Consider the following 144,179-nt stretch of genomic DNA (forward strand, 5'->3'; position numbering starts at 1 on the left):
CTGCAAGGAAGGCACTGAGGTGCTGGAGCATGTCCAGAGAAGGGCAGTGGAGATGGAGAAGGGTCTGGGGCACAAGTCCTGTGAGGAGCAGCTGAGGGAGCTGGGGGTGTTTGGCCTGGAGAAAAGAAGGCTTGGGGTGACCTTATCAGGCACCTTAAAGGAGCTTTAAGCCAGATGGGTGTTTGTGACCGTGTTCAGAGGGGTCTTAGGTTGAGGGAAGAGACGAGGATCTGACTCCATGTTTCAGAAGGCTTGATTTATTATTTTATGATGTATATTACATTAAAACTATACTAAAAGAATAGAAGAAAGGATTTAATCAGAAGGCTAGCTAAGAATAGAATAGAAAGAATGATAACAAAGGTTTGTGTCTCAGAGAGTCTGAGCCAGCTGACTGTGATTGGCCATTAATTACAAACATCCAGCATGGGCCAGTCACAGATGCACCTGTTGCATTCCACAGCAGCAGATAATCATTGTTTACATTTTGTTCCTGAGGCCTCACAGCTTCTCAGGAGGAAAAAATCCCAAGGAAAGGATTTTCCATAAAAGATGTCTGTGACAGGTGTTGATCTCTTCTTTCATCTAACAAGTCACAGGAGGAGAGGAAACAGCCTCAAGTTGTGCTAGGGAAGGTTTAGGTTGGATATTGGGACAGATTTACTCACCAAAAGGGTTGCAAAATGTTGGAACAGCCTATTCACAGAAATGGTTGAGTCACCATCCCTGGAAGTCTGTGCAGCACTTAGGACATGGTTTAGTGGTGGGCTGGCACTGCTCAGTTAGTGTTGGACTCGATGATCTTATTGATCTTTCCCAATCTGCACAATCCTGTGCTCCTGCTGCATCTCACCTGCCAGCTATGTCCCGGTCAAGGAGTGTGGGGAAGGTACCAGGTAATTAAGTAACAAGCTGCAATTGCATTTTAACTGTCAAAGTTATCTCTCCAAACTTCCTAAAAGGTATAATTTTGTCATCATAACCTTCTGTTTCATTGTGAGGGCACTGAAGCAGGTCAGTCTTTGGGTTTTATAAGGAAAGTTTAAAAAAATCCTCGTCAATAGGAGAGCTAGAAAGGAAGAGAACTCAGGGTAGGAGAGCAGATATGGAGGAGGAGATGAGGGGGAGGTGATTTTTATTTACTGTCAGGGGTGATATGGTCTCCTAGAAGAGGAAAAGTGGGCAACTCTTGCAGGGCTTCTGCTGCTCCAAGTATGTTTTGCTCTTTATAAAATATGAGGCATACTTACAAAAATAAAAAACTGAATGGGCTAAATTGTGCTGCTTCTCCAGATGCCAGACACCAATCCCAACCTTGTATAAACTTTTTGACACACAAAGGTACAGATTGTGTTTGTACTCTTACTGCAAGTATTTGTGCTCTTACTGCTTGATGCGTGTCACCCACCCAGTGTGGTAAAACACTTGAGCTCCTTTTGACATTCCCTTCTAGGGAATACCATCAGGGGCAAATGGAGAGTGGCTGTGAGACAGATCAGCCTTCCTTGCAAAGACTTTTAATAAATCATTGCACCTTCTTGTCAGATTTTTTGCATCCTGGATGCTTCTGTGAGGGCAGAGCTCCTACACAGCTTTGGGGAAGATAAATCTCTCCATCCCAGTGGCAATAATGCTCACAGAAGAACTTCTCCTCTTTTCTAAAGCATCACTCTCAGTGCCTAACTAGCTGACTTCTGACTCTTCAGGGGGCAGGCCTGGTAAAGCAGACCCAGATTAGGAATATCTTATTTCTCCTGGTTATTTTAAGTCCTCCACCTTTCAGGCCTCTCTGCCTTGGTCTGGTAACCAGAGTGGGAAGGTAAAGAAAAATTGCTTCTGGCAGCAGAATGGGAGGAGAGCAGGGCTGTCCCCTGCCTTGCAAAGTGCAACAGCCTTTCTGCTATGAGCGTCCACAAGTGAATACTGCTCATGGTCTCTGTTGGAGTTAAAATCATTCTTCAATTTATGAAAATAGCAAAGTGCCTGGCAATCCTGAATGAGTCCCACACAATCTTTTGGGGTGAGGCTGTGTAGTGTGTGCTATTCACAAATACAAGTGGCCAGAAAAAAAAAAAGTGCAGGGATGCAGCCCTCTTCATGTGACTCAGAGCTTTAAATCTGTGCTCTTTTTTAATCCAAGAGCTGTGATTGCAGCACAACACTTTGCTGGCAAAGCACAGTTCTGTTAAAACAAGCTGCTTCCAATGTGCAGAGAAAATCTCCTTGGAGAGCTTCTGTAAAGGTTAGTAAAAGTGATCCCCCACTAAGTTCTGCTTCACAATGTAAACCCCTGTTACCTGCTATCCAAATAGCTCCTGCCAGGCAATGATTCATTCAGCAAAATTTAAGAGCAAACGGTTGCAAACTGAAATTATTACATTAAATTGCATCTGAAAAACAAGTTCTTCTATTGGACCAATTCTTGGTCCAAAAAATTATGACTGGTCAAAGTCTGGATTTTCTGGCATTGATTCAAAACCAATCTGTACCTTTGTGTGTCAAGTTTATACAAGGTTGGGATTGGTGTATGGCATTTGCAGAAGCAGCACAATTTAGCCCATTCAACTATTTATTTTTGTAAGTATGCCTCATATTTTATAAAATGTTTTCATTGTAGCCATTGTGGCACCACAGATGTAAAAACTCAACAAACTGGCTGGAACACTGGAATCAGACTGAGAAAACCTCAGGACTTCAGCTGTTTCTCTCTCTCTTCTGTAAGGTACTGTAGCCATGTCCTATCCCATAAACTCCTTGCTGCTTTTCATCACATATGGTAAAAATGTGTAAAATCCCAGTAGTATATTAATTCCATTTCTTCTCCTTGTTCAAAAACCCTGAAGAGTCTACTTCTGTATTTTGCCTGTGATAGTTTCCAGTCCTTGCTACAGGATGCTGATGTGCCCAGTCTGAAATGAGGAGAAGTAACCCTGCAACAGGAGTGCTGCAGTTCCCCGCCTGTCATTAGTACCTGTCAACACTTCATTAAACTGTCCAGAGCCTGCTAGCATAAGACAAATGGGCTTGATTCTGCAAAACAAGCAGGAGCAAAGTTAATAATTTTTCATCCTCTGTGTTTTGTGGATTAATTTGACTGACATTCAACTGATTGGGGTAAGAATCCGAAAGGACAAGAAAGGCAGCAGTTTAAAATATCCTATTGCTACAGCTGGAAGTCAGGTGCTTGTGAGCCATTAGGCTTTGCAAAGACTGAGAGATTGATGTTTCCTGGCATGGGCTGTGAGATAGCCACCTGCAGACACCCTGGGAAAATCAAAAGCCATCATGAGGTCCATTAGCTGCAAACTGCACTCTGTAAGGTCAGGGCTGAGGCACAACGGATACCAGGGCGCATGAGACATTTAAATTGGTGCTGCTTCCCTTGTGTACACAAAAATCTTTAGCTTCTGGTGGTGTTTCTCTTGCTGACAGCCATTCTGTATCCCTCAGCATTCCTGATTTTTAGATGTAAATGTTTGGAGCTGCTGAATTGCAGTGGAGCCTTGTCTGTGGGCAGAGAGATGAAGGCATGCTAACAGAAACCCACTGACCTCAGGGCTGAGGAGAGAATAAAGGCAAGAAGAAGGGAGCAGCAAAAGAAGCACACATGTGAACATAATTTTGCAAGAGTAAAGCTAAAATAATATTTTGTAAAAATTAATTTATTGCTGACATTGAATATCCTTTCATCAGGTTAAGAAGCAAAGGCAAATCATGTATAGGGACTGAGCTTATTTTTAGTCTAGAGGAGGAAGAGAATCCAGCAAAGAGGATAGAATCGTGGCAAAGGAATGCCAGATAATAGTGTGAGTGAACATAGAGGAGAAAAAGGATCATTATCATCCTGCAGTGGAAAATGAACCTTTGGGATGACAGGGGTTACTGTGCAGAATGGCTCAAGCCTCTTTATGCTGTTCAAACTCATGAGTGACCAAAATGATAACTTGTTTGAAGTCATCTGATGTTCTCAAAGGAAATCTAAAGTACCATTTCATTAAAATTCTGGGCCAGTTTTTAATTGGCTGAAAGGCGACCTGTTTTTCCATGTCTATCTGATAAAACCTATTTTTTCTCCTTATCCCCCTCTTAGACCAACAATACTACCACTGGTGCCTCAAAACACTGGGTGATGAAAAAACCTGAAATAATCAGAGTGAAAAATACAAGAATGCTGAAATTCAGGAGGGGAAATGTAGCTTAACTCTGTGACAGTTTATGGGAAAAGAAAGTCTTTAGGTAAAGTTAAACCAGATTTCCCCAAAAATCACAGATTTATTGCAAGAAGACAAAAACTGTTCAGAAGAAGGGTAACAAGTGCACAACCTGTGACTGTGAGATCCCAAAGAGATGCAGAACTCTTTGGTGCAGCCATGTCCCACCTCCACCCTAGGGCACAACTTGGGTATCCTCCATCCCACCAAGAGCAGAAAGCTGCATGAAGGGGCAGGATTTGCAAATCCAAGTTTTGCTGTCTTATATATTTTATTAAAAATATTTTTATTTTTTGTGCTGTGTCCACAGGGCTTTGCACCATCTCACACTGTATTTCAAGATCCATCTTGTCCTGCTCTGCTTGTAGAAGTTGCAGCTTTAACACTGGAAATGTTACAAACAAAGGCTGAGGGAGCAGACTCATGGCTCTAGCTCCCTGCTCAGTTTTTATAACATAGACCTTGCTACTTGAGAAAATGGGAGCTTTTTTCCCATTGCCTCTGGATTTATTTTTTCCAAACAACAAAAATCTCCTGATTCTTCTGGGGGGAAAAAAAAATTTAAAAAAATCTTTCCAGAATCTCATTCTACTTACAGACTGGGAGAAGACCCACTTGGGCAAGACAAGCAAATTTAGCACCAATAGTCACAAAATTACAAAATTACAGCAGGTATTCATGACCATCACACAGGTTTCTGAGAGGGAAAAGCTCTCTACTGCTAGAAATTATCTACCAGAATACTTTTATAAGTTTTGATGCTTTTGACAAGCATGAGACTAACTCTAATAAATTACTTATGAACTCAGACCCATCAGAAGTTATGCAGCAGCTGTGTGAGAATCTGAGAAGGGATAGTGAGCTCCTGAATTGATTTAATTGAATGCAATTAAGGACTAAGAGGTATCAGATGCATGAAATCATATTCTCTCAATCTAGAGATCCATATTAGCATCTCTCAGAGAGCATTTTCAAATTTGCTATTTGCTGGTGCTCAATTTTGTTTTGGTTTTTTTTTTGTGTGTGTGTGTGTGAGATTAATTCCCAGGATACATCTCATTGTATTTAACCAGCAAATTCTGCTTTATTGTGTTGTTATTTATTAAATTGTCCTCGTGGAACACAAGCCAGGCCTAGCAAATCTGAAGGGCAAGGGATTCTCTCTGTCCAGTGGAAGCTACCTGAAAACTAAAATTACTTGCTCCAAAAATTTCCTGTGAGTATAAAATGCAACCCTTGAAAAACATGTTTGGATTCATTGTGTAACTAATTTTCATGATGTAACTACATTTTTTTGCTTTGTCTGACACTTAGATTTATTACCAGCTCTATCTCCAAATTATTTTGTCACAAGTTGTGCAGCACCCTTACAGAAAACATAGTTTGAATCATATTATGAACTAAAATGCTGGAAGATCTAACAAGTAATTCCTTCTTAGCAAACAACAAAATAGAAATAAGCATCAGATATTTACTGCAGAGGAATATTATTGTTTCAAAACTTATTCTATATAAGTAAACTATTAAGAGAATTAGACCTGTTTGGAAAAATATTAAATCAAATTACTTTTCCCATCTATAAAATTGATATTTCATTTTTTAGGTGATGAAGAATCTACCTTGTGTTTGACATATTACCCCCTTACAATTTCTTTAATCCACATCCTGGAAATAATTAAGCTGAAATTACTCTGTGCACTAATTAAATAAAGCTAATAGTTTAAGAATCTGAATATCAGTTTTGGCAAAGTCAAGCTGTCAGCACTTATTAAGACCAGGCTGGAATCTGAAAGCAATAAAGAGTTTCTAAATAGAAAAAAAAATAAAAACCACACTTTGGTGAGTGCTTCCTTGATAGGGGACAGCATTTGTCAGCATCACACGAAGACAAAGGAGAGGGAAAATTGTCTTCCTGGAAACCTTTCATCTCTTGCCTCACTGACCATGCCAGGCAGCTTGAACCTCTGGGTGTGCCCAGAACAGCATCCAGGCATTCCACGTTTCCACAGGAATATTGCAGAGGAAGGCTTGGGCTCTCTGGGACGGCGTGGCTCTCCTTTTATCCTCAGTGCTGTCACAGAGCATGACAGGACAAAGCCACCCAGTGTCACAGACATCTTTTATGGAAAATCCTTTCCTTAGGATTTTTTCCTCCTGAGAATCTGGGAGGCCTCAGGAACAAAATACAAACATTGATTATCTGCTGCTGTGGAATGCAACAGGTGCATCTGTGATTGGCCCATGTTGGATGTTTGTAATTAATGGCCAACCACAGCCCAGCTGGCTTGGACAGAGAGCTGAGCCACAAACCTTTGTTATCATTCTTTGCTATTCTATTCTTGGCTAGCCTTCTGATGAAACCTTTCCTTCTATTCTTTTAGTATAGTTTTAATGTAATATATATAAAAAAATAATAAATCAAGCCTTCTGAAACATGGAGTCAGATCCTCGTCTCTTCCCCAATCCGAAACCCCTGTGAACATGGTCACACCCCAGGAGCCCCAAGCAATGTCCCCTGTGAAGATGGGACATTCCCATGGCTGCCACTCCAGGGCTCCTTGAAATGCTTCAGGAGCCTCTGAGCTGCACTGTGGGGTGCACACAGGAGACACTGCCCAGTTTTTTGCAGCCCTGCACTGTGTAAATGACTGACAGTCCTCTTGCACCGGTAGAGCTGTTGCTCTGCAGGAACTTTCAGGGAATACTTCAAATCCTTCAGTAATTTTATGGTCCAGGCATTACAATGCAGTTATTTTGGGCTCCAGCTCATGGTGCCATACAATTACATCAGGTTCTGCATTTTCATGAAAAAGAAATGCCAAGTTTCTTGCCCTTACAGAGAGCTTTAAGCTTTAAAATATGAAATTGATGCAATGTTATCTGCCTGAGGGCCTGAAACAAGAGCTCCAGAGAAACTGATGCAATGTGATATGCTTGAGAGCCTGAGATGTGCTCCAAGGATTGTGAACTCCTTGGAGTATGCAACTTCATTTCATATTTATTCCTGAATCCATGGTCCCAGCAAGGCTAGAGACAACCAGCCCTGCAAAGGGCAGTGAAAAGGAAGGAACAGATAATTGTGGCAAGCCCTGCCTACTCACTAAATCACTGTGCCCTGCAAATCAGTGTAGGCATTACAGGTTATCCTGCTGCTCTTCCTTCTCCTCTTGCAAAAACATAAAAGGTTTTTATTTTTTACTTGCTCTGATTAAGTACAACCAGGAGCAGAAGGCTCCTGAGTAGAGAGTCATGGAAGGCTCGTTGGCAATACTTATGGGCTCTGAATTATTTTATTCCAGCCACCACATATTGGGAATGTCATTTAATAAAAGGGTCTAATGAAAAGTAATGTTGAAAGTTCATGAATGTTGCATAGCTTGGTAAACTGTTATTTTTTCTGTGTAAAGAGCCCTGGAAGTCCACATGGGGATAGGGGAAAGCTGAATCTGTCAGGAAACCGTGTTGAACAATTAGGCACTTAAGGCTAGCAGCAGAAAAAAGCCAGGACTCTGCAGAAAAGTAGAATTGATGAAAGCCATTCTTCCCTTTGAGCCATAATGTTATCAGCCTGCTTTACTCCTACTTTATAGAATTGGCTCCTCTCCATTTTTTAAACTCAATTTTGTGATATAACTGAAAGCATCATCTGGTCTTTTGGTACTTGTTACTATTTTCATCTGTTAAATCATTGAAGTATTTTTGCAATTAATAAAGGGTTTTAAGTGGGTTTTAAGGCTGGGGTGGAGGGGGGGCATTTTTGGCCAAAACTGTTGTAATTGCTCATGTTCTAATCAACTAACAGTAGCTGGCTTGGATATTTGTGATCTGACAGTATAATCTCAAGGGACTGAAAATATGCTTATTTCTGGTTTACTAGAAGAAATCATGACATTTAACTGAGGTCTCTATCCCACCATGAACTCAATATAACCTTTGGTATGCTACTGGCTTGTAGAATAAAGAAAACCTTAACAGGGAGTTAAAAGGAAATAGAACTGAAGGAGGGAGTCATAGTAAAGCATCTGGAGTACAAGCAGAAACAGAAATATAACTATTTAATGTAACTAGATGTGAATGCATTTCTGCTTCTCCTTACCACTCTCTCAGTAGCCCCATTTATCTGGCTACATTTCTGGGGAAAAGAAGCTGAAATGAAGAGATGCTCAGGCTTTATTTTCTTTAGGAAATAAGGGAAATCAATTGACAAACAATAGAAGCAGAGAGAATGGAGACAGCAGCGTAGGCTTCAGCCAGATTTGCTGCTGTGACTTCAGTTAGGTAAGGGGTTACTGCTGGAGCTCTGCTCAGCACCTCCTCCTCAATGCTTGTGCCTCTCCAAGAGCTGCAGGCGTCTCTGAACATGCAGATTTGAGTTTTGTTCCCTGACTTTAGGGAGTCACTGAGTGTGCAGCCCTGCCAGCAGCTCCAAAGGCAGCCCTGCTGCAGGGGCAGGAGCACCCACCCAAGGATCCACCCTTGGGGTGCTGGTGGCCCCAAAACCCAGCTCAGCTGCCAGGACAGCCCTTCTGGCCAGCTACACTGGTGTCATGCCAAACCCACCGGGTTTTCACCCCTGCAATAAGAACAGAATGTGACACATGAAAGCTGCAAACAGAGCGGGAGTGAAAGTGCATCAGTTTGGAGGAATAGGAAATGAAGGAGCAAAAGTTAAGAGAAAAAAAAAGTGAAATGAGACAGAATCTGGCTCAGACGTAAAAACCATCTGTAGTGTGTATCAGTGTAGCAACAAAGATCACAGAAGCACAGAATCACAGAATATGCTGAGTTGGAAGGGACCCATCAGGATCATTGAGTCCAACTCCTGGCCCTGCACAGCTTTGTCCAAATGCTTCTTGGACTCTGCCAGGATTGGTGCTGTGACCACTACCACTGGCCTGTTCCAGTGCCCAAACACCCTCTGGGTGAAAATCTTTTCCCTGAAATCCAACCTCAACCTCCCCTGACACAACTTCAGGCCCCAGGCTCTGTCACTGTCACCAGAGAGGGGAGACCTACAGCAGTACAAGCTCCAAGGCCACATGGAAGATGAAGAGACTGAAAAATGAAGTGGTTTGTTTATAACCAAGACCTTCTCCAGGGGTTCAAAATGTTTCAGACATCCAGAGGAGTCTTTGGCAGTGCTCTGTGCAGGTTGCCAGTGAGTCTCCACATGCAATTCAGGTTTAGAGAGGCTTTTTTTGACCTTTAAAGATATAAGAAACACTACTCTTGCCAGATAAATATTTTCTCTCTCAGATACAGCACAATTCTGCAAAGCAATCCTGGCTTTTTTTCCTGCCTGAGTGTGGATCTCACAATTTTGTCAATAAACCATGAAATCCCTCAGCTCACCCAGCACAGAGGAGTGTGAATGGAGGTGCTGGGGTGAGACACTGAGAGACCACTTGAGCATGAAGCCCTCCAGTTGTGATGCTCTCAGGATCCCTGCTTCAGTGGGAAAAACAACTGCTGAGAGCTCTCTCAGAGCCAGGTGAAATGTGGGAGGGTGCTCAGCATGGAGCCAGCCCTCAGCACAGTAATCCTATAAATCCAAATAAATTAAGGGAATAAAGAGCTGTTTTTCATGACTTGAGAGCCCCCTGTGGCTGCAGATTTGGCAGCAGCATCTGACTTCATGTTCCAGAAATCTCACAAAAAAATCTTTATGGTGGAAAAGTGAGGCACATTAGATCCCTAAGCCTTTAACATGTATTTCTCATCACAAACCCTAGGGGGTTTAGTCCTTTTTTGCAGGCTTGTGGATTAGTTTTGAATGTCTTACATAAAGACTGTAGCTCAGTCTTCCATATTATTGTGCCCTCAATGCATACTTGCTTTTTATCTCCTACACAGAGTATTGGCACCCCATAGGCACTCAAAGCATTTGACATTGTGGGCTGACTTTTACACTAAGAGGGAAGGAGTCTTGTGCCAGCTCAGCTCCTTTCTGCTGGAGTTACTCCTTGTCATTTATTAAGAATAAGTACTTTTCAAATTGGCTTCCACAGTTATGAGCCTTTCCAGCACAACACAGCTTTGAGATGTCATTTGGACCAGGCTGGTGACTCAGACAGAAGTGTGTCTTTGCTAATTCACAGTTTATTCTGTATTTTAAAAAGCTCCACAGAAGGGGCTGTCACTGTCTGTGAGAAGAGACTTCTGAGAAGTGACTACTCGCTGTCATTTCATGACTTTCACACACAAGTAAAAAGCGTGTTCTCACCTCTATAAAATAAAGGTAACATGAGGAAACTTTAGACTGTGCCCAGGAAACCTGTGAAGATGAGCAACCACAATTCTCTCCACTTTAAAAACTCTTAGTCTGGTACTGAGCCCACCTGCACTGGGGTGACAGCTCTAATGAGTTACATTTAATACTGTAGGGATTAACCAGCCCAGATTTCACTGAAAATGTGGAATACAAGAAGAGAAGAACATCCTGGCTGGGTCCAGACCAAATGCTGTGTCCAGCAATGGCAACAGGAGAGACCCTGAGAGGAAATACCTGAGCTTGGGAACTTTTTGCATTAGGATAGAATTAACTTCTTCTCAATGACTGGTGCAGGGCACTGTTTTGGATTCAGAAGTAGAATAATGATGATAACACACTGATGTTTTTGTTTTTGTTAAGTCCTGTTTATCCTAGCCTTTTTTTTTTTTTTCCCCATGCTCTGCAAGGGAGGAAGGATGGAAAAGAAAAAACGTGTGAGGGGGCATTGCTGGGATAGGAGACCCAGACTGGCCAAAGGGATATTCCTCACCAAACATCATGCCCAGATTATAAACTAGGGGAGTCATCCTGAAAAGGGAATGATCTGAGATCAGGAATGGGATGTGGCATCAGTCAGTGAGTGGTGAGCAATTTTATTGTGCATCACTTATTTCTTTATTTCTTCAATCCTTAAATCATTATTATTTACTATTTTTATTATATTTTGATTTGTTTTCAATTATTAAACTGTTCTTACCTCAACCTAAAAGTTTTAATTCCAAGTTCAGACCTTGCTATGGAGAGCAGTACAACTTTCATCTCCTTTAAACCCATTTCCTGTTATTTTTAATTAGTGTCCCTCAGCCCCCACATTGCACAACTTGCTGAGTGACAGCTCCCCATCCAGCTTGGAGTGACTTTGTAAACCTCAGCTACATCCCACTCCTCCTTCTCCTTTCCACACCAAACAAATGGGTGTGGAAAGGAGATAAATATGGGGCCATGGGCCCCCAAAATGGGGCCATTTTGTCCTTTCCATGCAAGGCAGTGGCTCCATCCTTTGAAACTCTCATTGCTGTGTCTGTGTCTCCCTGCCCACGTTGAGGTGTTGTGACCGGATCCACCAGCAGGCAGAGCACAAGCTGTGGGTTTGCCCTGCTCCTTTGTGAAGGCACCCAGGTGTCATCAGTTCTGTTTCCAGGACCCTTTCTGATGGTGCTTTGTTGCTTTTCTGGTTGTTGCTGTGTTCTGAGCCAAGGATTTCAGTGATCTGCCAGTGCTGGCTGCAGGAGCCTTTTCCAACAGCTCCAAATGCCTCTTTGGCGCTCAATTTTATGTGACAGTGACTTCAATACACAAAATAGACTTTTATCTGCTCTGGAGCATATCTGCCACCTTTTTGACCTTCATCATCTGTATCTTGGTTTGGAAAGGCAGGTGCCTGCTAAGGAAGGCAGGAGCCTCCCCTGAAATGAAAAATGTAACCCCTCTCCCTCTGAATTGTTATGAATTTTAAATTAAGGGGCTCTCAGGCAAAGATATGGGAGCAGGAATAAAAGTTCTTTAATAGGGAAGAAAATGAAAAGATAAAATAAACAATGCAGTAAACAAAACCAACACTGACAGTCAGAACCCACCCTGACATCCTGTGGGTCAGGGCGTTGGTAGCAGTCCCATTGGAATTGTGGCTGCAGTCCTCCTGGAGTGTCAGGCATGGCTCTGCTGGAGCAGGGATCCTGTAGAAGGATGTATTCTTCTTCAGAGGATTCAGCAGAAGAAGAGGCAGCTGCTGTTCCTCTGGGGAACCCAGTGGAGAAGCCGTGCTGGTATTCCAGAATCTCCGGATTATATCTGAGTAGCAATGCTTGGCTCCTCCCTCTGGGCGCAGCATCTCCCAATGAGATGCTGTAGTTCTTATCAGCCATGCAGTGACATTCAATAGCCTCTTATCAGCAGATTTGTCCCTGGAGGGAGGAGTGACTGTGGAAGAAATAAGGCAAACTGCCCACTTAACAGGAGACAACTGCCATACAGATGGCAAAGAGAATACATCTTGCCTTGCAATCTGGGACAATCTGCCACTTTTTGACCTTCATCATCTGCCACCTTTTTGATCTTCAGGGCCTCATTTGACTGCTAATCTCCACAAATTTGAGGATATTCATCCCACCAGCCTCCCCTGGGTGAGATGTTAAAAAAGCCTGCCTCACATCCGGTTTCTGACAGAACTGGCGTTGACCCTTCTCTGTCCTGAAAATGACAGTTTTGCTTTTCCTTATTGCTTCCTAGCCCATTATCAGACTTCAAACCATAAAAGCACCTCTCCTCCAACCCCATGGAAACCTAATTTTTTTAATACCTTTTCACGAGGAGCCTTGTCAAAGGCTTTTTGAAAACCCAAGCATATAATGTCTACTCACAATCTTTCCTGTGATTCACAAAATCCTCCTTGTCCTTGTAAGTCATCAGCACACAGTGTTACCACAGGAGAACTAAGTCCACTTGGTTTCAGAATTACAGAATTACAATACAAATTAATTACAATTAAGTTGTATATTTTAATTTCTCTGTTCAACTGTGCAAGGAATACTCCAGGTTCCCCTCCCACATGATGCACCTCCAAGCAGAAGGTGAGTGACAGAGCCTCATTTGTGTATTGGCAGCTCAGAGATTTTCTAAAATGAGACCTTAAGAGGCAAATACATTATTTTTTAAATAAAGAAGTGTAACAAAAAAATACATATATAAATATCAACATATTAAATATAAATATATAAATGTATGGGGTTTAAGGGGTGATTATTTAAAGTCTAGTCTTCAAAAGAAAAGTCTGGGGTTTCATCCTGATCAAAAGAGAAAGTAACAATGATTTGAGGTCAAACAAAATTGTTTTGAAATCAAATACTATAATTTTGTTAGATTTTAATACACTTTCATACCATCTTAAATAGTTTACTTCAAGGCAAAGCATTGTTTTAAAATGAAAAATCACACACTTCATTAAAATATATTTTATTAAAATAAACTTTTAAAAATTTTAGGAAGTTTTCTGTATTTGTTGATGAAGCTTACTGGCCAAATTCTGATCTGGATTTACAAATAATTCCAGTTGATCCAAAAGTGCATTATCAGCAAATGAATTTTTTGTATGAAGAATTTCAGCCAACTTTATACACAGATCTCCCTGTTCGTAATCACAAACAAAATCACAAACAAAACCACAGTACCATGTGTTCTGACTGAATATCAAAGTTGCAATTCATGCACAGAGAAGCCCAGTTTGAAAGCAATTCACACTTCTTCCTCTCCAAATTGTATGAAGTCAGACTTTCAAAGTGTTCCTCTCATCCCCTTGCTGATGCTGATCCGTGGCACAAACTGAGCCAAGGGGGTGATTTGGGGGGTGATTTGGGGGGTTGATTTAGGGAGTGATTTGGGGGGGTGATTTGATTTGGGGGGTGATTTGACGCCCAGGGAGCTGTAGCCAGACTGATAGAGCTGGGCTTGTTCAGCCCACAGAAGAGAAGCTCTGGGGGGACTTCAGAGCACCTTCCAGTACCTAAAGGGGGCTACAAGAGAGCTGGAGAGGGACTTTTCACAAGGACATGGGTGACAGGACAAGGGGAATGGCTTCAAAGTGAAAGAGAGTAGGTTTGGGTTAGACATGAGGGGAAATTCTTTATTTTCAGGGTGGTGAGGCACTGGGTGCCCAGAGAAGCTGTGGACGCTCCTTCCCTGGAAGGGTTCAGGGCCAGGTTGGATGGGGGGTCTGAGCAACCTGGTGGAAGGTGCCCCTGTCCATGGCAGGGAGGTGGAACTGGGTGATCTTTAAGGTTCCTTCCAACCCAAACTACACTATCATTCTATGGATTTGAAGTAATTCATTTTTAGACGTCAATCCTCTCAAAAGCCAGACCTGTTTTGTGCCATAACTCTTTTCTTGTGCTTAAATCTGAAAATCCCTGAAGTGTCAGCTCATATTACATCTAAATTTTGAAAATTCTTACTTCTAACATCTTGGAAACCCAAGTTCCAAGAGTTTACCATCGATACTCAAATCAAAAAGTCAATCAGAAAGAGAGATTTGCACAGGGTGTAATATGAAATATTTCATACACACAGGGTGTGGTATGAAATCCCAATCAACTATGTATGAATCACTCTTTCAGAAGACAAATGCAGGTACTTAGTGATCTAACCACATGCCTAAGGGAAATTTACATGCCAGTGATGCACTCTCCAGAATTTAATAATCCATATGCATCATTAATGTGCTACTTAGCAAACCTAGGGGATATCATTTCTCAGTCAGGCAGAATTTTTCTTAGCTTCATTTTTTCCTGTTACCTCAAACTACAATCCAAAAAGAACAATCATCTAACATTTTTACTTAATAAAAATTCATTTTAAAGCATTTTTAGTGTTGATAGGGGAGCTCTTGTTCATCACACAGCAATTTGGGGATATATTGAACAGTACAGATATTAACTGGCTTACCTTTTACCAACAGCAAAAAGACTGGGGAAAGTGGGGACAAAAAGTTAAGGGTGTCAAAATGTGTAAGCAGGGGGAAAAAGACCATTTCAGCATAGAAAAACTGAAAGGCATTTAGAAGAACCCACTACTGACTGTGTTTACTGGCAGGATTTGAAAACACCACAAGAGGGATGCTCCCCCTGTGAACTTCTTTACAGTACTGTGTAAACTTGGAATATTCCGAAAAAATATTATAAAAATCTGCAATATTAATGTTTTGGTTTGACTCATGAAATCTTCCTTTATTAACAAAACTCTGGAAGAGGGAGAATATTGAGCAATCAGGCTAATCAGTAGTCTCAATGTGTTATACAGGGATATGAGAAAACACAGTTTATAATATCATGCAAAGGATGGAAAAAATGTCTATATTTTTTCCAAATTCTTTCAATTTTTTTAGTGTTTTTTGATTCTTAAAAGTCTTTAGAAGTCCAGCTGTTGGGCAATAATAATAATAATAATAATAATAATAATAATAATAATAATAATAATAATAATAATAATAATAATAATAATAATAGTAATAAAAAATATCACTGAAGACTTACAGGATGAGTTGGGGATGGTGATGGTGTGGCTCCCCCTGCTGCAGTATCCTGGATGGTGTTGCTGGTCCCTGGCTTGGCTGTGAGACAACGGAAGCAATCCTTTTAAATAAAAACAAACCAACCAAAGACCACCCCAACAGACTTTTGCTCACTCAGAAATAGCTTTATGATTCTCTGGAGCAAGTCACAAAGACTCATTTCAGGCAGGAACACACAGAGACTCTGCTTAAAAGAGGTTCAGGTGCAGCTGGAGCCTTGCAGCTCCTTTTGAGGCAGGGAGGTACCTTAAGGAGAGATGGGGTATTCCTCCAGAATCATGTCTTAAGATTCCTTTCCCTCCTGCTTCCACTGATCACTCTTCTCTTTGTTCAAGTACTTTTCTTTTTCTCTTATATGTCCTGAAGCTTCTGAAGAATCAGGACATATGTTGTGTGTGTTGGGGTTTTTTTCCCCCCCTCGCTTTATTATTTTGGGTTTATTCTTTTGGATCTTTTTGTCTCACCACTTCTTTATATGGCAAAATGCTTGGAAAAGAGTTGTTGGTTTTTTCTGACAATAGCATAGACCATTGCCACAAAATTCTTAAAGTGGAGAAAAATCCACTGGCAGCCCAAAAAGAAACAGGTCCAGCATCCTGATGCTGCATTGTTACAGCACAGCAACACCATGAAAATTGAGCATTAACCACATTCTCCCACCCACACATGTATGGGGGGAAGGATGCTGGGGCAGATCTGTGCTTCTCCATGTGCCCCATCTCAGTGTGGTCAGTGTGACATCAGTGTGACATCCCTGGTGTCACATCCCTGTCCTACACAAAGCTGGGCTGCTCTCTGTCAGTCAGGTGGAAGCAGGAGACTGAGGAGTGAGGGCTGCATTTGGAACTGATGTAGGGAATGGATGAATGGCAGTGGGCACTCACTTTAGGCAGGCCTGCTTGAAATGAAGCAGTAAATCCAGATGTGCTTTGCAGGCCCCTGGAGTGTCTGCAGTGCTTGCACAGGAGCTCAGTGCTTGGTGTCTCTGCTGCAGCAGTGATGCTGTGCAGGTGATCTTGGCACTGTCAGTGAACATCTGTGATTCGAGCTGCCATCTGCCTGTGGGGTGGAAATAACTGGCAGTGGAGCTGCTCACCTCCACGTGAAGCAGGTGCAGCAGGTAACAACCATCCAGCTGGTGCATGGCTGTGAGCACTGAGCTCCTGTGCCCTTCCCAGCCCCTCCAGGCAGCCCCATTAGAAGATGCACAGCTGCCCCCTGAGGCTCTCCCTGCCTACAGGCCCTTTCCATGGATCAGTGGAGAGTTAATGGAGACAGGCTCTCCTTTGTCCACTCCTGGAAAGCTGATCCCTTTTTGGGAAAGAGAATTTTCTGAATTTACCTCCATGTGTCTGTGTGCACAGACACTAACCCATACCCCAGGAGGGTGAAAGACTGCCCTGTTGAACACTGCCAGCTGCACAGTTGCAAGTCTCACTTTGTTTTTTTTTTTTTCCATTTCACAATTCACAACAGATGACACCTTCTGTGAAATCTTGGTTTTAAAATCTCCAGAATTACAGGAGAATTTATTTGAAAGGAAAGCAAGTTCTTGGCTTTCATTCTTCCAGGGAAATATTTGAAAATTAGACCACTCAGAGCCTTGGACTGAAAAATCACCAGGCAAATTTAAAAGTTCATTATATTTTAAAGACTTGTTGTTTTTTAATGCCCGGAGTTGGCAATGTAGTCAGCTCACAGATTTTACCTAAATTAGATACTAAAGGACTTCAGCAGTCCTTACAAAAAAAATATGGGGCCATCTGTTACCACAGAGATTCTTCTAAAATTACAAATCTCCATTGCAAGTGCTGCCCAGCTGTAATTAGCTGTGAGGTGAGTAAGCCACCACCTGAGGGCAGAGAAAAAGACAGTGAACAAAAACTTCACACAGAAAATGATCAGATTTTACTGCATCTATTTAGCCATTTTTCCAACACAAAATGCTTCAAACTGATGAAATGCATTTTCCATGCACAGGAAACAGACATGTAAAAATATATGCATTAAAAAGTACCAATTCAATGAGCTCGTTTAAGTGTGAAGCAGGATTTTCTCTAAGGGACCCTGTGTTAAGATTTAAGGAAGAATGTAGGAGGAGACAGCAGATGCTCAGAGACAAGTGAAAAGGATTTAGGTGTACTTCTATTAATACAAAACCTGCACTGAATTATTACTATGAACACAGGATGTTCCAGCCACGTGGTAACAGACAAGTCAAGCAGTGATGTGGGAGTCTTCCGGCTGAAGCTGCCTTCCTGAAACCAGGAATAAAGGAGAATGTGTCAAACTGAAAACCATTAAATGTGAAGCTGAAAAAAAATTAGTAATGAAAGGGAAGTGTGTAAAAATGAGGCCTTGTTTCCTGGTAACCCTGTGGAAAAGTCAAATTTAGTGATAGAGATTGTACCTTAAATTATGCATGAATTAATCTCACAGCTATGAGCTTTAACTGCTGAAGTTCAGGCAGCACTGACAGCAGCAGACTTGCCATGCAAGTAGTGTAACCTCAAATTTGTGAAAAGGAGAAATATAGATATTTGCTGTCTGGCACAGACACATGAACTCCCATTTCTGATGAAAATCACAGTTCACAGGTTATGGAGCCTCATAGACAAGACACTTGTCATTCATGGCTGCAGCAGTTCTGCTCACAGAGAGATAATTGTCCCACTACAATTCAGCAAAAACATCTAAAACCCTGCAACGTTATTTCCAGAACTATATATTTTGTATGTTTTTGGTGCCTGTGTTACACATACAATGAGCAGAGGTGGTGCCAATCATTTTTTAACACCCAGCCATGCTGTGCCACCAGGGTTGGGTGGAGGGGGCTCTGCAGAGCAGTGCAGGAAGCCCATGGGAGCTATGGGGACTGCTCCTTGGCGAGGAACAGTGCCAGCAGGGTCATCCATGAGGGTAAATCTGCTCTGTTTGAGGGGCTGAGCAGCCTGTGTGGGGCCTGGGTCACCCCCAGGGGCTGCCTGAGTGCCAGCGTCAAGGGGAGCACGTGAGGACTGCCTGCACATCCTTCCCAAGATTTCTCACAGCAAGATACCTGCTCTGTCCTGGCAAAAAGCCTGGCACATGTCTCCCCCAAATCCTCCACAGCAAAACAGACAAGAAAACACTGCAGTGATCCTAAAAATGAAGTTTCAAATAACCTTTTTGCTCAGTGCAGACCAGCAGGGCTGCACCTGTCAGTGCAGAGTTCCATGGTGATACAGATGCCACTGGATCATGACTGGATTGCTGGATTTATCAGGCAGTTAAAGGAAGGGGTGGAGCAGGACACCTTTTCACAATAGCTTAATTTAAATATCAATCAATCTTAGAGTTTTTAATTAAAATAGAAACTTGCTTGGGAAAGAAAATAATTTTTAGAGCTGACCTATCCTGAGAAAGGATTAGTGTATTTGGCACTGTCCCTAATTTGTCCTTAAGTGAAATGACTTCACTTTTAAATTCTCTGCCTCTCCAAGGTGTGGATGCCAGCTGCACAAATAGATCCAGCAATTCTGTGCTGTAGGCAAATTGTCCCCATGTCACTCCTTGCCTCACTGCCTCCCCAGCCTGCTTAATTGCCATATCATGAAACAGCTGCCATCCAGGTACACCTCATGTCATTTTATTTTCTTTTTACCACTACAGTAGGAGATTACAAAACTGATTGCAGGTTGTAATAGAACTTACTATGTACCAAAACAATCATACCAGCAACTGTTTTCAATAATAATTATTAGGGACCCACTAGAAGTGTCAGCTTTAGCATTTGATGCTTTGATATTTTTCCAAATATTAAAGCAGTATTAAAAAATAATGAATTGGACTTTAAAGCCAAATGTGGTGGTATTTGTCTGCAGGGCTTGCTGCTGTTTCTGTTCAATTATGGTGGTCAAAACTTTGTGAAAAGTTGGAGGGGAATGAGGACAGATATACAACCACCTACAGATCGACATCTTGCAGCATAACATTGTCCTCACGTCTGTGAACAGCAGCTTGGTGGAGAATGTAATATTATCCCCCTGCATGGCTTCCTTCTCAATGAGAAAGAAAAGAAAAGCAGCTCCAACTGGAGCTCTTGGCAGGGACTGGAGAAGCCTGTAGAGAAAAGTGTTACAGGAAAAATTAAATAATGAGAAACCTTGTGTCTGTAGCATGTAAAGAGAGATGTGGTGTATGCAGCAAATAAAAGGGGCAATTACAGAGAGAATCCTGCACTTGTGAGGGGTGGAAAAAATGGCATGGACAGGAGCAAGTGAAGTGACTCATAGAGCGCTGCTGTCACCCTGATATTTTAAGATTTCCTAAGCCTCCTGATGTTTACATTCTTGTAGCAAACTTCCTCAAACACTTTCTGTAAAAAACTTATTGTTTTGCATTCTTTTATGGAGGAGGAGAAATTTGATGGGCTGCTGGTTTGTCCAGTGTAATTGGAGAGGCAGCACTGTCACCCTCCAATCCACCGAGAATTTTGGAAAATTATAAATGTTGGAGTCAGAAAATAAACTTCCCTTTTCTTCACCTTGAGAGCAGTGCTGTGTGCACTTATGTTTTTTCATGTCCTAAAGCAACACGATGCCATGTGCAGGAAGGAGAGCAGATTTACCATCATGGGGATGAGCAAGAGGAAAGCCCTGGTGATTACATGGTGAGCTCTCAGCCTCTTCCTTTTCCCTGGTTTATATTTTATTATTTATATATGTTTTATATTCTACCACACACACCAGGGAAGGATCCCTGCTCTGCCTTGGGCCAAGCATGACTTGCTTCAAGGACAGGCCATTAGTGCCACCTCAGAGATCTCAAGCCCTGTCTCCCTGGAAGATTTGGTTTATGTGGCTCCTGAGCCCATCTGCTGAAAGATAAGGCGCTGGTGAGAACCAAGCTGCATTAAAATAGCAGAGTTATAAAACGGAGTGAACTGCAGGTTAGAGAAATGAGTATTGAACCAGCTCCCCAGTGCACCTGCAAGCATAGTGAATTTCATGAAAACAAACTCCTATTAAGCCTTTGATATCATGTTTTGAGCACCTCTGCCCTTCTGCCCTCGGTGCTGCTTTACAAGCACTAACCTGGCCATTGTGGGGAAAATTAATTTCTAGACTCACTTCAGCCAGTGAGCCCGTGACTGTCACAAGCTCAGTGAATGCATGCTTAAAAATGAAGTTACATAAATACAAAGCTGCTAAAAAAACCAGAAACTTCAAGAAAGAGACCTCTCAGAGCATCTGCACAAAGAAGTCTGCAATAAAGGGCTCAGAGCAGTGTTCTAATGAGCTATTCATTTCTGGTAGGATGACGGGTTACCACTTCCTTCTAAAAGCATCCTCATTCAGAAAAGGCTGACAGCTAAACTCTGTCTCTTGCTAGGAAAGCCAGTTGTCACCTGAGGCCTGAGCCAGAGGATGGATCTCGTGTGGACAGGGCACAGCACTCCTCCAGTGTGAAACTCAGAGCATCAAGTGCCAGCAGGACAGGCCACCTCTCCCCATGTCACCTCACCCTTGTCCCAGCCTGCACCCGCACCAGAAAAACAACTTCTGGAACAGATTTCTCCATATCTAGTGCCAAAGTCACTTGGCAATAGATCAGCTCCACATAAGGAACAAAGTTATAGATTTAAAAAGGAAATAAAGAAGCCTCTTCTTGTTTTTTTTGCCATGTTTTAATTAGTGGGAACCAGTCTCCCTTTGGCTCTCCGAGCAGGATCTGGCAGAGTTGCAGGAGTGAAGCATTTCATGTGAGCATTCTGGTTCCTCATCACCAGGCTGCTCCCCAGTTGCCTCTCTCATGCATCACCAATGCTGACAGGTGACAACTCTGAAGCAAGAGGACATCAGGAATGCAAAACACAAATAATTCCTTTTTGCAACACTGATTTACTGATTCAGTGCTGGGAAAAAGTTTGGAACTTGTTTAACTCTACCCATCCAGCTCAAATTTATGTCCCCTGCCCTGATAGCTGCAAATATCTCATGGTACTTTATTAACAGACCACTGCCATTACCAGTCTTTGCAAACCTTTAAATCAAAACTCTTTGTTTTCCACAAGAGGTCATCTGATTTAAACAGGGATTGACTCAGGAAAATTCAATGTCAGGTGCTAAACAGGTCAGACTGTTTGATTACAGCTGTTTTTTTCCTCTGGATTTGCAAGCTATTTTTTCTTTGCAAATTGAAATTATCAAACTGTATCAGTGAAAAATCCACAAGTGTTCATACTGTTAATAGAAGCACAATAAAACAGAAGGCAGGAAACAGGATAACTGTGGGTGGCTACTACACTTTGAAATAGCAGGAGCATCTTGAACCCAACAAAATCAGCAGATGAATGTTCCTGTTCTGTGGGAGCAGCATGGAATCATGGAGAAGAGCTTGATCATCTTCAGCCCTGGCCCATTTTTATTTTGATTCCTGCCTTTTTTTTTCCCCCCTTTCTAATTTTTTTTTAGGACATTCTATTATTATGCACAGATCGATACCATACCACATGTAAAACATCCGAATTGGAGATGCAGTCTGTCTGCAGTTCTGGTTGAGAATTATTTTCACAGGTTATGTTTAGACTCTTCTTGAATTTTGAACTCCTGTTTCTGGTAGTTCTGCTGCATGCTGTTCCAACAGCTCTCATCTCACTTCAGATCTGCATCTATGAGAAGGCACAATATAAGCAAAGCATCCTAAAATGTCATTTATTCTGAAATCTTACAGTTCCATCTCTTCTTTTTGATGCTTTGTCATGTAAAAAAAAATACATTTGAAAAGTTTTAGTCATGCAGTGACATTAAAAGGACCCTAAATAAACATGCAGTTCTTTCATTTCTCACTGTTGTACAAGCTCTTCTTAAACTAGTACAAGGAATCTGCCTGTCTGCAGATATGTAAAAAAGCAAGCAAAGAGGAAATTAATCATGTCTGCTACTAAAATAAAGCTGGTTTCTCAGTCCAATTACAGGACAATGAGTTACTGCATGAACAGTTTCTGATTTATGTATGCTGAATGCTGACAAGTGGTAAACTTAGTGCTGGGGAAAAAAATGCCCTTTTAAAACACCCTACATTTTCCCAGGCCTGTACAAAATGAGTGTATTAGAATGTGTGATTTTTAGCAGCCTATCAGACTGATTATATTCAGGTCAGAATGACCTCAGAACTCATAAACATTTTGTCACAGTCATATTTTTCTAAAACTTAACATTTCCCCTGGTTGCCTTATTTGCAGCATTCACCTCATGCTTAAATTCTCCTTTGGGGCAACTTCTGGGGAAAGTCAGCATTGCCTTCAGACCTGTCTGTACCAGCATGACGAAACTGTGCCTGTGAATTGTTCCACCTCACAGTCTGAGGCTGGCCTGGCAGCCTCTGTCACCAAGGTAAGCCCTGCAAAGTGCTCAGGTTACCTCTGATCACCTCACCTCTGTGGAGACCAAAGCAGCTCAAGTCAGCCTCAGAGAAAGGACACACATTAATCAAATGAAGCAGTGGACACACATTAATCAAATGAAGGAGTGGACTCCTCTTCCCAGTCCCCAGAAGATATTTGCATGCCAGGGTTATTTCACTTTTTTTTTTTTTCAATAGTTACTAGGTGTTTGCAGTTAAATCCCACGATCTTCGTCCACGGTCATTTCTTGTGGAAATGAAAACAAAAGATACAAAAAATTTTTGAGAAAATGTGTTTAAAATAAAGGAGAAAAGTGAAAATCGTTACATTTGTCACAGTGGGGCAACTACAAAATATTGGGATAATACAATCTTAACAGTTCAGTTCAAAATGAGAAAATTCAACCTATAATAGCTAGGCCTTTGGGATTTTTTTCCCTCACTTTAAGAGCTTTCTGTTAGCTCTGGAAGCGAATTTGTCACTCAGCTCAGCAGACACATAAAGAGGGGTAGTGCACATAGCTGGTGCTTCAAACACCCACCAAAACCAAATTTCCTAGACTGCTCTTGACACTAACTCTCACAGACAACACTCTCTTAGCAAAATTTCATCTGAAGAGCTTTCAAAAGTTTAATAGCAACGTTTTTTGTTTGCCTTGAGGACCCAGCCCCTGCCGGAGTGATGCTCCCTGCTGCTGTGCCTGGCTGCAGCCATTCCCCCTGGACTGACCCTGGGTCTGATCCCCTGGAATGACCCTGGGTCTGATCCATGCCCTCCCTGTCTTAATAGGACACAAAATGAATGACACTCACACTCTGAGATGTCCAAGGCAAAAAAGGGTATGTTTATTTCCTGACTTTGATATTTATAGAATTCTAAAAAGTGAGGAAAAAATCCAAAAGGCCTAGCTATTATGGGTAGAATTTTCTCATTTTAAACTAAGCTGTTAAGATTTTATTATCCCAATATTTTGCAGTTGTCCCACCATGACAAATGTAACAATTTTCACTTTTCTTCTTTATTTTAAACACATTTTCTCAAAAAATTTGTGTATCTTTTGTTTTCATTTTTAGCACAAGAAATGACCGTGGACAAAGATCATGGGACTGGAGGATGAAATTGCTACCTCTCGAACCACTCTGGTCAAACCAACAGTCTATCAATTTTCTTTTCTTCCAGGAAGGAATGCAAAACAATCATTATTTACATGAAAAGTGGGTGAGAAACTCCATTAGAAAAATGTAAACATCAGAAGGCTTAGAAGAACTTTAGAAGAACAGGGCAACCCTTCCCTTGTCTGGGGCTGCTGTGGTGCCCATGCAGCTCAGTGTCCCTGTGGGAGCCAGGAGTGGGTGGTGTCCCCAGAGTGCCACCAGCTGTATTTAATGCCTTCACAGTGACATGGACAGGGAGATCAAGTGCAGCAGCAGCAAGTTTGCAGGTGACACTAAGCCAGGTGGTGCAGCTGATGTGCCTGAGGGACAGGGTGACATCCAGGGGGGCCTGGACTGGCCTGAGGCCCATGAGGGTCACGTGAAGTTCAACAAGACCAAGTGCAAGGTCCTGCACAGAGGCCAGGGCAAACTTCAGCGCCAGCAGAGAATCACAGAATCACAGAATCACAGAATAATGAGGTTGAAGAGACCTCTAAGATCATTGAGTCCAACCCATGCCCTAGCACCTCAACTAGACTACAGCACCAAGTGCCATGTCCAGTCTTTTTTTAAACACATCCAGAGATGGTGATTCTACCACCTCCCAGGGAAGAGCATTCCAGTACTTTATTATTCTTTTGGTGAAAAACTGTTTCCTGATATCCAACCTATACCTTCCCTGACATAGCTTGAGACTGTGTCCTCTGGTTCTGCCAGTGCTGCCGGATGGAAGAGACTGACCCCACCTGTGTACAACCTCCCTTCAGGAAGTTGTAGAGAGCAATAAGGTTGCCTCTAAGCCTCCTCTTCTCCAGGCTAAACAGCCCCAGCTCCTTCAAATGTTCCTCATAGGGCTTGTGTTCCAAGCCTTGTTGCTTCCTCTGGACACGCTCAACACAGGCTGAGGGATGAAGGGGTTGAGAGCAGCCCTGCCATGAAGGACCTGGGGATTCCGGTGGATGAAAAATTGAATCTTGTCCCTTCCAGCAAAGGCCATTCTGAGACTCAGATGCTGGGGGTCTGTATCAGCTGGGTGAGCAAAGGCTCTGCCTCTGCCAGGAGCAGCCTTGCTCCTGCTGCTCCCTCAGCCTCACCAATTTGCTCTTGATTGCACCTGGCAACTTCAAGAGCAAGAGCCCTCACCCAAGGAATGACCTTTCCTTCCTGTTAAATGTATCTTCCAAAGAATATTGAGTGGTAGCAAACAGTACAGAAGATAAACAACCAGGCTTCTGGCTTCAGGGGCACTTTGGTTTTCTGTTGTAGTTATGGTTTTAAGTATCCTTCTTGACATACGTGACTTCATTTTTTTCCAGAAAGACCTCAAAATTACCTTGTAGCCCTTTCCTTATTCCAGCAATTAGAAATGAATTATTCTAGACTCTGGATGAAGGCCTATGTATAGGCATGGATGACCTAGAAAAGCTAGGTATAGCCAAAGTTGTTTAATTTCAAAAATTTTGAGGTATTATCTTGAAAAAAGACAAATCCTTGCCATTGCCACTGTTTCTGGAATGGAAAATGTTCAGAACCACTTCAGGAGCTACAAAGCTTGGTTGAGGGCTGTGTGGGAGTATATGTGTATGCATTGTCAAGGGGAGAGAGAGGAAAAGAATTATGATAAATACAGCATTTTTTGGTGTTCAGACGAGTTTCATGTGAAGTCTGCACTACAGCAACTTTATAATTCCCAAAGGCTTTCTCTTCAAAAATAGGAAATTTTTAAAAAGGGAGGAGGAGGACAGAGTAGTTTGTAGAGTTTTCAGTAATAACACCTTTTGTAATCTCCTGCCAAACAACTTCAGACTATCATGCTTTAATTATTCTAGAACCTACCCTGTTGAGACTGGCAGAAAAACAAGTAAAATTACGTATTTTACTTGGGAGAAGATGAAGACCCTGTCCTAAAAATCCCCTCAGCTTGATTTAGTGTGAATGGCTCCACCAGGCACGAGTGTGGATGCAGAAATTGGCACCAGGAGCAAGCAGGCTGAGGAGAGGGGACGTGTGTGCCAAGCAGCAGCATCCGAGTGTCTGCCAAGACCTGATAAGCTCCAGAGACTTCACAGTCCTGCTGAATCTGCAAAAACTGATAAACTGAGCACAGACACTCTGCCAAATCTGTCCAAACCCACTGGCATCAGCCATGGGTGTTGCACAATGCAGCCAACATCCTTGAAGGCTGCTATATGCAAAACTACAGGTTTGTCTATCTATCTATCTATCTGTGGATATGAATATATATAAAACACACACACACACACACATATATTAATGATGAAACAAAATGATCTGGAGGGACTTCCTGAACACCCTGACACATCAACACACACCTTTGCTTTTAAGTAACCAGCTGGGGTTGGTCTCCCAGCTCCTGCTCCACCCGTCAGTGCAGATGTTTGTGAGCTGCACGAGGGAATAAAGGAATGCAGTGTGCAATGAGTCCCTTGCTATTAATAACAGCATGACAAAAGGTATCTAATAAATGCTGTTGTGCTCTGTGCCTCCCCCAGCCTGATCCCACAGAAAAGGGGATGTACAACAACCCATTACTGCAAATTTAAATGTCTGTGTTTTTGTGGATATCACCTCAGCAAGGGTGTCTGATGCTGGATCCAGACTTCCTAAATGACAGACTTGGGTAAGTTTCCAGTGCGACATTTTTCAAGTGGCTGTCACCATGAACAGAGGCATGCCCAGGCACAGACACAGGGACACTCCAGACCTGGAGAACTGGTATGGTGGAACGGGACAAATTACAAAGTTGCCTGGCTCCTCACCCAAGCTTTTAGACCCTGTGGTCTGTGAAGTCTGAGGATCACAGCCTCTTCTTGAGACATTGACAGTGCTGGCAAATCAGTAACCTGTCCCTCTCCTAGCAGAGCCACCAGGACTGACTCCTGCTCCTCCCAGCCTGAAGAAACCCCAGGGCCACCAAACTCGACCCCTGTCAGCACCCAGGACATCCCTCTGGCTGTCCTGAGCAGCCAAGACCCCTGGCAGGGGGCTCAGAGACCCTGGCACAGAGCCCAGAATGCCCCTGTGGTTTTGATTATGACCCGTGGAGCAAATTACCAACCTTAGATGAAGATCAACAAGCCACAACAGTTTAGGTAGAATAATAGTGAAGTTATCATGGGGTGAAAAAGTAGATTTTGGGGTTTTCAGAATGGGGATTCAGTGGGGCAAGATGGAGGGAACTGGGCATGTCCAGCCTTTCTCCTTCTTCTTCTTGGTCTCCATTTTCTGCTGTGATGGTGGCACTTACAGATTGGTTTAGAGTAGAAGCTCACTGTCTAACATAGGTGATAGGTATTGGAAAGTAATTGCAAATATTGTATAAGTAGTTTTCAGTATAAAGACATAACATCATCCCAGGGGCAGGCAGAGTGCCTGGACTGTCCTGCTGGATGGACCTCAGCAGGACAGGAGAAAGAATTTTATAGATATAAGATAGAATAAACAACCTTGAGACTGAGAAATGAAGAGCCCTGACTCCTTCTTCAAGCACTGGGCTGGGAAAAGAGACTTTGGAACTCTTCTTGGGGTCACTCTGAGCAGCTAGACAGACGCCAACAATAAAATGACTTCTGTGCCACTCACACCATCTTGGCTCCAGAGGCCACCAAATTCAGATGGCCCTTCATGTTTTCCTGTCATCTCCAGGGAGAATCTATTGGGAGTCTGCTCAAAACAGCTTTTATTTTCAAAACTGGGTCTACTCTCAGCATTCACTCAAGCTTTCCCCCTTCCTGCCTCATCCCATCTCCCTGCTTCTACCTGCCAGATGGATGATCACAGTCATTTTCCAGAAAATTATAAATTGTGTTGCCTATTTACAGCAAAAAATTGGCAAAAACGAACTACCCAAACACTTGTGCAGGTGCTGGTCCTGGTGAGTGTTTTTGATGGGACCAGCAACACCTGCTGAGGGGGTCATCCTGCAGCGTGTTCCACTTCCAAGCATTCCACATTAGTGGAATCTGCTGCACTTTTCTCAGGAAAATAAATACCTTTGCTTTTGTGCTTCAGTTTGAGGCAGAGACCACATCAGATTGCTCCTGAATGCAATAGAAGACGAGTTAAATGGAAATTCTGCTCTGATGCTAAAACGAAGTAGTTCTTTTAGAAGGAACAGGCTTTCAAAATCCTTCCACATCGGCCGGGTTTGCAGGACCTCTTGTGGTTAAAGCCCGGACTTGCAGTTCCACGTTTTTGCTGCGTGTGGGAGCGCACCTGAGGCTTTTTCTCCCACAGCTGAGCAGAAGGGAAGGAGAGGCTTTGGCTTGAAATGTCAAGCAGCAATGTCAGTGAAAGCAAAAGCTGTGCTAGCTGGCATCTGGTGACAAATAACAATAATTTGCAAAATAATAATAAGCAAATAGTAATTTTTATTATAATATTTGCAAATATTATTTGGGGGTAACACAATTTTGATGATAGCATTTGCAAAATAATAATAAGCAAATAATAATTTTATAATAAGATTTGCAAATATTATTGGGGGTAACACAATTTTTATAATGATATTTGCAAAATAATAATAAGCAAATAATTTTTGTGTGAATTTAAGCTTATGAAAGTAAGCTGCTCTTTTGTTGTATCTCAAGCATACCAGTGAAGAACCATGAAATGGAATTGTCTGACAGAGTCACAGAATACCCAGAGTTGGAAGGGACCCACATGGATCATCAGATTCCAGCTCCTGGCCCTGCACGGGACAGCCCCAAGAGTCACACCACGTGCACCACGTGTTATAATGCATCAGAAAATTGCTTTTAAAGGACATAGCCTCACCAATTAATATTAAAAAAAAAAAAAAACAAACCAAAACTAAAAAACCAAAACAAAACCATGGGAAGAGATCTTGTTATTTTAGCTGCCACTTCTTAACTCTGCCAGTGAAACCAGCTGAGAAGTGGGGCTGGCAGCTGCCCAAGCTTCTCCTCCAGCCATGTACCAGCCTCTCCTCTTGCCACCACAGCACTGCAGGGCAGGGAGGAAGCTGCTCAACGCCAGTGCCACAATTTCTCCCTCCTCAAGGGTGTTTTTGTGGGAAGGCTCCAGCTCATGCCAACACACCACATAACAAGCACTGTGGCCCCATGGCAGGCAGGGAATGGGGTTTGGAGGTGTGAAAAATGCGTATTTTATGATTGGCTTTTGGCAAATATTAAAATGAATATTATATGTGTTGTGTTAGAAAGTAATGCTGTATTAATTCTCTCAAGTAGTGTGGTAAATATAGTTTTAGGTTATAGCAAAATGTTAAAATAGAAACTATGCTATGTAGGATACTTCTTTTTAAAGAAAGGACTTGCACGGAGATAGCAGCCACAGGACACCTGAATCTTTCAGAGAAAGAGAATTTATTGCCCCATTATCAGGAGAAACAAACTTCTTCCTGCCTCAATGCCATTAGGATTAGGAGGAAGAAGTTGACACTGACCAGACAGAATCCTTTGTTTGAATGGAATTTATTAATCATGTATGAAGTGTATGAATGTGCAACAGGCTGTTGCTTTTAAGGGTTAATCCTCTGTTAAGTGTGTCCTTTTTCGGGCTTATTTTGTTCGGAAAAAGGTACCCGGAGGTCCGTAACTCTTTGTTTCTATTGTCTCATATTGTCCTTATTCAAATTGTCCAAGATTTTTATTACTCTAATTATATTGCTATTTTTATAACCATTTTATTACTATTAAACTTTTAAAATTTTAAAAACAAATTATTGCCATTTTTCACAGAGGGCAGTAGCTGTTGTCCCAAAATAAGTTATTTGACTTGGTATGCCAGAGGCCAATCCACACACAGAGCTGAGATATTTGATTTATTCACAGTTCTGCACAGAAAAGGGCGCTGGGGGGCAAAGCCTCAATGCCAGCATGACAACTACCAAAACCTTTAAATATTTATACATTTTAGTAAACAAAGACATTAATGTTCACTGGCTAAAAGTTACATAGTTATTAATTAGTATTCTGTCTTCTGCTTATTAATGATTCTCTTGTTTCTCCTGTTAATTAGTCCCATACTCAGTCTCTCCCTTCTTTTGGGTCAGTGGGTTTGGAGTGGTGGTCACCACCTCCCCCTGCCAGAATTACATTTTACCCAACTGGAGCTAGTTCAGCACAGTTGCTGAGCTGTCTTTATTAGTTTCTTCCTTATCTTTGGGATCCTGCCAAATGTCCTTGTGGCCCATAAATTCTGCATTCTCTGCGTCCACTCTCAGCTGCACATCCTTCTGCACATCCTTCTCCCCAGGCTTTGTTAACCTCCCACGAGGTGGGAGTTCACCTCGAGCCCTAAACCTTTACCAGGTAGCCCTACCCACAAGTAATTTGGGACGTCACTCGGGGATTGCTCGTCAGCCGCTATTTCAGGGGTTAAATCCCCTTTCCTGTTGTCTAGGGTTGGAAGCACACGAAGATCAGACATCACCCCACGTCCTGTCTCACAGAAATTTCGAGATATTCCGCGTTTTGCACCAATTGGGGCCAACAGGGACGCGCGGGCCCGGCCCTCCCTCAGCGTTTCCCGCCAAAGCCGCGGGCGGGGCGGGGCCGGGGCGGGGCCGGGCGCGCGGGTTTGGCGCGCAGGGCGGCCCGCGCTTCCCGCCGCGGCCATGTCTCGGCAGAGCACCCTGCTCCGCTTCTTCTCCAAGGCCCCGCCGGCCGCCACCGAGCCCCGTAGCGCCTCGGGGGAGCGGAATGGCCTGCAGGCCAAAGGCAGCCCCCCGGGCGGGGCGGGCCGAGCGGCGGCGCGGCGCGGCGAGAACGGCGAGAAGGGCGCGGGGGGCGGCGCGGCCGCCAAGGCCAACAAGGCCCCCAGGTACCGGCGGGGACGCGGGAGGGGAGAGCGGGAAGGGGAGGCGGGACGGAGCTGCGGCGGCCGGTGGTGGGAGCGGGACCCGCGGGGTGTCCGTGTGTCGCTGTCGCCCCGTGGCCGGCAGTGCCCGCCATTCCCTGGATGCGCTGCCCGGCCGGGCCCGCTGCGGCCTGGGCTCCCGGTGGGACAACGGGACACCTGCGGGCACGGGCTGTGCTGCTTGGATGTAGTGCTGCACGCGTGTTTAGATTTGCTTTCCGTGCTGTGTCACAGAGGGGCACAGTGGGTCAGGCTGGAGGGGAGCACAGTGGGGCATCTGGCCCAACCTCGCTGCTCGAGCAGGGTTAACCCGCTCGAATAGGGACATCCCGCTCGAATAGGGACATCCCAGAGCACATGGCACAGGGCTGTGTTCAGTTTTTAGTACCTCCAGGGAGGGCGGCTCCGCCTCTCCGCCCAATCAGTTCCAGCGCACAGTCACACACACACAGTCAATAAGTTTTTCCTTGTGGTCCGGTGGAACTTTGTGCCCTTTGTCTCGTGTCCTTATGCTTGGTATTACCAAGGAAAGCCTGGCTCCATCTTCTTGGCACCCCCTCATTTAGGCGTTTATATATATTGATGAAGTCCCCCTCAGTCATCTCTCCTCAGGGCTGAACATGCCCAGCTCCCTCAGCCTTTCCTCTTAAGAGAGATGCTCCTTCCCCATAATCATCATTGTTGCCCTCTGCTGGAGCCGCTCCAGGAGCTCCATGTCTCTCTTGTGCTGAGCACCGCGATGGCAAGTGTCCCCCGTGTCAGCACGCTGAGTGTCACTGGTGGCTGGGTCACAGCCTGCAGGAGTGTCCCAGCCATCATCTGTGAAAGTGTGGCAGTGAAATCTGTGGGAAGGAGGAGAGAGCAAATAAAAGCTGCACCAGGTGCTTTGCAGTGCAGGTAGAGTTTTTTTATTTATTCACTTTTTTTGTAGCCTGAGGGGTTTTTAAGTCTTACTCTTTTCTTTAGGTGCCAGGTTGAAAATTAGTTTCTACAGGAAAAGGGCATGTAGTGACAGGGCGAGAGGGGATGGCTTCAACTGAAAGAGAGTAGGTCTAATTAGATTTCAGGAAGAAATTCTTCACTGTGAGACTGGTGAGGCACTGCCACAGGTTGGATGTGGGCGCTCCACCCCTGGAGTGCTCAAGGCCAGGCTGGATGGGGGCTCTGAGTAACCTGGGATAGTGGGAGGTGTCCCTGTGCATGGCAGGGGGCTGGGACCAGGTGGTCTTTAGGGTCCCTTTGAGCCCAAATAATTCTGTGATAAAGCTCTGTCTCTGTGGGAATCCTGCAGAACTTGGAGGAGCAAATCAAAGTTTAGGATAAGCGTTGGTGGTGGTATGGAAGAACTGTGTAATCCAGGTTGGAGAGCAAAATGCTCAGCAGCAGTGCGCAGTGACATTTGTGAAGAGAGCTGTTCCAGATGTCTGTGTTCCTTAAATGACGCATTTGTTGTCTCTGCAGTGTCTCCTGTGAATATTCTCCTGGGGACATGGTGTGGGCCAAGATGGAAGGCTATCCCTGGTGGCCATGTCTCATTTACAACCACCCCACGGAAAGGACAATAGTCAGAGGAAAAGGAAAATCCACTCGTGTCCACGTGCAGTTCTTTGATGACAGCCCTACGAGGGGCTGGATCAGTGTTAAATACCTGAAGCCATATAAAGGTAAGAGATAGGAGCAAAACTGTTTGAAATGGAAACATGCCACTTGTTTTGGAATTACAGGCTTGGAATATAGGATATATTATTCTCCATAGAGAAGAGCAGCAAAACCAAGAGTAGAATTGAACATGTTTTGTGCTTTGTAAGCGACAAGTTTTTGAGGGTTGCAGATACATTTGTGTTTATACAGTTCTTGAAGCATAAAACACTAAGCCCTTTCCTTTATTATATTAGAACAACTAATTAAGCAAACTTAAAGCTTACTGATGTTTGGAGATATTTCCTTTATTTCAGTATAAAAATGATGTAAAGGTAAAACCAGTATTTCCACTTTTAGCCCTGAAATCCTTCAAATTCTAGGAGTGTCAAACCCAGTTTTTAAGCAGCTTTTTAGGAACTGTAGTATGTCCAGAATTAAAAGGCTAGGCCCAGGATGTTGGGTAAATAAAATTAATTCTGCTGCAGTGTTTGTTCTCAGCAGTGCAGCAGTTTTGTAAATAAAATATATAACTTCAGAACTGAGTGTTGGTGAGGGCAGTGCTGGTAGTTACAGATCAGAGTTGGTGTTTGTGATACTGAAGAAATGGCATGGCTAACTAGTGAAAATCAAATGTAATAATGAGTTAACATTTTGCGTAATAAATCTCACCATTTTAGTAAACATAATCTGTTTTCCCCTTTTTTCATAATTTTACTGTTGCTGAAAATAAAATAATTGGCTGTAAACTGTCTTATTAGTCGAATACTTCATATGTAGTACAGTATTTCTGATGCCCTGTAGGATTTGCTTGTGTCACTGAAAAAAAACTCACTAAATTTAAATAGTTTCTTCATTTATACAGTCAGAGTTCCATTTCATGATCATGTAGCCACATCTTTGTCTCCTTTGTACTTCAGTGTGCTGCACTTCAGCCACAGTTTTAAATTAAAATGGTAATGTTATTGCCATGAGTGTTAGCATAATTTATTGCAAATAAATTGGTCCATGGGTATATGTGTCCTTCCCCAAAGTATTTGAAAACAATCAAAATATTCTGAGAGCTTGTAGCTGTACTTAGAAGCAAATGCAGGTAAGGGAAATTAATCTGTTTGCCAAAACAAATTGACAAAACAAAGTTTAAGCACAGGTACATAGTTCTATCACAGAAAAAGTGTTGAATGCAGAACAGATTAAAAAGATTTAAAATACCTACTTGCTTTAAATTCAAACAAAAAGCATTTTTATATACAAAAGAAAAGTGTTAGAGTCTTTGGGTAAGAAAATGGGTAAGTTTCTTGGGTTGTATTATTTTTTGTAGCTGAGTAAGTGCAGAGAGCACAGGGCCAGACCTGTAACAGGTGGGCAGGAAGAAGTGGAGGTGCACAACAGTTGGTTCAGTGAATATGCAGGTGGTGCACCCTTGAGTGTGCAGCTCAATGATATGAGAAGATTTTTCTTCTGACGTCGTTCAGTCACATTTAATATTGATGCAAAATATTTTTAGACTGCCTCATTGCATTTGGAAATCCAAAAGGGGGATCTGGATTGTTAATGTGTTGCCTTTGTGCTGTGGAAGCAGCTACTTGTAACTCCCTGCTTTGCTACTGCAAACTGGGGGTTGATTGTGAGCCAGAATTTTGTTTGAGTTGTTTCTGGGGTGTTTCCAAGTCTGCTGCCTTTGTGTGCCACTGGGTTAGAGCTGAAGCTGCAGTCAGCAGTGGTGGATGGAGGGGTTCACAAGAGTGGGGAAAAGGGCCTGAAATCAGTCTGTGGATGGTTGGCTCTGGGTTAGTGTGTGTGCAGGTGGTGGCAGGAGGGGCTGTGCAGGAGGAGGAGGAGGGAATGCAGCAGTTATTAATAGCAGGCTTTGTTCCCTGCCCTGCAGTGGCAGCCTGGGTGCCCAGTGTGATTGGCCATCAGCTAATCTGGCTGCTGGGCTGGGCTGGGTGCCTGGCTGCACTCACAGCAGCACTTTGCAGGCCAGCAGAGCTCTCAGGGCTGTGCCACAGGTGGCTTGTGCCTAGAAAGTGAAGATAACTCTGGCTGAGCTTACCTGGTCACTGCCAAAACAGCCCTGTGGTCTTAGTCAGGCCTGTCTGCTGCTCTGCCAGTGTTAAACTCAGTACTAACTACAGTGGGAGTGAGTCAGAGCTCAGCCCAGGAGTGCTCACATGTGCTAATGAGTTACAGAAATAGAAGCAATTCTTCAGGTGTTCATGGAGGTAGGCATTTCCTTTGTGAACGTGTGTACTTTCCCCAGAGGTGGTTCAGCAGAATGAAGGAGTGATAGATTGCTGTATTTAAGATGTGGTGGGAATGAGTGGTAGCAGCTAAAAAACAGGAATTTAGTTATCTGAATATGAATGCTAGTTGTCTAAATGCATTTAAAAGTGAACTGTGATCACTGTCAAGTCTAGCATTTAGCATTTGTTCTTAACAAATCTGTTTTTTACAGGTTCATCAGACAAAGAGACGATGAAGGGAGGTATGTTTTACAGCACAAAGCCTGAAATTAAGAGAGCCATGGTGCTGGCAGATGATGCCATGAGCAAAGATAAAACCAAGAGGCTTGAACTGGCAGTATGCAATGAGCCTTCAGACACAGAGGAGGAAGAGGAAGAAGTGGAGGTAAAATGTTTCTTAATTGCTGTCACTTGCAGAAATATTGCTAGAACTTAGAAGCTGTGACTTGGAGCTGAGCATGGAATATCCTGCAGTTCTCTGGTACAGTAATCACAGCTTATCTCCTCGTTAATCTTGCACACATATGTATCCATTTGTTTTTGTTTTTTTTTTTGTACTGCTTCTGTGTTGTCAGGTCATATGCTGGTCTCTCATCTTTTCTAGTTGGAAAGACAAGTCTCTTTGGTGTTCTGTATGGTAAGGACTGACCTCAGAATCTACTCAACTTCTCTGACTCTCTCCACTCATCACTCCCTGGCAACCTACTTTTTCACCCAGAAGTGCTTTTTTCTGAGGCATCATTTTATCTTCTCTGTCTGCTATTCATAGTCCAAGTTGCCCTAAGTTTGATCTGGAGTTTAAGTGTATCTTAATATATAAATTTATAGCTTATTGACTCTTCATCTAAGGCATCAAATTGCATTTTTGCTGCCCACCCTCATCTTGTGGAGTAGCACTAAAATACCAGTTCTTGCACTGCTAACAGCAGTCTTGATGGAGTAACTAAAAAGTGATGTTTTATTGTGTTGTATTCATGTTGTGTTGATTCAGCTATTATTTCAGAAGCACCATATGCCTTGGAATAGATTTCTTTGGAGAGGAATGGTATGAGGACACTGTCAGTGGAATGGTGGCTTCCCTTAGCTCATATACTCAGTCTCCAGTGTGACAGTGCCCCAAGGGACAGGTGCCACTCCAGGCATTGTGTTGTGAGCAGTGGCACTGTACTCACTGCAGTCCCTCCACTGCTGGTTTTCTATTAAAGTTTGAGGCTGAAAAGGCAAATAACAGTTATTTTATCTTTTATTTATCTTTCCTTTCTCCTACATGTGCCATATTCTTTTTCTGTGCAGTTTAAATGCTTTGTTCATCAGCATCACATATGCACAGTAATGAATGAGTCTTTAAAGAATAGAAATAGGAGTGATTATGCCACTGGCCAGTAGAAGTTAGTTGTCCAGAAAAAACCTGGGTTCTGTTAAGGTACTTGGAATTGGCTGTGGCTCTGCTGTCTCTTGCTTGAAGCATCATAGGTACTGCATTACTGCACATTTTTGCACTTCTTTATGCAGCAGTATTTGTAGCCAGAATTATCTGCAGACAAAGTAATTTATTTTTCCAGGAGATGAGTGAAAATGCATCAGGCAACAGTGAAGACTGCAATAGTGAGGAGGATGTGAAAAGCAGTAAGCGGGTGATGGGCAGGGAAAGAGCTGTGAAAGCCAAGAGAAGGAGAGTGTTGGATTCTGACAGTGACCACGATGGCTCTGATGTGGAGTTCAAGCCTGATGGGAAAGAAGCAGCCAGCAGTGAGGAAGCCAGTAGTGGGGTGGATGAAAATGAGTCTTCTGACACAGAGACAGAGGCAGAGAGTGTTGCAGAGAGCCCTGTAAAAGTCCCTTCTAAACGCAAGAGAAGAGAGGCGAAAAAGCCTGCTAAAAGGAGTAGCCTGGGAAATGACTGTTCTGAAACACCCAAAAGAGCAGCAGCAGTCTCTTCGGATGCCAAGTCTAAGCTGACATCCTTTGCAGCACCTGAAAGTTTTGAATCTCAAGCAAATGCTTGCAGCGGCGGCGCTGGCGGCTTCTCGGCGTGGGAGCACGAGAAGCTGGAGTGGCTGCAGGAGGGGAAGAGGAGGGATGCGCACAGGCGGCGTCAGGGTGACCCTGACTACGACCCCTGCACTCTGCACGTGCCCGAGGATTACCTCAACAAGTGCACGCCGGGCGTGCGGAGGTGGTGGCAGCTCAAGAGCCAGAACTTCGACGCCGTGATTTGCTACAAGGTGGGGAAGTTCTACGAGCTGTACCACATGGACGCGGTCACCGGCGTCAACGAGCTGGGCCTCATCTTCATGAAGGGCACCTGGGCCCACTCGGGCTTTCCAGAGACCGCGTTCGGCCGCTTCTCCGACGTCCTGGTGCAGAAGGGCTACAAGGTGGCGCGCGTGGAGCAGACGGAAACGCCCGAGATGATGGAGGCGCGCTGCAGGGCCGCGGGCCACTCCGGCAGGTCTGACAAGGTGGTGCGGCGGGAGATCTGCAGGATCATCACCAAGGGAACGCAGACCTACAGCGTCATGGACTGCGACCCCTCCGAGAACCACAGCCGGTTCCTGCTGAGCGTGAAGGAGGACGAGGACGCGGCCGGGACGCGCCTCTACGGCGTCTGCTTCGTCGACACCTCCATGGGGAAGTTCCACGTCGGGCAGTTCCCTGACGACCGCCACTGCTCCAGGTTCAGGACTTTGGTAGCTCACTACACCCCTGTGCAGGTGCTGTTTGAGAAGGGCAACCTGTCTGTGGACACACAGAAGATACTGAAGGGCTCGCTGGTTTCTTGCATTCAGGAAGGGCTGACCTCGGGTTCCCAGTTCTGGAATGCGTCTAAAACACTAAAAGTCCTTCTTGAGGAAGGATATTTCAAGGAGAAGCAGAATTCTGAAAATGGATGTTCTCTGCCCTCTGTAATCAAATCTCTGACTTCAGAGAGTGACTCCCTGGGATTAACTCCTGGTGAAAACAGTGAGTTAGCTTTGTCAGCTCTTGGGGGATGTGTCTTCTATCTCAAAAAATGTCTGATTGATCAGGAGCTGTTATCACAGGCAAACTTTGAGGAATATGTCCCTGTGGATATTGCTACTGCAAAAACCACGAGTTCAAGTAGTTTGTTTGGCAGAACTGGCCAGCGGATGGTGCTGGATGGAGTCACCCTGATGAACTTGGAAGTCCTGCAGAATGGAACCAATGGAAGCACTGAAGGTACCTTGTTGGAAAGGATTGATTCTTGCTGTACACCATTCGGGAAGCGACTCCTGAAACAGTGGCTCTGCGCTCCTCTCTGTAATCCTAAATCCATCAATGATCGTTTGGACGCTGTCGAGGACCTCCTGGCGGTGCCAGATAAAATGTCTGAAGTCACTGAGTACCTCAAGAAACTGCCTGACCTTGAGAGACTGCTCAGCAAAATTCACAGCATTGGGTCACCACTCAAAAGTCAGAACCATCCTGACAGCAGGGCCATCTTCTATGAAGAACTCAAGTACAGCAAGAAAAAAATCGCTGACTTTCTGTCTACCCTGGAGGGATTCAAAATAATGAATGAAATTGTCGAGTTCATGGAGGAGTTCGCCAGTGACTTCAAATCCAGAGTCCTGAGGCAGCTGGTCACCCGCAAAGCCCAAAATCCCGATGGCCGCTTCCCAGACCTGAGCGCGGAGCTCACCAGGTGGGACACGGCCTTTGATCACAACCAGGCTCGGAAGACAGGAGTGATCACCCCCAAGCTGGGCTTTGACCCCGATTACGACGGAGCGCTGGAGGATATCAGAGCTCTCGAGGAGGACCTGCGCAAGTACCTGGACAAGCAGCGCAAGCTGCTTGGGTCCAAATCCGTGCAGTACTGGGGGACGGGCAAGAACCGCTACCAGATGGAGATCCCAGAAAGTGTCATCTCCCGAAGCCTGCCCGAGGAGTACGAGCTGAGGTCCAGCAGGAAGGGCTACAAGCGCTACTGGACCAAGGAGATCGAGAGGATGCTGGCTGCCATGGTGAACGCCGAGGAGCGCCGCGACGCCGCCCTCAAGGACTGCATGAGGCGCCTCTTCTACAACTTCGACAAGAACAGCAAGGACTGGCAGACAGCTGTGGAGTGCATTGCTGTGCTGGGTAAGCTTTGCCTCCTTCTGACACGGTAAAACTACCCCTGTGCTGGTGAAATGTGATCTAGGGAAGCTCGTTGCCAGCTCTTGACTTGTTTGTAAGCTCCTGATTGTGGTAAAGGCTTTGATAATTTACAGTGATTCCCTGTTTCATTCCTGTTGTGTGGTTGAAGATGTGCAGCCAAGTGTTTCTCCCAGTTCAGTGTAGCCTGGTGGGCCTCACTGCTTCCAGAGCCTTGTGTGTGGATTAGTAGCTTATTAAATGGAGCTATAAAAATCTAACCTGCTGGTAAGTTTTTTTTTATCTGAGCAGGATGATTTCTGGCCATCCTTTAAAAAATATAAGTACTCAGTGTTGAGCCTTGAAGAAGGTAGTCTACTAAGAAGGCTTCCCCAAATCCTCCTTATTTCTGGGATAGAGCAATCTCCTGTATTCCCTTCTCAGCACTGGCATACTTCTGTCCTGTGGATTTTCTGCTAGGATGAGGCACTCTGGGATGTCTTTGTTCCAGGGAGAAATGAAAGCAGTTTCTGAATGCCACTAGAGCAGAAAAAGGGAGGGCAGGCAGGCAGGGAGTGTTGGCTGGGAATGGATTTGCTGGGAGAGCTGGGAAGCAGTCACATCAGCCACACCACAGCTCAGGGCAAGTGCTGAATTGGTTCCCAGCAGGGAGGAATTCAGTGTCCAGGCTCAGCTGTAATGTGTGTACATAAAGCCTCTAAAATCATGAACAGTCTCGTTGTGTGGGTGATAGCTTTTAGAACCTCAGGGCTCAGCTAACTGAGGGGTCTTGTGCTGCTGCTTCCTGCTGGACACACAGAGTTTTAATATTTATACAGTTTTCCACTGGCAACTTTCAAGCAGAATTAGGGTTCTTCCCAAAGTAATTCACTGTCACAGAAGCTGATTTCCTCCTAGTTCTAAATGAAAAACCAGTGCAATAAATTATTGTTTTATTAATGAATTCTTGAAATGAAATGATGTGGGTTTTAAAGACTTTTGAACTAAAATAACTATAGGGGAGCATTTTTATCATTACATCTATAGAAATCTGGAAGGAATGAGGAAAGACACTGCAAATATTCCCACCTTTTACTTGTTCTGGAGTCCGTCGTGGGTGTTTCCCTTATGAGGAAAATGGAATAAAATAGAAAAGTGTTTGTACAAAATTGCTGTTCAATGAGTAAATTAATTCCTGTGTATGAAGAAATTTGAAAGTGTGACTGACTGGAATTTCTCTTCATTTTCTAGATGTGTTGATGTCCCTTGCTCACTACAGTCAAGGTGGTGATGGACCTCTGTGCCGACCTGTAATCCTGCTGCCTACAGATAATGCTCCTCCCTTCCTGGAACTTCGAAATTCCCGCCATCCTTGCATCACAAAAACTTTCTTTGGGGATGATTTTATTCCCAATGACATCGTGATAGGCATCAAGGATGAAGGCAGCAGCAGTGAGGCCTCCTGTGTGCTGGTAACGGGCCCCAACATGGGTGGCAAATCTACTCTCATGAGACAGGTGATTGTCATGTGTCCCAGGCTTCCTCTGGGGTTTGGGAGAGGGAATTGCAAGGCCTGGCTGTCATGGCTGTCACAGGAGGTCCCAGAAAGTGCTCATGTTCAGAGAGATTTTCTGCTTTGGGAGGGATAAGTTTTATTTGTCCTAGGAGAGTTGGTTGGGAAGAAGTGATAGAGTACGGTTTATCTTTTTCAAGTGACCTACCCAGGACTTGGTATCAGCTGGTGAAAGATGCTTCTGCAGGTTGAACAAGCTGAAACTAGAGATCAGCAGGGAGGTTGCTTTATAAGCACTGCTTGCTGTGATAATTTGTGTTTTGAAGGCTTTCAGAGTAGTTCAGTCCTGCCAGAGCTGATGCTGCTGCAGCCTGGAGCTGTTAAAGCAGCGGGAAGCTTTACGTACTCCAGTTCCTGTTTTAGGGGAAACAAAGCTTCGTGCCCTCGTTGTGCGTGTGGAACTGAAGCTGCAAACACCATTGCAAACGTGCCTGTCCCTGTTTGCTGTGCAGGCTGGCCTCCTGGTGGTCATGGCCCAGCTGGGGTGCTACGTGCCCGCGGAGTCCTGCAGGCTCACGCCCATCGACCGCGTGTTCACGCGCCTCGGCGCCTCCGACAGGATCATGGCCGGTGAGTGCCTCACACACAGCTGCCTGCACTGGGGGCTCCAGCTTCCTGCTCCTGCTTCCAGTGGCAAGCTGGAAAGGGAACAGCGTTTTGCAGGAAGAGCTGTACACTCTTCATTTATTGTTCAGAGTGGAGACAGGATTGTATTTAGGCTTTATTTTTTCATGTGTGCGTCCGTTCGATTTTTGACAGACTCACGGGATCACTTCCTAATGGATTTTAATATTAAAAGCCTAACTCCCAGCTGGATGCAAGTCTGAGGAATATCCTTTTTAGAATTGATTATATTCTGCTCTCACTGATACCTTTTGTAAGTGTTCTGAAATAGGACAGTGATGTTGGGGCAGCTGTTGCACAAGAGTTGTTTTTGTACCTTCCTGCAAGGACTATAAAAGTCCCTTGTTTCAATCATTATGTTTGAAATCTGATTTCTTCTGATGAGCACGAGAGGCAGATGTCCTTCTTGGAAGCAGTAGTTGACAGTTCTTGGAGTATTTTGCTCCTTTAATGGAGAGGAAGACACAAGTGGAGGATGACAAAAGTGGAATGGTAAAGTCTGCCAGTGGTGATGGGCAAAGTGCCACTGGGCTAGAAAAATAAAATGATTGTTGTGCTAAGAGTAGTATCAGTGCTCATTAAGGAGGGCACAGGTTTTCTGTGATCTCTCTGCTGAAAAATGTGGGTCAGTGAATATGAAAGGAGTTAAGCCCACTGAACTTGTTGCACAGAAGGAATTTGGAAATGAGTAATTCCAAGTTCTTAATTAAAAAAAATATTGACACTTCCCCAAATCAAGGCTTTTCTTCTCAGCTACAGAATGTTACTAAGGCTTTCTTTGCCCAGCTTGTCTCCATTTTGTTTAATTTCAGTATAAGAAGGAATCAAAAGTGTGAAAGAATACTTAAATGTTTATGGTAGAGATGAGAAGGGCCCTTCCTTCATGAGAGATGGTCTAGCAAAATGTGGCATTTTCAATTTTTTTTCAGTTAACTGAGGACTATACTTCTGATTTGACATTTCAATTGTGAGGGTAAGCACTGCAAAGAACGAGCTGTGAAATCTGTTCTTGATGCATTTGTTTGCACACTGTGTAGACAGGAAAGCACAGAAAAAGTTGGTCCACAGCAGTCACTTTGTAATGGATGTCAGCAGGACTTTTATTAAGTTAATTTTTTCAATAATAAAATTTTAGTGCTGTATTTTCTGAAGAGAATAAATGGTTATTCTTAAATATTGTTGAAACCATTAAATCCTGGTAATTTCTTTAAATAAATGCAGAACATCAGGATTGGTGGATGCTGCTTAGTAATTCATGTTAGAAAACTTATGTTAGAGCAAAACAGTGTTCATGCAGCATGAGTACAGGAAAGAAATGCTTGCCTTTAATGGAATAAATTGCATTAATTGCTGCTACTTGTAATTATTTGTAATGATCTCCACAAAGAACGAGTAAATCCTGACTTTGTAAGTGTGGGTTTATCACGTGGAAGGGTGTGAATAATTGTGTACTTCTGCTCATAATCTGCTAAAACAAATTTCAGGTCTAACTTTCAGGCTTTGTATTATCTGGGTTGCTGAAACTCCCATGAGATGCTTGAGCCTTAGCAGCAGAATATTCCTTTTGTCATACTTAATTCAAGGAGAGAACGTACAAATAAAGCCTTTATTATCCAGATAGTTCCCTCCTGACATCACAACCAAACCAGTAATTCCAGTCTCTCAGTCTTTGATTTTCTGCTTGGCTTTTTTTCGCTGGAAAGCCACACACACCTTCAGCCTGTCCTGTGTATTCACAGCAAGAAAGGGACAAAAATTCTCCCCATTGTAGCATTTGTGCCCCTCTTTTTGTCCAGCTGTTACTTTTGACTGGTGCTATTAAAAGTAAGCAGGTGTGTTGGCCTGAAAACTTAAGTAATTGTGCTTATTCCTGTACTCTAAAGGAACCAAAACTTGTTTTTTTCTGGCAAATGGCAACCTGCTGTTTTCACTCTGGAAAAAAAGTGTCATGTTTTTGTTCCTCATCAGTTAGCTACCGAGTTTCACTTTAGCTTAACCAAGATTCTAGCACAGATTAAATGAGGTTTTAGTTGTGGTTCTCCGATCTTTGACTTACTTTGTGGCTTTTTTTTTTTGGTCATTTCCTTTAAAGGTGAAAGTACCTTCTTTGTTGAATTGAGTGAGACTTCCAGCATTCTGCAGCATGCAACAGAGCATTCCCTTGTTCTCGTGGACGAGCTGGGTAATTAGACTGTTTTGTAATAGATGGAAGCTAAATCTGTGGGATGAAAGACTGGCTGCAAGGTTTTTGGGCTGTCTGAAAGGCAGCCAAGTACACAGGGCCAGTTTCACCATAATGATGCTGGTGTTTAAATGGTGTGTCACCCTCTCTAACATGAACACATCTTGGGTGCCCTGGGAACTCATCACCACCTCCCACCCCCAGTCATTATTACCCTATTTCCAGCTGTGGTTTCCTGCTTTTGCTTGGCATAATTACTTGCAGCAAACCTCAGGAGAGCAGAAACATCTTTTTTTCTGCAGTGCAGAAGAGGCTGATTGTTATGGGGCCAACACCCAGCTCACCTTTCCCTGCTGCTGGTGGCTCTCACCCCTCACTGCTGTTTGTCTTGCACACAGTGGGGAGGGGAACAAACACACACTGGGGGGTGTGTGTCTGTCCAGCAGCATGTGAGCTGTGGGCTGACTTTACGAGTGTGCCGCAGGTGTCAAACACACACTGGGGGGTGTCTGTCTGTCCAGCAGCACGCGAGCTGTGGGCTGACTTTACGAGTGTGCCGCAGGTGTCAAACACACACTGGGGGGTGTCTGTCTGTCCAGCAGCACGCGAGCTGTGGGCTGACTTTACGAGTGTGCCACGGGTGTCCCGTTGTGTCCGCAGGCAGAGGCACGGCCACGTTTGACGGCACGGCCATAGCCAGCGCGGTGGTGGAGGAGCTGGCGCAGAGGATCCGCTGCCGGACGCTCTTCTCCACTCACTACCACTCCCTGGTGGAGGACCATGCCCACAGCCGGGCCGTGCGCCTGGGACACATGGTATGTATGCCTGGGAGCATGGGCTTCTCCCTGCTGGGGCTTTCCTGCTGTTCTGTGCTCTTCTGCCCTGAGAAATGGCTGGTTTGGGAACAGGACACGGTGTCCCATGCCTTTCTTAGGCTGCAGGTCAGTTTTGCAAACTCTAACTTGTGGCTTGCTCTTCCCAGGCATGCATGGTTGAAAATGAGAGTGAGGATCCAAGCCAGGAAACAATTACGTTCCTGTACAAGTTCATTGAAGGAGCCTGCCCAAAGAGCTATGGCTTCAACGCTGCAAGACTTGCAGATATTCCAGAGGAAGTCATTCAGAAGGGGCACAGAAAAGCCAAAGAGTTTGAAAAAGCAACCATCTCACTGAGAATATTTAGGTAAAGCCCAGGGTTTCTGTACCTAAGTTAAAATGGGTTCCTATAAGCCATTTTAAAATTTTTAAATTTTTTATTTGGGCAGTGGCTTTTGCTCAGTCACAGCAACTACTTTTGTGAACATCAGATGTTCACAGGGAGGGAGGGAGGGAGGTACTATGGGAGGGCAGAGATGCTGAGCAGTATTTTATGCCTTGGGTCACTGCCAGTCTGAATTTGCACACAGAGGTGCTGTGGGGGGGGATGTGCTGGCAGCCTTTATACCAGGCCCAGCATCCATGTCTCCTAAAGCTGTTGCAGGGATGGCAATCTCAAGCTCTGGCCCTCAGTGTCCCCGTCAGTAAAGGTGGTTGTTCCCCCAGGTACCTGTGCCAGGTGGTGGATGGAGCAACCCGTGACGCAAACGCGGTTCGGAAACTCACGGCGATGATCGACCGGCTTTAGGAACTCGCATGGGTTTCTCAAGAAGGTGGGAGCAGACAACATTATGATCTAATAAACTTTATTTTTTAAAAATGACCATTTTTCCATTGTCTTTCCTAGGAAATTAAACCCTTTAATTCATACCTACCCTCTACATAATGGTTATTGAGTACTCCACAATATATTAAGTCTAGATGTTATGGTACATGCATACACTTTCAGGCTGTTGATTACCCACTGTCACCAATACACATAAATGGAAAAAAGCTATGAAACTGTATAGGGCTGTATATATACTTGTCTCAGCTTCATTAGAGCAGGAAATTGCTGTGATTTCCAGCAGGTTATGTAAGTAATGTCCAGACTGTTCAAAAAAAACTATGAACAGAGTAAAAGTACAAGACTGTTTTGAGGAGACTTTCTACTGTGTACTTTAAAACATAGTAAAATTTCTTTCACAAAACTTAGTTACATGGGTACTTTGTTTTATAGTGCATTATAGTCTAGGAAGTCTCATTAAAACACTCGCTTTTCTTTCTTTTGTTAGGGTGGTTTGAGTACAGACTATTGCTGGGGCAGGGGAGGAGATTATTCTAACTTCAGAGGACACCAGAAAAATTGCTGGATATAATTTAAGATTAGTGTTTTCTCTTTCATAGAAAGAACGTACATACTGGGACATGAGTACAGTTACAGCAAGTCTAGGTGTGCTAACAAAACAGGACACATTCAAGTACAATAAGATTTTTTGCTTGAAATTAGAAACAAACTACATGAGATTAAAGCATTAAAATCATATTTCTCAATCTGAATAAATGTTAAAAAATCAAAAGAAATGCAGAAGTGCTAGCTCACATTTTTACCATGTTACAAAAGCGATTGGTACCCATGTCCATAAAGGCAGCAACAAAGAATGCTGCTTGTCTACAGAATAGTACTACTGCAAATTGGACTGCGTTTCAATGCTACTTGTAAAAACACCAGCTCTCAGAAGTTGGTATCTGTACAAAATTGCAGCTTATTTTTCTTCACTTCTGTCCCTTCAAAGTCTTTGTTTACACAGTAATGCTAAAACGCCCAGTTCTGTTATCCTGAGTCAACATATTGCCACTTTCTTTTTTGGTAGGTTGAGCTCCATAGTGTCAACACCTCACACATCCGCTTTAATACAGTCTCTTTCTGCAGAAATGGGCAAGTGTAACTTCCTCCAAAAAAAAAGTTTTAATAGTTATGATATTAGAATGGCAGGACTTTCTTTCTGAAAAGGAATTCAGTTGTGCTGCAATGTATTAGATTCTATAGGTGGAGCAGAGTCATATAGTGTATCTGTATCGTGTGTAGGCTCTCCGGCGAGCGTACAGGGATTCGACAGTGTTCCAGCACCACAGTCACAGAAAAACCTACAACACAGAGAGACAGCTCTTAGTGCCCATGCCCTCCTGCTCTGGAGCAGCCCCACACCCTGCCTGGGAACGTACCTATCATGTCTAATGAATTCTACGTCGTGTCCTTGATGGCACTTCTTGATGCAGTTCACACAGATGGCGTTACGGTCTGTGGTGTTGCAGGTGTGACACCTGGAGGGAAAAGCAGCACGTTAAGCAAGAACCAAAACCTGACCAGCTCTCAAGGGAAGGGCTCCAGGAGGCTGGAGGGCCAGAAATGCACTGAAGGAAAGAGGGGGCACAGGACTGTGAAGTTAGAGAATTTTACACAAACTTGGATTTCACAGCATACTTTTTGTTACTTTTATCACAGAGAGTCATGCTGTGCAATGCCCTGGGCTCAGGTTCACAGAAACAATCTGTTCTCCTCAAGCCCAAAGTCAATTCCAGAAAATGGGAGCTTATTTAAATCCTCTTCTGTTGCAGCTGAGGAAGAGCACACATTTGTGTGTTCACCCACACCCAGCAACTGTTCTAGGGGCCTTGCAGGAAGAGAAAGGGGGTTCACTGGAAAGCCTTTCTGTAGGCGAGGAGAAGGAACCTGTTACCTGTAGAAGTCATGCATTGGGTAGCTGGTGTAGCTTGAGATCTTATATAAACACTGGCCTCTACTGACAGCTTTCTCTATGGCATCTTGATTGTTCATTATTTTGTTATCTGTTGGGGGAAAAACCAGACTAATCACATCAGGATCAATGACTTTTTTCCTTGATGCACTGAAGCCAAGGGCCCATTAGGACCAATTAGTTCTATACCTGCATTTCAGCTCTGGCATTTAAGAATATAAAATCTTTAATGTCCACATGCCCAGAGTGCCATGCACTCCTGAAGCAAGTAACACTGTTATTCTTTGCACACATGGCACAAAATACCTGATAGCCTCCTCCTAAATACTCCTTGTGAACTTGGCTGTTAAATGCTTAGAGACACACAAGCCTTCCTAGCAGGTCTAAGTTTGCTGCTAAGGAGCCTGAAACCCAATGTTTGAAAGCCTCTCATTTACCATAAGGCCATTTACACATCCCTTAGAAAGAGGAAAAGGACAGCTCATTCCCCAGGAAAAATTAGGAATAAAGTACTTTCCAACACAATGGAAGTGGAAATTGAGTCTGACCAGCTCCAGTACTTCAAAGATGTGTCCAAGGCACAGCAAATTTGATAATCCACTCTGTTACTCAACTACCTGATCTTCTGTCTAGTCCCAAAGTTTTGCCCACTCCCAGCAGCATCAGAGCACTGAGTGCTGTCATTGGGAAGCAGGGAGCCTGAGCCTGTGTTTTAAGAGGCACAAATCTTCCACAGGAAAGGGTTTAACAGCTTTATGTACAGCAAGTACATAAAACTCCTGCAAACTGAACCCTTTTCTTCTTAAATAACCTCCTTGAGCTGTCTGGCATTCAAACCATCGTTCACATCTCATCCCAGAGGATCCTGTCTCATGCATACTTCCCCATTATACAAGGTCATTTTATGTTTGTGAGCTGTTCATATTTTCTGAAAAAACATTTTTGGGATTGGCAATGTTCATGCTTTTAGATCCTAAGAGGCAAGGAGGCATATTTCTTTACTGGACACTTGTTTTTGGATATATGACAAAGACATATGTCTAAATCAGAATTGTCTAAATCAGAGTATGTGCTAAATCAGAATTGGAGTCTGAGATGGGCCACAGATCAGGAACTGGTTCAAGAAATTACTTTGGGACAGAAGAGCTGATGACAGCTTTAATATAACAGCAAAACTCTCAGTTACCTTTGAACCCATCTGTCTAAAAATCTTAACACAGCTTAATGTGGCTCACAACCTTCAGCTGAAACTTAGTCACGACTTTGCTTTAGGTGGTACCAGCTGTGAGCCACAAAGGCTACCATAAACCCACGAGCCAGCAGCACCAAACAAGTGACCAAACACAAGCCAGGAGGACTCGGGCTCACCTTTCATCGTGACATTGACACCAGATGCTAGAAATAAACCTCCAAAGCGGTTGTTGAAAATCTGATTGCCTTCTAATGTTGCAGTCGCATGATTTGTTATTTCAATACCTTGAGTGGGTCAGGGAAACAAAGGAGAGAAAAGAGTGGCAAAGTTAAATCCCTGGTGGTTGTGCATTTGTACTTCTCTTGTCATCTACAGCTTGCTTGGTTTTTTTTTAAGCCATCATAAACTCAAGGGGAAAAAAGGAAAATAGCTACAAAACTGCACTGTAATTTGTTATAGAACTGAGGTTCAAATGCTGCTGTTGAATCCTTTCAAAGAGCTACAGCTGGCATGCATGGTCTCTGGGAGGAACAACACACTACTATTTTATCTGATAATAAAATGGTACTATGATCATGTTCATTTTCAAAGGGGATATGATTTTTGGGCGCTTAGAGCTGTCATCTTCATGTACATTTGAAAGTTCTTGTGCACATACCTTACCCTTTTTAAAATATCTTTTTTAAAAAGTTCTCAAGATGGGCACCTAAAATTCATTTCTTTAATTCTCAGCTTTTATCAGTAACCCGTGTCTTCCAAGTCATTTGTCCAGGACTGCTCTTGACAGCAACCTATCCTTCCCCCCCACCACACTGAAACAACACCTTTAGAGGCTCTTCTCAGAAAACTTGCTTCTTCTGAAAGAAAGATGGGAGAAAACTCAAGAATGCAATTTTAGTTGAAATGGAATGGAATGCAACACGGATGAAACTGTGATGATTAAACAGTAAAATCGCAAAAAATCACTGTTAAACATTCTTCATCTCTTTTGGAGAAAGAAACGCTCACTTTTTACAATTTTTCAACTTTGAGGAGTGAGAAAGTTGAACTTGAGATGCAATTCAAATCTCTTTAAAACGTGTATTTGCACAGTTTCCTAGGTTTTAAAGCAGTGATAAGATATTCATACCAGCATCCAGCACATCAACTATGAATATATCCTAGACAACTTTACCAATTGCTTCTAAAATAAAATAATGAAAAGTATTTCACAAAAAATGACAAAACAGAATATGTGCCATTTCCCAACATGCTGTAAATATACTTTGACTACAATTCTCAAATGAATTTTCAAATGACTTTTAGAATACACTGAAGGATATCCCAGTCTCTTTTAAAACATCTAAATACCATGGGGTAAAGAAACTCTGTGTAAGCTTTGTGAAGAGCTCACTCCAAGCTTCCAAATTTGATTTAAACAGCACAAACCTGCAGCAAAACCATCGAATATTCGGTTTTTCCTTAGCACAGGGTGGCTGTTGGTGCTGATAAGAACACCAGCTTGAGCATTCCTGAAGATATCATTCTCTTCCAGAAGACCTATGACAGACCAACAGATGTTACATTTGAGCTTGGGAGCATTTCCTGACCTGTACCCTTTCTGTGAAATATTTTCAAAGGATCTTATGTGTCACAATCCTGTTAATAACTGCTTTCATTTGGAGAATATGCACCAGTAGCACTGACATCAGTGATACCAGTTTAAAATAGTTCTCAGTGTATAATTTTGGAAGTGTATTTTTTCAGTACACAGCATGGAATCTGCGATCATAGGCACCACTGCAGAAAACCAAGTCTTTCTGCTTTCCAAATTTTTCTTTAATTTTTCTAACACCTCTCTCTTCTTGTCTTCTAAAATGAATAGGATGCCAAAAGCCAAGCATTTTTTTGTTACAGGACAAGATTACTTTAAAATGCTGGGTTAAAATTAAAGCTCACATAGAGCAAGTGATTATCTACAGAATATCAGAAGCTGGTATCAGGACACAGAGCAGTCAGGGGATTTCAGACAGGGACCACTTCTGAATTTACAAGTGTACAAAAGATTCTTTAAAGATCTGTGGGTCTTTTTCCCCTGAATCCTGGACACTCTGCAGAACCTAAACTGCTCAGGTGCATGATTTTGGCTACGTGACTTGAATCCAACACTGTGTTTCAGTCAAATGGCAAAGTTTAGAAAAGCAATTGGGATAAAAGGACTGTCCTTAAGCAGCAATCTAACAGTTATCTTGGATGAGATTAATTACCTCTCTGCCTCCCACAGATTTCAGTATTACTAATGTAATTAAGGCTAAAAAGCATTAGGGTATGCTCACTATAACTATTTTATCACTCCAGAAGACAAGAGCTGTGTTTCTAAAGAGCACTTTAAAAAGAACACTGCTTAAACTGAAATTTAACTCTTATCCAGAACATTCAGTGAAAAACAGTAAGGGAAAAAGTTACCTCTTCCCCCATTAAATATACAGATGCCTCCGTCTCTTCCATCATGGATTTTATTTCTCCTTAGTGTAGGATTACTGTCTGTTTTAATCCATACACCAGCCATTGCATTATCAAAAATTTCATTGTCTTCTATAAATCCAAGCCCTAAAATTGAAGGAAGAGTGGAAAAAAAATTAAAATCAAAAAGTATCATAAATGAGAAGATAATATAACACCACAGACCACAAACAATTCTGGATAAACATGAAAAATAAACCTACCAGAATTATAGACAAGAATACCACCATTCTGACCACCCCAGATCTTGTTGCGTCTGATTTTGGGGTTGCTTCCAGTTCTAGAGTGAAATGTAAACAAAGAAGTAATTTAAAAGTCATCAAAAATAAGTCATTTATAGTCATTTACTATATCCCAAGGCCAAACATCTCAAATACTTCTAAAGAAGTGCCCCATGGATCTCACTGCTTAACAATCTTAGTAAAATATAGTTCTTTCCAAACATGCAAATATCATTTATCTTTACAGACTTCAAGGGCCACACATTCCAGTCAATACCCAGGCTGTATTTTTGGTAACTTTCTTGTAGGTTAAAGCAGAGGGTATTCAGACATACTGGATTTCAAAAAAGTTATTTTTATAAACAAAATGACAAGAACAGCTAAAAAGACACAATAGAGCACATAACAAGCTACGTCTGTTTTGGCAGAAAATCAGAATAAATGTTACCTTATCTGAACCCCTGAGTACATGTGATTATAGATGTCATTGTCTTCTAACACGCCATGTCCATTGTCATAAAAATAAACTCCAACCTAACACATCAAGAATTATATTATTAGTTCCAAATTAATGAGGCATAAAACCACAGGACTTCCTTTTCTATGGCCCCCTTGTAACCACAGAGCAAAACTCACTTGTTTCCCACTGTGTATTCTGTTTCTCCTCAAGACTGGAGTGCTCCCTGTTGTCACCCAGACTCCAGCCAATGTATTGCTGTAAACTTCATTTTCCTCAATCACACCTTGTCCTTTTTCATGCTAAATACAAGATGGTTTAAGAGTTAAGAAAACCTGCTAAACACCAATACTCTTTTTGCTGCTGTACCCATCCCTCCCGCCCCTGGTTTCTTTACTGCAGCAAAATAATTCCTTTCCATTTGAGTAAGCTTTTTCAACATTAAAAAAAAAACAAAACAGCATATCTTGCTTTTGAATATTTGCCATGAACAGCCTGCATGTAAATCATTCTGTTTCAAGGCTCTGCAATGGTGTTTGTGAATGTCTGCTGGCTGTTGGTAGGAGAGGTGGCTCCCCAGTGCTGTGCACTCACATGAAAGCCCTGGCTTGTGGTTCTTAAACCTACACCCAGCTCTGTCCCCAAGATGGACAAAAAGCTGGCATGGCTCTCAAGGTCACCACCTGTCTGGGCTCAGAGGTCAAACAACAGTTTTGTCAGTCAGGGCAAGAAGCTGTTCTGGTTAAATTTACTCAATGAAGAGATGAAGCTGCACACTTGCAGCGTTAGCTGGACCTTAGGTAACCTCTGGCAGAAAGACAGACACATATTTCTGAAAATCTGGTATTGCTTAAGGGAACCTGACAGCTCTTTCAGTTCAGTTAGCAGAGCTTTGCACACATTGGGAATTGGGCTTTATTTCCCACTTTTTCAATACAGCAATTCCAATTTCTATCATCCTGAAGGCAGTAAAAAAAAAATCTTCTCTGAGCTTAGTGGTAAACACATTACACTTCAAAACAGCTGAACAGACTTTTTTTTTAAATGATGACATATTACTATAAAAACTAAATCTTTTCAAAAAGCTTTCAACCATGCAACGATAAAATTCTGTAATCTATTCCATTTAAATATTTTACTCTGTAATAAGAATAATTTAGTGGCACTTATAAAAACAGTCTTTTAAATAGCAGCACCAGCTTCAGTTGCTTACCATGAACCTGGTTTCTAACATAAGAAGCTCAAGCATTGTAAGCACAAACATTTCACATAGGGTACTTTCCCCTTTACATTTCTAAAACAGAACACAAGTCTGTGCCTGTCCTAGGCTGCACTTACAACATAAATTCCTCCATGCTGACCATCATGAATCTTGTTGTGTCGAACGATGGGACAGCTGTTTGTTCGGATCTGTATTCCTGCTAATGCATTACCTGCCAACAAAAGTGGTATTTAATACAACTTACACATTCATTTTTCTCAGAAATCAATATGCAGCAAGCAAATCAGCTTACCATAAATGTCATTTCCTTCAATAAGGCCTCTTCCATCACCAAAGATATAAACACCACCTTGATTCCCATTAAAAATTGCATTCCCCCTAAAAAAAAATAAATCAACATTATGAAGTTATTCTTGTACATTGTACAATACCAGATATGTATGTAGTGGCCAGGACTGTACCCCACTCAGATTTAAAATAAAGTATTTATGTTCTGTTGCTTTGAGAAAGACCCACCTCTGAGTGCACGCGCAAATTAAAAATGCATTAAACTGAGCACAGACAGAAATTTAATTTCTACAGATACAGGAATATTTACAGCTCCCCATAATTAAATAAATTAACATGCACTTATCCCATCTCTATCAAATCTCTTCTTCTTCTACATACTGAAATAATAATGAGGAAAACAATACCTTATTGTTGGGTCACTGTTTGAGGTAATCCAAACACCTGCAAAATTGTTTGCATAGATTTTGTTCTCTATGAATTGTCCTCTTCCTTTTTCATGCACATAGATTCCTCCAGTCTGGCCGTGATGGATTTCACACCGCACCACTGTTGGGTTGGCATATGCTTTCACTTCAAAGCCTGCTATCCTGTTTCTGTGGATGTTGCAGCTTTCAAAATAACCCTTAAGACACAAAACATGCAGTTTCCTGTTAAAGTCCTTTTTTTAAATGAAGGTTATTCCCTTCCCTTTAGATTCAATCCTCATTTTAAAGGAAACAGTACCAAATCTGACAACATGTAAGTGCTTATATAGCTAATTAAAACAGCTACTGACACTATATAATTTCATTTTTCCAAAAATAAAGTACTGTTTCAAAGACACTGTGTTTGCACTGCTATTTATGACTACTCATGGAATACCAAGAAAAAATGGCAACTCTAGATATAGCACATTGAATAGGACTCAGTATCAGGTTTCCTCAGCAGCTACAAGGATCAGACTCCTTTCAAAGGCCAGAAAGCCCAAAGGCCCAACACAGAAAGGACAGTGCTATGGAGAAAACTACCTGCTTGTTTTCAGGCCAGGAACTATAGACATTTGGCAAAAAATTGGTTCCTTTAGGAAGAAGTGTGCTAAATTTCTTTGAAACAACTGATCAAAATAAATAATACGAATGTGGGAAGTCAGTAATTTTTCCAGGGTCTGAGTGGCCAAGTGGTACAATTTTTTCCTTTTTCTCTTTTTTAAAATGGTGTACACTGAGACACTGACAGTAGCAGCAGACCTACGACACAACTGTATTTAAACAAGAGCATTATAAACAGTATTGCTGTGGGCACTGCACAAAGCCATGCCAGGCATGCTCCCTCCATGCCAACCATGGAGCAGCACCTGAAAATTCATCTGGCAAAAGAATTGTTTCCTGCCTGATGATCTCTCCAATTCTACTTCCAGGGCCATGCTAAGTAACTGTGTCAGCCCTTCCACAGCATTTTCCTGACATGGTCCTGGAACATATTAATATTCAAATTCAACCTATTCTTAAGGTGAACCTCAATGGTATTTCATGTCCATTTTGTCCAAGCAGAAGAACAGAAACTAAACTGAAAGACATGAAGCATTTCTTATTGGAGAGGGTAGACCAGCACCAAGTGATGTGCTGTAATTTGTGGATGGCTTAGATGCAAGTTCCTGAAAGCTCTAACCCAAGCCTGTCTCCAGCAGCACCCTATTTCTTGCAGCCACCTAAGTTAGTTATTTAGACCTGCTCAGCATGAGATTTGTTATAATTGTGCACAAAAAAAAAAAAAGAAACAAAAAAAAAACCAAACCCAAACAACAAACAAACCCCAAAATCAAACCAATAAAAAAACCCAAAACAAACACCCCCGCCTTCAAATTCCTGCTACGGCTCAGAGTAACTGGATTCCATGCTCACATGATCTACTACCAGGAATGCCTCAGGCCTGGAGTTGCTACTACCTATCATGTGGAAATTACTCAATTCCCTGCCAGCCTAGGCAGTCAGCACCCTGTTTCACTGTGCTGTGAATTGCTGTGGGACTCCATCAAGCACTGATTACAAAAAATCAGAAATACATCCAGCTTAACAAGGAAGTCACGGCAGGATGCTCTTCTCCCTGCTCTGAGGATTGCAGTCAGGAAAGGCAGTGAATGGATTAAAGATCCTCCAAAAAAGTGCCAGCCATGTGTACAGCCTGGGTCCTCAGACTCCTCTGGGTAACAAATGAAGTCAAATGGAAGATGCTTAGACATTCTGTAGATATTCAGAGCAGAATTATGTTTTTTTCAAGAACTTTGAAGAAATCCAATCCTAAGGTTTCAGAGTTCTCAAGGAAGCAACACACTAACAGACAGGGAAATCCAAAGATCTCCTCAGAAATATGCCTTCATGCCAACAGGAAGTCTTTTGACTTCTCATCCTGAAAGGAATCACTTCTTTTCCTCCTAATTTTTACTTAAAATGAAGCTTTAAGAGAAACTTATCTAAAATGACAATTTGTTATATAAAGACAAGCCTGATGCTCCTGATGGAATATACAATTTCAATAAAAATATTACTAAACATGGTCTGACATATTTTTAATTACTTCACACATTATTCTTCCCCTGAGTGCCAAATGTTTTTGACTACAGCAACATGATGAAAGAAGAGGGGTATTTCAGGTGTGCTTCATCACAGTCATTTTGGATTCCAGGTAGAAGCTGCAAACAAACAGAGCCTTTCTCATGTGGCCTGCAGGATCTCCATAAGCTTCAGCAAGCACCAGTATTTAACTCGGAAAACTTGAATTCTGATTCAGAAGAAAGTGGGAATTTGCTGTAAGACTCTGTGAAGGAAATGCTCCTTCAAAGGGGGGGAATAAAACAAACCTGTATCTGAGATTCCTTTATAAGCCTGACCAGTGGGTTGGAAGGTCAAGAATTTCTGCTGAGCAAGATCCTGTAACATTCGATATCCATGAAGAGAAACTGCATTAAAGAGCCCAGCCCACCTTAATCTGAGCCAGTTTAAGCTGAAGGGCTGGCTTTGAGCTGATGCAGTTAAACCCAGTGGGTTTCTTCATCTGTTGAGAACAAATCTGACCATCACATGTGTCAGCTAGACCAACAGAGCTGCTCTTTGTCAGAAACACATTCTGAGCAACCACCTCATCCCAGACTTCCTATTTCCTATGCCTCTGTTTCCTAGGACATTCTCTGTTAATACCAACAACTTTTTTGGCCCAAATTCACCCCCTAGAAAGGGCTAATACTGGCTTGAGTCTTTAAGATGCCCCTAGAAAGCCCTGGTACCTTTTTAGCCACACCCTTCAAAAGGCATTACTGTGCCTTTGAACTCCAGTCTGTCAGAAAGGTCTGGTGATGAACTTGTGGATCCCAAAAAAATCACATATGGCTTCAGGCAACAGTTTTTCTTTGGAACATTAGGGATTATTTTTTTAAAACAGAAATTGTGTTTCCAAGTATGGAGTTCCATGACCTGTTATCCACAGGCTCCAGCAACACTGCTAACACAAAGCTCACTGTCAGCTCCAGTACAACCAGGTACCACCATCAGACACACTCCAGCTGCACAACCCTTATGCTCTGTCCAACTGTTGGGCAGCTCAAGCTACTGAGGTCAGGAAGTCTGCACAGAGGGACTGCAAGCCTTATATTGCCTCCACTTCCTTCAAAGAATGGTTTTCAAGTGTGCTGGGTGTTTGACTTGGGCTTTGTGGGGGTTTCTGGTTATAATTCAGCAGCTAATGGAAGAAGAACCTGGAGGGGACAGCACCAGACTAAGGAAAAGAGGCCCCAATGATTAGTAAGAAGGAACAGAGGATGCATGTGGAAAAAGTATTACAATCTTACAAAAACTACCAAGTTGCTTTCTGCTTGAAAATCCTAAATATTAACAAGCAGGTCTGTACATCAAATTTATTTACAATCCCAGGCTGTGGACACAAAATGACAGCTACACTGACAGCATGTGTGGGCAAGGATAATGCTGATATTCCCACCTGGCATACACTGCACAGAAAAGATGTGATCACAAAGATGGGATCCTGCACAGCTGAAACAATTCAGAAGACTTTTTACATCAAGACTAATTCAGTGATTGAACTTGGGTGCTTTTTTCTTTCTGCATGTTGTCCAGTCTAACAAACATGGCTCTCAAATGCTTTAGAGTTAAAACTTTTAACCGATGAGATTTTGTTGCTGCTTTTCTTCTCAGAGGATTTCTCCCTCCTTTATTTCTAAAAAGATTTTTTTTCCTTTCTCCGTCTTGAAGATTACAACATTATGGAAACAGAGGCATTTAGTATTATTGTTTGAACAACACATGTATTCCAAGAAAAGAGATATAATTGTGTAAGATTTAACATTTCCTAAATATTTACAGACTCAAGTATTCCCAATAGGGTAGGAAAAAGACAAAAAAAAAAAAAAAAAGACAACAGGAAACCAATATTGAAAAAGAGTAACTGCCTATGCTTATAAAAATTTGTCTTCCAAACCCTGGAAGGGTTCTTATTTGAGAGTTAGTACATTTCATGAAAATTCAAATGCAACATAAAGAAAATCACATCCAAGATGCAAAACAAACCCTTTACTTTTATGCACAGCAAAAGGTAGTTAAGTTTTTAATGCAGTCTGTATAGAATCTGGCATATGCCTAATTTTTTTTTTGGACTTTATATACACATTTCTTTAAAGTGATCTGATTTGTAGTATTTAGAAGACAGAGAAGTAAACTAGGCATGATCACCCAACTTAGACACATGCTGTTATACTTTTATTTCATCAGAAAAAAAAACAAACCCAAGCTTCTCATTTAGGAGCAATGAAAATGAAAACTGTTTTGCCTAGAGCTCAGCTTTAAACTGTAAAATTAGGCTTATTTTTACATTAAACTGAAACTTCTCCATTGTGTACATGCAACTACAAAATACAATTTATGACAGATGCCTGGTAACTCATCTCAGGCACCTGAGAGGGCAGGGTAAGGCACCTAGAGCTGCCAATGCCACACTGCATTTTTAATGCCAGCTTGTTACATATCCGTCACAAGACTAAGGCAAACCTCAGGATATTGCCAGTTTAGAAATAAGAGGTTAAGTTTCTACAAGTATCAAAACACAAAGAACAGTTTGAAAACATGAAACTGAAAAACAAAGCATTCTTGAACCCTTTGGAGAGAGCACTCCAGCACAGAAACCCACAGGAAAAGAATGTGTAGGGTAGGAATTCAGCATTGGAATGCACTTATCCCACTTCACAGGCACAAGCAAAAAAAAAACTTACAGAAAGTAACAGAAGTGAGAGAAGAAAAAATACAAAATCCATTGATTTGTTTAGGAATACAGGATTTGTATCTGAAGGATACCATGTCACTTTGTCACTTAAAGAGCATATAAACATTGCCAATGATGTAATTTCATTGACTCCATCACTAGACATGATGCAAAAGCAGAAGATGCTGCCAAAGCAGACTTTGAGACAGGGGGGGACTGAATCTTTCAAAGCAGTTTATGACTATGAAATATTTCAATAATATTTGCAGCTGAGATAAATATTATTCACACATTCTCTTTAATGTGCTTCTGATTCCCTTAAACAAAAGGGAAACATTTATTTCTACTCCATTTTGCTTGTGATACCACACTGATCACAGCTCTGAAACAGACATTTCATTGGTAAGAATAAAGATCAAATGCACTATTATTTAAAATTAATCAAGTGAATTCAGCCTGGCTTTTAATTTTTTTAATATTTCAGTACTCATATATTTAATATTTATACTTCAGTACTTAAACAAGAAGCAGCTCCTACCCACTTTCCAATTAACCCTCAAGCCTACACACAGACACCTCCCCTGCAGGAGTTGCTGAAGCACTTTCCTTTATCAGTTTTCCTAAAGCTGAAATCACTTCATTCCATGTTTCCAAGCCTGTTTAAGTCTTGAAGGGATGGATGTACCCACTGAAGTGGATCAGAAGTGCTTGTACAGTATGTTAAACACAGCTTAAAGTAGTCCAAACAATGAGATAATATAAACCAAAGACATCTGCCATCACTCTCTGCAAACCAGCCCAGCAACATCATCTCTAGAGGACAGAAAATGATGTAAAGCCATCCATCAGAAGAGGGCTGCCAGCAGGGCACTCTCAGTCTTCCCCAAAACAGAACAAGTACAGTCCTTAGGATGGAACTATCAGAGTGGAGAAGAGGCACCTACCAGCAGAATCCCACCATGTGGAGTGTTTCACCTTCTGGTGCCAGATTTTATGCTGGCAGCAAAAGCAGCAGCCCTGTGACCTGTCTGCCTTCTACTGAACCCAGAAAACCACAAATCCAATAGCTACAACTAGCACTGCCTCAATCCTTTATCTCTGCCCCTCAGCAACCTAAGCAAAGAGGAGAAAGGCCTCACTGGATTGTACCCACAGTGCATTTCCTGTTAGTGCTATTTACAGGCTGCCAACTCCATCAAAAACATGAGTAGATCAGGATTAGAACTTGCACTTGATCCCCTGTCTGTATCACTGGTACTGGTCCCAGTACAGACCACTGAGGGACATGATTTAGCCACTGGCATCTACCCTCTGGATGCAACTATCCAAACAATTCCTCATCCACTAAACAGTCTAACCATCAAATCCACATCTTTGCCACTTAGGGAGCAGGATGTTGTAAGGGAATGCCTGGGGAGGTGGTGGAGTCACCATCCCTGGATGTGATTTAAAAAAGACTGGATGTGGCACTGGGTGCCAGGGTTTAGTTGAGGTGTTGGGGCATGGTCTGGACTCAATGATCTCTAAGGTCTCTTCCAACCTGGTCATTCTGTGAATTCTGTGCATATGTCCAGGCCCTACAGGAGTCCACATAAATGACATCCATAGCCCTTCCTTTCCCCACTGAGGCTGGTCAGGCAGGACTTGTCCTTGGTGAAGCTGTGCTGGCTGTCCCCAGTCACCTCCCTGTGCTCTGTGATCCTCAGCACAGCTTCCAGGAGGAGCTGCTCCATGATCTTCCCAGGCACAGAGGTGAGGCTGACAGGTCAGTCCCTGCCAGGGTCCTTTCTGCCCTTTATTGAAAATGGGTGCAATGCTTCCCTTTTCCCAGACACCTGACTGCCATGGCTTTGCCAGTGTCATGGAGAGTGGCTTGGACCCTATATCAGCCAACTCCCTCAGAACTCTGAGATGCATCTCACTGGGTTCCATAGACTTCTGTACATTCAGGTTCCTCAGGCAGTCACAAATGTGATCTTCTCTTACAGTGGGAGTGACTTTGCTCCCACTGTTCCTGCCTTGAGGTCTACCCAATAAAGAGGTGTGGGAAGACTGCCAGTAAAAACTGAGGGAAAATGTTGAGTCCCTCAGCCTTCTCCTCATCTCTTGTCACTGCTGTTACTTATGGAGGGGGGAGAGATAATATGCTTTTTTCCTGCCATTCCTCTTCTGAAATACACCCGTGGAATCCTTCCCTATCCTTCCTTGCATGCATTGCCAAGTTCAGCTCCATCCATGCCCTGGCCTTCCTGACCATACACAACTGGACAGTGTCTCTGGACTCTTCCCAGGTCACCTGTCCCTGCTTCCACTGCCTGTGCATTTCCATCCTGCCCTTTAATCCCAACCCAGCAGGTCTCTTCCCTTCCTTCCTGATTTCTTACACCTGGGGATCAAGAGCTTTTGCACTCTGTGGAAAACATCCTTAGAGATCTGCCATTTTAAGAGTGACTGAAAGAAAACTGCTTGTTTTGCCAGCTGGGTGTGGGGAATTGGGACTTTGTCATTCAAGCAGGAAAAACAATGATTTGGCACTCTTTGGAAGACATGCAGAATATTTTCCTAAAACAAGTCAGCAATCATCTTTTATTTTAGAGACAAAAATCTCTTCTATTTCAAGGGCTATGAATGCTGTTTCTCACTACTGTGCATGTACTTGGAAGTGATGAGCTTCACCCCACACAAATAAACATCTATGAAAGAAGGCTTGAACTCTGATATGAAATTCTGTGCTAAAATTCCACAACTAATTCCCTGCTACAAAAGCCCTCTTCCCAGAGGAGGTGTACATACCCTATTTCAGAGTTTTAACATTAAAATAAGGCTAAGTCTTCACAAAGCTTTTTTTTTTTTTCATTTCTAAATCACACTGCACATTATTTTTGTTCTTTTTCAAAGGGAAAAGAATGAAGTATAAATGTAAGCCTACAGTTTACATCCTGTTTCAAGAGGTATTTTGTCACTGCAACATAATACAATGTAACAGGCTGCCAATCAACTGCAAAAGCTTGCTTAAACCTCTTTCAGCTAAAATTGTCTTTAAAATGAAGTCTCCCACTTAAGGGCAAGAGAACAACAGCAGGCATATTTTAAACTACCTGCTCATGACTAAATGCACTTTAAAAAAAAAACATTTCTCCAATAACAGGCAAAATGGAAGATTTCAGTTCTACAACATGTATATTTTTTCCTTCAAAAGAAAACATATAGGTTACCATTCCATGGTCAAAAGTGAACACGCCAACGTCGCGTCCGTGGTGAATGTGATTCCGTCTGATAATGGGATTCCCGTGGTTTTTAACCCAAATCCCTGCTAATGCATTATTGGAGATCTCATTGTCCTCATATATTCCCTGGGAAAGAAAAATGTAAATTAAGACAGGAATCCAGAACAGTGAACAACTTTATCAAAGTAAAGAAATGAATGTGGAAAATTACCTGTGCGTGGTCTGTAATATAAAGTCCAACATTTTCACAGTCGCTGATGTTACAGTGTTTAATAGTAGGACAAGCTCCCTGGCCACTAACACATACTGCAGAGCCAACTGGAAGAAAACAGTACAGTTACCATAGCTTCAAAGCATAGTGCATTTATAAATAGTCTGGCAGAGCAAGAAAAGTTAGTGTGAACTGATATTTTAAAAAGATTTGGTGTTCACAGAGCCAAAGCGTTGCAAGCCACTGGCAGAAAAACACCAATGTCATCATTTTGCAGATGCAAAAAACCACGGTAGGAGTCACTTTAAAGTCATCTTGCCAAGGTTAAACAGCTGCCAGGACAATGGTTTATATAATAATTCATGCTTATGAAAGTCCTCACTCATTTATTTGCCTGTGTTAGGCCCACTGTAGACTGACTGTTCACAGCAGAGCACAACAGAAATCTAACAAAATTCTCTAATTACTGCCTTGTTGCGCTTCCCTTGAAATTTTCACAACTCAGTACATCAAAGAGGCCAAACAATAATTTTGTAGCATACAAAGACACACTGTCTACCCAATACTCAGCAGGACACAGAAACACAATCTTGAGTACAGAATAAACATCATAAACCAACAGGTCTCTCCCCAGCTGAATTACAAAACTCCTTGAACGATTTCAGCTACCATACCATAACCCAGAAAATAAATATTTTCCAGGAAACTAGGACTCAAACTGCTCAGGACTTCAGCATACCAGCTCAATTCCCTGAACTCCGTGAAGTGTGACAACATAAAATTCTGCAGGCACTAAAATCAACAGTGATTTTTGAAAGGTAAGAGCTCATCTCAGGGAACCTGGCCTACGTAACACATGTTCCCCACAATTAAACACCACTACATAGGCAAGCCAGTACCTGCTCTATTAGTCAGTTTTCATACATCCTTCTAGCAAAGCACCACAAAGACTATGCTTAAACAATTCACAGACTCATTTACAGAGAGCTTATTCTTTTTTAATTCCTAAAGAAATTATTTTGATTGTCTAGTCTGACCTTATGAATAATACAGGCTACACTAATTCCCTGAATTAAGTCCTGCTTCAATTCTAGCAGCAGGAACTTCAGCACATATCTTGTAGAAACATATTTAAATTTTGATAACTTTGACTTCCAGCAACTGAGAAACTAGCATAAAGCTTATTAGCTGGCTAGAGGGCTGTTGTCCTTTTAATTTACACTTTAATTGCTCATCTGAATTGCTCCAGCTTTGGCATCCAGTTCTCTTTATGCCAGTGTATGCTGTATCCAATGCACACACACATTCAGTGCAAGCAATTTGCTCCTTCAGCCTTCTCCTTGATAAAGTAACAAATTACAGTCACTACAACCAAAGTTTTCTGCTTTACCTTATATGACTTTTCATTGAACAGTTCCTAAATTTTCCAACATGTTGCTATGGACACCAGAAAAGAGCACTTTATTCAGAGGCAGGACTAAGCAGAGGCATTAACAGTCTCTCTCTACTTCTACTTGGTGTTCCCACAGGTGTAACTAAGGATCACACCAGTTCTTTTGGCCATTTGACTACATGAGGGCTCACATTCAGCAGTTTATGCACAGTGACTCTGTAAGCTTTGCCCAGCATTCCAGGAGAGGGGTTTAGAAATAGGAACAAAAGCAAGTTGTGTGTGTCTAACTCTGCACTTTGTGAGATTAATGTAAGTGGTGTATGACAGTCCACCTACCAGGAAGGTCACAGCAACCCATCCTCCTGGTTATTTTTAAGACTGTAGTTATATTACATTCCTATTGTATCTATAATACTTTATAGTAAAGTCTATAGGTCTCATTAATATGGGTCTTATTTCTTCTCTTCAAGTCAAGAAGTCATCTTTGAAATACCACCAAAAAAGCCAATACAGTTACCCTGAAGGTTATTTTTCATCTATTTGGTGCAGACTCTGGGCATTCTGTAGAACTCCAATATTTTCAGGCACTATGTGTTGATGTCAGTATCTTTCAAGGATCTGTGTAATTATACTGGGACTGCTGCATTCTTTTCATCAAATAAAGTAATCAAAAATGACAACAGTGTAATGCAACCATTGTAACTTTCTGTATGTGCACTAAATTGATTCATCAGAAATTTTATATTCTTGATTGGCCACACCCCTGCATTTATACCTCATCATTTTAGCCAGGATCAACAGGCAGTACTCCTGCCATTCTTCACCCTGGGTAGTCTCACCCCTCCCACCTCCCCCAGGGACAAAACCATCTCATGGAGGTTTCAAGTTACCATTGATACACAATAGGAAGCCAGAGAATTTCTTGGCCAGTTCTTTCTAAACTCCAGCATGATTTTAGAATGTCTATTTTTTCAGCTGTTTAACCTCATCCACAGTTACTGTCAAGAGTGGAACATGTTTCATTATCCCTCTAGGGGATAAGGGCATTTATCATTCCTGCCTATTCTCATTAAATATGGAACAAAAATTACACAATACTTTGCCATTCAAATTTTTCCATTCTATGATGGATCAGCATCACTGCTAAAACTCCCTTTGTTTCCCAAATTAAGACACAAGCACTGTCTCTTCTAGACAGAGGCTGCATCTTGTCCTGTTTATCAAGTTCTTTGTGGCAGTAAAGTGGTGTGTTTTTATTTTAGAGGGAGGTCCCCACAGTTTCCTTCAATTGCTAATTTCCTATTTGTATTAACTGTTAATAATTTATTCTTTCTTGCATTTCATAACTGCTTTCACTCCCCTTCCTCTATCTCTTTCTGACACTGAGGAGCTATGGATTTTTGGAACTTGGTGTGATGTTCTAAAAGCATTCCTCTATCACATTTTGCTTATTTAAATGAAAGCAATCTTTATTCTGACTCTCTTCACTGGACTTCAGTATTGATTGTGTGAAATGGGTCCTTTTGGAGTACAAAGCACTTGTAGTACAGGTTTAAGCTTTATTTTGTTTACTCAGAATAAATGATTGCACACACTTCAGCAATATTAAATTTTTTGAAAAAAGGAACATTGCCATCCACTACTACTTTTATCCATCAAGGTGAGGGCTAGCACAGATTTTTTCCACAATGGATGCAACAGAACCTCTAGACTCAGGATCTTGCCATTTACACTTTATTTGAAAATATTTCAAAAGATGCTTGGGACTGGCAGCAGGAACCTTCAGCTTAATGCATTTGCACTTACATAGCTCCCATCTTTACATATGACATACATTAGGAACTTTACAGAGGACATAATGTGGAAATATGCTTTAATGCAACTTGGAGATCTACAGGAAGGGTATCACAAGCGTGGTCTAGGAAAGAGGTTCAGAGATGTCAATTATCTGCAAACAGTAAATGCCTTTTCTGGCAGACTGCCATTCCTCCTCCCTTTTTACACAAGCTCAGTACTTCCTGAATAGGTAATAGCAAGGCTTGGTAGGATTAAAAAGCCAGTAAAACTTGATAATTGGTAAGTGATGATAGTACAGCCTACACAGAGCCTCCAAAACTGAACAGAATTTCAGAGAGAAGAATTTAATTTTGGAAAAGAGAATCAACAATTCAATACAGTAAAGATTCAGAAATCCAGAGTTTTGGAGGGAGCAAAACTTCAAAATTCTCAGAAATGGAAAGTGGTCATGAAAAAAATCATCTGAACTTAATTTTCATAAACAACTTTCACAAAAATATCAGGATCTAGTAGCTTATCTATAAGCACGTTTTCATCTGAAATCATGCAGCTCTTCAAACTACTTTAATACTCAGGCTGAATGTGGTCTTATCTAATTCCACTCACTGGTTGTCAGGGTTCCCAGTATTAGTACATCGTAAGTTCCAGAATACTTTTTCTCTGTACATTTCAATTTCCTGGTGTTAGCATTAACACTGGGATACTGGGAGCAGCTCACTGTCCTTTGCTCCTCTTCTGCCACTTTTAAAACCTCCAAGTATTCACTGATGTGTCTCCAATAAAAGAGATGGTGATGCAAAGCAGAGAACTGCCTTGACCAAGTGCAGTGGTTTATAGCCCAAAACCTTCAAGAAAGCTCATCTTCCTCTAGAAGGCACACACCAGGAATCCTTCCACCGTTCTCATCATGGTTCCCTGCAGTATTCTTCACAGGCAGTACCAGAAAAACGTTGGTTTTATACCTAGTTGGAAGAACTCTTTTCTTTTTCCTTACCTTTATGTTGAGCTGAGCAACCTCCATGCACAGCCTGCTGCACAGATCCATTCCCTCTCCCTAGCTGACCTTGTGGAACCTCACACATGGCCATTTCCACACGAAGACTCAATATCTTAATTCTCCTGAACCTCTTCTTTCTGACAACTCCACTCCATCTGGCTGTGTTCAAAGATGTTCAAGTTGCCATATCTTGTGTCCAGGGATTACAAACTGCCATGTCTTCCTGCTGGTGACTAAACTGCCATCCAGCTCCTCATTTCCAGACACTGACTCCTTCTTTCCTCAACCTAGACTACTGATTTTTCCCAAATCAGGTGGTATAATTTCCTCATTGTCTCTGATGGCAAAATGAGTCTTTCAACACTTCTGACTGTAGAGCTACTACTCATCCTCTGAACATGTCAAATCATTCCACTCAGAGAGAGCTGAGCTCAGCAGTTACATCTTGTGACTGTTTAATGCCATTGATCCCAACACTGAACATCAGAACAAACCCATGAACAACTCCCATGTGTAACCCTTTCAAATGCCCCATCCTGCCAGCTACAACTATACACCAAACCCAGGTATCTTTATTTAACTGTCACTTCTCAATTTCAAACCAACTGTCCAACGAGTCCAAACAGATTCAAACAGAAAACCAAGTACACATTATCACAGAGGTTTTGGACACAAAGAAGTCACTCTAATAGTGATGCTCCAAGGCAATTAAGGCTTGCAGACCTGTATTGAATACCTGCATTAAAAAATAAAGATATGCCAATTGTAATCATACTCAATTTGTAGAGTTTCTCAACCAATAAAAAGCCCACTAACCTGTACAAGTACTTCGGATAATACAGTGATCGATTATTGGACTGCAGTTCACGGTAATCTCTAAGCAGTGGTGTGCATTGTGGTGCTGAGCAGATTTGTCATCAGGGTTGAACTGAAAAGGAAGAAAACAAATATAGTATTTAACTGCTCAGACATTAAAATAATTTTTTTTAAAAGATCTGCTTTCAGGTGAGATTCTTACCCTGATTGTCATATATCCAACATAGGCATCTTCAGAACCCTCCATAAAAACGAAGGTGGAATCTCTAGTGTTTTCTATTATAACTTTATCTGCTACTTTTCCAGGTGCTGCAAAGAGAACAATTTAAAAGTCTTAGTTTATGCTGCTGAAAAAGAATCCTCAAAATACTTACAGAATTCCATTTGAAGCAACAAAGGAAAATTAACACTATTGTTGGCACATAAATAGTCCTCCTGTCAAAAGGATCTTAAAAAAGGAAGTTTGAAAGACAATGAAGAAGCTAGTCTTTAACTAAGACAATGTGGCACCAATTTAGTAATATCTAGTACTGTGAGAAAAATCTCCTCTATTACAGAGCTGGTCTTTGACTACTACTTACAATGAACAGCTTAGACATGGGTACCAGGCTAGAGGCAGTTTAACTCTGTTCCAAGTATGATTTCTTCTGATATTCCAAACTCTTTTATTAATGCTAAAAACATTCATTCCATCACTGACATGAACCACTATTTACTAATCTACTCATGACCTACAAGTGACCTCCCCACACTTCTCAAATGTAGGATGTAGGGTTTTGAATTGATATCCTCACTATTCTTTACGAAAAAATCCCCAACTTATTGAATTAGATTGAACTATACTACTGGCAGCAGGTACAAAAGGTTATGAAGTGGTTCACTGACAAAATGCTATAATGTGTCACTTGATTTCCTGTGTTACCAGCGAGGCTCTGCTCCATTCTTTACCCTTAATCCAAAGGCAGGTGATGCTTATATGGGGATGGCACAAGCCAGCAGAGGGAGCACCAGTTAACCTCAGCCACTGACTGCAATAAATTCACTGATGCTCATTCACAAGCAAGATCGTTTGTCTGATTCAAACCTGCACATTAAACATGCAAGCCAGAAGCAGCCCTCCCTCAACACACCAAATATAAAGGTGGATGTTTCACATACTATAGCAGATAACTTATCTGATAGCATTTTAAACCATTCCCAACTCAACACAAATGTGAGCAGGTATTTATCCTAAATTCTGTGTTTTACTGAAAAGCCTATGCACAGGATTTCTCATGAGCAGATCCTTTTCTGTTTGTTGACATTAGTACAGACAAGTAGTATGTCCTGTTCTTTATCACTCTGGCAGAAAGATGTCAGTCAGAATGAAGCAACATTTACATTATTATCCAGCTTGTTCTCACTATCTGAAAGCTCAATCTCTGCTTTCATTACTGCAGAGCTGCACATATTTTAAGGTAGTCTGGCTCTCCTCTACACCACTATTCACTTAGTACCAGATAACAACTAAAAGAGGCTTTGATGAGGAGCTGTCATCATACAAAACATATTTCTGTGCTTTGGTGACATTTCTATATATTCACCATGGTGCAAATGCAGTGGCATAAACAAATCTGTGTGTTTCAGTACACGGAAAGGAACAGTACCACAGGACTGCAAGTGAACCAACCCAGGAAATAAACAGAGCCCCAAGGAGGATATGAGAGCCATAAATCAGTATCAGAACTTTCAGGGTAGCACAGAAAAATTGCACTTCACACTGGATGCTCTGAAACACTATCAAACAGATTTGTGGAATTGTTTGCAAAGCACTTGGATCATGTTCTCTACAGACACCTTCCTCTTATCCCATGAGTTCCTACACAAGCAGTAACTTCTGAGTTGGGAAGGTCCCAGAGTGCCCATCACAGAACAGGCCAGTTAGTCAGATCACTGCACTTAGGTCTCCCTAGGAAAATAGTGAAGACTTCCTTAAGCATTAGTTTCATTCCAAATGCACCAATGAAATTCTCTGCAACATTCTGCTTAATCTTTGTGAAATCATCATTCAGAGAAATATCTCCATTTCAGCTTTTGGCTTAGACCACTTTAGAATAAAGAAACCAGTGTTAGAATTGGAAATGGAAGAAAAGGACCATTAATTTTGTAATCAAGCAAAACACAGCTCCCAAGAATTCAGTTTGCTGGAACCTAAGGGAGTCATGTTCCCCAGGATCAGAATTCATGCTCAGCTTAAGGACCATGGATAGACCATTTAGAAATAATGGAACAGAAAGCCTACAGTAAGGGACTGTCTAAAGAAATATACATTAAATGCATATTGCCTCAGAATTACTTAATTCCACTACCTTCTGCAGGAACTAACTGTGACCCTGTCCAACTGTACCAAGCAAAAACCAGATACTCTTTTAGATCTTACAGTATACAAGATGTAAACCACAAAGGTCTAAACCAGCTCAAAGAAAGCTTTAAATTCAAAATGCAGAACAGGTATCTGAAGAAGAACTCAGGCATGTGAAAGTACTCTTGCACTCTAAAATAGAACAATACCCAATTATAATAGTTGTCTTACAATTTTAGATTTTTCCACCCTTTAAATGACAATGACCATTCCTATTGGTTTTAGTATTTTTTTTTCTTGACTGAAGGATCTTTTGATAATCCATTTTCATTTACTTGCATATTATTTAAGTCAAATGGAAAATGAAGGGAAAAAATGAAAGCTGTAGCTCTGAAAATACACATTAAGTGAAGATTCTCAGATCAGGACACATCTGTACAACTGCTGAAACTCAGCAATTGTGAGATTTTGTGTCTTGAGTGAGATGAACACTTCATGGAAGGGTCCTATTCCTGCAGCAAACACCCCCCTCTCCAACCCTGAAAAACAGAATCCTTTTTAAAAATCCAAACGTATTTTTGTCTCCTGAACCAGATGCAACAATTTTCTTACAGAACCTCTCCTCTTGCTTCTTTTTTGGCAATTCAGATATGCCAGAGTACTAGCAATACTTCCAAAGCCTTCCTTTTCAACCAACTCCTTCCCTCAGATTTAGGGGAAGAAATAACCCCAAAATTAAACAGAACAAAAAGTACCCCAAAAAAATAAAAAAAAACCCCATCCACCAAAAAGCAATGGGCATTATTCTGTAAGCACATTTTGCTTATGTGACCAAGCAGAAGCTTCTTCCAAGCTCAAGGTATGTTAAGCTGCCTTTCTAATATTGTTGTGCTTCTTCTGAAGCCAGAAGAATAAACTATTAAAGAAATTTGAGTAGAAATGCAGAGAGATTTGGTGCTGCCTTAATCCCACCATTCTGAAAAGCATGCCAGACTGAACAGAGTAGAGGTAGTTCTCCAAGGCTTAGCAGTTCACTTTAATTTGTTTTCTTTTCCAGTCAAATGAAAATTGACTCTCTCTACAATGTCACTCACCATTCAGAAAAGAAAGTCTGAGGAAGTGAAGTCAGCAATGCCAAAAACTGAAATATAAATACATCTAGCATTGCTGGATTCCTCTTGGAGGTTTTGTTCCCCAAGACAGCTATTCTGTTACAAAAATACACAATAAAGATCCCTGGCTTTTAAAGGGCTGTACTTAAGCTAACTGTTTTTCTGAATAACTTAGGTTAATTCCAGAGGAAGGGAAAGCAGATGGCTTTTCAAAACTTAAAAGGAGACAGAGAACATGCAGAAGTTTACCCAGATAGTCAAGATATCATTTCAAATGTCATGAAGTGACTGGGAAATTTTATATCTTAGGACAGTGCTGATCCAGTTTCTCTGGATTTTAAACACTTCATGAATATGACCTGCCCTATTTTTACTGTAATCCTCTCTTCTGTGAAACAAAAGCCAAGGGTTATTTGTCTGTGGCCACATCTCCATTAGCAAGCATTGCAGCCTAACACAGGAGTGGTACCACAGAGGGAACCAGAGCTGAGGATCAGGCACCCCCAGCACATGCTGCAGGCAGGGAGGGGAGAAGGGACTGACTCTGCTCAAGTCCTCCCCAGGTCCCTCTGACCAAACACACATTGCCTGCAGAAGGGCACTAGGAGTATTCCAGGAACATGTCTTGTAAATTAGTCTCATCCAAAAGGAATCCAGTTTGTCCTCCAAAAGCTCTCCACAACACAGACCAAAGCACTCTAAGTGGGCATGTTCAGAATGTTCACTCCAGAAATGAGTCCCAAACTGACAAACTCACATACTAACACAGCCACATCTTGCAGATCTGTGGGGACAATTTTTCAGAATAACACTGGAACAATCTGCCTGCATTGCTCAAAGCCATTCTCCCTGCCAAGGCTGCAAAACACAGGCAAGAAGTGCCAGAACAGTCTCACTCAAGAACAAAACAGTTGGTATGGAGAACAGTTAAATACCCAAAAAGAGAGACTTTGCAAAACAAAGGACATATCCATAGGAAATACACACACCAAAGCAAACAAAAACCCCCACCCTTACAAACAAACTAAAACCCCAAACCCATCACCCTTACTAAAACCCACAACCCAGTAAACCCAACCAGCCCAGAGAGACAGCATCTCAAAAACACAAAACAGCAGGTAATTCCCTTCTAGATCACCACAGGAACAAGAGGTCTGAGACCCCTTAACCAAAATCTCTACCAGACAGTAATACAGCCTGAATTCCCACCAGTGACATGCCACTGGGAATTGGCATGCTCCTAGCAGTGACATGAAAAGCAAATAGCTCTACAAGTATCACAATGGGCAGCCTGGTATATTATATTAATTTCCTAAACCCTTCCTATTCTCCAAGTCTTATTTCCTTCTCCATAAAGGTTCCTGTTCAGAGGAACAGTTGGCAGAGAACAGAGGAAGAACCTCCAGTCTCAGAATCTTTCTGCTGGATGCTCTCATTTCCTTCCTCAAGATGGAATTATGATACTGAAGAAAATGGGACAGATACTAATTTGGGCTTGTTGTCACTGCTGGTTTCTACTCTGGAGATGGGTTTTATATATATATATGTATGTATGTATGAATGTAAAAGTTTCAACTGCAGTCCTATTACTGAATAAGCTTTCTGACAAATTCCATTTTTTTTCTCATAATGAAATAAAAAGATAAATGAAGTTATTCTGAGAGCTAGCAAGCAGACAACAGCACTTCAGTCTGAAGCATCAGCTACTTTTGAGTTAGTGATGCTTGTACAAAAGCTACATGTTTGCTAGGCAGATGAAGGGAGATGGGCATTTATACTGGATATTTAATGTACCTGAGTATCATGTTAATTAACATGGTAATTAATACAAGTTTGAGACAGTGATGCTCCCAGTTTACATACCTGCACCAATCATGGTGATTGGAGATTCTATATATATCCATTCATCAGTATATATACCAGAGTGAACAAAGATAAGTCCATCAAAATGAGCTTCTTGAACTCCACCAAGAGCATCCTCAATGGTGTCATAATACTAGAAGAAAAGGAACAAATTGAGAGTAATGTCCATTTCCATTTATGAGGATATAGAAATAGTTTTAAGAACCACTTTATGAACATACCAGCATATTTTCTCTTCCTTTGTATCTTGCAGGATTACTGTAGAAGTGTTCAGCAAAGCCTGGCTTTACATGTGCTCCTTTGTACTAAAAGAAGGAAGAGAGTTTGTGAGAAGCTTGCAGACAGGTGGGCCTGAATGCACTGACAGGAGATCTACTAATTCCCTAATTAACAAGCCTTTTGCTGACATCAGTTTGTCCCAGGAAGTAAGGATCATATACTGACCTCCCACTCTAGGCACACAATTTGAAATGGCAGCACCAAAAAATGTCTGAGCCAAAGGGAATGATCAACTAAGCCAAGAGTCCAACTACTTACACAGCCATAAGCCTCAAAACTGACTGAAAAGCCTCATACACCTGAATCACTCCACAAGAGCTGTCCTTACTTCCATCTCTTGATTCTCTAGCAGCTTGCCAAAAAAACTGCATTTATATGGTGAGGAAAAGAGAATCCCATACCTTCAGTAGTGACTGAATACTAAACAAAGAAGCCAAGTCAAGCATTTGTCCTCAATGCACTTCAGAAATTCATTAACCAACAACACATGGCATTGTGTGGTACACTCACATTGATGTTTTTTTCCCTTACTTATTTTTTCCTACAATCATGCCCTGCCATTTGTACAATACCTTTGAAATTTTAGATTAGAGGTGCAATCACATTCCTTAAAGGAAAGTTGTTTACCTCCAGTCAGGCTAGCTGTAAATCACTATTTAACCCAAGTGGCATTACCAATATGTGTTTGGTTCACCATACACATTGGTTTTGTAAGATATACAACAGCATCTTTCACACTGAGTCTCAGACCATGACAATCTTGTACACAAAAGTTCAGTGATGCAAAACCCAACGCAGCAGAGCTGGATACTCAAGGACTCCACTTTACCATGTGGTGTCTCCCTAAAGTAGCCTCAAAACAGGAAATAACTTCTGAATTCCCCCTACTGCACAATACCACAAGGATTTTAAAGTCTAAACCCAAGGTAATTACTGTTTGTCAGCCACATTTCAAAAGTGTGTGTTTTTACTTTTAGAAATACCCATGAATTTGAATATAAATGAATAAACTGTTACCAGCTGCTGGAAGCTTTCTTTCCAGGGATTTGGATGTTCATATTCTTCTGGATTAATCTGATAAAATTTACCAGGTTCAGGATGCATCATAGGACGAGTGTACTCAAATACTTCCATATACAATCTTTTCCTGAGCAGAAGAGAAAATTAATTTTAATTTTTCATTTTAATCTTCCATTTTAATATAAAACTAAAGGCTAAAACCTGGGGTTTTTCTGAGAAGAATTTGCCAGTGACTGTGAATACGACCAAGATCAGCACGTATCACTTAAAACCAATTTTTTTGCTGTACTGACTTTTGTTTTTCTGACTAAAATTTGTATGTGTTTTATAAGCCAAGAGAAAAAGTTCTCAACATGCAATTTTCATGAAGAAACTTAAGCACTTACATACACTATTTGTGAATCAAACTCTACATTAACTACAGCATTAACACTTACAAAAGCTAGTAGCACAAGGATAACAAAACTTAAGACCAAGCATGCCACCACCTCTTCCTCACCTTGCCAAAAAAAGACTGAGAAATGCATTCAGTGAGAACAAGAGATGCACTGTATTCCAAAAAGAGTTCATCAGTGAACAAATTACAGTGGTTTACAAAGAAGAAAACGGCACACAGCAGTTGGATTCTTTTCATTAGTGCCAGAATGCAAATAATTGCAATGTCTGAGCCTGCTGATACTAAGCCCCAGACTTACAGGATGACACTGAATCACAGAAGTTGTAATTCATCTGACAAGGCATCCCCAAAGCTGTCTTTAGGACAGGAAAAGGGGGTAGATCTGTGATGTTATTTTATTATTCTTCTTTTAGTCTTAATCTTTACTTTTAAATCAAAACAGCTTAAGAAATATGTTGGGGTTCTTCCCTCACAGAAAAGTACAAATTTAGTTCCCATTTATTAAAACTCTCAATAACCCAGGGGTAAACCAGACTCATGTGAGAAAACAACTCAAGTATCCAACCATTAAACAAAACAAATAAAACTTAAACCAAACAAAAACCCCATTTAAGTAACACTAGACAAAGCTCGCATCTAAGCTGAAGAAATGTTTTGTTCCTTCTGTGTGAAGTAACACAATCCCCACAGTAGTCTAAAAAAGGTTAAAGGGAGAAGAAGGAATGGCAGAAGGAACTGATTTTTTTTATAACAGGCATTGTTTAACTAGTATCTACACTACTAGAAAATCAAGTTTTACTGTTTAATACAAAAATAATGCTTAACTAAATCAGACATAATAAAATACAACCGGTTTTCCTTCAACTAATTGTAACCAGCATTTCAATTTTTCTCTTGTACTGGCATCTTGAGCAGCACACCTAGTATTTCTCAAGATAATGAGGAATAGCTTTTCACTTACCACAAAATTGGATCATTAGCCAGCTCACTGAAGCGTTTACACACACAGGCTGCTCTACAGAGATCCTGCTCCAGCAGGTAGGAGAAGATCTTTAGAACCACTTCATCTGGCAACTTCTCCTGAAGATACTGCTCTGCAGGTGCTGCTATTAAACAGTAATCAATACAAGGTTATTGACATATCTAGTGAGTTCAAATTCTGACTGCAAAAGATGACCAACTTGTCACTTGAAAGGTTCCCACTTAAAATGTCCATTATCTCAAGACAGTCTTTTTTTAAAGCTTGTTTCTTCTAAGACCAAAGCCAAAAAATCTGTAACTTGAAGTTACAGACTTCAAGTCCTCTTTCCAAACTTCTAATTTCACCTTTTCTATTGGAGGAATCATTCTGCAAAGAAGTGCAGATGTTAAGCCGGCTACTGTGCATGTTTCAGAAATGCTGGCTTCTCACTGCTATTAGCTTCATTGTGGTTCAATTAACCCACATTATCTATACAGTAATAATAATGCAGTCCCAAAGCCAAAATGTCTGCAAACATTTTCAAACACAAAAGAATTTAATCAGAAATAGTCACTCTCTGGAAAAACTACTAGGAAGACTTCCTTGCTCTCCCACAATGAACACATTAGGGAAAGAGGACATCTGGGATGTAGGAAATCAGCAGCCATCAATAACTCCCAAGTCTCCTCCTTCAACTTACTCCCATTTATGCTCCTCCTTTTAAAATGAAAAATCTAAAGCAGAAGTATTAGTCTTGCCAGATGCATTTCTTCAGAGAGGCTGGAGAAAGTTGTATTCCCATGTCATTGTGTTAAACCCTGCTCACGGACACTCCACAAACAACAGTTCCTTTGGGAAAGCCCTGCCTGCAGTTTGTGTTCTCACCAGACCCTCCTGGGGCAGGAACCCTCAGAGCAGGTGACTTCTGCTTGCAAAGATCACTTTGGCTAATGCCTTCAGCATCCTCTCTATGATCCTAAAGACACAACCACACAGAGCAGCTTCCCAAGTCTGGAGCATTTGTGTGCAAGGCATTCAGAGTTTGTGCCTGCTAAATTCACAGCACAATTACACCCACGTAATGCCCCCCACATCAGATTTTCTTAGCACACCTGAGCCTAAGGAGCAGCAGGACTGTCATTTTGGCTACTACAAGAAGCCTACTGAAGTGACCTTAAGGAAGATGACCTACTAAATATGAGAGAATAACATTCTGAAAAATAATATCCACGTGAGATTTCACATACAAACAAAACAAACTGCCCCAGGATTCTCCTGAGCAAGACAGCACAAAGAAATGTGTTATTTTCAGCTGTAAGATGGAGAAGACAGAAACTGCAGGCACCAAACCGTGACTTTTTTACCCAACCTTAAACTGGGATCTGCAGACCATATCACCAGAACCTGTGTGCTGTGACAGAAGTGATTTTTCCAGGGTGTCATGCTTACACCTCTGATCAGACCAGGTAGAAGAAATATTCCTGAGATTGCAGCACCTTCCCTGAAAGTGTTCCTTATTGTGCCATCACATGGATGTCCCCTTAGTGATTCCAGAGTGCCAATTTCATCTCAGATGCCAGAGATGCACTGTATGTATTGATGTATTTATGCAGTTGACAGCAGCTCACAGCAGTATCACAGTTCACAGCCATAAACTATAGGTATATGCCACTTCAACCCAACAAAAATCTGTGCTGTGCCAAAGTGGTAAGTGCCACCACTCCACATGCCCACAGCTATGTGCTCCCACAGTATCCTATTCCTCCTCCAGTTTTTTTATGATCAGCTCCTTGCTTTAGTCCATTGCAAGCTACAGAACTGCTAGCATGGGACACAAGGAAAGAAACAGGAATGAATGCCCAGAAGTTGGCCAAGAGAGTTCTCTTCTGAAACAGCATTGATGGCAGACTACAAAATTATTTTTATTCAAGAAAAAATAAAACAAAACAAAGCCTTATGAGCTAAGCTGAATTCAGTAAGTTGGTAAAACTTATGAAATGCAAGTAGTATGGAAAGGCCTTCTGCTCAAGAGTCACCTGGGGGGGCCTGAAGCCTGAAGAGCTTAACAGCAGCCAATAAGGGAACATGGCTGTACATCACCAAAAAACGTTACATGCATTATCAATGCTGGTTTAAAAAAAAAATTATCAATGGTTTTTAAAAAGGTTTTTTTCCACTGGAAGTATAAAGGGTCAAACAGGCAGGAGCAGTTTGTTCTACAGTCCTAATTACTCTTGAAATGCATCACAGGATAATTGGACATTGCTTCTGAATTAATATTCTTCTGGTAGCTTTCCAGTTAGATGTAGTCTTCTGCCTCACTGAAAGCTGAAATCTTATACTGCAGATGCAAAACAGTAAATCTTCCCACATTTTCCATGACCTGTCTTCTCCTTTTAACACAAATCCCTGAGGCATACAGTTACTTCCAGAAACAAACTGCAGGGTTTTTCTTCCTTTATCTATGTTAGGACCTTGAATAATTTTTTATTGAATGGAGAGGAAGCTCATTAACACAGTGCCTTCCCACTGCTCCAAACTTCATGGTCCTGTTTTCCTCCCTATGCTTGATTTCAAAATCAAAATTGAAATCCAGATGTGTTTCCTTATTGCAAGGGACAAGGAGCAACTTTGAGAAAGTGTCAAAACACTTGAAATAAAAACAATAATAAAAGTTTTAAAGCCTCAATTAACCTTCCTGCCCCTGCAATTTTTCAAGTTGCATTTACTTGGAAACCGAGGCACTGCATTCAAAATGAAGATGATGATTTTACAGGTGTTTGCTATCCTCACTCAGCTTTATTCAAAATCCTGCAGAAGTGAGCAATTTAATTTAAATTGCCCTTCTGCTCAATTAAGCAGGGGTTGATTTAAGATTTCTCCACTCAAATCACTGATACAGTGATTACCAGGTGAAATTCTCCAGTATAATTTGAAAAAGCTAATTTGCTTCTTAATGTGAAGACTTCTCTGTATCCAAGAGAGACCAACATGCTTTTGTTCTATAAATCCTCACTTCACATCTTGGATATCTTTCAGTAATGTGTCAAAGCAAGGATGTAATCAATGTGCTCTTCCTCTCAGTTTACAAAAATGAGCCAAAACAGTTTTAAAAGGCTTGTCTGGCCACCAGATCAGAAGCATTTATATGTTCCTACTCCTGACACTTTCATGCCCATTGATGAAGTCAAGGTAATGGACAAAATGGATACTCATATTAAAAGAACCCCAACCAGTTTTTCAAATAAGTGTCAAAACCAGGCAAGAATAAAAATAAAAATGAATTGTGAGAGGTCATCATCAACCTTTATCTTTGCCCTACTGTAAGCTGGCAATTGAACTATTTATAATTTAGTAAGTATTACTATACTGCACACCTGAAAGTTAGAAACATAGCTAGTTATGTCATTCAGTTTCCACAGGATATTCACAAAGCTAATTCAGTTTCAGTTTTGATCATTTAGCTGATAGGGACTAGCAAAGTAATACCAAGACAAAGAGCAGGGAAAGCTGCCTGAAAGTGAATTTCCTTCTTTGTACAAAGACAAAGAATGCCATCCCAAGAATCCAAAATTGTAAATTATGTCTTATATGGTTGCCTTTTTTGTCCATTTTAGTGGAGAAGATGGAGACAAATAGCTTTTGCTCCACAGGGATGTATTTAGTAAACATCTTTTCTTGTTAAGAAGCAGAAATATGTCAGAAACATAGCATGTATTGTTCTTGGGAAAGGATCCTAGGAAATCAATGCAAAAAGAAAAAATCAATTTAAAAAGTCAGTAAGTTCTGTAAACTTATGCATGTTCCTAGTGTACAGAACAATCAGTGAGTGAGCCAGTAACCTCAAGTCTCAGAATGTACTGCAAATCTATAGTTCAGTGAAAAGAGAAATTTAAAATAGCAGCACTCCCAGCAGAACTAACTCTGAAATCTGTATTAAAATACATGTTTTTCCCACTCCTGGCTCCACTCCAGCTGGAAACTCTAGTTGACTGGCATTTCTCCTTTCAACTTCACTCAATTTTCCTCCACTCAGAGTCTGTACAAGGAATGGATTTCCACCAAGGAATTTTCCTGTATTTCTAGTCCTTTGCCATCATTTCATCTACAGTTCTAAAATAAACACCTGTACAGCCCAGATGACAATATACAGTCACCACTCATGACAATCCAAGAGGTCTCAAACCTACAACTCAGTTACAACAGCTATCATTGTTGCCTATGCCAACAAAAAACGTGAGGTGAAAGGGACTGTGTGTTAAAATAAATCTCACCAGAATCAACATTTGTACAAATTCAGTGGAATCTCTTAGAAATTCAACAGGGAGAGTAAAAAATAACTGTCACCCATACTAGGAAAGAGAGTAAAAGAAAATGGTTTGAGGAGGACACTCTTATATTGCAACTGGTTTGAACACAGTCTTCAAAGTAAAATTGTAAAAGCACTGTTTACAGTGGTTCCTCTGTCAATTCTATGCTGGAGAAGCCCCCACAATCCCCACATGAGCTCAAGAATCTAACAAATGGAATGCAGAGTGAAAGCAGGGAGAATTCCTCAGGAAATCAGTGTCATTCATGTTAGAAAGTTACAGACTTGCACTAAAGAAAGGGGGAGAGTAAAAGCACAATGACTAACACAGCAAAGAGTGAAAGAAATGGAAGAAAAACTAAGAATTGTCAAGAGAAACAGAGTCTGTGACAAGGCAATTCTGCACAAGGCTCCAGAGAGCCAATCAGGAAATGAATCAATGCAAAATGACACAGGGTTATGTCCAATTGGTTCTGGCTATTTCAAAAATATAAATCTGAAGTTAAATGGTTCTTAAACAGCTGCTGAAATTAGAGAGTTGATCAAAGAGGGGGAGAATAAAACAAAGGGGGAAAAGGACAAAAAAAGACAACAAACTATGCAATGGAGAAAATGAGAAGCCAGAAAGAGCAGACTTCAACATAAGACACGAAAACAGACCAGAAGTCTTGTGCCAGCTGCTCAGCTTTAATTCACAATATTAAGGGAGACATGGACAAAAAAAAACAGAAGCAAGAAAAGCAGGAGAAACCACATCGAAGGGAGTTGGCAAGTGCTGGTGTTGATTTTCCAGGCAAAAGTGACAGCACATCTCCTGGAACTGAAGAGTGTGTCAGGAGACAAAAAATAATAGAAGCAGAGAGACTGAAAAACTACACAGAAAAGAGAACAAGAAGGGGGTGTGTGCCTGTATACACCTACAAAATGTGTGCACACAAATAAAATACACACAGTGCAGTTATATACACATGTACTGGATGTGTGTTTATTGTACAACGTGCATTTACTGTAGATGTGTGCAAAAATCTCCATACATTATGTATGCAGGTGTATCTGGTTTTTATTTACAAACACACCAAGTCTCTCCCTCTCTCCACAATGAAGTGCTATGGTGACATACCCAAACTACCCCTAAAAATGCAATGGAACAATGCCATCAATATGAGAAATGGTAATTAAGCACTGCAGTATTATTGCTCTTAACAGCAGCTTAGATACAACTACACAGCACTATGAGAATAAAAAACCAAACCAAAACATACTTGCAGTGAAGCAGACAGAACAAAGGATCAGATTAAAAAAATTCTGATTAAAACCATGCTATCAAATTTGAAGATCAGAACAAGCTTGGAGTCTTGTTTTGGTATTTTTTCCCCACTACTGTTTCTTAGTTGGAGAATACACATAAAAACAGTTTAGGGACAATCTGTGTGAGAGAATGTGTGACATTAAAATGTCTCTGAACTCCATCTCCCCTGCCCTTTTCTTGTACAAAAGTTATTACCTGATAAATCCTGGGATTTCCCAGATACTCTAGCACGTTTTGCTCGGTGACCAAAGTTTTCAGTAGCTGAAGTAGAGGCACCCTTTGATAAAATAAATTAGAATTAGTGCAGTCATTAGATAACTTAAGAAAAATACTAACTAGTTTCATACTCTTGAAACACTAACATTTCCTGCACAATTAAACCCAAAGAAGTTACCTCCATACTGCTCTTTGTAGGACAAGCTGTTCTTTTAGGTAGAAGAGTTTTTCTGCGAAGTTGGTATGGGCTGTTTTGTGCACCAGGACCTGATTCTTCTGCAACCATATCTGCAGGTACATCATCATCTGCAAACAAAAAGAGAAATTTGATAATTGAAATTGTAGTTTTGCTTTATACCAGGAAAATGCTACAGAAATTTTTAGGTAAGTACATAATCAGAAGAAGGGTGGGGAGGAAGTGCTAGAGAGCAGAGTACTTCTAGTAAAAAAAAAAACTCAGAATATCACAGCATACAAATCTAAGTTCCTTCATGCCTACTTTCTCCATACACACACAGCAGCTACACCAAAAGCAGATTAACAAAAAGCAAAAACTGAGGCTTTTGGTTTCCCTGCAAGCATTTAATTACTATGCCAACTCAATCACCTCATTACTTCAATTTTTTTATCTAACACAATCAGCAGAATGAGGAACACTGAAGTGTCAATTATTAACTAAATGTTATCAAGAAATCCTTTAGTAAACATAGCACTTAGTACAAAACTCAAGACTGAGTTTTCCTCAATCATTTTGGGAATAGCTTAGGCCAGCACATAAAACCTTCTGTAAAATGGAGGTAGCTTTAAATACATACATTCTCTTCACCTAAATTACACTTGAAAAAGTAAGAGCATATTTTCTCCATGCCCTTTAAATAAGAAGGGCAGAAAGTGTCACGAGTATAATTCTAAAGGCTTTGATTCATTAGTTTCAATTTTCCCTGTTCATATATTTATGGAACATACTTGAAACAAGCAAGAAATAATTACTCATCACTGCATGCCCTATAACTAACATTACATTATAAAGCTGCAAGAATTTTAAAAAGGCCAGAACAAAAAGCATCTAGAAAATAAATTAAACCAACTCCACTTAAGAAAAATATATACTTTCTGCAGATGCTTAACTGTGAGAAAACAATTCTGCATTTCCTTTCCATTTTAATTGCTTTTTTCTTCTTAAACTGGGCAAAATGAGATGTGAAAATAACAGCCATAAAAGCAATGCCACAGAGCCAGCAGTTCTCCTGAATACATTAGGTTGAAGAGACTAATGTAAAAAAAATAAAACACAACACAAAAAAGAACCCAAGATGCCACCAATAAATTCCCAATACTACAGCAGTCTGTTTAAAAAACAAAGCAATGCAATTCTGAAGTGACTCATTCGCATTTCAAAATCTTAATCTCATGATTTTCCTAAGGGTTTTTGGTTTGGGGTTTTTGATCATAAATTACAAAACATTGTGCTTATATTGGATTATACATACCATGCAGCCTGAGCTGCTACATCAGTGAAAAAAGCCACCAAAACCCCAAACTATTTTCTCCCTTCCTTAGCAGGTATTTATAAATGGCAACCTTGCCATGAACCATTAGAGAAGACAACACTGCCACAACATCCAAACAGAGGACAGAAGCTGTGCAAAGATGAAGTTCACTGGTGATGTGTACACATCCACACAGGCTCTGACAGCAATAGAGGAGAGCTTCATCAGCTCATTAATCCACCTGAAAATTAACCTCCAAGTACCTCCATGATCAGCCTCCAGCCAGCCCAGCACAGGCACAAGACCACATATTTGGGAAGAACCACCAACAGCACAGGTTTTAAGGGCAGAAGTGAACTGTGAAATTTATATCAAGACCCACCACTTCTTAAAAGAGAACCACCTCCAAAACTTCAGCTGGAAGCTGGTTCACACTCCCTGTCTGCTGCTTCCCAGGCACACCTCACATCTGACCACTCCACTCCCCAGGAAGGATAAGTATTTATGAATTATGCAAAAGCCTAAAGGGCACTGATAGATGAACTGCAGTGAATTTCCCTGTGAAGGTGTGTCTGGCCCAGCGTGGGGATCACTGCCTGTGGGAGGGCAGTGACCTCAGAGCACACTCAGAGCACACTCATGGCTCAGTCACTTGGTTTTACCCGTGTCTGTGCAGCTCTGATGGAAAACACCCTCAATTTAACAAGGCAGGCAGAAGACAGAAGCTGCTACAGGAGAGCTCCCAGCCCTCCCTGGCACACCAGAGCAGAAAAGCAGCCGTGGGTGTGAAGCAGCTCTGCCAGCAGGAATTCAGGCACCACCACCAGCCCCACAGCAAAACACCCAAATGTACTCAGACACTGCAGCAGGGACTCATTCTGCAGCCCTTGCTTCTATTTTAGATTTGATACAGTAACTATGATTACTGGCATTAATATCCCCCAGAAACTACCTGGGGACTTCAAACATGGTGTCTCAAGCCCCCCCTGCTCCCCTATTTTGCATTGAAGACACAAGATGACTGTCAGAACAGCTGGGATTTTCCCCCAGCTCTGGATGGTCAGTACAATGGTTCAAAATTGCCACAGAAAACACAGCAACAGCATAATAAGCAAAAATAACAGGGGAAAAAAATAGAAAGCAAAGCAGAGAATTTTCATCTCTCAGTAGGTGATGGAAAGGGCACAGATAAAATCCAGTCAGGTCTTCAGAACACCACTCATGGAGGCCACAAAGGACAGAACACATTACTGCTGGAAAGAGACAGCAGAAGCCTGTGGGGTAAAATGGAAGGAAAGGTCAGTTTGGCTGAAACACTGAAGGACTGGCTAAGCAGAACAGAAGAATATTTATTTTCTGCAGTGTTTCCTACTAAAAGATTGCTCTTCCAGCACAGATGACAATAAGGGATAATGCACACACTCACAGCAGGTACCAGAAGAATTAAAATCTTCCTTTTTCCATCTGAACAAGGAGGACAAGGGAAGGGTACTGTGATGTCTCTCACCAGCACTTTTTGCCACACTTCTGAGGGGCTTCTGCAGGGATTTCTGACACTTCAGGAAAAACAACTGATCCTATTTTTCCAGATGCAGCCTGTGCAGTTACTGCCAAGTGAAACAGGGAACCTGAAGGCCTTGAGTGACCTCTCTGAGCAATGGCCTTGGTGCTTGGTTTTACCCTTCCAGATGCTCCCTGTAAGCCTGAGCAGCTCCACTGGGAGCCTTCAGAGAGATGCTGCTCACAAAGTAATCCTTCAACACTGCACACTGCCCTTCCCTGAGCAAAAAACTCTTAAACCAGAGTGCCAGAACTCTCTTTTGAAAATCCTTCCCTAAAAAACACTTTAACATATATCTGCTTTAGAGCAGAAATATCTGTTTTAAAATACAGTGTCTCCAAAATATTTTGAAAAACGCTATTTTAAAATGTAACACTATCAGGCAGTAACACACATAAAAAGCATTATAATCACATTTGTTGATGATAGAAGCATAAAAGTCAATAAACAAATTTGGAAGAGTGTGTGTGTAATATTAATATCATCATACAAACACCTGCTGAAATGACTGCCAGATGCTGTCACAGTTTCAACTAAGTCAGTATGTTTGCAGTTTTTAAGAGATTAAATTAAGCTGAGTCTGCTCTCAAATAAAAATATTTACCCGAATATTTTACACCAATTATATTGTATAGTAAGATAAAATAATTTCAAATAAAATCATGTTTACTGAACTTTGTGATTCTGACAAGTCAAAACCTAAATTTAAATTAAGAATTATCTCATCTGATAGTTCAAAATGACTCATGAACCTGAACTGTAACACTATAAGCTTTAAGATCCACAAAAGACCAAAAATAACAAATACTTCCAGGAGAAAAAGAAGAAAAATCTGCCATTCTAGCAACTACTGTCAAGAGTGCTTTGTATTTCCACAGATGCTGTGGAAGGGAGTACATTAAAATAGAGAAAAATAAAATTATACAACTGATTTCTTTTGTTTCATGAAGACATAAGCTATAGAGAAGTAACAAAGTGTTGTCAAGAGCTATCTATTAAAAATATACACACCTAGGTCACTTCTAGAAGAAATGTATCATGTTTCAAAACACGTGCATGGGCTTTCGTTTCTACCTTTTATGCATTCAGATAATATTTCCAAAAAACATTGTTAATATAATTGACAGCTGTAAGGTTGATAAATTCTTCAAAATAAAAAGAAAAAAAGCTTTAAATTCCCCCAATAGACTCATCATAAAACAGACCAAGTGGGGAGAGGATCCCAAAGAAGCCAGCTCATACACTAACCTGGAGTGTTTGACCACTTAAGTGTTTACTTAACTTTTATTTTTTATTATGAAGTTTTATTCAACATCACATTTTTGTGCTGCTTTTCTCCACCTTCCCCAAACAGGGCAGGAGAAGCAAAACCAACCAACCAAAAAGATTTACAGTCAGGAGAAGAAGAGTCCTGGGGGTGGCAGGTATTTCCAAACAGACACAGCACTGAAATTGCTCCTGCAGGCTGGGGGGAAAGTCTGGTGAGAAATCCAACCAACCCATTTTCAGACAGGAAAATCCATATCAAACTGAGAGTAGATCTAGAAGAGCAGCTCTGAAAAATGAAATTAATCCATACTGAACCTATTTGAATGAAGCCATTATTCATCTTGCCTATCAAACAAATTTTAACAGGAAGAGTTCATTAAACAGTGTTTTAAGTAGAACCAGTACAACTTCAGAACAAAATAATAAATAATTAAAACAAAAAAAATCCCAAATTGTCCATCTTCATAACTAGAAAAAAACACAAACTAAGCAACTAAAATGTTACAACTCATTTGCTCTGGATTGAGCTCATCTTGCCATAAATCTGGCAAAACCCATATCAAGCATCCTGCCAGCCTGTGAGATGACAGCCCCAACTACTTGATTGGATCCACTTCTAGATTAGCTCAAAATTCCAACAGAGAAGAGAGGATGACACAAATTTAAAAAGGAGTAGAGAGGAAGGAACCCCCAACAGAGCTAACAATGAAGGCAAATAACTTCAGAGCAGAGATTCAAGGCAGTTCTGTATTTGCACTTCCAGCAACATCTCTGCAACAAAATGCTGCCCAAAAAAGCCAAGCAAACACACCCACTCACCCTTTTCCTTTGAGGAGCAAGTCTCTGGGAGTGAGCTGTTAAATAAATGCATGTATCAGTGGTGTGACTGACACTCATCCTGTGTCCTTGAAAACATTCCTAACAAGTGGCTGACACCTGAAAGCTGATACAGCACCAGAACATGAAAGATACTGAATATGGAATTTGCACATACTACTCTGTATCTCAGAGCAAAGGTTTCTCACACTAGGAGAGGCTTACACGTTGATTCCAGGCAGCATTTAAGGATTAGTTTAAATTATGGATGGCTTAAGGTTACTTTTGAAATGGAGACCATTTTCTTTTGAGAGCTATCTGAGGACCTCTCTGAAGAGAAAAAAAACCACTAGCTAGGAATACCACAAAAAAAGCAAGTGCACCCCCAGAAACCCCCATCCAAAGCTAACAAAACCCCTACAAAACTGAGAAAGATGACATGCAAAGTTCACAGAGCTCAGATCCAACACATCCTAAAGGCAGGAGCATTGTGGTGATCCTTCACAGTCAAATTTCACAGTGGACTTGAAAAAAAAAGGTCCATCAGGAACAGGAGGCATGTATACAGCTACTCCATTTTATGCTGAATGCCAAAAACACGGTATTAAAAAAGCTGCAAACTCATATGCTACTATTATCAGAGACTTTAATAAATACTGTGATATATTTTTAATTATTATAGGAAGAAACCCTGCAGTATTTTTCAAGCATTATCCAGAGCAGCTCAGCTCACAGAAAGGTAAAATCTACAAGGCAGTATTTTGTGTCAGGTTCTGGGGTCCCTGCTCAAGGAGAAGGATTAACCTCTGACTGCAGACAAAGCTGTTTGGAACTGAAGAGACCATGCAAGAAAAAGATTCTGAGTCAGAACTGCTACTCAGAGTAGCAGGCTCTCAGATTGGAAAGGGGACAGAGCTAACATTAAAAATGTATGTTTTCTTAAAGACTACAGAAAGATCAGACTTCCTGAACACCATATGGAATAAAGAGATTCTGCCTTCTGGGAAGCAACAACCAGACACAATAACCATTACTGACTACCAGAATATTTTAAATATACATACAATTTCTTACTGGCAATAAACCAAAGATATACAACAATATGCAAAGCACACTGTAGCTTGTAACAGTTTATCAAATAAACAAAAATTGTGTGGAATACTTTGAAATTTTCCTGTATGAGATTTAGTTCTTAAATTTAAAGAGGGGGGGAAAAATTATGCTTAAACCATAAGTCACAGTACTTGTACAGAGCAAAATTTAAGAAAAACACACACCACACCACCCTCTACCCAAAGAATCAAACAGTATTTTTTTTGCATTTACATTTAAAGCTTTTAAACATCAATACCTAAGTAAGACATCTTATTACTCTCTCTGGAAATAGGTCGTGCAGTCATGATGGCCTAAAAAGAATAAGAATAGATCAGACACTCAAACTCTATCTGTATTTATCCAGAAGCTCATGTTATTTTTACAACATATTTAGAAGTATTTTCTAAAAGAAGAAAAGCAACTACTTCTAGCTACATAGAGAGTTTCTTAAAGCTGACATTATTTCTCAGTGTTATTCTTAGATAAAAGTTAATTTCCACAAGAAATTCTCAATAATCTGATCTTTTCTCCTCCTCATCACATAGTGAAGCCCACTGCAACAATCCTCACACAGGTCACTCAAACCAGACAGAGACACCACCCCCTCAAAGGTCTGCTGGGGCAGCTGGCACCCCCAAAATGCTGCACAGGACAGCATGGTTCACACAGCAAGGTAAAAACTTCAGTTCTTAGAGCTGGCTCAAAACAGACTAACAGAAAAGGAGACAAATGGGAAAGATACACTGGCTGCAAGCCCAAAACTTGTCCTCATCTATATTTCTTAAAAAATTATCAACAGTCACAAATAACTATTTGCATCTTTACACTTCATTCCCTAGGGAGCTCAGAGTCCAAAACCACCTAGCACAAAAAACATGTGTTAACACCAGTTAAAAACCCTCCAGCTACTTTGAAGAATATATTCCTTTTCAAAAGCCAGAACCAAAAAGTGATAACGAGGATTTGATGAAAAATTCTGGTTTCTTTTCACAACCATGCCATCAAAAGAGATATTTAACATTAAGTTAAAGACTGAACTTCTAAAAAAAAAAAATAAAAATCACTAACATGCACATTTTTATTAAGACACACAGAATAATTGTGCAAGTACCTGCATACTTGAGCTACTTGTTAAAGAACTCATTTTAGAGAGGGAAGAAAAAGATCTTTTTCTTCAAACAAGCAGCTCTAATGATCAGCACTAGAATGTAGAACTGATAAACCAGAATTAGAAGACAGATTTAATCTTCTGGTATTTTTTAAAATTACATTGTTTTCCCAGATTGATAACTGTATTACAGCACCATCTATAACATTTAGCAAAGCAATAAACAACTCTCCAGGTGGCTGCTGTGCAAGTATTAAGGGAACTTAACTTCCCTCCCTGCTTAATAGGCAGCTTGACTTGTGCTCTGACAAGCTTTCATTGAGCAGGGACAAGGAACCCTTTCTGGGTGCATTCCTCAGTAAGAAAGCAACACTTTCAACACTGTGGCCTTGCTGCATGGCTCCTTGGTGCTACAGTGAAAAAGCTGACCAAGGAAATTTTAAGGTTCAGAAATACACTGCTAAGAGCCTTTCACAGTTACATTTCTGAATGACACTAAATAAAATAGACTATTACTACAAGCTGATTTTTTTTTTGGTCTATTGTAATGATTATACTCAAGATTCCAAGTAGGACCAATTAAAATTTCTACCTGGCCATATCACTTCATTTGTTAGGGCAGTCAGATTACCAGTCTCAAAGGTCATCTCCCTCTCTGGCTGGAATACAGCAACTTTCATCTCATTAGAAAAGCACAGCCAGTGAGAACGATAAAAAACACTGAAATAGGTTCAAGCATTGCCACTTGATTCTGACCAAAAATATGTTTCTGATCAATCCTCATGCTTCAACTTCAGGCAGCACTTCAAAGTGCCTGAACAAAGATGTGAAAATGCAATCCTGTGACCACACCCTTGGGGCCTACAAAAAATTCCCAATTCCCATTTTACCAGGAAGCAAAGTGTCTCAGACAGGAAGGAATTACAGATTCTCCAATAGGAACACCAAAGTCCCCAGAAGGTCTAAACAGAGGAATTGTGGAACCAGTCATCGGTACTTAAAAAAAAAGGCAAATAACCCCCACCAAATCACACACACCAAACTAACAAACCATCCAAAAAAATTACCAAACCCAGAGAACTCACTTCCATGAAGTGATGTCAGTCAAATTACTGGACATGAACAGGATGAAAACCAGCCTCCAAAACTCAGGAGGTAAATGTTCTAACAAGCACATATAAAATTAATAAGAGATAAGTTATTTGTGAGGACAGATTATTTCTAATAAGCAGAGAATACCTAACTATGAAGTAGAAGCCTTACCTTCTTTAATTAGACTAAGTCTGGATATTCTTGATACCAATAACTACAGAAAAATAATTAGAAGTTTGTGATTTCCTCTTTGTATTAACTTCTGGCAGCAATTATTTTCAGCCTCACCTCCTTTAGCACTGCTGAACTGAAGGAGAAGCAGGACAGTATTCATTTCTTCTCTAGCTGAGTTTCTGATATCTTTGAAAAAATTTGGGGCAAACCCACAGTCTGTGAATGAGTAGATTCAATGAGAATGCAGAGATTTCACTTAAAGCATCCTCAATTTACACTTCAAGTTTTCTACACTCCATAACTGATCCATTTACAGAAATTTTCTGTGATCCATGGGAAACCAAGAGAAACATGGCTCCTCCTGAAAGAGCAATAAAGCAATTCACAAGTCTCATTATGAATTAACACCACTGCAGCTATTCAAGCATAACCCCTGTAAAACACCATCTCAGGGCACAATCATTTCACCCAATTTTCAGGAAATGAAAGCCTCCCACAGATTTCGCTGTCATGAGCCACATCTGCACAACACTGTTGTAACACAGGCAGAAAAAAACTACATATCTCCTGCTACTAAGTGTAGTAGCAGATTTGGAGATACTTGCCAAGCAAAGCCATCTGCCTCCTGTGGCCCCTCCATGAGAAGTGACTGACATCCATCAATACATTGGCCCAGCTGAAACCTCATTACGTCAAAGAGCAGTTCTGATGAACTGTAGGAAATTCCTGGTTTAGGGCTTCAGAATTAAAAGAACTTCTGCAATGCCTAGCATGACAAGGAAAGGCAGTCATGGATCTGCCTGGCAGTGGCAAAAAGCCTAAGGAAAAAGCCAACTAAGATGAAAGGCCAGACAGCATTTTGTGTGCTGGGTTCCAAGGGGTATAGTCAGTATCATTTCCTCTAAGAAAGAAACAAAAGGAGGAAAGCTATATTAATAATACTTTACAGCTTACTGGGTTTGGCTGTCTTTCTTCCCTTCTGTACCAAGCAAAGCTTCCAAGCTGACCACTATTCTGTGAAGAAGCAGAGAAAGAGCAAACAGTCCAGAGGAAAAAATATGGACCCTGTAACCTTGACAGATAGCTGGGAGGAAAACACACCTTGTGCTAATACTCCTCACAATTTTGGATGTTCAAGAGCATGTCTCTAGAAAAAGACAACTGTGCAAACTGCAAAAGGAAAAAACTATTAATTCTGCTACCTTTTTTGGCTATTTCCCCTTACTATTACACTGATATTCAACAAGCACACTGCATTCTCCTTCTGCCCTAGTACTGCAATCAACACAAATTTGAAATGTCACACCTAAAATGAAAAAAACAAAACCCAAAAGAAACTCCAGCACATACACCCCCCAAAAGAAACCGTGAAATAGCACTATAAGAACACCATAACTAACAACAGTATCCTGAAAACATAAATACATTACACTGGAGAGAAAAAAAAAAATTGAAAATCATTAGTTCCTACCAAATTATTGCTCTTCAATTCACCAAAGAGACCCCTTGTCATATGACAGTTATTTTTAACTTTTCAAGAAATACTATTTAATGAAAATTATATATACATATATGTGTGTGTGTGTTATTATGCCAAAAACATGCACACACAAAAAAAGAAAAGCAAGCATTTCTTAAACTTGAATTAGTCAAAAATATGTTGCATCTAACATATGTCACAGTAAGGCTGAATTTTACAAGCCTAACTGTGGCAAGGTTTTACATGCAGTCTCTCATCTGATCCTCACTCTGAAAACTTCCCCATGACTGCTCCTATTATTCTGTTCCTTAAATTACCAACTCTGAGGTGCCTGTCAAGAGCAGGAAGGCATGGTTCTGTTTAGCTTCAGGGAAATAACTGAGAAAACAAAGTGTGGAACCACAGCAAGTGCCAAGTATCGTCAGGGTGCAGGAGGGAAATACTCATTTGCCAGCATATATGTTATTAAGATGGGCGAAGAAATCTGTCATCAAACTATAAAACACCACTGCAGTAGTCAACATCTGATTCAAAACTAAATTTGTTAAGAGCTACAGTAAAAATAAGAAACTGCTGACAACACCAAAGACTGCAGGACTAAGGGCCTACCTAAACCCAAGCTGCTTTGAGAAAAAGTAAATCCTACACAGAGAATAACTATAATTTTTCAAACCTATTCTGGGTGACAAAGGCTAAATAGCTTTTCTACCAAGTTTTGCTGTATTAATGCATGATTTAAATACAAGTTGGGAGAACAGGATCATCTGTTTTCCACTGCCAACATGTGTTGCAAAACAAACATGAGGAAAGCTGGAAAGAAGGTTTTGTATTATATGTTCAAGGAAATTGCAGCACAGGGAGAACACTCTGTTCCTCCTTGCCCTGTAGACTAAGGATGTCTTAAACACTCCAATCCAGAAGTTACTGCTCTTGGATATCTGGAGAGGAAAAAATAATAAAATTGCATCCTGATTTTATTAGCAAACCAAATGGCATAATTTTGATACATTAATCAACTTTTTACCTTTTTTGTTTGTTTGTTTTCTCTGCCTTTAAATAGGACTTTTTAAAAACCAGGTTTATTTTTACAGACATACACTTCTTTTTTCACTGTGTAAATTCTGCACACATTAAGTTATCCAGCCCATTCCACAGCACTGCATGAGCAACCACCCCTCAACACTCAGCTGGTTTTAACTTCCCTGTTTTCAACTGCAAGGAAAAACAGGCTGTCAGAGGCTGACTAAAGATGCATCTTTGCCATTAAAAGCAGTATCACGCATGAAATGCTGCATCAATGAACTTCTCAAAGCTTTTTTTAAGTAGCTATTAAATTTGCATTAGTATTTTCTGTTAACACTGTCATTTCACATCATGAGAAGCTGTTAGATATATATATATATATATATATATATATATATATATACTCACATTCAAATTTCAGAAACATGTATTTAATAACAACAACTGATTCTGATACTGATTTTGATTTCTGCTTTTGGTAAAATTTCAGTGACTAAAACACCCACAAACTGTCAAGGTGTGTGGGTGGTGGTAGAGGGCAAAAAATCTGTATTTGGCTGTTAATTATATCTTTTGGTAATTAATTATACTATTTGCAGATACATTTTTCCTGATAAATTCTGAAGTTAAATGTAATGGCTGCAGAATTTAAGAGTTTCCAGAATGAGACTTTTTGCAGAGAACACTCTCAAGTTTAAAACCACAGATGATGCCCTGTAAGTGATGAACTATTTTCAATTACTGACAATTTCATTTAAAAATAAATCTAGCTTCTTTTCTTAGTATCTCTCAACTGTTTTTCTTATGGTCCCAATTTGACTAAAGCTCTGTTACATTAAACAATATGGGAATGCCCATCTGAAAAAAAAAAAAGGCCTTATAGGTTCCTCCTTGCCAAAAGTAGATGCTTATTACTTCCATTTTAAATTTATTCTTAACAACATTAAGAAGAAATAAAGTTCAAGCAGGCAGAGTAAGCTTAGTCACCTGAGGGCAAGCATAGGTCACAAAATGGAAAGAAACTACTAATTTTTTTGGTTTTGTCAAAATTGTCCAGAAATACTGACAGTTTTCAACAGGGCTGTTTTTCTTCTTCCACAGTCTTTTTATGTCTGGTCTTTTTGTATACTTAGAGCAGAATCCTGAACTTTGAATTTCTTAAACAGGTCCTCCTCACACACCTGAACTCCCATTTTTAGTTTCCCAAATTCTGGATATTTAGACAGAAGGGGGGTTTTGCCATTTATTCTGTTTCCATTTTGAAGGTCTGAGCCACCACACCTCCTGCAAATTTGTTATACCCCAGTATGGTAAATTTCTAACCAAAAAAGTGTTTTTAAATCATGTGCATTAACTGTAAAAGGTGTTTGAACACATGCAGCAAAAAGCAATAGGGAAACAGCATGGTTGAAGAAAGCCCAGTAACAGCCCCTTCCATGCAGACTCTCACACCCCTCACTACACACAGTAATCCTGTGTTGTGAGCCACTGAAAGACACTGAAACAGCCACCAAAAAATAAACCCTATGCTAAAAGGCCACAAGGAGCTAAAGAAGTTTTAAGAGGAATGTTTTTTCTCACTATGCCAAAAAATCAAAGATAATCTAGAAGTTGCACATTAAGATGGTCAGTTTTCTCTTTTCATGTCTCCACAGTTCTGTCATTACCCACTGACCTCAGATGTTTTCTCTCAGATATCTACACCAAGCAGTGTATTTACAGACCAGGGCACTCTGGAGAGTCAGTGGACAAAACACATGCAGAAAAAAGCAGAATAAATAAACTTCTTTTCTGGTTATTTTACCTACATTTCCCAATTATTTTTTATTCAAAGAAAGATTTTTTTTAAAATTGAAAGACTGATTAGAAAGTATTTAAAGATGTCAAGATGTGGCCTGACAGCTGCCCCATGGTGAGGTTCCCCTTCATGCCTTGACTATTGCTGACTATCCTGTCACCTCCACATCCCCAAGGAGCCTACACAGTTTGATCTTGTCCCTTTCAATAATTTTTAGTGTTGATGAGAAGTTAAACATGTACAAAAAAATGTAGCTTTGTGTGTACACAGAGCTGTCAAGGCAATCTTTTGGAGCCAAATTTGATATATACACAAAAACACAGTGTGAGAGAAGAGTCAGAGGTGTGCAGACCTGATACAGCTCTGAACACACTGATCCACCAGAACACAAAATACCCCTTGTTCAGCCAAACTAATTTTACTTAGTGCATCAACAGACTACATGAGTCACAATACCTTGGTTGAGGAGGGCTGCCATTTCACAGTACTAATTTATTGTGGTTTTTAGGTCATCTGCCTATATCCTTAAAAAGCTGCAGGTATAAAGAGTATTAACATTAAGAAGGAACATCGTATTACAAACAAGACAGATGGCCAACAAACCTCCAGATAAGTTCTGTATGACAAATAATCTTACAGATAATTATCTCTTCTGCAGGACAAACTGCTCAAATATTAAAACTAAAAACAAAGACTTGCTTGGCCAAAGCACTAAAGAAGTTCACAGAGTTTAAAGCTGTACACAAATAAGGTGAAAAAGCATTAAAGCACTGGAAATACATCAGAAAAAGATTTCCATAAGGAGACTTTTTTTCTTTTTTTGACTGTGAGGGTGACTAAGCAGCAGCACAGGTTGCCTGGAGTTTGTGGAGTCTCCAGACTATGTGAGCCCTCTCCAAGATGGCCATGGCTTTGTTCATGTGGCAAAGGCAGAAGGCACCATTGGAGAACAATTCAATCACTGCTTGGCTCCAGCATTCTCATCAGGTAAATGTTCTCCCACTCCTGCTTAACACCTGAAGTATTTACTCTTCAGATTCCAGAAGGCCTCACCATTTTCCTTCACTTGTGCTCCAATCCAACTGTTTTGCTATAAAACATATGTATTATTTCAGCAGCTCAGAAACCTCAGCTCATTTTAATTCTGCTGAGCACTCCACACTTCTAAAAATCCCAGACATGGTGACATTAGGACAGGAATACAGACCTTAGTATTTTCGACCATTCACATGTAAAACTACACTGCTACATAAATGTGGATATTTTCCACACCAGTGTTACTATGTTAAGTTGTCAAATAATCTGTATCAGAATGTATTTTGTCAGCAAAAAAAATCTATTATGAAGAAATACTATGTTAAATTAAATCAAAGCATCCTCAGCACAGCAATTTAAAGATTTGATTAGAAGTGCTAAAATATAACTTGTTAAAGTAAAAGAAACCGTGTCCTTCTCTTAGATTTCCATAATACACACATTACATCATTCCTTCCCAACTGTCAGACTCAGTTTCATTTCATCATCACCCTGGTCCAAAGATTTGAGTGCAGAAAAACACCAGTGCTGTGCATTTTGACCCAGAGTTAGGCTGTAAAACATCCCAGGGCCCTTCTGTACACTTGACCAGGCAAGTGGAACATCACCAAGTCTTTATCCATTTGTTTTTAAATAAACAGTGTTTTTGTAAAGGGACAGCAACTGATAAAATATTAGTAACAAAAAGCTGTTTTAGAGAAACAGCAACGTTTCTGTGAAGTTGAATGCTGATGATTAACTGATAGAAACATCCTTCCTTTTCAATTTCTTTAATTATATGTACAGAAAAAAATTGTAAGAGGTCAGTCTCAAAGCCAATGTACAGAAATTGTAAAGATGAGGACTCAAGCTGCTTTTCTCCTCACCTTTCCACATTAAAGACCCAAAGGTAATGAGGTATTAGTGTTTACCTGGAAGACCAGCATGAAGTAAACAAACCCCTGCCTGACTGTGTGATCTTGTTTACACTGCTCAAACGTGGTTATAACCAAAATAAAAGCTTTGATTACAGAGCTACAGGAGAAGATTAATCCCTTACTGCTAGAGCTGACAAAGAAGGGAAGACAAACTCCAAGACACCCACCATACCTTTGTCTAAAAAGAGAATGAAGATTTCAAAATCTGCACTGCTAGGGTGGCAGCAGAGCAGGGGTAACCCCCAGGTCTGTTCAGAAGTGAAGCCGCCCAGGCACAGTGAGCTGAGCAGAGGCCATGGCAGGAACCCCTGGGCTGTGCCTGCTGGGCTCTCCCGAGGCTCAGAAAGGACTCTGGGCTCTCTGCAGCAAGCTACACTCCCTTCCTGCTCCTCCTCTCCCCACCTCAGCCTCTTCCAGTCACTTCTGCTCACACCAGGAGGAATGACATACAAGCACCACCCACTTAAGGGTGACCTTCAAGATAGTGTCTACCCCCACCCCCAGGTCTTTCACCTGGAATGAGGTAATACTTACACTATTACTGTGCACCACCTTTGACAGTCCTGTGAATGTCACTGGTACAGAAAGAATGGTTGATCTCTGTCTCCATATTATTAAGCTCTCAGCAGTTACAAAAATAAAATTAAAAAGAAAACTCAAGAAGTGCTACTGTGCCAATTCAAGGTTTCAAGGACCTTTGCAGCTGTAAATTGAAGTATGCTAGAACACATGCTGGCTGAACACGCTGAAAAACTCACCTGCTAGACAAGATCACACCAGCTAGAAAGTCAGAGTATTAATATATTCTACCTCCTACACCTTCACTCTAAATTACTGTCAATTTGCTAAAAGCAAAGCCACACACAATCACTCTCCCTTACAAAGTATGTTCCCAAACTAATGAATCTACAGGCTGCACTAAGATGGTTATATAACATCAGCAAATTGAATTTATTTTCCAGGCCCTATTTTCTGTCAGTCTTTGTAATCATCACCTCAGTTTCAGCTTCCTTCATCAAATCATCCTGTCACAGTTTCACCTCTTCTGAATTTACCAATCTGACACACCTGCAAACTACTCAATTGTTCCACTGTTATTAATGCACAGGAGCACCTGAAGACTCAGCCAAGTCAGTCACTTTAAACACTTAGGGCAGAGGGGAAAAAACTCAAACTTACCCTGAAGAGATCATGGACACAGCTGCAAGCAAGGCCAGAACAGGAGAAAGTAAGGGAACACAGGCACAGTGAGTTTGTTTTCACACAGGCTTAGACTGATGTGTTGACTGTGCAGTGCTTTGGGGTTACATGAACAACACTCACATCTCTTTCCCTGCTGGTTTGCTTGCAGCCATTCCTTCTCCTAATTGATAATCTGGGATGAGATGATGGCACATTGTTTAAGAACTCAGCACTCACAAACTTGCTTGGAACTGCTGGAGCCAAACCAGAGCTGGCTGCTGCCATCTTGGCACGCTCTGCCTGATTCATCAGTTAAAGGATTAACATCTTTAAAAGTAGGTGGGGAGGCTTTAAAAGACATTGCTGCTCATATTCTTTCACCTGCTGCTTCTTTCAGACATCACTACTGTAAAGCAAGGGTAGAAAAATATTTTCCATGAACTCATTTGAATTTAAATATTACTGAAAATTATTGTGAAAACAAAGGAGAATCTAGTGAACCACTTTCCAATGTTTGATCTGAATTACTTTACCTTGTGTTAGCACTTATGAGGAGATCAATTCAGTACCAAAAGTCCTTAATTCCATTAATCACACTTATCCCACATTTTTCTTTACTGAACTGGACAACTACACAGTCACACTCATTACTGTGCAGCTGAAATTTTCATAGAGTAGCCACCTCCTCCCTCCAACCCAAAGCTACCAAAATCATCTCAGTGCCACTCCCGTGCTTCTGAAGCACCACTCCCAAAAGGGCTTTGGGCAGCAGTTAAACTGGGGAAGAAAACACACATCTCATGGAGTCTATACTCCCAGCTAAGGGCTGGAGAAGTGGGCATTATCCAAACCCTGTGAATCCAAAAGCTTGCAGCCAGCACAGCTAGAAGGCAGGTAACAGAGAAATACACCTTGAAGAACTCCTGTCACTGCACAGGAGCTGCTTGACAATATTTTCTTCTTTAGATGTCAGAGCATATGCCACCACTGATGACTAACAAGTAAGGAACACAAAGAAATTTTGGTGCATCAGTCAAACCATGGTTGAAAAACTATGAGGCCTGACATCAAATCAGGCTGCTATCTTTGAAGTGTAGCACTTAACAGTCAGTGAATTATTTCATGCCAGTGCTGTGTGCATTTCTGATACTGGCACAAGATGAGAAACAGGCCAGTGACTGAACTATGGTGGAAATAATTTTTACTTCCATATGATAGACAATAGACACTCATGGATGGATGCACTGCACTATCTACAGTGATATTCTGGGAAAATATTACGGCAGTTGGAATGTCCAGTTATAACCAGAAATCAACAAGTAAACAAAGCTGAGGCACCACAGTAGAGATGACCTTCCCTCAACAGATGCCTCTCATTTGCCACATGTAGAAAAATATTTCCAGAAAAACATATTCTATTTTATATCTCAGACTCTCAAAAGGACTCACAGGAGGTCCTGTCTTTGGTGGAGGCAAAGTTCAAGATTCTTGTCACATAGCAAGAGCTACACATGTCTGCATACATATGCTAGCTAATTAAAAACAAAATAAGAACCAACCTTAAATTCTTAGAAGAATCAAGAGTCAGAACCACTTCATTCTGCTCCTGTCTTTTCACATTTCCTGTATAATTTAATCCTGGAGAACTGCAGTGCTTCAGGGAACACAGGTCAATGCCAATAATTCAGCACCAATCTAGTACTAAACATCACTTCTAAACACAAGAGGTTTTGTATTGACTACCTAGCATCTTTACCTTGAAGAGAGCCTCTGAAGTGTCTAAGTGTTCCTAGAGGAAAACCTTGCATGCAAAGCATCTACAGGCTGATGATCCTGTCTTTACACAGCCACTCCACAGACCAACACCTACCATGGGACAGCAAGATCATAGATGCAAACTCAGAACAACAAATCACAGTGAGGTTCAAATCCTGCACATGTAGAATGTGCAAGACACTGTCCATTTGCAAGCACAAAAAGCCCCCCATTACACAACTACATTTATGTAGTCTGTCAGATTTGAAGTGCCAGCACAGACACAAGCAGATTCAGCATCACTAGAGACTCAAAAGAAAAAGAATCCTTTGTGAGTTGTTCTTAAATCACGAGCATTCAAAACATTTCTAGCAAGTGAAATATATTTTGTGCACTCAACTTCAAGTATGCCACAAGGGTCATGAACACAGTTAAAACCAGCCTACTAAATAAATGGGTATTTTCCCTCACTGAACTAAAACATACAATACTTGTCAAATATTAATTATACTGCATCAAGTACAGCATTCTTACATCTCTGTTCTAGAGGCAAAACTGGGGTATTCTCCACATTCTAATATATATCAAAGACAGTTTATAAGTGCATTGAGCTTTGCCATGTTCCCCTTGTATTTTGGTTGTGCCCATGGAGTATTAGTCATCTTTGTTATATTCATGCTCAACATAGCTAAAAAATTGTCTTAAGATGTATTCTAAGCAACTGTCAGATTTAATTTTTGACATGTTTATTCTCAAACTATGGCTAATTTAACAAACAAACTGTTCATATTCTATAGGTTGAATGAATAAACTTATACAAAAATGGTACTGTATTTATTCACATGTAATTTTATGATTGTTTTACACAAAGTATGTATTTTAAGAATGATTCTTTAAAATACTGCATTATGTCTCACCATTCTGAATTTAATCAAGAAGTTACCTACAGCAACCTTTATTTATTTTCCTCCACATATACCACCATCCATCCTACATCCAGATGCTGTAAATATGGTGGGTTGGGTTCACTTTCTGAGGTTTAGTTGATTACTGAGGCTTCGTTCACAGCTTCACAAACCAGTATTTTGGTAGGAACAAATGCTGCTTCTGAGAACTTTTACCTTCACTGACATGGGCAATCTAGCAATCCATACTCCTCAAAAAACAGAGGCAATCTCCAGGAGAACAGTCCACAAGCAGCTCCAGGCAATGCCTCCAGGCAAGAGGCTGGTGGCTCCTATAAGCAACATACACCTGCTCCTTTAATTAAATATACAGAGAAGTAAGTTGTGCAGGACCAGATTGAGCCCTGGTAGAAATACAGTGCACAGAAATAGCAAATTAGATACTTTCTGATCAAGTGCACTAGTCAAATGCAGTTATCAGAATGAAAAAATATTAAACATTTATAACAACCTAAGCTGAGAGAGTAAAAGTCATATTTAGAGCACAGGCTAGATTTGTTACCAGGCAGTAAACTGCTGAATGCATGTAATTAAGGACACAAAATCAGTATTATGCTAACAACACTTTAAGAGCAGCACTTAGGTGGAAAGACTAAAACCATCTTTCACAGCAGATGAGTCTTCTGCATTCCAAGGGCAAGAACCATCTCTGCTATCCATAATGCCATCTATTAGGCAGAAAATGTCCCTGGGAACAAAGTGAAAAGCTATGAAATAACAGGTTCTGAAAAATTTTTTAATGACATTTCACACTTGAGAACCAGAGCCTTCAAATTTAAGAAGAACAATAAAAGAAGTCATGTGCATCTCAAAATCAAAACCCAGTTTGGCTATTTCAGTTTACATTTTAAGCCAAAAGTAAACCCTTTTTAAAATATTTTATGTTCTTCAGGAAACAAATGGAAAAGGAGAGAAGATTTCCCGTAATGAAAAGTTATCAGCTGTGGCTGAAGTCCTGAAAACCTTCAGCTATGACAGTGTTGGGAAGAAAATCTTAAAAAGGGAAAACTTCTAGAACAATCACAGGAATAAAACTGTCAACAACACAAGTGGCAAAAAGACCTGGTTTGTGCCTGTAGTGGACAAATAGAGAGGTGCAATCATCTTCACTACAGAGCAGTTCAAAATTAGTTTTCATTTTTTATAAAGCCAAACCTTATTGTCAACTTGTCTCACTGTAAACACAGAAGATCTCTGGTTTCCCAGCATAGAACAGACTTGAGATATAAAGGAGGGACCAGGTCCCACCACCACATTCCTCCCCACTCGGTCACAAATGACACTGGAGGCACATATGCATTAAAACACAAGTTAAAAACACTTTAAAAATACTAATAGCAGGAGTCTCCCCTGTAATGGGACAGGCTCAGACAGGAGGTCCCTACATGAAGTTGTCTCTGGTGTGTTCCTACTGGGGAGCATGGTGCCCAAGGAAAGATCAAAAGCAAGGCAACTAAGTCATGGACTTGAACATCTCAAAATACAGACAGTATCAGTCAAGTTCCTTATCAGAAATAATTACACTGGAAGTAATTGTTAAAGTGTCACTGAACTTCATTTTGCCAGTACAAATGAGTACAATATTTTGTCAGTGCCCTTTCTGGACAGTTGTAACATTTTATTCCAAGTTATTACAGCTTTATTTTTTAAATCAACTTTGAAAAGTACAGAGAACTAAATATAAAATTTCCTGAAAATCTGAAGCAATTATTAAAGTCAAATGTTTCCACCACATGTACAAGAAAAAAAAAATTGCTTTCCCCTAGCAAACAACATAATTTAGTGGGACAGATATAAGAAAAATTTGAATTCCAGACTGTTCTCTGAGCTACATGTAGCAATGAGGGGATGTCTCAGACATGTTCTATTGCACATTCATAACCCTAACAGCCTGGAAGCCCTACCATTTACTCCTAGACATGATTGTGAAAGGCACAATCAACAATGTGACAGATTCTGAGACCAAACTATGGATTCATGCCAGAGCAATGCATGGTGCACATATTCCCTTTAAAAATCTCTGGCCCAATGGATGGAGAAGTGGACAGAAGTGGACAGAGCACCCATATGCCAGGTACCATCTTTATAAAGGTCCTTTCAGGGCAGCCAGTAGCAGGTTCAAGTTGGAGCAGAACATCATCTGTAGCAGTCCAGATTACCTCTGAGCAGCAGGAATCCATTATTTAAATTCTGTTGCTTCCTAGCCTCTCCCCCCAGCACATCAGAGGGCTGCGGGCATGACCAAGTTACAGCAGGTAAAGCCAAGGTAAATGCTGAACTTGCTAAGAGTTTCCAAAATCACTAAACCATTAACTCATGCCTAGTCTTGAAAAAACAAAAGAGCCAACCACCAAACAAAAAGAGAGGGAGCAGTACTTCCCTTTCTGATAAAAATATTCAAAGCTTTTCAAATTAAAAGCCATATACTGTTTAATGGCCAACTGCAGTGTTTTCTCCAACTACTTATTTTCCCAACCATTACCTTTTATAAACTCACAGTTTTCCTCAGATAAAATGTTACCAATGTTTTTTTCTCTTTCTGTCACAGCAATGTGCTAATCTGATCAATACCATTAGGAGTTCCCACATCACTACTCAGAGCCTATGCTGAAGTTCCTCAAGAACCAGAGCAAAATCTCAGAGTTTAAATCTTCCACATGAGCTGCAGGTCATCTCTCAATGCACTTCCTTTGCTATTTGTGCTTTCCCAACGTCACACTGCATTTTAGTACAAATGTGTCATTTTCTTGTGCCATACATATGGTTCAGTGCACCCACAGGCACACCTATGGCTTCACAAGTGTCACAATGTTGTATCTCAAAAGCACAAAAAAAGAGTCTATAAGGACACAGTGTGCAAGTAATAAGAACATTATTTATTCTCACAGAAATGCCCACTGTTCCTCTTGGGATTTTTTTAAACTTAATTGCACAAACAGTTAAAACAAGCCTAACTCTCTGCCTTACCCACAAATAAGGGCTTTGACTGACACACACTGGCAAATAAAGAAAAAAAAAAAAAGTCTGCCAGGCAAAGCAAGCCTCACCCCTGCCAGCTGCCCCTTAGAATGTAAGTTGGTGCCCCAATGACAGATGGCCATACAGCTCACGTGGCACTGCAAGAGCAGCTCCAGTTTTCAGCCCAGCATAATTAAGCCAACCAACTGCAACTCCCCTTTACCTTCATATGCTGCCCTGACAGATTTAAGCACCACCACAGCCATATCCTGAGCCATTCAGTGATCCCTGCCTTGAACAAGGATCAGCTGGGAGCACAGAACAAAGGGCAACTGAGACAACAACTCCCAGCACACCCATCCAGATTTTAGCCTGGGACAAGATGAGCACTAACAAGTCCAGAAAGAAAACAGGTATTGTGTACTAAGAGACACCACATGGTTCACAACTGGAGTACGACCACAGGAACCCAAGGACATCACATTCAATTGTGTGCTTTGCCACAGATGTGGTTCCATGATAAAGATAAAACAATTCAAGTGTATAATACTGCCAGAAAGAAGGGTGCAGACCTTTTCCCACCAGCTCCCACACACAGTGGGAGTGACTGTACAGGTACACAGTCATTAAAACAAAGGAAGGAAGAAGCAAATCACTGAGAAAATCCCTTCTGGTAGCCATTTGCAATCACACTGCTTAAAATATCAGTGAAACTGTGCCTACAGACTTCCCTGGTGACTTTGGGCAAGCTCTGCCGTTTCCTCATGCTTTCGTTTCCCAGTGCTGATGTCAGAACAATGGCACATCAGAACATCCCAGGTGTGCAATGACAGCACAGACTCCACTGAAGGCCTGCAACACACACAAGCTCTGCAATACAAATATCCAAATTAGTAAAACAAAGGGGATCCTTTACCAGCAGCTGAAATTACTCTAGGCAATCACTAGTGGCAGAATAACAGATATTTCCCCATGTTTATTGCAATTCCAACACAAGACCTTCAGGCAGAAGGGAAGGATTAAAGTTGAGTGCACTGATTAGTATTCTTTTTACATCACTGAATGCTTGAACAGCTCTTTCCCAAGTAAATTCTGAGCATATACAAGAGTAAGGATTTCTGTGAAAAGATCAGTAAGTCAGGAACCTTCTGGACTAGAAACTGCTCATTAGCCTTACTCCACCCACTGCAGGGCAGTTACTAGAAACACTAAAAGAGGAAACAAAGAACCACTGAATTTGTCCTCTCACTTTAAAAATTAAATATGCACGCATGCATGCAAATCCACTCTTAAAAGAAATTCTTATTTAATTTAAACTCTTAAGGTCAATAAGTCTACTACAGTGATTGTCACTAAGAAATTTTATCTAGATGGGGAGATTTTTGCCAGCTGGGTTTGCAGAATGGGATACTTAAGAATTGTCTCTATATCTATAGTGAAAAATACCTGACAGAGGGGAGAAAGAGGCAAGGCTTGGGAGGAAATATATCACTTCTCTGTTTTACTAAAAAAAAAGCAGGTTGATTTTTGGTTTTAACTAAGAAAAAAACTCAACACAAGCAGGATAACACATTCTTAAACCCTGCTCTTCTGATGCCTTTGCCCTTTCTCAAACCATACACAGATTTCAAAAGCTAGACCAATTAAAATTCATTTTCTGTAATGTACTTGGCTATTTCTGTAGTACTTTTAAATTTGGGGAAAAGACAAAATATGTCCCAGAAATCTTAAGAAAATCTTAAAAAGGCTCCAGCAGTTACCCCAGCCACCATAATGCACACAGCATTTATATCAATGCAAAACAATCTTTCTGCCAACATGTTACAAGAAATAAATCTTAGTTAATGTTTAATACTCAGTATATATACATAATTTTACTGACTACATCTGCAGCAAAACATCATAAAGATAATAAGAAAAAGAAATTGTCCATTTCACTATTTAAAATTTGCTCATTATGAAAGTGGTAATTATTTCTACCATGCAGCAAGTGACATAAAGAGTTGAAAATTTCTGCCTTTCACAGCCATTACAGCACCACTTCACCAGACTACCTGGTTGCTAATAGTGGTAGCCCAGAGCAATGCTCAGGGCCAAGGCTGCTGATAGGAAAGAAACATTAGGATAACAACTGAAGTGTATTTAGTCTGAAAAATCACTGTGCCCAACTCACTACGATTCAGGGAATGTTCTTGATGCCACACAACTGTGCAACATTTCTAGATCTTACACACAAAAATGTCCTGGCAGCTTCTTGCACTCTCTGATACTGAAATTAATGAAAAACTAGGCACTCAGTCTGCTGGGATTTACCCAAGAACATGGCAATGAATCCACTCTCAGCACCAATGGATAACAGGTATTGTTTGGCAGGCCTTTGAAAAAGAGGAGTTAAAAATTATGCTTTTTCCACACACAACCTCCTTTTATTTTCCACTGTATTAATCAGCATACGAGCAACCCACAAGAGAGAAAACTCAAAGCTTCTGTTTCTAAAAAAAGTTATCCAGAAAAATACAGGCTGAAAAATTAATGAATTTTTGAAATGAATTAATGAAAACTGATCTTGAACTGGAACACCACATACTATTGAAACTGAAATTTTAAAATAAAAATTTGTTTGAAACCGATTTTCTGTTGTCTCTCTTTTCCCCACATTTTTACAAATTTACAGGTTTCAATTTTAGTATGATCAATACATTTTCTGTTAAACTTACATATTAAATTTAGGTTGTCTGTAACCGAAAAATCAAAATAATTTCACCTCCTCTTTCTTTTCTGACATTTAAAAAACAGTTTTAGAGGGGATGGGGCTGTTAGTAAACATTATTTCCTGTTTAAAGTTAACAAGCTCAGAGGTTCAAGCATTATTTAGACAAAATGGGAGATCCAACAGCACACTGACAAGTACTGTGATGAACTGATCTCCAGAACTGAGCTTCATTAGACAGACACCCACTGAACCTACTGGGATATGCCTTTTTCAGTTACTGAAACCTTTCAAACCAAGGTAAAATTTGACAACGACTAACAACCATACTGATGCTGTCAAGTGTATCAGCAGATTATTGATCACAAGCTGCTGATCAATGAGAAGATATTTGGCAAGATATGAAAGGTTCTAAACTTGTTATCAAAGGCCACTTGAAGTTGCTCAGGTATCACCCATTATCACAATCACACCCATTCCTCTTCTAGTCATCCTGACAGCAGCAGTAGCCCAAAGCACTGATCCTCTCTCCTCCCACTGATGCCTGGCTGGCCCAACAACTCTTGTGCTGAAGGAGGTTCTCTCAACACCAATCCAAGGCACGTACCTTAGAGGCTCAATTATTGTACAGCTTTAGGGAGACTTAAAAATGGAACCAGAGGAAGCTCCAAATGGATCTTAATACAAGAGGGAAATTAGAAATTGAACTTAAATCATTTTTAAGGTCTCTTCCAACCCAAACCAGCGTGTTGTTCCATGAAAAGCAATTGTTCTGGGATGTAAAAACCACTACACACCCTCATACAAGGCAATTGCCCCAGACCTTTGCTCTTCCAGGGTCATAACAGACAGAGCTCAGCTACCTCTTGTCCCCACCCATGGTCTCATCCTGGACAGCTGCAGCCAACACAGGCCCAAACAGAGCAAACAAAACTTCAGAGCAATTGGTTTATTTTGAATAACTGCTCTTCGAAGACTGTGCATGAATGTCCAAGGACATGGTCACAGATCCTACCACCTGCAGAGAAAGGTGAGGCATCACACCTTGACAAGGATTAATGTAACAACCATCTAAGGGCTGTAGTCCTTGGTCAAGACAGCAACAACTGAAGGAAATGGCAAACATTAATTTGAGCAACCACTACACACAATTTACATTGATGACCCGACAGCATTTGGGTCACCTTTCTGGGCTCCTGCTTTCCCAACTGTCAGGAAAGGCTTATTTAGACAAAGCATTCAATTCTGTCCTCAGCTCATAGAAACAATGACTAAAATCTGAAGTTTTCCCATGCTTCTGCAGCATAATGTTCTTTGTAAAGGTATGCTGACAAACTTAACTTTCCAAAGGTATGCTGATAAACTCCCCAACTATTTATTTCTCACAGGACTACAACAAGTCTGCACCAAGGCTTACGTCTCAAATTCCAATTAAAGAAGAAATTTACACATTTCCTCTGACTTTTCTAAGTACAAGAAGCTTGGGAACTGTAAATTTTACCCAATTATCTCCTAGAAAAAAACATTTATTGACCAAATAAGAAAGAAAAAATAGGAAGGATACTTTATATACACACAGGATCAGTAATGCAGTAATTAAGTAAAGAGATTAATCTGTGTAAGAAGAGGAAATGGAACAGATTCAAGAGACAGTTCTGAGTTTCTCTGGGAGCCTTAAGAATTCACTAAGGCAGCAAGAGAGGATGGCAGTATCACACTACTGAAGAATATTTTCCCATAAACATTTAAGTAGTATTTTAGATTTTTAACAATTATTGATGAACCAGACTGGACAGGATTTGCTGTTGCAAAATCAAATTTCAAATAAGAACTAGGCACTAAAAAGAAAATCAATTGTTTTACCTTTCATGTCATTTCAGATCAAATTTAAGTGCCATTTGAAGCAAATGGGAATTTTTCAGTTAGCTGGGATTTCAATAGGCTTTGAATGAGAACATCGAAAATTGTTACTGCAGTGTTAGAATTATTTCAATTACCAAGCATCATCTGAGAGAAATCAAGGTAAAATGTACTTCTTCAAAAACAAGAAAGAAGTATACCAAGATACTGTGAAATAAACAACTTGTTTCATGTTTATAAATGCAATAATAAAGCTTTGTATGTTCTGCTAAAGGAGAACACACCTGGCAATTGTAACATCTGACTGGTTTTCAGGATAGCATCTTTGTAGGATTTATTTCTTCAGCAAGGTATGGCCTCAAAACCACAACAACACAGGAAATTGGTGAAGTCCTCATCCTGCTGTTCTACAGCCAAACTATCTGAGAGACAGAAACTGCAATATTGTTTTAGCCAGGGCTCTTCAGCAGGTCTAACAATCCACATGGAGAAGGGAGTGCCTTGCAAGAGCATAATGAAAGAGGGTCAAGCTAACTCAAATTACCTTCCATTTGCCACAGGCTAAGAGCATACACATGAACAATTACTGTGAATCAGACACCCCAGATCAGCTGACACATGGTAACCTGTCATCCTACAATACCTATCCAAACACAAAGATAGCTTGAAATGTAGACCTGCTGTAGAGCTACAGCTCACCCCTATTCAGAAAGCAAGACACTAAACCCTGGAACCTTTGCTTCTGGAGGCATAAGATGAAAACAAGCAACAGAAGAGAAGGCACAGATGAGAGCCCTTAAGGTAAACAGGCTGTTTCCAAATACTACAAACTGGGATTACCAAAAGGAAACAGTTACTGTAACATGACCTATTAATGCTAACCAGCCCTTCAGTATAAAACCATACACACAGTGTGATGACCATGAGACTGCAAATTCAGCTCTTCTGCTGGTGTGGACAGTGGTTATTTAAAGTAAGTACAGGAATTTCAAGTACAGTTGTTGATTTGGCCTTGTTGCCATGTAGTGGCAATTCAAAGTAGGACAAAATCCAAGCTTTTGTTTTCCAATCTCATTCTCAGGAGTGCTCATCTCTCCATGCTGTGTGTACCTACCAAGCTCAATGCAGTCAGTCAGAACAGAAAAAGTGAGGGAAAGCTCTATAGGCTCTACCAGCACTAGACTGGCACTCACATGGTACAGCTGAATCAGATTTTTGGAACACAGAACTGGTTGTGCAAGAAGATAAACACCACTATTATTTTGATACAGGAATACCAGAGATATCCGGTATGTATGGGAAGCATATCTCCACAGGCTTCTGTGGAACAACCTACACAGAGCCAAGGTACAGCACTCAACAGAAACAAACCCAGGAGCCTGAGTGACAAGGTTTCCAGGCAGAGCTCAACTATGCAGCAGTTTGAGCTCCCAGAACAAAGCAGTGCCTGAACTCTCACATATAAGACATCAGAGGGACCTGACAAACCTGGCAACGGAATGGAAACTGCAGGTTTCTGTTACAAGGAACAGAAGGTTTCATTGTATGTCCCACAGCACAGAGCCCCAGCAGCACTGCACAGCCCCTCTCAAACACAGCACTGGCACCAGGCACTGGGGCAGCCTCCAGCCCCACAGCACAGCCAAGCTGATCCAGGGGTGACCTGGGAGGGAAGGGCCAGTCCCACTGATGGGCAGGTCTCTTACCCAGCCCTGCAGGGAGAGAGCTCCAACAGCTAAAGCAGCAGGGAACTACTCCCAGTGTTTTGGAGGCTTGGTTTCTGTGGTGATATGGTTCAGGGAGCTAAGGGTGACAAAGCAAGGCAAAGGCTGAGCATCAAGTTAGAAGCAGGAGAACCAGGACAACCTCTTTCTCTAACAAACAGGCTCTACCATTACTTAGCTCTCTTGGAAAAATGCAAGAAAAGGAAATCTCTCAGAGGAGAGCAAAAAAATAGTCCCCAAAAGCCTACTGAAAGAACTCCGGGTTTTATAAGTGCTCATTGCCTGTTTAGCCTAGCTTCTACCCACAAATGAATAATAATTTTAAGAACAGGGAATTCCTGATTTTTATAATCAGGAAAACTGTTATTGAGAGGAACCACAATAACTACTATTCAGGCTATCTTTTATGAAGGATTTCAGATTCATATATTTTAATCACCTCAAAAAAAGTTAATTAAACTTTCTAACAGGAAGTACAAGGCACATAATAGAGGATGCCTCTAGAGCATCTTCTTTACTTAGGAACCCACATCTAGAACTCATTCTTTTCTTCTACAAAAATTTAAAAACAATAATATACTACAAAAGCAAAATTCTGATACTCTGTAATTTCACTGCATGCTTTTAATTTGCTCTCTTTCCCTTCCCCCTCCTTGGCCCCCATTTCACAAGAACTGCAGGACTCTGACTAAAAGCTAGATTATATTTAGATACTACAGCTTAGTATCATGAGCAAGAATCACCAAGTTTTAATCCCCTTCCAATCCAAGTGCTGAATGCAGAAACATCACACAAGTAAGAAACAGAAAGAAATACCTAATAATCCGAAACCATGAAAAGATTAGGCAATGACAAATTCAACTGACAAACCTTCCATTTTCTCAATTCCTGTTAGTTCAGTCAGTTCACCTCTGCTTCTTTTTTTACCCATATGTTGTGCAGCTCTGGGTTAATTTTCCTATTGCATCTGTTGCAATGTGTAAGACTAAATACCTTTAATCACTAATCAATGCAACTTAAAAACCTTACAGAAGCACACTACCTCCTCCTCCTAGCAGACCAAAGAGCTTCGAGGCAAGGCCTGCAAGAGGAAGTTTAAGTGTTGCCACAGGTGATGCACGTTAACAACGCACCTGGTGCATCCTCCTTCCAATTACCCAGGGACCCAGAGGAGAGCGTGGGCCAGAGCTGCCCTGGCTGCAGTGGCAGCCCTGGGACGCCCCTCTGTGTGTGTGTGTGTCTGTCTCTGTCTGTGTGTCTGTGTGCTCAGTGTGCTGAGCCAACACCCAGCCCAGCAGTGGCTCTGCACATTCAGCACGGGCGAGGCACACGGGGCTCACACGCTGCTGAGGGAGCTGCCATGGAAGCAGGCTGCCAGCCTGACCCTCCCAGGCAGCTGCTGGCCTGACACAGCCTTCCTAGGCCTCCACTTCCCTGCATATGCATCAAAGCCTCACATCCAGTGCATGGAATGTTTATTTATGCTCAACAAATGAGATGCTTCATGCCTGCACACCTGCAGTAAAAGCCTGACATACACTGCAAGCTTTGGTCTACTCTGCAGCTGTGATTGTCCCAGGAAGCACCAGAGCAAGGAGGGGGGGCACAGAGCATAACCTTCCCCCAAAGCACAAAGATATAATAAAACAGACCCATGGAGGAGGCTTCATTATCTCTTAAATCACTGGGCTCCAAGTTTTTGTCACACAGAAAGTAAAAAAAGATTTGGTATTTCTGGGAAACTATAACTGATGTTAATGTTAATAGATTGACTAAAATATACCATGACTATAGGCAATGAACACTACTGTGTATGCCAAGAACAAATACACTTGATTTTGATCTCTCCAACTGAAATAGAAAGCTTTAGCATAGGTTTAGGCACTTGTCCTATATGAAGGACAACAAAGGTACACAGATACTCCTTTGTACTCCTAATTCAGAATGAGGCTTTGGGAAACAGAAATTGTACTTGAAGAACCAAGTTTATAGGCTCCAAACTTTTATCTGTAAGGTAGACTTTGGAAACTTTTCATTGCAAAACCAAGAATTTTATTTCCATATCTTTTCCCAGCCCATGACTCACTTTCAAGAAATAAGAGAAAAGCCTTAACTAGATTTCTTTCCATGTGGAGCAACTGATGCCTGACTTGACTTCTTGCCTTAAGGGATGACCCTACAAAAACTGAAACCCATTTAGATGCTTTGATGCAAGTCTGTGCACTTGCTTCAGAATAAGAATAATTTAATTCAGCTACTGTTACTGCCCTGCACTCACCAAATAAGCCTTTAGCACATTCTAAAAAAAAAAACCCATATATATTAATGCACGTGCTTTCACACACACACTTGAAACAGAGCCAAATAAAGACTCCTTACCTTTCCTAAGATATTTATCTCAATATTACAAAATTCAAACGTTGTGAGCAAGAACTCTACTGGAGTTTAGTTTCTACATGTCTGTCTTACACAGCCTGACCCACTCTTTTTCCCAGTCCGTCAAGCCCTCGTGTCCCCTATAAGACAAATGACTAATTCAATTACCTTGTGTGCTGACAGGCCAGCTGGTTGCTGCTTCTTGGCATGGGTAGAAGAGGGTGAGTTATAAATGTCTTTCCCTCATTGTCTTCATCCTCTGCCCAGCCACAAAACTTAACTTCACACCCCTTTGTCAACTTTGGTTTAAATGAGCTAACAAGTTCAGAAGTTGCAGAGTGACACACAGACTGTATGGGTGTCTCTATCTTGTTTTCACTGCAAAATAGATTGGGGCTAGGAGGGGAAGCAAACTTGCAAGGTAGGTTTACAGCACGCACGTATTAAATTCGCCTCAGCTCCAAAAGTATTGACCCAGCTTAACCCGATCTAAAATGGAGCTGCCACAGTCCCACCACACCCACAGGCGTTCAGTGTTCTCCCTTCCCTGTAGCAGCACTCGTGCCAAAAATCAACCTGGGAAAAGAAAAAGGCAGTTAGCATTTGGTGCAGGCAGCTCAGAGCCAGCCCCTGCCGTGTCACATGGACACCGGCAGCAGGAACAGCAGCACCGTGGCAGATGCAGCTGGGGACTTATCAGCACACAGGAGCCCAGCCTAAGAGCACTTAATTCTGGACATGCAGCTCAGAACCTCATTAGCACTGTAGCCAATGATGTGCTGGTCTTACACAGGCACATATGCACTAATGGAGTTATTATTTTGAGAAGAACTGAAACAAAAAAAAATATGCATATGATAGCTCTGAGGTTGACAATTTCAGCTGCATTCTGGACAAGATCTTTTCGTCTTTTAAAATAACTGATAACCTTGTCTTCTTCCTAGCAAAACTAGCCAAACCTATGCAATCAAGGAAGAAAAAAACAGCACTATAAGCAAACATGGGAATATTTAATCATAAACATTACCGAGTGCAGATTTCCTTTTGGGTAGACCTTTGTCCTAAAGAAAATAAAAGGGCACATCTATTCTGTATCATTCATGCAGAATAGCAAAACCACTGAAGAAACCACTGGTAACCCCACTGGTGACTGGGGAGAGATCAGGAGGGAGAAGGCAGAACAGAAGTGCCATGGTGCAGCCAGAGTGGCTAACTTAGATGGAGGGAGGTGTGAACAGCAGAGCATAAGGCAAAACATCTTGGGAAGTGCATCCTGATGACATCTTATCTTGGCTGAACAACACAGGGAGTCTGGGGGAGAAAACATTTTTATCTGCAACTATTTATGATCTCCCTTCCCCACTAATCAGAACACAGGGACACAGGTATTGTTCATCAATGTATATTATAGACAGCGTGGTTACATATTCATTAGATTTGTTCCTACTACACACATAAAATGAAAATTACTTCAGTATAAAGAACAGCTTTGTATGATTTTTAAATTCTTATAAGGAGCCTTTGAGGAAGGATTTTTAGAAAAGTATTTTTTCTCAGTGGTCTCTTTATTAACAATAGGCATCATAACTTGATTTTAACCCAGCAGTGAACATGTAACAGCTGTTACTCAGTTGTAAAACACTGTCTACTTACACAGCATTAAATAATAAATAAAGCTCAAGACCTACTACATGTTTTACTAAGCAATTTAATGATATGAAACAAGAAGTTCCAAAGATTAACTGTGAGCTGTATTATCAACTCTGTCCCATGATATCTGTGCCTATAAGCACAGAGCTGTAATATGAAGGAGGAAAGAAATTAACAGTAACAAAAAATAATTTTTGTTCAGTCATAGCTGCACTCACAGTATCCAGTAAGAGGGTTTTATTAACAAATTTAAATCTGAATTCAATAGAAACCCTTTCCTAATAATTTATACTGATTCTTTTGTACAGCCTTTTTTAGGATGACCTACATTGCTTGGGAATAAAGGTGAAAAAAGTCAACACTGATTTGCATGGCACAGTCTAACCCCAGCATATTGGCTTTTAATTTAGTAGCATTATTCATCAGCCTTTACTGCAATAGCCCTGCACAAAGCCATCAAAGTCACAGGTAAAACTGAAATTACCTTCCAGATATGGTGGATCAGACCTTGCAAATCCTGAGGCAGAACAGAAACTGCACTAGAGACACCCCCAAATGCAGATGAAACACTAATGACAAAAAACCTTAATGCTGTTGATACATTTTTAGCCAAGTGAGACCTAGCACAACTGACCTTCAAAAATGCAAGGAAAAAGCTAGCAGTGATCCACATGGAACGGTAATTTCCACAAGCCATGGAATTTGATTTTGTTATAATTTCATCACCACTGAGTGGTCAACCATGTGAACCAGAAGAACAATGTGGAAAAAAAAAATAGGTGAGTCCAGAGTTCCAGAAATGTCAGAGCAATACAAATACACTGCAGCCTCACATTTTAATGGAGAAAGTTTCTGCTTGTATCTTTACCAAATTAGTAACATATGAACAGTGGCAGTCCAATGTAAAACTGAATAATCACTGCATTTAATCCATAAGCACATCATTCTGGATGCCTTTTATAAGTTGTATTTTCATCTGTTTAAAAGGTAAAGTAAGCCATGGGGTTGAAAAAATGCCTATATTCTGCATATGGAACATCGACGATGAAAACCTTCAGTGCATGTCTTTGAGAGGAAATTTTTTTTGTTGTTGTTGTTTTGCTTTATTTTCTGTGTTGTTGTTTTTCTTTTAAAGGTCAGTATACCAGAGAAGTCATTTTAATCATATAATTACTGAAGATTTTGGAAGGTTTACACAAGACCCATAATTGGGCATAAGACATCACATCCTCTGGTTATATACACAGCAATCTGGTCTGGGTAACATTCTTTGCTCTGACCAATGTGTGCGAGGGGGGGCGGGGGAAGGAAGGGGAGGGAGGGGAGGGAGAGGAATGGAGAATTAAAAATACTTCCTCAGATTAAATTTTCTTTACTTCATTTACTTAAAATGTTCTGGTTGCAGAAAATGCACCAAAATATTTATCGCGACGCATCTCCGTAGTTAAAACACCTTGTTCTCAATGCGATATCCTAGATATTCAAACAAAAGACATTCAGCTGACAATGAAGCTTTTTTTCTTTTTTTTTTAATTTTAAAAAGGCATTTGTACACCTAAGACCGCACCACGGATCAGTCTTCTTTATCATGCCGGAGTTGTGACAGGTAATGCATAAAAAATTAAAATCCAATCCACCAGATAAGACATGCAAAATGTCTCCTCCAATCCCACCCCCATCTCGCCTTCAAAAAAAAAAAAAAAAAAGCAAAAAAAAAAGGCAAAAAAAAAAAAGCCCAGCCACCAGCAGCCCTGCACATTCGGAGCACAGGCACAGCGGCACCCCCAGAGCCACCACTGGGGCGACAGCGCCAGGCCCGAGGGGCCGCCACCCCCGAGCCCCCCCGCAGCCCGCTCCGGGCTCCATGAGGGGCCAATCCCACCTCGCCGCTTCCTCATGCCCTCACACAATGGTGCTTTCCCCCGCTAGCTCCCAATTGTCAACATTTTCTCGCTAGGCCCCGGCCGGGCAGGGCCGGGCTGCGGGCGGCCCGAGCCCCCGCTCCGCTCGGGGGCGGCGGGGGCGGCGTGCCCGGGGGGGATCAATGGCCGATGGGCCGCGGCCCCCCCGCCGGCGCTGGAGCCGGAGCCCGAACTGCGCAGCAGGCGCGGCGCAGCGGGCCCGGCCCGGCGGAGCCTCGGCCAGACCCGGGGCCGCCGCCCCCGGACACCATTTCGGGGAAGGTGCCGCCGAGAGCGGCCCGACACCGTCGCCTCCCCCCGCCCCGCAGCCCCCCGGGCGCTCTTCCCCCCGCGGCCCTCGGGGCCAGGCCCGCCGCTCCCCGCGGGGAGGCTCCGGTGTTCCCGGGGGGAGAGGGCGGCTCGCCCGCTCGCCGTCCCCGGGGACGGGGCGGGGGCTCGGGGGGGTGTCCTGTCCCGAGGGGCCGCGGGCGATCCGCTCCCCCCTCTCCGGCCCGGGAAGGGGCCGAGCCCCCGCCTCCCCCCGAGCCGGGGCAGAGCCCGAGCCAAACAAAGCGCGGCCTGAGCGGGAGCCAAGGGTGAAGCAGCCTGGGCTTTTCCTGCCGGTCCCCGCGCAGGGCGGGCCCCGAGCCCGGCTTACCCCGATCCCCGGCGGCGGCGGCGGCGGCGTTGTTCCTCTCCTGCTGCTGCTGCTGCACCGGGCGCGGCCTGGACACTCGCCTGGGTCTCCTGTTGGCGGCTCGGACCGAGTTCATTTGCCGGCTCGTGTGGGCGGCGGGAGGGGAGGGGGGGAATCCTCCGGCAACCGGTGCCTCGGCGGGGACGGGGGCGCTCGGAGGGAGCCCCGGGGCGGCCGCCTCGCAGGCGCGGGCAGCAGGGAAGGGCGGGGGGGAAATCTCCGGGCGCGGGTCCCGCCGCCGCTGCCGGCTCGCTCGAAGGCAAAGGAGCCGCCGGTTCTCTCAGCGCTGCTGTGGGGGACGATGGCGCCGCGCCCCCCCCGTCCCGGCCCCCGGCGATCCCGCGGTCCTGCCCGGCTCAGGCCCGTCGCTGCTCCGTGGCAGGAGGAGCCATTGACACCGCCAGGGACGCGCTCGCGAGCGGGCGGCCGTTGGGCGGCCGCGCTCCGCCAATCGGCGCGCCCCACACAAACGGCCGGCGCCGGCGCGGCCAATGGGCGCTGCCGTACTATCTGTGCGCGGGTTGGGGAGGGGCGGGCGGGCGGCACGGCGCGGGGTGGGGCGGCGCGGTGCCTATAAAAGGCCGGGGCCGCGCGTGTGGGGCGGCAATGGCGGCGCCCGGGCCCGGCTGTGGCCGCGGCGGCGCCCGTGAGGATCCGGCGCGGAAGCCGGGCCCGGGGCGGCCCGGAATCCACCGGCAGCACACGGGCTGCGGAGGGGTCCGGCAGGCTCCGCTCAGGCCGTGTGTAGCGAAGGAGAGAGGGCGGGCGTCTGGCGATGGTGCCTTGTGGTGCCGTGCGCCTTGGTAACCCTGCCTGGGCTGGGATTAGCCGTGCTGTGGGTGCCGGCTCGTCTCGGTTTCCTGGCTGCTTGTTAACCTTTTTTTCCCTTCTGGATTTGTCTATATTCCTTGGCCGGCGTGCCCGCTGTTGTTTGTGCTGTCTTTTCCTAATACTGCGATAACGCTCTTTAGTTTGGGCTTCAGACAAGTGTATGAGGCTTTTCCTCCTTTATTTTATATTTGTCGTGTTGGTGCTCACTGATGGCCTCAGAGCAAGGAAAAAAAGTAAACGAAGCTAGCTGTGGTCTTTTTCCTTTTCAGGAGTCACTTAATAAAATGGATGGCATAACCCAGGCAGTAGGAAGAGATCATCTCTTTGTGGGGTTACTCAGGAATCTGCTTCTAATGTTGTGAAGGTGGGTTTGTGTGGAGTCCTACTTAAACGGAGCTCTGGGAGCTTCTGGAACCAGGGCCCTTGTCTGTGCCTGAAAAGCAAGAGTGTTATCTGGTATAAAATGTAAATAAATGATGGTAATTAAAAACACATTAGGTAGGAGCTTGTTTCAAGCTGACAAATGAAGGTATAATATAGCTAAAGGAAATGACAGCTTTTAAAAAGAAAAAAGCTTTAAAAACACTTACACTTGTGATTCCAAAGGAAATGACAGTGAAATTTTAATTCTCAGTTCACATTAGACCAAATATAAATGTGTGAGAAATCTCAGTAGTTATTAGGGAGCACCTTTTAGAGTTAACATTTTGTTGCCCTAAAGAATGACTGGAGAAACATGAGGATGTTTCTGGAGAGGATGTTTTTCCATGTCCAAGAGAAATAATTCTTGCCAACTTCCCTGATATTAGGGGAAGAGATAATGAAGTTAAGCTCCTGTGAAAAGAACTTTGTAGGGAAAAGGAATATAAACATCAATCTGTTTGGGACCAGTTTCTGTCATAGTGATTATTAGGCTGCTGCATTGAACATTCTGTAGAGCTACATAATTATATGTAAATATCAATAAAGTATTTTTATTTTTGGTAATGGCATTGTGAAACTCTGCTTTAACTCTTGAATGGGAAGAATTATCATACCCAGGTATTGTGCTGAACTTACTGTGTCATGGTTAGGGGTTTTTTTCCCCTCACTGGAAACTTCTAATTTTAAACTGGAGTGTTTCAACTGATTGAATCAATTTCTGTTCAGCTGTTCTACTTGTGCTCTCTTCCCCAAGCAAATGAATTCTTGGTGTCACAAGATTACCTGCAATTGCTCAATGGAGGTATACTCTAAATTTTTAGTACTCTGAATAGTTGAGAGCTTGTTCAAGGATGGATGACCAGCTGATTTTCAGAGAGCCTTCAAGAATCTAAAGGTTCTGATAGTAGAATAAAACTTTATTTAATTGAAGCAAACTCTAAACTTCCTTTAGAAGTCTTGCACTAGTTTGAAGCTGAATGGTCTCTTGGCCTACAAAAACACTTTCTGTAATTAGCTCCTTAAGGTCCAAGGTGTACTCTCACTGACAACCAGAATACATTGAGGGCAATCTATAGAAGTTATGCAGAAGTTTAGGATAAATGCTCTGAGTTGATACAATAAAAACCTCATGCTGAATTATACAGACTTGATTCAGTGACTCAATAAATTACTGGTGCAGAAAAAGTGATTTCTCTAAGTATTCAGTGTTTGCTTACAAGGCATGGAGTAAAGAAATACTTGCAGTGCTCTTGTCTGACATTCTTGGCTGTACTTTAGAAGGCCAAACAGTAGAAAGCCTGAAAACTCATCAAAACGTTATTGACTAAATCTCTGTATCTGTTCTCATAGCTTTTAAATGTATCCTGTCTTGGACTTGGCCATAATTTCAGGTTTGTTTGTCAGTCTTCAAAATGCTCTCCTTAGCCATCCTGTGTCTCCCTTGCTGCTGGAAAGCCTCTGAGAAGGAAAACACCATTCTGTGATGGAAACGGCACTGAAAGCCCAAATTAATAATTTGGGCTTCATTGTGTTGACCACTGTGGAGGTGCTTTAAGCCATCCTGTATGATGTGCTAATAAGCCATTCCTGAATGTGGGTGTGATTTACACTGGCAAGATAATTTTGCCTTTGTCAAGACAGCTTTTTCTTTATTTAAATTGGGAAGAGAGGGAACGGGAAGTGGAGCTAAACTGTACAGTGATCTTTTTGCATAATTGTCGACAATAGAAATGCTTGCTGGGCTGGTTGTGTTGGCCACAAGTCACCTTTTGGTGACCCCTGAATAGCCTCACATTATGAACAGAAAGGTGCAAGACCCGGGTGAGGAGCTTGCTTGGAGCATTTATAGCATAAGCAATTTGGACAGAGCTGTCAAGTGCTAGCTCATCATATTCAGACCATCTTCTGAGCTGCACTGAACTTCAAATGAGTGTGTATTTAAATGTTAATGATAACTGGTTCTCTGTTTCTTGAAGAGTTGGCTGCTGCTTTGAGGAGATCACCTTCCTTCCTGCATGAAGGAAGAGATGCCACAGAGTGCTTAGTGATAACAGTAACTTGTTAATTATGTGCTAGCATAAAATAGTTGGAGATGAGGCAGCTTCACAGAGGGATCTAGTGCAGGTTGTCGTGGAGGGGATTCCCGTTTGTGAGGGTGATGTGCAGGGACAGAAGAGCCACTTTGAGATTGCTGACTTTCTCTAAAGTGAAAACAGTTAAAACAACTTAAATATCAAGATAGTGAATCACTGTTTCTTTTCTATAATCTCAGAGTATTGCTGTGAGATTAGAGGTGGTGGGGTCACAGAATAAGCAGGATTGGGCAATTACTATGGGACAGTGCAAAGCACTAAATCAACAAGGCTGATTGAGGTGATCTGTAGGAATCACCACTATTTTACTCTATTTAATGTATATGTCTACTACCAACCTGAAAAGCCTTGCTTCAGAGCTTATTAGAAATGCTTTTTATGGGACAGATTCATTTAAGTTGTCATGACCCATCCTTACCTTGAAGATGTGGGTATTGCTTTAACAGTTGATCAAAACAAATCTAGGATAACAGATGTCAATGAATCTGTGATCTGTGAATTACTTCTAAGGGGTTCACAAAATGTTAGTAAGGACAGCCTTCAACTTGTGTATGAAGCTCTAAAGCTCTACTTCAAAATTATTCAGAAACAAAAATTTTGAAAATTGAAAAAAAAAAACCCAGCCCTTCCAACTTAATTGGTGACTTTTAATTAAGTACAAATGGACAGTATTGTCCCTAGCTTTTGCTTCCTAATAGATGTGAGAGAACAAGAAATATTTTGAGAACATGGTTATAGTTAATTATACAAAGCCCACTACAGAGCCTTTACCTGCAGCTTGTGGATTTGAACAAGAAATACAAGGAGTTAGTTTTTTTTATTGTACTTTTTAATGGATTCAGGTGGTTTTGCAAAGGAGCCCCATGTCTCTCCCTCTCTGTATGGATGAAAGTGAAGCAGAAAGGGTAGAAATTCCTTGTCCAAGAGCTTTAACAGGGCTATGAACAGAGCCCAGGGTACAGGAGTCCTTACCTAAGGCTTTCTTCATGGTGTCCTGTTACTGCTTTCAGAAGGATAAAAATTTTGTCTATTATTTTGAACCATCTCATGTGCTGCTAATATGTCCCCAGACTAAAAATACTGCATTGAAGATTTGGGACTGACCCAGTGTGAATTTCTGACTTGACTTGTTGCTCTTTAAACTTAGAGGGTTGTTTCTCCCAAGATTGGGAGATGTGGGCCTTGCAGAAATAGCTCAGGATACCTAGAACTGGTTGAACATGCTTGCTGTGCAGCTCAAAAATTCCAGTGTCATTTTGTTGCAATGTCTCTGACCCTCAGTCCCTCTTAATTGTGTTTTACAGCCCATCTCTTGCATCTAGAATCTTCCCACTCTTGCAGAAAAAGACTCTTAAATCTCTCCTTCTTTTACCTGGAATCCTTGTCTCCTGAAATCCAGCTTGATGTTAGCTGACCTTCCTGGGCTGCCTTCTGGGTGAATGTCTGTGGCTGGGATGTTTTCTGTTGCTATACCAACCTGGTTTCTGCACTAAAAATAAAGACCTCAGGGTGGGGAATGTGTGTTGTTTCCTATAAGCTCACATGACTGTTGCAACATGTTTATCTAACATGTTAATTCTAATTCTGCACTAACAAAAGCTCTCTGGAAGCATGAGTGGTACTTCAGTTCTCATTTTTTTTTTAAATAAAAGTAACTTCTAAATAAAGTCCTGGAGGGGTTGTGTCTGAGTTTTAAAGCATTATTTGCTGTCTTGGTAGAATTTTCATGGTTAGATAAATATCTACACAGCTGCCTTCTGGATTTTTTTGTATGTTCAGGGAGGGAGAGGGAGTGGGAGTATGGAGCTGTTTCAAGTATCCATACTATATTTTCAGCCCATTTTTCCTGACAGTATGCAATGAAACCCCCAAACTTGGTCCCTCTGGATTGTACTGAGTTTAGATGCTTCACATAGTCTGAATACAAGGCAAGCCTGATACAAGGCTTGATTTTTTAAAATTAATTAAAATATATTTGGGATAAATCACATAATTTTATGGGTGATGATGTATTATTTTGACTTGGTGGGTCTCATTCACTGAAGGTTTGCTTCTCACTGTTCATTTTCAGACATGCATGCACAGAGATCAAGCATGGGCTTCACTCGGTTTTTATTCCTTGGAGCCTACTTTTGTTTTGCACATTGCATCAGCAGTGTGTCCATATGATGAGTTCTGTCTTTAGAGCTGGGGTTTTCTGCCCCCCAAATAAGGCTGGTGTGGAGAGGATATTGCCTTGGAGAGGATGCAGCCTGAAGAGATCTTTCAACATAACGAATTGAGTCAGGTCCCAAATGAGAAGTGTTTACAAGAAGTACATCCAATACTCCCAACTGGAAAAATCAATCATTTAATACCAGGAGACTGGAGTAATATGAGGGCCTGGCTCCAGATTTAGACATAGGAAAGGAAAAGAATGGCTTCTTTATGAAATTTTTTGCTGGTTTAGGGGGTGGTTCTTCCTAAGAAATATCTTAGTGGGATTCTGAGCTCCTCATTTTTACAAAGTCTCTAAGTTTCCTGAAGCTGGTCTATCACAGGCCTAGAGGGGCAGGAGCAGTTGGGGACATTTTGCTTCACCTTTGTTGGGAACAGCTAAATACAAAATGAGGATAAGGATTCCCAGTCTTCATTTTCAATGTGTCAAACAGTTGGCAGCATTGTAGAGCATCCAGAGGTGGGGTGCTTGAATGGGATTTGGTATCTCCATACAGAAAGGGGTCAGCAGTGGGAATGGATGCTGTTTCAGTCCTGAAGGCAGGAAGACAGAAGTGGTCTCAGCATCAGCACGTGAATACAACTGCCTTCACTTCAAATCTGGAGAGCAGCTGGGTGTGGGTTTTATTGGTACTGACAGCTTTAACCCCAACAGCAACTGCTGTTGTTAACTGGTGGGAACAAGTTCTTCATGGTAAAAAGAGAGAGATTACAGTTTTTCACTTTGCTGCCTGGTAGACAGATGCCATTTTAAATGTCCTGCTCCAAAGCTGTATCCTTTCCTACCATTAGAGTTCTCTCAGTATATAAAGATTGGACCTGGTCAGAAAAATGTGTGTAGCATATTGTGTACACATGTCCTGCCAGCTTGCTCCTCTGGTTGGAGCAGGTAGAAAAGATGAAATTAGGTCCTTTTTCTCCATCTTGCTGGCTCAGGTGGACCTCTTGGTTGTGCCCTATCTATTGATTGGGGTTAAGGTCTAATTAATTCTTATGACCAAGAGATATTTAATCATAAAAGGTTTTTTGGTTGCCCTGAAGAGTCTTTGGCAGTCAGAGTCCAAATTGCTGTTGCCCTGAAGAAGCAGTCCTGATCTTTACAGTCACATTTTTGCTGCCCCTACCCTGTACCCTGTTCTGTCCACCAGCATTTCTGCAGCAGCACAGTTAGGCAGGTCGAGGAGGGAAAATGACTGCAAACTAATCCAGCTAAGGCACAGCTGTTTTACAGACCTGTGCAATGGTAGTGCAGAAAAGTGGTGGGAAAGGATGGCCCTTCCATGAAGGAAGCTTGCAGACAGATTGGAAGCATGCCTTTAGTATTTCCCTGGGCCTGGGAAAGTCATTCCTAACAGGACCTGTTTTATTGGAATGCTCTGAGCCATGGCTGTGCTGCTGTAGGAGCTGTTTGGGCTGCTGCTGGAGCCCCACGTTCTGCTCTGTGCTTGAGCAGTGCATCCAGGCAGGAGGCAGCACACTCCAGGGATCACCAACTCGGGAGCACAGAGAGAACAGAGACTTTAACCTGTGCAATGACTTTAAGCAGTTCATTTCTCTCTGTTGCCACGTGGTGGTGATGTTTGTTGTTGCCTTCAAGGAGCTTTGGACTTCTGCTGCTGAGGGCACATGACAGATAAATTGGCAAGAAATGTCTTACAGGCCAGTACCTATAGGTGACTTTCTCCAGCGCTGCATGGTTTGTGCAGTTATCCACATGGTGATGATATGTTTGCTTCTGTTTATTCTCCATTTTCCATGTACACATTCCTACACCTCAGCAGGGTCAGCTAATCAACAGCAGAATATGTTTCCTAGGGGCAGCTGACAAAATATAATAGATTTCAAGGGTAGCATGATGCAGGTATTCTTTTTTGAGTCTACTCAGTTGTCATCTTAAGTTATTCCAGATCTAGAAGGTTTTCCTGTCCCATCTTTATCTCACCAAAGGCTTGGCTGTGATCATTTTGATTCCCCAATGACCCTGTTTCTGTGGTGAATCCCTAATGTGTCAGGTTCTTATCATTATGTTATTTTATGCAGATAAGCAGACACAGAGGATAGATCATCCATTCAGAAGCATGTATTTATAAATGAGATCAATGGCACTGTAAAATCCTCTCCACCAACTCTTGGTGATGAGCAGGAGTGTGATCTAGGCTTTAACAAAATTTATATAGTATATGTAAATGTACATTCACTGTAAGGGCAGCTTACAGAACAACTGATTTAAATATGTTAAATAAAATCTGGTTTTCCTCCACTTGGCTGTGTCCAATAATACAAACTCAGATTTACTGAGTCACTGAGTTCCTAAGTCTTAAATCTTGTTGCTTAAGTTTTTATGTTTCTTAAACAGCAAATCAGAAAAGAAAAATGAGAAATCAAGATTATCATATATTTTCAGCTAAGATGAGAAAGAAAACTTGAGTAAGGCTAATGTAATATTATAGAGAATCTTCCTTTTAGAAATTGGATAAAGGGAAGTGATGTCTCTATGTTGTTTTATGGAAACAGATTACTGGCTGTCATTCTAAGTTCACGTTCAACATCAGTAGAGAAGCTGTTACTCTAGAAGTTTATAAATGTTTAACCTTTATTGTTTGTTTTGTAATCTTCATTTCTTAATAGCTGATCCTTGTCTTTGTTTTTATCAAACTGGTCATCTTATTACTGTGTGATTAAATGGATGACTTTGTCTTGTAAGCTGCTTGGCAAAACCAGGCATATTTTGATGCAAGTTGGGTTTTTCCAGATTTACATCTGTGTAGATGGCATTTTTTCGTTTAACCACTTTGGGTATGGAGTAATTAACAGTTGTTCAAAAATGCAGTCAGGCATTTTACTTTTTTTTTCTTTTAGGGAGGCCGAAACCAACTGAGGAGAAGTAAAAGCATCAAATCTAATTTTCTCTCTCTGTACTTTGTTCCAACATGACATTAAGTGCAGTAGTCAGTGTTGGGCAGTATTGGGCTGTGGCTGCTCAGTGCTGCAATTTTGCATAGCTCTGAACACGTTTGGGTGGAAAAGGGAGGTCCAGCTCTCACAATCCCAGAATTTCCACAGCCTGCGTGAGCATCTCGAGAGGTGACTGGTTCTGTTGCATCACACTCTGGTGTGGTGTGTGTGTGCAGGGTTTCCATACTCAGCCTGTGAGGTGTGGAAAAAGGAGGTGGCAGTCCAATCTATGAGTCAATTTTTGAAGGTGTGGAAGAGCAGTCAGTGAAGGAACATAAAAAGGTGAAGATTGGGGAATGGAATGTTTGGCGTTGGTTTTAATTAGAAACATCCTGTTCATCACTCATATGTGAGATAAAAAGGGAAGAATATCCATTACTACAGTACACTGACAGAGGAAATATCTGTATTATAGTGAGCAATTCTAATTGAGCTGCCAAGTATAATTGAATTGAAATACAGACCCTATTCCAACAATATTTCCCTTATTGTAGTGTATGAGTGAGAGTCATCTGGCATTGCATTTATTCCTAATCTTTCTGCAACTGATGACTTTTGTCTAAAATCCAAAGTACTTCAGTACTGACTCAGTATTAAACTTAGCAATTACCTCTGTCAGCTAAAAGATGAATAAAGCTCAAAACCCAAAACTTTCTTTCATAAACCCAAGGTTTCTTGTACCCGTCCCCTCACAAAGGTACAAAGATGGCACCGGCACCGTGACTGTGTAAATCAGAGCAGGAAGCTGATACTTGCAAAGCTCAGAGCTGAATGTTCTTTTGGTTTTGGGGGGAGTTTTGTTCTTGCCGAGGAGGATCCAGCCCCTGAGCTGCTCTGCTAGGCGTGGTGCTGTGACTCAGGAGAGGGGTGCGTGCTGCCCTCATCACCTGGAGTGACCTCTCCCTCCCAGCACTGCAAACAGCTGCTCTGAGACTGTTACTCCAAGTGGTGCTGGAAATTAGACTAAAATCTGCTGCTCCTGGATTTGGGTAATTAGCTGGCAGTACCTTTAAAATGCTTTTTTAGAGCGTTTGGACAGTGATGTGAAACATGCATCGTTTTCAAGGCTTAAAGCTTACTATAAGTGAAACAATCTGAGGTCATTCCACATGTCAAAGGGAAAAGTTTAAGAGGTTTAAATTCAGGGTGTTCTACATTATAAAGCTTAACAAATATCAATATAAATGGGTACAAGTAGTCCTTCCACCCTCCAGTTGATACAAAAGACTTTCCTCACTTTCTATGTGAATGGATCTGTGTAGACTGAAGCTTCCTCTGAACCTAGTTTTTTTCACTTCTGATTAAAAAGCATGTGAAGAGCTGTCATAAAGCAAATACTTCGAATTACTGTAAAGCTGTGACATACCTAAAAATAGTGGTAGCAAAAAGAAAAATCTTAATTTCTAAAATTTTTCTAAAATACACAGACATTTTTGACATTATTCTGTTCAGGTCATCAAATTGTTACAAGCTATTGAACTACAATGTAAGACATAAATTTTAAAAGAATGAAAAGTGCAGGAAGTTTGAATGATGCATTACCATAAATTTACTCATCTTTTATAAAATGCCTGCTTGAGGTGCTGACATTTTCAGTACATTAATTGTTCATAATGAATACTCTTGCATAAAACATTCAAAGGTAATTTTCTGAGGCCAAAGAATGACTAAAAAGTTATTCACTAGGGAGCAATCAATAATCTGTATCCAAAGGAGCACTGGTGGAATGTGAAATAAACTGATGTAACAGGTAGAGGAGTTTGCCTATATAAAAGCATCTGCCCTTTTTACGGGTTTGATGCCCTAAAACATAAGCCATAGAGTTGGTGTGGTCTGGGCAAAATCATTATGTTCTAATCATATTTTGTTGAAGGCAAGGAAAAAAACAGCTTTGGGCAAAATATCCATATCTCTTGTGGCAGAGATCCAGGAGGCAGCCACCTCTGCTGCAGGTAATATATGATTGCTTTTGTGCTGTATACTTCAGGATGGATAATAACAATCAGTGAAAATATGTTTAAAGGATATACTGAAATAGCAGGGAAATAAATTAATTGATCTATCAGGCTTCTTCCAGGCAATAGATTTTAAACAACTTGTCAAATATTTCTTGGCTGTTATACCCTCGCATAAGAGCTTTCCCTGGTTCATAAAGAAAATTAATGTGAAATCAATAATGGTATTTAAAAATTCACCAAACACTTCCCATCCAGTGCGAGTCGCACTTTCAGAGTGCCACTAATGCAACAGGCAGAGTGGGAAAACCACACAGACTTGACCTTAGTGGTTAAAGCAGAAGCCAGTGCAGATGGAAATTGCAGGGAAGAGATGCTTTCAGAAGGAACCAGGAGGAGCTGCCTGCCTCCCCACAGGAAAAAACCTCTAAACAGAGCCCCTTGTGAGCATCAGCTTGCAAAAGTCTTGTTTGAAGATGCAGTTGAGATGCTACTCTGACTTCCTGCTAGAAGATACAAGATGGCCTGAACAGCAAGCAAAAACAAGAAAGAAATATCACATAAGGGTGAAAACCACAAGAGAAGAACTGTAAAATAAGTTTCCTGTAGCATCACACAACCCTATGAGCTGCCCAATTTCAGACAACAAAGAGAGAACATTTGCAACTTCAGGTTGCTTCGTTCTAACTCTTGCAGAAAACCTGGGATCATTTTGGAAATGAAAAGAAACAAGCCATAAATTAGGTTTGTGTTTTGGTTTATAATTTTTAATAAAAGCACAAAGAGGAGTAAGACAGTACATGGTGGTTTTGTGGCTGTATCTGTATTTAGGCTATTTTTCTGGTGAAGGAGGTACATTGTAGTTACCATTTATGTAAATTAATGCAATTGTGATTACCCACCGTTGCCATATTTGATCTGTGAAAATAAATAAGGTTTGTCAGTATCCCCTCTTCTTCCCCTTCCTCCCCTAAGTGATTCAGAGCTGTTTTCCAGCCTCTTGCACAGGGTTGTTCAGCAAGGGCAGAAGGTGAAGTGCAAGCCTGGGGAGTTTGGGGGTGGTGGTCTCTCCTGGAACTGCTGCATCCAAGAGCAAATTCCAGAGTTTGCTCAGTTTTGTTATCTCCGGGCACCCATGCCCACAGTCTCTGGGTGATATTCACAAAAATTTGAAAATATACTGCTTTATTACTCGTGGTGGTATCTAGTTTTGGGGGTTCACATGTCTCATACCTCCCCAAGCTTTTTTTATCTGACAGAGTTAAACGTTTGTTTTTCTTTTTAGGCTAGAATTCAGATTCAGATGGAAGCACTTGACTCCCAGAGCCGAGTCCTCAACCAGCAGCTAGGAGATGCATGACAGAATTGGCAGAATTGCACTGCTCTAAGTACTTTTGGAGACATATGCTGCTTTTCCCACTCCTGGAAGCAGTCCCACAGATGCCTCATGATTATTCACTTGAGTCATGGCCACAGAGTTGACTTTTTGGAGGTTTGGGTTCCCAGATTTCCTACGCTGTGTGTTTAACAGAAGCGCAAACTCCAAAGGTGTTTAGTTTAGGTGTCCTTCCTACTGATCAGCTGATTGATAGGAAGGACATGATTCCAACTCCCTCTCAGCCAGTGAGGAGGACAAAGAGGTTGTTGGCAATGATTAGGATGAGTATGGCAATTAGGAAGAATAGCAGGTAGGTGAAAAGTTTTGTAATGTAGGGGTCTGAGGCCATATATTGGAACTTGTAGGATAGATTGTGATATGAACAGTGCAGTGGGGAAGAAGGTAAGGGACTAGAAGTCTATTTTTAGGCTGATGGGGATTTTGAAGTTTATAATGAATTTTCATTCTCAGAAGGAGGCGAGGCTTTCTGTTCCCGAGTGGATGCAGATTGTTATTGGGGTTAGGCTGATTAAGAAGGAGGTTTTGACTGTGCTTGCAATTGTGTTGGGCGTGTTCTTCCCTTCAAACTGCAAGAGAGGATGCATTTAACCCAAACCCAGTGCTCCCACCGCAGCCTCGGCCCGCTGTTGGGTGGGACGGAGCCGTCCCAAGGAGGAGGAGCCCCGGGCTGGTGGCGGTGTCGCTCCTTGGGGACATTCCCGCGGCACCAGGTGGCGCTGGCAGCGGCTCCCCGCGCTTCGGGGAGGGAGCGTGGCAGCCGCAGGGCTGGGCAGCAGCAAATCCTGGATTTCCAGAGCGAAATCGCTGCTGGGTGATGTTTCCTCGGCGGAGGTTGCAGGGGCAGCACAATGGCCCGTGTGCCATTGCTGCGCTGCTCTGCTGCCCGGGGCGCTCCGGGGGAAACGTGGGAGCTCCGAGCCCCTGCCCAGCTCTGTGTGCTTTAATATCCACTGTAGCAACAGAGTAAATTCCTCCTGGTGTGCTACGGCTGGTAAATGAATGATTATTACCTGCTGCACCATGAACAAATGTTAGACAGCCTGAGGAAAAAAAAACTTTACTTGCTTACTCTACTTACTTACTTTACTTACTTTACTTACTTTACTTACTTTACTTACTTACTTACTTTACTTACTTACTTACTTACTTTACTTACTTTACTCACTTACTTTACAACCTGAGCAAAACTTTAATTTGCTTTAAAAATTCTTTTAAATGTTGCTAGAAAGAAGTTATTGTTACGCAGCTTCAACAATAGATTGTTCTAAATCTATTTCAAAACCCACACAAAAATGGAATCTCAGATTTTACTTACACTATCAATTTGCACTGAGTTATCACATATAAAAAAGTTGTTATCCGGTCAAGTTAGTTGAAACAAAGCAAGAAGATGAATTGCAGCAATAGTAAGAGTTCTTTTGTCATCTGATTTTCCAGAAAGCATTTTTGATTTTACAGTAAAATCTTGAAAACAAATTTCTTCAGAATGATGCCTCTCTGCTTCATAGGATTTTCAAATACAATTCCCATTCTCAGCTAGCTTGGTGGTAGGAACCGTCTACTTGATCCAGATGCAAAGCAAAATTTGCTTTAATTTTGCTTTAAAAATTCCATCAGTTTGGTTTTTGGTTTTTTTTTTTTTTTGGTTTGGTTTGGTTTTGGGTTTATGGGTTTTTTTTTGTTTTGTTTTGTTTTGTTTTGTTTTGATTTTTAACAGAAAAGAAAAACAAATTCTGTCCACAGCAGTCCTTTACAGAGTTTGGAATATTACATACACCCTGCAAACAGAGATTTAAAGATTCATTGGATACTAGAGATTGTACAAAAATGATAAACATTTCTCAATGCTTTCTCTAAATTTTCCACAAAGCTTCTCAAACATTTGAATCAACTGATTCTAAGCTGGTTCAGTTTTCAGGCAAGGAAAGTTGTTTTCTTTTTTCCTGGCTGATAGTGTTTTTACAAGAAGTGAGGACAAGATCAGGCAGATGGAAGAGGGAAAAAGTGTGAAGGAATTGTAAGATCAAAATCTTTAAAACTGCATTATTGGTTTGGAAAAATAAAGGCATTAGTTGTGTAGCTTCTGAGTCTAAATTACAGAATGTTTTGAAAATGCCATTTTAGTTTTTAAAATTGCTGCATTTATTCAGAGACTGCTGAGAATGAAGAGTATTGATAAGCTCTACTAAGCATTTTCATATGGAACCTATTTTCAGCCACATACCAGAAAATGTCTTTGTTATTTTTTTGAATGAGACCCTAATCTCGGAATGACTTTTCATTTATCAGAGCCTTTTAAGTCTGCTATTGTGTTTCCAGTCAGATCCTTTCCACTCACTTCTTTTTTCCTGTGTCAGCCTCTTACAAACTTGCCATAGGGCAAAGTTCACAGTTCTTTTCCACAGGCACAAGGATTTCCCCTCTCAGGGGTGCACTTGGGCTTTATGCAGTGGAAGCCAAGCACAAATTAATGCCAGCTCTAATAGTTTGTGATAAAGTTTCTTGTGGTATATCATGCTTAATGGCAAACCCTACAATTTGTGATTTAACTTGTTAGCAATTCCAAGACTTTTGTTTCTGATGCTGTTTAGTCAGATGAAATGGCTTAGTGGTTTTCTGCATCACCAGCATTGGCATTTGTGTCTGTTGGTGTTCTTATTTAGTGTTGTGTCGGTTCCCACTTCAGCTATAATTTAGTAATGTTCAAATACCACTTTCTAGAAAAAAAAAAAAAGTAAGTTCTGGCATCTGCAGTTGAGGAGTTGGAAAACGTAAGTGGAGTATGCCAAAAAAAAAAATCCCCAAAGAAATATAATTTACTCCTCTTAAAATTTCATTATTTTTCTGTTTTGGTTTTTTTTTGGGGAGCGGGAGGGGAGGGGTGGATTACAAATGTTGTAGCACTTCACTTCCCTGAAATATATTTATTTTAAGTTTTTCCAGGCTGTCCAAGTTTATTTCTGTGTATTTTATGCACAACAAACAGCTGAAATTCTCTCAAAGGGATTTAAAAAACCACAAAACCTGTTTGTTCTCTCCTAAGTCACTGTTACAGATTTTACGACTCCTGGTTTCAAGAAGGATTTGTGTTCCTACCCTTGACAGAAACCTCCACCTCCCCATCCCTCTGCAGTGAGGATGTGCCAGCTGTCAGCCTGGCTGCCTTTTCCCACCCTCCTGCAGCTGAGCAGAGCTTTTATTTTAATCAGTCCTGGAAAGTGCTTTGCTGACCCTTCCCTTCCAGCAGAGGCTGATGTTCAGGCTGTATCAAAATTCTTTTGGATCTCTTGCTGGGCATTGCTGCCTGCAGCTGGAGCTGGGAGCTGGGAGCAGCAGTGGTTTGCCTGTGTCAGTGACCAGCTAGCAACAGGAGAGAGCAGAGAAAGAGATGGATCAGAGACAGAGACAGAGCCAAAGCTGTCCTGCTCAGTGGCACCATGGGCCCAGATGGCTCAGCAGTGGTTTACCAAGTATCAGCGTGGAAAAACAATCAATCAGCTTGTTTGGGTAACCTGGCTCAGCTGTGAGGGGCAAATGAACATCTGCATCACAAAACGCAAGTGATGGGCAAGAAATCTGGGGATTTGTGCGAGTTCTGTTTTGGAAGAGCCAGCCTGGTCAGAGTCAGCTCTCAGGGAAAGCGGCACCAGTGCAGATCAGCCAGGGCTCCAGAGGCTGCAGCCAGCACAGCCTGGCTTTGCTTGTCCTCCTGACACCAAGAGTGACCTTTGCCTGATTCCCTTCCCATATTTCTCTGGTCTCCTGCTGCCATTTGGTTGCTTTGTGCTGTTGAAGTTGAGCTCCTGGGCAGGGGGAGGCTGCAAGTTCCATTTATTGGGTGTGTGTGAAGCCCTCAGCACACGGGGCTGAGCCTGATGAACATCTCCAGGCTGCTGCACCCAGAGCAGCTGTTATCAGCAACACAAAAACGAGGAGCTGCAACAGAGTGTGGGAAGGGGAATAGCTTGCCATTACTGATGTCAGGTTTAGAGAGTAAGAACTGCTCTTGTGTTATTGCTGATCATCCTCTGGAGAGCTGTAAGCATCTCCCTGGACAGGGATCCGGTGTCGGCCCTCACCCTGTATAACCTCATCAGTTTCAAAACAAGATTTAATGTCATTAGAGCAAATTGGCTTTAAGGCAAGGGATTTTGTCCAAGGAACTCAGGTTGTCTTTACTTGTTTTTTCTAAGCATATGGCATCAGAAGGATCACTGAGAAATTTACCCAAACCAACCTTTCTTCCCAGCTGTCTTAGGTCCAGCTTGTGTCACCAACCTTTTTGCTTGTGCTGCTTTCCATTCTGCTAAGTGGTAAACACCCCCTGAAACATCTCAGCATCCTTCAGGATATTTTATACTCCCTTTGCTCAATCTCATCCAGGCACAAGGAACAATTGGGTGGTCTGGTTGTTAACTGGAAACTTGGTCTGCTCTCCTCATATTTTCAAGATTGGTTATAGATTAATATTTTTTTTTCTGGTGAATAAATTATAACTCAACAATGGACAAGTGTACATGGCTAGCATTTAGTTTTATGCATTTCCCTTCCTTTTCTGCAACATTTTTCTTTTCTGCAGTTTAGTAGGGGTACCTACTTGCATGATAGATTGTGTCTGGAATTCCTGAAGGAGTGATTTATGCTATTCTGCTCCCGTTGCCTTTGCTTGCACTTTAGCACTTTGAAATTTCTGCATTTCAAGAAAAGGAAGAAAATTCCCTCCAGTATGGAACTGCTTAGATTTCATTGGTAGTCTTTTAGTATTTCAGTCAATGCTTTGTCTCCTGGTAGGTACAACTCCTCCGTAAATGTCTCTCTAAAGTCCTTCAGGATACCCCCTGAAAGAATGTGGTGTTAATATGACTTGCAAATTGTTTTAACTGATTTGTTTATTGGGTAGCCCGGGCTTAGCTCTTTCTCCTTGACAAAATGCAATCAGCTGCTTTGCATCATTCCTCATAAGCTACAGTTAGAACCTTCCTTTGTTTTTCCAGAGAGGGATCTGAACCCTGACCCCAGCAGCGCTTTGAAGTCCTCCCTGACAGACAAAGATGAAGCTGGAGGTACCAAAATGCCCTGGGAGGGACGTGACCCTTCAGTGAGCAGGGACCTGCTGGGCAGGGCTTGCTGCACAGGGCTGGAGACAGGGAGGGGGGTGGCTCTAATTCTGGAGCCCCTGGAATTGCAAATTGCAGCTGGAAGCAGGGGAGAAGCCAGGCGGGTGTGAGGGGCAGGGTACAATTTCCTGGTGTCATTGCAGAAGATTAAGAAATATGCTTTAATGGGGAAAGGGGTTTTATCTTTGGATAAATACATGTGGATGCCCACATTTTTGAATCTAAAAGAAATTCTTGAATCTAAAAGAAAAAGAGCTGAAAATTTCCACTATGGCATTTTGATTCCAAGAGAAACAGTGGCCTTGACGAGAAGCAAAGAAACGAGGCTTGCTATGATTCTTTCTTCCTCTGAAACTTTCAGCAGAAGAAATAGAAAGTATGGAAAGGCAAATTAGAGGTTGTGATATGGGAGAGGATGAATTCAGATCACATGGCACATAAGGGTGTTCCCAAAGTTCAGGACACTCTTTTAGGAACATCCCCACATAAAAAAGAAGCATCAAATGCCTTGACCAAACTAAATCAATCTTCATGACATGACACGTCTGTGGGCATTTAACATCCTTGCTGTAGCACTGTAACTGCACTCTCCTGTTGCATGGATGTGTCCCAGATAAATATTTCATCTTTATTGAAGTCTAGGCTGTAAGAAAGATGTTAAAAAGACCCTGGGATTTTTCTCAGAGAGCCACTATACATGAGATAATGTCAGGTGTAAAGAAATATTCTTATATTTGTAGTGAGAATATTTCAAGTGAAATGTTTCCATCTGAACCCAGGAAAAAGACAGAGGAAAGATAACAGCAGATTTCTTGTCAGAGATCAGCTGTCAGAATGAACAGATAATACTTACTTAATGGCATCCAAAATAGAAATCCTCCAGATCAATCTGCACAGTCCCTATAAAAATAACAAAACCAGAAAAAAATGAGTAATTAAATACTTGAGAGGTTTACAGTGACAAAATGAAAAATGAAATAAAGCTCTGAGAGATTAACTAACACAGAACAGTTATTTTCCCTTTTATCTCTTTATTTTCCTTCCACTCTTCTGCTTCTTTTCATTTTTTTTTCCTAAGGCAAATGCTAAAAATGTTCCCAGTGAGTCACTTCAGACAGGTTAAGCAGATATCTAAGGAAGCAGCCTTTGGTAAATCCAGTGGGATCACACAGGTAGAACAGGAATTCAGTGGCCTGGGCTGAGCATCCCTTTGTAAAAGCTTTGCTGGTTCAGCCCCACAGAGGCAGCATGGCAGCAGGGATGTGACATATTGCTTACTTAGGGGCATGTGCCAGAAATTATGAAGGGCACATCAAGACTTCTGAAGGAAAATCAAACCAATTAGAATCTTGTCTCATGTTTAATTAACTTAAAACTCAGTCTCTTATTTCTAGGAAGGAGTGCTTGTGGGAATGGAGGTGCTTGAATACCAAATCATCTTCCAAGCCATTTGGAATTCTCTCTGCTAAGAGGGGTTTTTGACTGAGCTTTATTTTCAGCTAAATTCTAATGCAAGGTGCCAAGCAATACAAACCTGTACAAGCTGAAAAGAAAGAGGAAAACCCTACTGGTTTCTGATATTGAGCCAGTCAGTCCAGCTACTACAATATCTGAACATCTCAATCTTTAATGTGTGTTACTTCCAAACTTCTATATAACTAAAATTTATTGTAAAGGTCAAACTCATCTTCTTAGAAGCCACTCAGAATGTGAGAATCCATTTCTAAGAAGATTGTGCATGCCTATAACAGGTGAGGACATATTGCAATAGCTAGGTTTTTTCTGATTTTTTAATTTATAAAATGTGTTTTTCCCAGGCTTACAACCAGCACAAAATCAAATATAATAAGCTGATAAAAAGCAGAACATCATCCATGACACTTCAGTCTGCCAATTCTTATATTTTTCACCCACTTACTCTGTTCTCAAGACATCTTTTTGCCTAGGGAAAAACACAAGATTTATAATACACCAGGAAAGAAAAAAATCTGGTTCTTACCACACTAAGGTGAAAGTTCCAAGTAAAAGGATCATCTCCCAACATATCCTTGTCCATGTTTATTTCAGTCAAATCTAAACTAGATTAGGTTTTGTATATTTTTAGAGCATTTTCATCATCATAGTATTTGATCATTACCTCCTACAGACCACATATGGAAAGAAATGCTCTGGTATATGGCTGGTGGATATTCAGGAACAAATGGGAGTCCAAAAGGAATAAGCCTGGGTGGCTAATGACATCTTTAATACCTACAAGTAGTATTATTAAGTTCTGATCTTGCTTCAGGCAGATGCACACCTGAAGCCTGGGTGGTGCTGGATCATAAATGAGGAGCAGAATGCACCCACATTTTTTAGTTGTGTGTCTCGAAAGCTGTGGTGGGAACTTGTGGCTGATCTTCTGAGCTGCCATGGGAAGGGTGAGTGGGGCAGAGCCAGAGAGGGAGGTGGGTAGCTCAGGTGATACAAATCCCTCTGCTGTACGTGTTTAACAAAGGGAGCACCAGGAGCATCCGTGCCTGTGAGCAGCTCTGGGAAGCTCAGTCCCACTCCCAGAATGAGCTGCATGGAGCGCTTGTGCCCAGTTAAAATGGGGGAGAGAAGTGCAGTGCAAGTCCATGGGATAATTTCTTTTGTGCACATTGTTGGCATGCAGCTGCTGAGTGAACGTATCCTGCCTTTTCACTAGGCTGTGCAGGGCTGGGAAAGAAGCAGCCCCATCCACTCATTTCCTTAATGAAAGCTGAAAAAAAGATGAAGTTGGACTCTGTAGTGCCATGCTGACAAGTGATATAATATTCTTATTCATCTTTTAATCCTGTTCTTTCAGGTGTCTAATTTGGTGCTTCCCCTATTAACTTTCTCATTTCTTCCTGTGCAGTACATCAGAGGTCACTGTGCCTCTTATCATAATATTTCCAGTTTATAAGAGGGCAGAGGGAGCAGAAAGTAACTACAAGGTAGTTCTGAATCTTTCATCTTCATTTCTAAATCCTGTAATTTCTTTAAAGTACATACTCTCCTTCTTTCTTACCACCAGAAACAAGAACTTATTTGAATGTCAAACAGGGCTTTAATGAATCTCATAAGATAATAATAACAGCAGCTGTCCAAGTTAGTTTCTTTAAAAAATTCTGTATGATTTCACTTATGTTTTTAAGTGCTAACTCGAGAGTTTGCCTTTTTCTTCCTCTCACACATCCCTTTGAAAACAGGGATGTTAATTTACTAGTTAATGCCTTTTTAAGTGCTTCTTCACCCAAGACACTGAACACAGCTCCTCAAACATGCCAGCTGAACTGGAGCACGTGCCATTGAGGAGAGAGGCACTCAAGTAGCTCATATTGCAGTCATGACAGTGTTGATATAAATATTTAGAAATGTCTCGAAATAATGTTACCATTCAGCAAATGTTGGCACCCCTAGAATGGTGATTACTAAATATTTTTATGCTGGTTTTGGTTCAACAAGGCCTAAAGGGTTTATTTACCCTCCTCTGAGGAAGTACCAAGCACATGCAGGGGTTTTTCCTCTGCTCTACCCTTTAAAAGTCTCTCCTACAAAGCAGGGCAGGTGACAGTAAACTGAAGTTTTCTTCTAACATCTGGGCGTCTTGTCCGCCACTAGCAGATGCTTATGCCTTCCTCTGGGCGCAGAAGAAGTCTGAGGGAGTTCTAAATTTGAGTCACTTGACTCACACATACATCCCAGTCGCGAAGTGAGGATGTACAGCCAGCATCTGAGGCAGCTCCTTCATGTGGGAGTCCCGGCCCAGCATCTCTGTCTGCTTCCCCAGTGACAGCTCCCAGCAGCAGAATTGCTTCAGTGAGAAGCAGGGCAGGCAGCCAGATTCCAGGCTGTGCACATTGCCTCCTCTTCTCCTGAGCCTGCCAAGGCACAAAGTCCTTGCATAACCCAAGCACTGAGCAGCACGGAGCAGGTCTCTCTAAGAGATGGGAACCTGCTTGCACATTTAAAGGTAACATTGGAAGGCTTTGTGGTGGTGCTGCATGGGGATGCTTCCCATGGCGGTGTCCCTGCTTATTTGTTAGCAGAAAAGGTAATTGCAAAGCTTTAGCACTTCACTTCTGGCCAGCATTTCTGCAGTTGAGCTCTTATCCTATTAATTTTTTTCTCTAAAACAAGTAGGAATCAGCTTTCTCATAGTGCACTGTTACTGGTACAATTTATTTTTAAATTTTTTTCAGTGTGTTTAGTGACAGGTTTGTTCTCAACGATTTTCATTCCCAGCATGATCAGTTACACATTTTTACTTCATGGGGACATTTCGTACTTCATTTTGCTTCCATCAGTTACTGAGGCTTCATCCTGATGTCCAGCAGGGCATCCCTCGAGAATGCTGTGTTTCACACATGCTTTTCTCAGAAGAAAAGAAGAATTTAGGGTTTTTTGTAGTATGTCAGAGCTGGCTGTCTCTAGTCCTGCTTCACCTTTTCCCTTCAATTGTTTCAGATTTGCAATTAGGATGCCACTAGTAACATAGGGAGGCTGCAGTCCCTTCCAGCCTGTTCTCAGCACTGCCTACAGACTGATGCAAATTGGCACATTTAAAGCCCAGGCAGACAGCAGCTGTGTAATCCAGTGGCATTTCCTTCTAAAATTTTCTGCACGGAAGAGGAGCTTGAAAGGAAGTAACAGTTTGGGGAGAAATCCAATTCCAGCCCCAGAGGCAATGCTGCACCAAGCAGTAAATCTCCTTGTCTGTGCCTACAGAGCAAATAAGGAGCTCCTGGCTTGCAGGCTGTGTCTCTGCAGCCAGGGAGGAGCCTGCAGGCTTGCTGCCCCACTCTTCTCCAGCAGAAACCTATTTGACCATGCTGCAATTCCCTGTCAGTGCACGCTCCAGGTTTTCCTTTCCACAGAAGCTGGGATGCTGCCAATGAAGGAGGATGGGAGAGATGCTGTGTACCTTATTTCAACCTGACATGGCTTTAGGACATGAGCAGAAAACAATACCAGAGCCAGACACAGCTCTGTTTTTTCTTTTTTTTTTTTTTTTTTTCTTTCCCCAGCTTGCTAGGTATCCAATAGTTTCAGGCAATCAGACACTGTCTGATGTAAAAAACAAGCTCCCAAAAATCTAGAAGCATCTAATTCATGCAGAAAAGTACCTACTAAACTGGGGGGGAATAGAGACTTAAAGCAGTGCTGTAAAGTCACAGACACACAGCTCCAAGATAGCAATGCCTCCCATGAAATTCCAGCACAATCTGTCACTGGGCTTGGGAAAAGGCAGCATGAGCAACAGCCATTGAGAAGAAGAAAACACCAGCATCTATTGTGCCTGCACACCAGCATGGGAAGGATGATTTCTGCATGATTTCATTCCTGAGATCCCACTGGGGCTTTTTGCTATTCCTTTTTCAGTAAGAACAGACTTGCTTCTAAATTTCCCATCAAAACCATGTTTTTGATAAAAAATGCAGTTTCTGCCACATGAGCAACTCTAAGGCACTAACAACTCTTTCATCAGGCCATGTAAAAAAAGTCTTGTGTTTAGGGCTGCCCAACCTGAGCTCACTGTCCTTCAGCCTGTTGAGCTAGAAGGTTAAAGGCTGGATTGCCATTCTCCAGTCTCCCCATTCCCAATGACTGCTCCAACAGCAAAACAGGCTGTTCTTGGCTGAGTCAAGGAGATTGCTGTAGGTGGTGTGTGGCAGTGACATTTTGGGAGAGGGAGTCCAGTGTGGGAGGCCAGAGCAGAGAGGAGACCCAGAAACCCAGGCTGCAGCTCTCAGGAGATGTGGTTTCCCTGTGCAGCAAGATGTAATTTAACTTTGAGCTGACTCAAAATAAAAGGCTGGAGGATTTTTCTCTCCCACCTCGCTTTTGCATCACATGGGTATTTTTCTCTTCAGCGGTGTCTTCAGGCTTTCAGTTCCTCTACCCAGCTACAGCCTGTTCTGCTTCTGGGAAAATTTGGGGAAAGGAGCTGCAAATAGAAAATATGTCTCCTTGTTTCTATCCACCTCTTCCCTCACATGCTTTGGTAAAAGAAAAAAGTGTAGCTCTTATATATCCTTTTCTTTAAAGTCCAGATTGCTTCCCTTAATGCTTTCTCTAGTGGTTCCAGCTAGACTTTTTCCTTCACTAAGAAATAAACCACTTCACATTTGAAAGTCACAAATTGTGGCTTCCATTTTGTCAAAAAGGCTGAGATCCTTCCAGGTTTAGAAATACACTTAAATCTGCCAAGTTTTGTCAAACATTACCTTCCTTTAACAAGAAATAGTCATGCTTTTTGGATTAAAGGGAAAGAGGAGAAGCAGCCATTCAAGTGCCTTTTATAAGAGGGAACGTTCTGTATTTTCTTGGGTGCAGACATGGGGGAGGAGGAATATGGAAGGAAAAAAATAAAAAAGAAAAGAGCAGACAGAAATACCCAGCTGAGGGCCAATCTGAGTTTATAATTGGTATCAGACTCTGCCAGTCTTACTCATGTAGTGCAATTCCTATTGATTTCTGGAGGTTCCTCACAGGGTAAGCTAATGTTTAACATAAATAAGGGTTACTGAATCTTGCCCTTGAGAAGGAGGGGTCAGGAAGCTCTTATCAATTGAACTGCTCTATTCCTGACTGGCAAGCCTGTTCAATTCAGGGTTAATTAAGTGATTCCTTAAAGTGCAAGTGTTGTGGAAGAGCATGATCATTACCATTTATATCCATTCTAATATGATGTATTCCAACTCCCTCTCCATCAGGTCTTACTGAGAGGGATCTGGTGAAGGAGATGGAAAAGTCTTTGCAAAATAATCTTGAATTCTGCCAGATACTCTTAGTTTAAGTTGTCTGGTAGTGCAAAATCAGATAAAGTGTCAAAGGCAATAATGCACACATTTTTTTTTATTTTAGCTTATTATTAAGCTAGTGTGATATGAACCCCACCATTGCTGCTTGCTCACTTTTTGACATCCACCTTTGCTACCTATCCCACCCCAATGTGCAGGACAGATTGGAATTGCACCAAGATGCCATGCATCTTAACAATGCTCTGGAGTGATTGGCATGGGGTCTGGGTTCCAGGGCTGGATGCAGGAATGCTGCCAGGAGGCACCACAGCCACTGCTGTGCTCTCTGAAGGGACCCAGCCACTCTGTCCGTGTGTCCTTCCCTGTGTCTTGAAGGTACTAATTTGTTCACATTTTCCTCTGTTCATTAATGCATTTTGTCCTTAGAAATTGGGTTTTTAAAGTCATGTGTACTGTCTAGTTGAAAGATTAATCACAAGGAGGTGCTTGAGGTGGAAAGGCTTTACTGGAGAGGGGCAACATGTGGTCAGCTAGTCACTCTTAATGGCAGTTTCCAGTAGGGCCCCTAGATTTTGCAAGTGACATCCCCCAGCTTTTGGAAGTGAAATTCCCTAGCTTTTGCAAGTGACATCCCCCAGCTTTTGGAAGTGACATCCTTCAGCTTTTGGAAGTGAAATTCCCTAGCTTTTGCAAGTGATATCTCCTGGCTTTTGGAAGTGACATCCCCTGGCTTTTGGAAGTGACATCCCCCAGCTTTTGGAAGTGACATTCAGCCTGACACGTGCCAGCCACTCAATCTACCAAACCCTGCAGAGTGCAAATATCAACATAAATGGATGTTAAGTTGCTGTGTGTTAGCTCTTGACTGAAATAGAGAGTGGGCTTCCAGCAGAGGCAAATAGCATTGATTTGCACTGGCTTGAGGATTTGGCCCATCACCATCTCCTTGTACGCTTCTTGGAGGAGCTGCAAAACAGATAAAGGCTTTTCCTGTAAGATGGCAAGTCACTGTCTGTTTAGGCTGACTGGTAGTAAAGCTGGAGAATCTTTTTCAAAAATCATTCTGCTGGACAGCTGATTCCTCAGGTTGGAGCCACTTATTTAGTTAAATCCTCCATCCTAGCCCTGCCTCTCAGGTACATCTTCCTTGTCAGCTATCCCTTTGAAATCAAAGTGGGTTTTGAAGAACATCTTTGGTGATCCAGGATGTCTGTGTGTCTGATCAGTCTCTCTTTTGGAGCAGCTCCTGGGCCTCCCTGTGCTGAGCAGAGCAAGGCCCCAGCAGCACCTCCCTCCCAGCCCTGTCTGAAAAGCTCCAGTGTTACTGCACAAGTGCAAAACACAGCAAAGCATGTGAAATAACATGGATGCTTCCAGGATATATCAACCTTCCTGCTCAGAGGGGGTGTACCTGCTCTGTGCCTGCAGTGTGCTGGGGTAGGGGCCATGTGCTGAGCACCCTGCCTGCTGTGGCCACCCCAGCAGCTCCCCAGTGTCTCCTGAAGTACTGCTGGTGGTTTTAGCTGCTTAAAAAGCTGATTTTGTTTGTGGCATAATTTGATGGCAGCTTTCTTGGGTGTTTTTGCTGCTCTAATAAGTATGCTGTGAGTACATCTGCAAGCATTCATATGTTAAGATAAAATTACTGGTGGTGCTCATCTCCCCCTGTGCCTCTGCTTCTACCTCCAGTAAATGCTTGTGTGCTTGCATGCCCATGTACAGCATGTGCACAGCACCTGATCCTGCTTCTTAATTATTTTTAGCCCAATTCCCAGAGTTGTTCTGCTTCCTGCTGATGAATGGGAAATTCTAGTAGTGCTGTTTCATTTCACCAGCCTCTCAAGTGTAGAAATTATGGTAAATTTGAGAACAAGTGAGATTAGATTGATGGTTACACCTCCTTCTTTAATTAGCCAACCATGGGATCTGTGGAGATAAGGGAGGGGAGTAAGAATTTACCACGGTGAGAGAGCTGGAGGCTCTTTCTTCTCTGTCCTTTCTTGTCCGTCTGTTCTCACTGACTGCAGCCCCTTTCCTGATGTGGGGTTTATTTACAGCTGCCCTGCCTGGGCTACATCAATGGTTCCCCTGACCTTGCCTCAATGATTATGCAACAGAGCGTTGTAAATTATCTTGTCACCAGAATCTCTATTTAGGCAAGTATAATCACTTCCTTGTAAGATCCCAGGCCTGGCGTACAGCGAAACAAAAAAGATCTGCTGCATAATAATGAGTGCAGCGCCCTGTTCGGGATGAAAGAGCCCCTCTGCCATATGGAAAACTGCCACACGCCGGCTCTGGGAGCCTGCACGTCAGGAATATGGGCGGAATGCTTAGAAATCTTTGGCAAAAAGGGTGTAAATTAGTGAATTTGCAAGGTGTTTGCGGTAAATGCAGCGTGTCCATCCTTTGGTGCAGCGCTGAGCGCTGTCCGTGCCTGGCTGCAGTGCCCGGGCAGCGCCGCGCTCCTTCCCCGCCTCGGAAAAGGCAAACCCTTCCCAAGGTCTCACATCAAATCCCGTGTTTCACTGCTCCACAGTGCAGGGTAACTCCTCCTGCCTCTGTGGGCAATGGCTCTGCAGCCTGGCTTTCCCACAGCCAGGGAAACGCACGGGAGCAGGGAATGCAGCCATGCGGCGCAGGGCGGAGCGCAGCAAATGCCATTGTGGGGATGGGGGATCCGAGCGGCCGCAGGGGCCACGTGGGCGCGCTGATTCCTGCAAGGATATAAGGATATAATGCATCCTGGCTCGGCTGTGCCGCCTGGGCTGCAGGAGATGTCGCCGGGACGGGGTCTCAGCGTCCGGCAAGCTCGAAGCAATTCCAGATGCAGCGCAGGTTTGTGGTGCAAACCTGTTCGCGATGCAAACCTGTTCGCGATGCATTTTTTCAGATGCTCGTGGCAAACCTGTTCCTGTGTTTGTTTCGCTTCACCTTCCCTTCTTGTACCTCGGAGTGATGGAAAATGTCCCTCCCATGAAACACCCCTTTGGTACATCTCCAGACCAGGCTCATCAGCAGCTCCCTCTAAACCCTTGAATTTAAAACCCTTGAATGTAAAACCTTGGGCTGCTGAATTATTATTACTGTATCTGAGGGAACCACACTGCCTTGTTCTTACTCTTACTAATTTTACAATTAGTCCTCCAGCACAATACCTTCTCCTCTCCCTCTCCATAGTAACAGGGGAACTGTTATTTCTGTATATTTGTTAAGAATGTAGTTAGCATTCGCTGAATAAACTCAGAAAGCAATATTTCACATGGAATAATTATGAATATGTATTTACTTGAATAAGCTGTTGATTTTGCATGAATTCTGCACACTGTTTCTTAGGCAAATATGCTAATGATTGATGTGTGAAAATTTACTTTATTTTGGGCTTGTCAGACTAACTAACACAGTGATCCAAATCCAGAAAATTGTTTCCTTACGCCTAAGGAACCATAACAATTCCAGGAATATTCCAGAGAAGCTGATTACTAATACATCAAACCCTTCTCTATGGATGTGATGATTTTGCAGCAGTATTTCCAAACAGAATTTACTTTGCTGCTGTCTCTTGGCGTTGGTATTCAACCAGGTCCTTGTGGCTGTATCGGCTGTACCAGGAGACCAAGGGCATTAGAATCCTTTCATGTGCTCCCTGTGACAAAACCTGGGGACAGCACTGTGGGCAGAATTGCCAATGGGCACTGAAAGGGCAGTGCCAGAGGGCCATGGCCATCTCAGCAGGCACTGGGGAGCAGTGGGTGGTGTTTATCTGAACTCCAGCCAGGCTTTTGAGAGCCTCCTGCAGCCTCCTGGGTGCTGAGCTGGAGACAAGGGGACTGAGTGTGGGGATTTGTGAAGGAATTCTGGATGAGTTAGAGATGGGACCTCTGAGCTGCTTTAGATTGTGTGATTTATTTTTCTCATCTTCTACATAGGCAGGAAGGGTGAGTTTGGCTCACAGCTTCACCACATGGCTCAGAAGGCCACAAGATCTCTAGTTACAAGATTTTTTTAAGGATTTATTAACCAGTAAAACACTGCCAACAGGGATATTGATGGTTTTGACCCAATCCTTAAATATTTCATCTTATGGACTCATGCTACAGTGTAAACTTTCTTATCCAATCATGTTATGACACACAAACCTACAGTACTGTACTCTAAAACTCCAAACTTTCCTCTACTTAGCTTAACATGTCTGCTTTAAACTATAAATACACATTCTTGTTTCTAGCACCTCAGTTTGGAAGCCCTTTCCAAGGTCTCAGATCAAATCCTGTGTTTAATTCTAAGCTTTGGCTTGCAGGCCCAAAGTTCTGAGAGTTCCCTGCATTTTGGATTCCAGCACTGGGCAGGAGGGTAAGATGAGGAGTGGAAAATTGACTGGACCACAGGGCTCCAGGTATTCCATGGAGCAGATCAGAGCTGAAGTAGAGACTGGTTACTGGTGGTGCTCCTCAAGGTTCACTGCAGGGTTGGATGTTCTTCATTAAAGCTGGACATTAGATGGAATGTCTGGATGGAACCTCTCCAAGTTCACTGATGACCCAAAACTGGTGGAAGAGTGGATGCACTGAAGGCCAGGACATTGAAGCGGGATGACAACTGGCTGGAGAAATGGGTTGAGAGAAACTTCACAAACTCCAATAAAGGCAAAGCCCTGCACCCAGTAAGGAATAATGTCCTGCAACAGCACAGGCAGGGATTGCTAGAAAGCAGCTTTCAGGGCAAGACCCAGGGCTCCTGGTGGACAACAAGTTTGGTGGTGAGGCACTGGCACAGGTTTCCCAGGGCCATTGTGGCTGCCCCATCCCTGGGAGTGCTCTAGGCCAGGTTGGGTGATGCTTTGGGTGATCTAATGGAAGATGTCCATTAGACCTAGGACATCTAGGCTGCTCAAAGATTGGAATGATGTGATCTTTAGGGTCCCTTCCAACTCAAACCATTGTATGATTCTGTGCTGGGTCAAGTTCAGCAAAAAGCACCAAGATGCTCAGGTTGCTGGGGCATGAGGAGTGCATGGAGTACTCCTTGCATGGCGTACAAGGAGAGGCTGAGAGAGCTGGTGGTTCATCTGGGGAAGAGATGGCTCAGGGAGTATCTAATTTCTCCCTGTAACTACCTAATAAATGATTATAGGCAAGATGGAGCCAGACTCCTCTTGGGGATGCACTGTGAAAGGTAGTGAACCCCAGCAAGGTGGATCCCAGTTGGATATAAGGAGAAAAACCTCATGGTAAAGAACATTAGTGCTAGAATAACTGCTCAGAGAGGTTGTAAGCTCTCCATTCTTGGGTATACTCAAAAGATATCTGGATAAGGCCCTCAGTACCCCCATCTCACTTCAAAGCTGACCCTGTTTTGAGCAGGAGTATGGACCAGACATGAAAGCTGCCTTCCAGCTTATTTTATGGGGAGTTTATAGTGAACACTTCCAGTGGATTTTGCACTTGGAAAACTACTCCTTTTATCTGTATTTTGGATAT

The 144,179-nt window shown here is 41.7% G+C and overlaps 2 protein-coding genes across 3 annotated transcripts; one reads left to right on the forward strand and one right to left on the reverse strand.

Annotated features, from left to right (window-relative positions):
* Positions 1-30,815: 30,815 nt before the first annotated feature.
* Positions 30,816-45,011, forward strand: MSH6 (mutS homolog 6). Its single transcript, XM_063152461.1, has 10 exons — positions 30,816-30,913; positions 32,411-32,613; positions 35,046-35,218; positions 36,396-38,940; positions 40,186-40,451; positions 40,960-41,077; positions 43,224-43,313; positions 43,974-44,128; positions 44,296-44,495; positions 44,855-45,011. Exons 2-10 carry the CDS (start codon positions 32,439-32,441, stop codon positions 44,934-44,936), a joined length of 3,804 nt encoding a protein of 1,267 aa, XP_063008531.1. The 5' UTR covers positions 30,816-30,913; positions 32,411-32,438; the 3' UTR covers positions 44,937-45,011.
* On the reverse strand, positions 44,978-115,236 carry FBXO11 (F-box protein 11). Of its 2 annotated transcripts, none has more exons than XM_063152463.1 (23): positions 114,901-115,236; positions 80,482-80,609; positions 80,283-80,364; positions 74,470-74,611; positions 73,109-73,238; positions 72,034-72,117; positions 71,813-71,945; positions 66,699-66,805; positions 66,497-66,608; positions 61,494-61,600; positions 61,271-61,408; positions 53,216-53,433; positions 52,813-52,898; positions 52,637-52,731; positions 51,478-51,600; positions 51,290-51,375; positions 50,824-50,900; positions 50,564-50,707; positions 49,547-49,657; positions 48,295-48,402; positions 46,909-47,017; positions 46,394-46,492; positions 44,978-46,315 (listed from the first exon to the last, which is right to left on the reverse strand). In XM_063152463.1, exons 1-23 carry the CDS (start codon positions 115,013-115,015, stop codon positions 46,186-46,188), a joined length of 2,664 nt encoding a protein of 887 aa, XP_063008533.1. In that variant the 5' UTR covers positions 115,016-115,236; the 3' UTR covers positions 44,978-46,185. The 2 variants fall into 2 exon arrangements, with proteins under 2 accessions (XP_063008533.1, XP_063008532.1); XM_063152462.1 differs by having other exon boundaries at positions 74,470-74,614; positions 114,901-115,233.
* Positions 115,237-144,179: the final 28,943 nt, after the last annotated feature.

The sequence above is a fragment of the Melospiza melodia genome, chromosome 3 (assembly GCF_035770615.1).
Source record: "Melospiza melodia melodia isolate bMelMel2 chromosome 3, bMelMel2.pri, whole genome shotgun sequence".
NCBI lineage: Eukaryota > Metazoa > Chordata > Aves > Passeriformes > Passerellidae > Melospiza > Melospiza melodia.

Excerpts from the sequence above, each read along its gene's own strand:
- MSH6 (XM_063152461.1), top strand. The coding sequence starts at position 32,439 with ATGGTGTGGGCCAAGATGGAAGGCTATCCCTGGTGGCCATGTCTCATT. Across the intron at positions 35,219-36,395 it reads AGGAAGAGGAAGAAGTGGAG|GAGATGAGTGAAAATGCATC; the intron begins GTAAAATGTTTC and ends TTATTTTTCCAG. Across the intron at positions 44,129-44,295 it reads CCGTGCGCCTGGGACACATG|GCATGCATGGTTGAAAATGA; the intron begins GTATGTATGCCT and ends TGCTCTTCCCAG.
- FBXO11 (XM_063152462.1), bottom strand. The coding sequence starts at position 115,015 with ATGAACTCGGTCCGAGCCGCCAACAGGAGACCCAGGCGAGTGTCCAGG. Across the intron at positions 66,609-66,698 it reads TTGGATATATGACAATCAGG|TTCAACCCTGATGACAAATC; the intron begins GTAAGAATCTCA and ends CTTCCTTTTCAG. Across the intron at positions 61,601-66,496 it reads TATCCGAAGTACTTGTACAG|TTGGCTCTGCAGTATGTGTT; the intron begins GTTAGTGGGCTT and ends GTTTTCTTCCAG.